At 44.0% G+C, this 115588-nt stretch overlaps 2 protein-coding genes across 2 annotated transcripts; one reads left to right on the top strand and one right to left on the bottom strand.

The window, feature by feature from the left end:
- Window positions 1–3094: 3094 nt before the first annotated feature.
- Window positions 3095–75238, bottom strand: CTC1 (CST telomere replication complex component 1). The gene is made up of 24 exons (XM_063128842.1): window positions 75009–75238; window positions 74445–74804; window positions 57337–57583; window positions 49801–50000; window positions 47167–47311; window positions 46543–46827; window positions 46263–46391; window positions 45696–45919; window positions 44850–45024; window positions 40111–40314; window positions 39701–39824; window positions 39207–39321; window positions 35638–36091; window positions 35244–35333; window positions 22282–22410; window positions 21789–21853; window positions 15984–16090; window positions 15533–15698; window positions 12092–12172; window positions 11834–11993; window positions 11549–11613; window positions 8629–8794; window positions 8394–8520; window positions 3095–3449 (listed from the first exon to the last, which is right to left on the bottom strand). The coding sequence occupies exons 2-24, from the start codon at window positions 74690–74692 to the stop codon at window positions 3346–3348; spliced, it is 3810 nt and encodes a 1269-aa protein (XP_062984912.1). The 5' UTR covers window positions 74693–74804; window positions 75009–75238; the 3' UTR covers window positions 3095–3345.
- Window positions 75239–79186: 3948 nt separating this feature from the next.
- LOC134400494 (tumor necrosis factor receptor superfamily member 1A-like) lies at window positions 79187–113143 on the top strand. The gene is made up of 10 exons (XM_063128835.1): window positions 79187–79323; window positions 89108–89303; window positions 92878–93006; window positions 95245–95391; window positions 96385–96469; window positions 99588–99658; window positions 99803–99925; window positions 107275–107312; window positions 109770–109899; window positions 111637–113143. Exons 1-10 carry the CDS (start codon window positions 79285–79287, stop codon window positions 111903–111905), a joined length of 1227 nt encoding a protein of 408 aa, XP_062984905.1. The 5' UTR covers window positions 79187–79284; the 3' UTR covers window positions 111906–113143.
- Window positions 113144–115588: the final 2445 nt, after the last annotated feature.

Below are 115588 nucleotides of genomic sequence, written 5' to 3'. Positions count from 1 at the left end.
ATCTCCATCATGACCAGGCCATGATGGCCCCTGGGGCTACCAGACTGTAATGAGCCCTGTGCTCTTCCTTCAACACTGATCTTGCACTCATCCGTGCATACACATGCAGGCAAATACGTTTTTGTACAACAGAAACACTTCTTTAAAATTACAGATCTTGCTGGAAATAATCTATTCTTTCCTGGAACAAAAATGCCTCCTTTAAGGCAAACCGAGGCATGTAATTTAAAAAAGCAAAAGCTGTGTTGTCTATAAGAAAAGAAAATCCAAAATCCATATTAGGGTAATACGTTTTGTAGGCTAACATGAAAGCATGCACCCTTTTTTATGAACTTTACATTAGCCTAATACAGACATTGCCCTAGTATGGATTTTTAAATGATTTATTTATATTTATTTAAGGATTTTTATGCCGCCATTGATGTCAAGTTAATGAGTGCAAAGCAGACAGTTGCAGGAAAGAAACCCACACAACAGCAGAAAATAAAGCACTCCTTGAACCCTGTGAAGCAGAAAGCCACTCAGATCCCATGTCAGCTCTGATGAGGTGAGCAAGAACTTGTTCCACAAAGACTTGATATTAGATGTTCTGCGGTTTTCCAACTTTTAGCTATTATCCTGTGAGCTGCCATCAGGAGGACCATGATGTAGCAATCACTTTTGCATTTTGTTCTTTCCATATGGTTAATAGAGACTATTTTATTTATTTATTTATTACATTTATATACCACCCCATAGCCGAAGCTCTCTGGGCGGTTTACAAAAGACCTGTTGTAACTTTGATATGTAATATTTGCCATTTCTGAGGCTATCATGTTCCCAAACTATGAAATGACAGGAAATGTCCACCAGACAGGAATATAAAAACCTTGCTTATTAGAATTTCTCGTGTTTTGTACTGTTTGTATTTGCTAGTTTTGCCGAACACACCGGTGTGATATTCCATCCTTGTAGCAATTTTAACGAATTCCTGCTAAGGATTGTTGATATTCTTTGAGTCATCCATAATTTATCTCATACATTTTTGTTCTTGCAAACCTTGTATTTCCCTTGATAAATAACATTTTAAAATATTTGTTGCCATTGTGCATCTTTTGAATCAATTATTACAGGAAGTGTTTGGAAAACGTAACTTAACGTTGGAACTGCCCCCATTTTTATAACTCTAGAATCATAGAATCATAGAATAGCAGAGTTGGAAGGGGCCTACAAGGCCATCGAGTCCAACCCCCTGCTCAATGCAGGAATCTACCCTAAAGCATCCCTGACAGATGCTTGTCCACCTGCCTCTTGAAGGCCTCTAGTGTGGGAGAGCCCACACCCTCCCTAGGTAACTGATTCCATTGTCGTACTGCTCTAACAGTCAGGAAGTTTTTCCTGATGTCCATCTGGAATCTGGTTTCGTTTAACTTGAGCCCGTTATTCCGTGTCCTGCACTCTGGGAGGATCAAGAAGGGATCCTGGCCCTCCTCTGTGTGACAACCTTTTAAGTATTTGAAGAGTGCTATCATGTCTCCCCTCAATCTTCTCTTCTCCAGGCTAAACATGCCCAGTTCTTTCAGTCTCTCTTCATAGGGCTGTTTCCAGACCCCTGATCATCCTGGTTGCCCTCCTCTGAACACGTTCCAGCTTGTCTGCGTCCTACTTGAATTGTGGAGCCCAGAACTGGACGCAATACTCTAGATGAGGCCTAACCAGGGCCGAATAGAGAGGAACCAGTACCTCACGTGATTTGAAAGTTATACTTCTATTAATGCAACCCAAAACAGCATTGGCCTTTCTTGCAGCCATATCGCACTGTTGGCTCATATTCAGCTTGCAATCTACAACAATTCCAAGATCCTTCTCATTTGTAGTATTGCTGAGCCAAGTATCCCCCATCTTGTAACTGTGCCTTTGGTTTCTATTTCCTAAATGTAGAACTTGGCATTTATCCCTATTAAATTTCATCCTGTTGTTTTCAGCCCAGCACTCCAGCCTATCAAGATCACTATCAAGATCTAATCATACCCAGACTTTTTAAATATACCCAAGATCATAGAATCATAGAAGAGCAGAGTTGGAAGAGGCCTACAAGGCCATCGAGTCCAACCCCCTGCTCAATGCAGGTATCCACCCTAAAGCTGCCTCTAGTGTGGGAGAGACCACAACCTCCCTAGGTAACTGGTTCCATTGTAGTACTGCTCTAACAGTCAGGAAGTTTTTCCAGATGTCCATCCAGAATCCAGTTTCCTGTAACTTGAGCCCATTATTCTGTGTTCTGCACTCTGGGAGAATCAAGAAGAGATCCTGGCCCTCCTCTGTGACAACCTTTTAAGTATTTGAAGAGTGCTATCATGTCTCCCCTCAATCTTCTCTTCTCCAGGCTAAACATGCCCAGTTATCATCTTTTGATAACCTTAATTCGCCTGATCATTGGATGTAGATTTAACTTCTGGATGTTATTTAAATGTTTTAAAATAAATTACTCTTAGATATTTAAATGGTGGAATGCCCAAGTGACTTTGAATTGTATGTTTCACTTTGGGTTTAATATTTATATATAATATGATTTTTGAATAATTAATATTGATCTCTCCCATTAACTCTGGCAAGGGCTTCTTTAGGATTTGTGGTAAGAGTTGTGACATCATAAGCAAACAAGTTGGTGTTAAATATTTGGCTTTTATTTTTAAGCCCTTAATATTGTTATTTTTTCTTCTAGCAATCGCCAGGGATTCTACAGAGGGAAGAAAGAGCAGGGGTGACAAATGGCAGCCCTATTTTGTTATTCTACTCAAATCAAATCCATTTACTCTCACCATACGTTTTGATTTTTCATAAACTGTATCCCTTCCATAAAATATTGCCCTATATTCTGTGGAAGCAATTCATGGGCCCTTTCAATATCTACTTTGCAAATGTGTTCTGGAACCATCTCCTTTCTTATACAGTGACACCTTTCCCACTAAAGATAGAGAACTAATATGACCGTGGCAGATAGAATAGCTTATGCTAGATTTTAGGAACAACAAAAATCCCATCCATTAAGGGTTGTCTTAGAATACAGGAAATTACAAAATGTTTGAGTTATATTTGCATGGAAGAAACGCACCAAATTCTAAATATTTATTAGAAGAATTTTTCATATATTAATAATCAATTGTATTTTGGTTTACAAATCTATTTTGTTATTTGTGTTATAAATCTATTACAAGTATAATGAATTGTATACATTTGAAAAACAACAACACATTATTAAAATCTCCAAATGTTTTGACCCATAGAAGTAGACATTTCCTCATTCCTCTTCTAGGCAGGATAGGAGAAAACACACAGATATTTTGCTTTCCCCCTTCACATTGTTCAGGTCACCTTCTGGATGTTCAGACATATCAAGTTCCGCCGATTTTCCATCTGACTTAGGAACTCTAATTCATTAGAGAAAAACCTCCTCAACTGTCTTGGCCCTAGAAAGAAAACATTTTTTGTTTTATTATGAGTTCAGGAGCACTGTTAAGGATGGGCACATGGGGTCTCTACCCTGAATCTCAGCCAGTCTACTTTGGGGTGCAAAGAGGATATTTAGGGGCCGGGAGGTCCAGAGGAGGAGCCTATTCCTCATCAGGACTCCTTGGTTCCCACAGTGCAAAGACCTCCTCACCATGAACAACTACTCAGCCCTTCTCACTAAACCAAATCTCCCCTGCACAAGTTATGTGCAGAAACATATTATAATGGGACCTTTAGTTCCAATGCATTTGTGGAGCCAACCACAAATTACATGCAAATAGAAACATTAAAAAAAAAACAGATTTGAGAAGTTGTGATTTTTGAACCCTGGGTGGGTTTTTTCTACTAATCATTCAAAGGTGTTATTAAAAACTGGCACATTTCAGGCTGAATGCACCACTGTAATCTCTAAGCCTACAACATTGGCACCCCTATCATAAAAATGATGCAAAAAATCCATGATCTTCGTAGCTGCTGGTACTGCACAATTACACCTGGCAAGTAATTGTCACTGCAGACATCGAGAAGAAGATTTGTTGTTTTCCCTGTTTTTTTTTTTTTTTTTTATAAAGGTCACTGATGCTCTCCAGCCATCTTTTGAAGGCAGTTTAACATCTGTGGAAATAGCTAAGTGGAAATCCAGAGAATACAATCGTCTTATGGATTTCTTTAAAAATGGGTGATTGATCAGTCAGGAAACAACTGAAAGAAAAATTAGGCCAGGAGGGGCTGCAGGGGTTAACCCTCGCACAAGTGCGCTCTTCTCTTTCTCAGCCAGCAGTACAGACTGCAGCTACCAGGAAACTTGACTGCATTCGAATGGGAGGTGGTGAGATATATAGGAGTAACAAAGGGCTTGACATCTAATTTATATAAATGGATAAACGCTCCAGAAGCAGGTGACTCACTTCAGACAGTGTGGGAAACTGATCATGGAATTCATATAGAGGGAAAAACTGCAGGCATTGTGGGCCAGGTTACTATTCAAAACAATATCAATGAAAAATAGGGAATTAATGTCAACATGGACCCACAGATGGGTCTCTCACACCAAGGAAACTATCAATGATGAGCCCAGGGGCATCCCAGAGTGTCAGAGGGGGTGCCTAAGCACAGGAACGCATGTGCATATGTGTTGGATGTGCCCCAAGGTAAATAATTTCTGGATATCAGTGTTTCAAGGGATTAGTTTTATAACAGGACAATGGGTTCACCCGTCTCCTCACTTAGCCTTGCTAAATCTATATACAGGATCAGACATCAACCTCCTAAGCAAGGAATTAGTGAGTCATTTACTGTTAGCGACAAGATGGCTGATAGCTAAATATTGGAAAGATTGTAAAGGGCTTTATATTGAAAAATGGTACCAGACAGTATTGCAAATCGCTCTCCCAGAGAAATTGACACAAAAGTTAAGAATAGCACGGGGTCGATCTAATGAAGACAAGTTTGGCGAATGCCCCCCTTAGTATATATAAAGGGTTATGGAGAACATACAAATAAAGAAATGAGGCTCCCTTTCCAACACGTATGAAAGAAAGCTTGGTTCGTAAATGGTAGATTTAGGGATTAAGAATTTTGAGCAATAAAATAAGGTGTACTAAGCAAGTCAATGATTAATCAATTCTAAAACCATGCAGAAATTGTTATTGCAACCGAATGTAAATGAATGACTTATTGTTTTAGTTGTGTAACCAGAACTAAAGAGAAATAAAATTAATTAAGAAAAATAAAGAAAAATTCACTGATGTAAACTATTGCAGAAAACCCAGACTTGTGCATGTGTAAGTAAGAGAAATTTTGTTAAGGATATTTAGAGAGCAATCTTATCTGTGTCTACTCAGAAGTAAGGGCCACTGAGTTTAATGGGTGTTACTGCTGGGTACGTAGGGTTGCAGTCTTAATACCCACCTCCCAAAAGAAAACATTTCTTTCAGTCTCTTACACATCTTTTTTATTCCCAAAAAGGGATATTTAACTTCTTAAATGGTCATGCAACGTATGTGATGCTTTCCCCTCAGCTTAAGCCTAGAGGTGATTTACAGCAAGGATGGATAGTGTGGTGCCCAGGGACACTGACATCCTGAACGATGAAATTGTGACACCACTTTAGGGGGAAAGAAACAGTCCAAGGGCAAAACTACCACATCCCTGTGGAAAGTCAATGATGGCTGGTCAGAGCACAGAGCTCACTAGCATGCCGAAATGACTTTCACAGTATGGAGCTGTAAATTGGCCGTAGCCTTTGATTCCAAGGATTTCTCAGTCAGTTGCGCCAGTACTACCAACAGCCTCCAGGACAGAACAAATGGTGTGATGAAAGGATCAATACAGGACGGCCCCTTAACTAAATGCTTGACATCTGGGTGTGTGTAGAGGGAGAAGCCCTCAACCTTGTCATGAGTGGCTGATACTGCTGCAAGGTAATCTCAGAGATGAGAGTGCCAGGCCCTTACTTTTAAGAGAGAGAAGGAATTGAAGCACTTGTGAGAGACAGCAACACTTGGGCTTTGTCCGATTGGTGCGAGAAAGGCTGAAAATGCCCTCCGTTTTGCAGCATATGAGGCTCAAATGGAGGGTTTACAAGAGGCAGTCATTACTGCAACTATCTCCTGAGGAAATTGGTGGGTTTTCCCACTCTCCAGGCCATGAGGCCGAGGGTTTCGAGATCCAGGTTGTCTCATGGCGAAAATGACTGGCCTTCAAGGAAGACAGAGAAAGTTGTGACTGGATAGGAAAAGCAATGTCGCGAACCATGGCTGTCGTGGCCACCATGGGGTTGAGGATACACTGTCTTCCTCTACATTGTTCACAATTCATGTGAGAAGAGGGAAGCGGGTAAGGCATATTTTAGAGTATGTCCCCAACGGAGAAGAAAGGCATGGGCCAGAGAATCTGGATCTTGGCCTGCTCTGTTGCAGAATGTTGAATTGATGAAGCTTGTAGCGAAAAGGTCCATGGTGGGTTTGCCCCACATTTTGAACAGGTTCAACGTGATGGCTGGGGAGAACTCTCATTCATGAGGGGTTGTCACTGATCTGCTGAGGGAATCCAACAGTCTGCTTGATGTGCCTGTGAGATGAATGGTGCTAGGAACAATGTGGAAGGGTACACACCAGTTCCAGAAGTTCAGGGTGGGCTCTAAGAGGGATTGAGATTTTGCTCCCCGTTGCTTGTTGATATAAAAACCAACTGTGGTGTTATTCATGGTGATTTGGATCGAACATCTGGTGATGCTCAAGCGCCCAGATAGACATCGCAGAGGTCTATGCTGGTGAACCAGTCCCCACAAAACAGAAGGGAAAGAATAGAAAACAGAGAGAGTAGTCATTCTGAACTTCCTTGGTCGACTGTCGTAATTGATGTCTCAAAGGTCGAGGATAGGCTGAAGACCTCTGCCATGTGCCCCCCCCCACCGCCCCCGGGCAAAAGACAAAAAAGGAGGAAAAACTCAGAGAAAATAGGGAAGAGAGAGAAAGAAAGAATGGTGAGGATAAAACTCTGTTCAGCATCCCAGGAAGGGACAATACATTATTATGCTGAAGAAAACACTGTGAGGCATGAGAATGTTCCAAATGTTCTCTGTCGCTGTGGTGGATGAAAAGGAACTGAGGCAGCCAGAAGCCCAGAGCATGTGCAGAGGGGGTGGGCAGGACTCCTGCCTAAACTCTGTTCAGCTGTAGAGGTTCCAAATGACCAGATGCCTAAACCCACATGGGTAGAATAGAAGAGCATCAGCCAGAAGAAAGAAAAAGGACACTTACGATGCAATCTTATGCATGTTTGGAATGCTAGCTGAAGAACGCTTGGAGTTGTAGGACTTTTTTCTGTCTAAACATGTGTAGGATGGCATTCCTTGATACCCTATACAACACTTCCTTCATAAGGACTAGAAATAAAAAAGCTGATTTTTTTAAGGAGGAGTTTTCATTGGTTTCTACATTTCTCTCTCACACACATTCCCCACCCTGCCACAATTTCCAAGCAAATTGCTGGACGTCGCCAGGGGCATAAATGGTGAAACTCTCCACCCCTAAAAATCCACAAAAAACAAGGCAATCCTATATTAATCAGATTGATAGACCTGTATTCTTTGCCTTCATCATCCCTAATACTAAACACAATCTGCCTTCCCCCCTCCCCACAATTCCAAATAAACCTGTTTTGATCAGGTCAAGATTTCAGCTTCAGAAATTCTGTGTGCAACTGATTCACTTTCATGGATAAGAAAATTCAGCAGCTTCCTCAGGTACCCTGCTCTGCAGCCCTCTGGGGGCTTGCAAGACTTGGTTCTCCTGTTCTTTGTAGACTGGTGTCCCCCAAGGTGCACTGAGGCTACATTAGAATCATAGGATCATAGAATAGCAGAGTTGGAAGGGGCCTACAAGGCCATCGAGTCCAGCCCCCTGCTCAATGCAGGAATCCACCCTAAAGCATCCCTGACAGATGGTTGTCTGTCAGATACGTAGCACATCTCTGTTGTTAGTGGCATGTTTCAGAGGGTGACCCTATGAAAAGGAGGACAGGGCTTCTGTATCTTTAACAGTTGTATTGAAAGGGGAATTTCCTGTCCTCTTTTGTATCTGGTTACACTAGACAGGGCTCCTGCAGCTTTAACAGTTGTGATGAAGAGGGAATTTCACCAGGTGCTGCAGGCATACAAATGACACCTGTTGAAATTCCCTTTTCAATGCAACTGTTAAAGATACAAAAGCCCTGTCCTCCTTTTCATAGGGTCACCCTAATGTTTCAGAGATGGATTTAGCAGGGAGAAGGTCACGCAGTCGCTTTTGGTCTTACCCAAACCCTCCAAATATAGTTATAAAAAATACACAAGCACTTCCCTCAGCCCAGGCTTGCATATCCAGCTCTGATCGAGCTGCGGGCACACACCTACATACCTGCCTCAGGAACCTCCGCAGGCTTCTTATCCAGTCTGAAAGTCAACAATATGGAACGACAGACAAGTGGGCTTCTGCATAAGCTTCTCAAGTACCATGTGAACAGGTCTTCAAGCTCTTCCCTTCTCTGTTAAAAGCAGAGGATTATCAACAGTGTACAAAGTGAATGAATCACACCAAGAACTGGTGAGGAGAATCCCAATGGAGACAATTCAGTCAAAAGAGAACCACTCACCCCAGGCCCTGTGCTGACTTCGTTATGCTGAATGAAGACACTGCCCTTGCTCTGAAGATGCTTTTGCATAACACCCCACTCCTTGGGGCTGAGACCCAGCAGTTCTTGCACCTGCTGGTTCTTGCACAACACTACAAACTCATTTGTTCCATCTTCCACTAGGATCCTGAGGGCAAAAGTTTAGAGGACTAATGAGATTTAAGAGTAATGTGATCACAATTATTCTGATCCAAAAGGGTGGTCTATCTAATCAACTGGCTTATTCCATACTGCAGAACAGTAGAGGCTAAACAATAATTTGGAGGAAACCATGTTCTCTCTCTCTCTCTCTCTCTCTCTCTCTCTCTCTCTGTGTGTAAATCAACATGAAATTCTGAATGGTTTGGAAATTTGGTCTGAGAGACATATGTTTGAACAAAAGCAATTTTCTTTAACTTGTTGGAAAGATGTTTGGTTAAATCATTACCTTGTTTAGGGTATTGTTTCCTGGACAACTTTGATTCCGAGTCCTCATCAATCCTGCCCCATTCTCCCCACTCCTCCAGGGAAGACTACAACCATGTGCCTATTTGAACTTGATGGGCTGAGAGCTCTGCACGCCACAAGGGCTGGTGCCCCTGCCCAGCTCCATGTGTGGTATAGTTTGTTTCATTGTTGTTAACCAGTTTGTTATCAACCATTATTGTTTCAACCCATTTATTGGTTAACATCACACACAAATCCTTTCATGCCATACAGGTTCTTCAATTTTTTAGCTTGAGAATCTAAGTAACTGGTGAATTCTGCTTGTATTTGGCACGTCTATCAGTTTAGGAATGAAGCAATGTGCATCACACATAGTGTCAATCATGCCGCATTTTACTTTTCCCCACATCTAGAGGAGATGGATGTGGAGACATAACTCCTGCATCAGTCTGTAATCCAACAAAATGGGGGTGGCTGGGTGGGTTGTACTGGAACTCCACTGGGGTAGCGACAGGGAAAACGTTTTTGTTTTTTCTTTCTTTGTTTTATGGTCATGGACGTGATAAACCTACAAGCTTTATGATATTGGCTGATATGTTTCCTACTGACTACAGAACATATTTATCACCCTGTTAGGGCAACAGGAAATATAACTCTCAGTGAAAAAAAAAATCAATTAGGTAACGATAGAGGACAGCTTGTTTGATATACTGGAATTAAGTCAGTGTTGATTTTAAACATATATAGTCATATAGCTACTCATATTGGACATCAATTAATCATTAATGACTAATATAATTTAATAGGTGGTCACTTACAGAGCATATGAATATTTTACAGTGAAATAGAAAATTGTTCAGTGCCAACATTAAAATGATTTTATACAAATATATGGCGTTTTCACACTAGGAATCCTGTTGCTACTTCACAAAAAGTTTATTGTAGAGCTGAAAAGGGTGCAGCCAAAATAACCAAAGAGTAGGGCTTTTTAGTTTAGGGGAAAGATCGCTAAAGATGGAGGGAATATGATTGTGCCTTATAAAGTTATGCATGGTCTAGTGTAGGGATGGGCAACTTGGGGAGACGGCTAGAATGCAGGTGGAGGAAAACTCGTGTTGAGTCTGATGGGATACGGGTTAGAGGTCTCTACTGAGCCTCTTCTGCGGCGGTGAGGGTGGCAAAGAGTCACTTCTTTTCCACCAGTGGCGTCCAGCGGAGTTTTTCTGGGTGTTTCGTGGCCTGTTACAGCCAGGTCCGGGCCCGATTCAAAGTGCTGGTATTAACATTTAAAGCCCTAAACGGCTTGGGGCCAGGCTATCTGAAGGAACACCTTCTCCCATATGTACCTGCCCGGACCCTAAGGTCATTCTCAGGGGTCCTTCTCCGCGAGCCCCTGCCAAAGGAAGTGAGGCAGGTGGCTACCAGGAGGAGGGCCTTCTCTGCTGTGGCACCCTGGCTGTGGAATGAGCTCCCTAAGGAGGTTCGCTTGGCACCTACATTATATGCTTTTAGACGCCAGGTTCTCTCAGCATTTTAACAGTCTATAAATTTAATTTTAACTCTGCTGTTTTAAATTTGTATTTTAAATTTGTATTTCTGCACTGCTGATGATTTTATCCTAGTTGTGCTTTTATATTGTATTTTATATCATGTTTTTAGACTGTCTGTCTTATACTTTGAATGGTTTTAGTTTTTGTGAACCGCCCAGGGAGCTTCGGCTATTGGGCGGTATAAAAATGCAATAAATAAATAAATAAATTGTGGCCCTCCAGATATTTTTGCCTACAACTCCCATCCTCCCCACAGCACACATAGCCAATGATGAGGGACCATGGAAGGTGTAGGGCAAAATATCTGGAGGGCCACAAGTTGCTTATCCCTGGTCTAGAGAGAGAAGTTTTCTATTGTTCTCTCATTAGCAGAACTTGATGTCACTCCATTTAGCTGATGTGCAGAAGCTTCGGGACAGACAAAATAAAGTACTTCTGCACATAAAACAGAATAGCTCACAGGAGTTAAGTGCCACAAGATGTAGTGGCTACTGACTTAAAAGGATAGAAAAATTAGAGGACGGATTTATCAACAGCTATTTGCTATGGTAGCTAAACAGAATCTCCATGTTCGGAGGCAGTTAATGGGGGCGGGGGGAGGGAGAAGAGTGGAAGAGGGCTGCTGCCTTCATGCCCTGCTGGTGGGCTTCCAAGGAGGGCTTCCAAGTGGTGGCAGCTACAAACAAGATGCTGGACTACATCGGCTTTTGATCTAATCCAGCAAGGCTAGAACATATTGGCTATGAAATGCAAAGGCTGGAACATACTGATGATCCAACGGGCAGAGGCTGAACAGCCTCTGCATTCAAAACCTGACTTTGACTGAAAAGATTAAGTAGATGCTGGGCCCTGAAAGCCACATGAAAGAAACTGATGGGAGTCAAATTCCTTTCCCCAGTACTTACTTGGCACTAGCTTTACTCACTCCTGTATGTGACAAACAAGATGGGTTATACTGGCCGCCTCTGCCCTGGAAGAAAAAAGTAGAAGGTGATGGCAAACTCCGGCCAGTCCTCACTGAAGTGGCAGACATGCCTAAGGGCGGAGCCATTTCAGATTATAGGCCTAGGAGCTCACATGATGGAATGGTTCTCCTTACAAAGCAATCTCTTCACGCAGAAAACTATCTCAGTGCAGAAGAGTTTGAGTAAGAGAAACTCCCGTCTTCAAATATGAGGGTGACTGGATACCTCTGTGGAAGTGCTGTTGCAGAGGGAGCAGATCCATTGCAGGGACAAAGACAGGACGCACGTCAGGTGGCAGGTGGCCTGGGCTTGGCACTGTCCAGGAGGCTGAAGCCGCATGTTGAACAAATACACCTCTGGAAGCAATGGGAGGGAACCCAGATGACTGGAAACAAAAAGACGGAATGGATAAAGGCGTTGGCCAAATCCAGGAAAGAGGGATGCGGATTTTTTCAAGAGACAACTGTACAGTTTGGCACTTACTGGGAAGGTGGGTTGTAAGACGGAGGAGTCAGAAGCCACATGCAGCTAGAGGCAATGTAGGTGCAATAGACATTTCTAAACCTGTAATGCAAAGAAGCGGCTGTTGGATTCTAGAAGAGCTCCACCACTGGGCCTCTCACGGCTGCCCGTATTCCCTGAGCCCTTAGTATTCATTCCATGCCGCACAAACTGCGTAGCGAACACAACAGTTGTATCCTGAATTGATTCAATCTTGTTTGCAACAGCGCTAGCCATGAACCAGATATTCCTTATTGGATCTTCGTTTTTATGCAACAAGGGCATTATTCAGTGCTTACAAATTACTTATCTTGGGTTTTCTAATAAATTATCTGATTTTATGTAATGCATCACATTTTTCATTATAATTTTATTTAAACATAGATCATTCTTGTTAAGACACCTGTTTAACAGTTGTTACAGAAAACAATTCAGTGGATACATATTAATGTAAGGAATTACTAAGATTCCAATGACCAACTTACTGCATAAAAATAAAAACCCAGAGGCCCTAGGGACAGGGATCTACAGATCATGGTTTAACTTCTTCTGCCAACTGTGAAAACCAGCTCCACCATGATGACATATCATGGATATTGTCTGATGAACTCGCTGCAGTTAACTTAGGCTTTATATAGGTTCATGAACACAATACTTAGCACTTTTACTTTTCATCTGTGATACATTCCAAAGCTTTTGACCATTTCCCCCCTTTTCAGTTTGTTAGCAGGCTGCTTGGCAAAGGGCAAAGCACTGCACGTTTCTGAGAGAGCTGGCATCTAGGAAGGTGGTCACTTTAAGAAATCCTTGCTGAAGCCAAGGAAGAAAAAGGGAGAAGTAAAATAGTCCTGCAGAAAGATGAGCTGCAGAGAACTTTAGAAGGACAAGGAGAATGTGCAGGATGAGAATGCGAACCAATGCATTTCATTTCCATTTATATCCCGCTCTTCCTCCGAAGTGCTCAGAGCAGTGTAGAAATTTGGAGAATGGTGCCACAGCCTGAATCATGGCAGAAGAGTTTTTGACAGAGGTTCATGCCTGATCAAAAGTAGATCATTTTTCTGTTTCAAAAATTCTTGTATTTAAGTAGGGTCCTGGATAATCAGGACATGGCATCTGGATGGACCAGGAGGTGCAGCCCATGGCAAAAAGGCACATGGGCAACCCAAATTGCAAAAACAAGGGTTGTTGGGCTGCTGTTTGTAAAGTGTCTGTGGCCTCCGGAGGCTGGTAGGCTGTGCTTGGCATTGTTCACAAATTATGCAGGCCTAACCTGAGATACTTAAATGCATATGCTTACAAGTCCTTTGTCACCAAACAGCAGCATCTAACAATATCAGGAATCCACAGACCTACCCAAGGAAACACAAGCTACATATTGCCCCAAGCAGAAAACAAGGCCTCATCAAGTGCATACAAGATTACTTTTCTGCTGCACCCGGCTCTCCCTCAGGATGGTGAAGAGACATGCAGGCCTGAGGGGAGGGGTGGAGAAGAAACCCTAACCCAGTCAACAGAGCTGCCATCACTCAACAGCAAGTGAGCAAGTAGCTGAGTGACTAGCATTCAAGGAAATGAGATGGAATGAATGGAAGGGGAACAGCTGTAAAGACCTAATGGCCTTTGGTGTTTTAGAGAGAAGGGATGCCACCTCAGAGCAATATATGTTGGAGGGGGTGGGAGTAGCTTTCAATGTAATAGGCCACATTATTCTTTTGGAATACGTTTGGGCCATGATATATCATAGAATCATAGAATAGTTGAATTGGAAGGGGCCTATAAGGCCATCGAGTCCAACCCCCTGCTCAATGCAGGAATCCACCTTAAAGGATATCTGACAGATGGTTGTCCAGCTGCCTCTTGAAGGCCTCTGGTGTGGGAGAGCCCACAACCTCCCTAGGTAATTGGTTCCATTGTCATACTGCTCTAACAGTCAGGAGTAACTTGAGCCCATTATTCTGTGTCCTGCACTCTGGGATGATCAAGAAGAGATCCTGGCCCTTTTGAACTGCCCAGAGAGCTTCGGCTATTGGGTGGTATAAAAATGTAATAAATAAAAAAAAAATGTAATAAATAAATAAATAAAGTATTTGAAGAGTGCCCTCATTCTTCTCTTCTCCAGGCTAAACATGCCCAGTCCTTTCAGTCTCTCCTCATAGGGCTTTGTTTCCAGACCCCTGACCATCCTCGTTGCCCTCCTCTCTACACGCTCCAGCTTGCCTCTGGGAGAGCACTCAAATGGGCTTGTTCAATAGAAATCAAGAGTGATCGAAGGACCAACTTGCAACTAGATGTGACCTCAGAGGAGAAGAAGGATCATATCACTAGCTCTACAGCTCCCACGGGTCAAGATGAGTCGGAGAATGCCAACAGTCCTTCTGAGACCATCACCCAAGGGCATACCCCTCTTGAGGATGCTGCAGTGTCAGAAAAACTGAGGCACTCCAACTGGTTCCACTCTCTGCTCCACACTCACCAGGATCACTCCAAACCCCAAGGGACAGGGGCAGCAGTGTGTCCTTGTGAGGACCCAGAGCCAGAGGTGCCTTGCCTATCTGGCAGCATATCAAATATCTCCAAGACATACTCATGAGGAAGAAGCATGCTCTTGATCAAGCCCTTTATGACAAGCCAGGAAGGGGTGGAGCAGCAACATCACCTCTAAAGTTACTCAGCTAGAGTCTAGTCATTGCTGAAACTACTGTTGTGCTCTGTGCCGGCCAGCTTCCCAAATAACCTGAGCTTCCTCGACCCTCAGGAGTATAACTGGTAAGGCAGGATCCAACCTAGATGGAACGGCTGGCAGGAAGAAGACAGATACACATCTCCGAACAGGGACTGAACATTGGGCAGGCATTCACCCTGTTCTGGACCTGTCACTCTGGTGGCCCAGTTGATTCTGGGCACCAGTCAAGGTGCTGTTTTTTAGCTTTTAACATCTTTCACAGCCTGGGACTTCTTGTACCCTAAGGACCACCTCTCCCAATATGGGCCCACTTGCCACTGTCGTCTAGTCAATATTGTTTTGTTGACTACTCCGTCCTTGCAATAGGTTAGGACAACAGCAGCTAGGAGCTGAACTTTTCAATGGTGGCTTTCAAACTCTAGAACATTCCCCCTAGAAAGATTAGAAGAGCTTCAACTATAGGAGTTTATAAATTCTACCACTTCTGTCAAGGCTTTGTGTGATTCTCCCCCTCTTGTGGCTGTTTAACTTATAATGGTTTTGTTGTTGTTGCTATTTTTATTTTTATTTTAAATTCATAGTATTTCTGATAAGTTTTCTGTGGCAAAGTGCTTTGAACTGTTTGGAAAAATGGTGGGGGGACAGAAAGGAGGATACTAGCTCAGGCAGCCACATTTCAACCAGCCCACAGTATGAGTTTATAAGCCTACCTCAATCCCTTTTGGAAAAAGACATACCTGGAAACTTTGCGCTGCAGGTTTTGGAAGAGAATCCTGGCTCCAGGCAGCAGACCCCAAAGGTCTGGCAGGTAAGTGGCTTCGATATACACATCCAGCAGGAGTGGGGAACCAACTGCAGGTGACATGCTCAGCTTCACAGTATAATCCCGGGGGAAGAGGTTACCTAAATGTTCAGAACACAGAAAACACTTTGTTTTCACCTAGTTGATCCCCCCACCTTGATACTTCTTGGAAAGTTTAGTTCTATACGCTCTGCATCAGAGCATCTGCTAAGAGTTCATCTCTAGAGGTCCTAGTATTCCTCTTGCAGAATCATTCTCCACCACCACCAATATATACCTATCAGGGCTGACTGCCCAGTTCCTCCCCACCCTGCTGAGCCTTGGCCCAGCTATGCTCATAAGACCAGCTAGACTCTTCTTTCTTCTAGTGTATTTAAAATTCTCACCCTTCTGCTGAGTGCAGAAATCTGTTACTGACTTCTTTCCAGCAAGAGATTCACACAAACACCTCTCCACTATTTCTCCCAAGAAAGAGACCAGGGATCCTGTGAAACTGATGAGAGGACATGAAGAATTTTATGAAGAATTTTATCAGATCCTCAAGTACTTAAGAGAACATCACCAGATCCTCAACACAACAATCTGTTTCTATCTGAGCATTCATTACCCCATCAGCATATTGGGTTGGTTCCAGACCTAGTTATATTTAGAGTAGATCCATGGAAATCAGTAAGGTGTCAATGGGTCTACTCCATCTGCAATTAAATCTGGATACAAACCATTATCTTCAAGCTTACCATACATAAAGGCAACAACCTATTTACTGACAACATTTGTACATTACCTTTCCAAAGCTCAAAATAGCTCATGCCAAAAACGATTAAAATCAATTTCACCCCCACACCTGAGGATGTAAATGTTTATACCCATGGGGTGTTTCAAAGGTGGCAAATGGAAAAAGGACCCCCCTACACCTGCTTAAAAGCTTGCTCAGGTTAATCTGTTTTTTAAAAAAATCACTAGGTGCATCTTTCAATAGGAGAAAAAGTAATGAATCTTGTAAATTTAAAGACTGCAACTTATGTACTTCCAGCAGTTCCGGGCTAGTCTACCTCTCACCCATTTCTCCCTTTTCCCCCCTCTTTCCGCTCTCTTCAGACTGACACATCTTTTTTATTTCTTTGCTTTCAGTTTCTCTTGTGATCTCTTGAGGAAATTTGTAGGATAGGGTAAATACGTGTTTTGTTGTTGCTTAGATGGTGTATGTTTGTAAAAAAATAAATAAGAGCAATTTAAATTTTCCAATTAAAAAACAAATTATTTGCTAAAATTTCATAATTTTTTTAAAAGAGCTGCAGAAAACCACCACAATAAGCAGAGGTATGTCCAGGTAGATGTAAATAAAACCATATTTTATTATAGTTTTAATTTTTGTGAACCGCCCAGAGAGCTTCGGCTATTGGGAGGTATAAAAATGTAATAAATAAATAAATAAAGCTAAGCTAAGCTAATTATAATGGAGCAAAAGGTTGGTTCCAATGCATTATGTACTTTTTTTAAAAGATAGCTAATGTCAGGTAGTGGTTAGATTTATTAGGAAGTAGTTTGACAATGCCAGATGTTCTCTTGCAAGCTTATCTCTGTAAGAAGTTCCTATAGAAGTAGCTTGTTCACTCCTTTATCTTGGCCTTGAAGCAGCTGGTTCTCTACGAACTTCAGAGTGTTTTGGAAAAGGTGGGGGCTGCTCTTCGAAGTGGGTTGTAACATCCTGCCCTCTTGGCATGTGGGCATGGTTCACAGGACAGAGGACCTGTCTGTCAAGTGTCTTTGAATAGGCCTTAAGTGCTGGTGCAAAGCTGGGGAAAAAAGCTTTGCTAGGTTTCCTCTCTAGATGCAACGCCTGACCTCCCTCCTGCTTTGGATTCCATCTCCTCCTGGGACTTCGAAAGCACTCTGCACATGGACACTTTGCTATTTGGACTTTGGATATCTAAAAACTGTGCCATGAAAAGAAGTGAGGATTTTCACAGATTTGGACTTGCATGTGCTGTGGATTCTGTGTTCGTGCCCAGATTCATGTGGCAGGGAGTTCCCAGTCCTTAGCAGAAGGATGGGACTCCTGGGCCTGAGGCTTAACCTTTCCTAAAGTCGTGGTAATGGGGTCAGCTCAGTAGTGGTAGGCTGAGACTGACAAGTCCGTGACGGATCTCTCTGCCCAGCTCAGAGCAACCTTTCCTGGGACTTTGTTTTAGGAGATTGGCCATGTCCCTTTGAGGAGCCAACGTCTGTGGCGTCTGCAGAAGCTCAAAGCTGTTATTGGCATACTCTATTCACACCCCCCCCTCTCTGAGTATTTGCCTTAAGGATCATTTCAGAAAAAAAGAGCCTAAAGCTTCCTAACCATCGTTCAGCTTTAAGTATGTTTTGGCGACTCTGTAACCCTTAAGCTGGTCTACTGTGTGATTTCCTCAATAAAAGAGGTCTCACTGATGTGTTTTGTGTCAGCTTGCCAGCATGTCTGAATGCCAGAGGGAACAGGCAAGAACACGACAACTAGGAAATAAAAAAAAAATGTTTTCATGGATACTAAAATGTAAAAACCTACAGAACTAGATTATTGCAACGTGTGGTACATGGGGCTCCCTTAAAAAGTTATTAGTGCAAAAAAACAAGTACGAGGTTGCTAATTGGGGCCAGAAGGCTGGTGTATATTACACCACTGCTAAAAGAACTGCATCGGCTTGCCGCGGTTCTTGTCTTTAAAACTCTACATGGCCTGGGATCATGGGACCAGCAGTAACAACTTCCTCCATATCGGCTTGTCTATCCCCACACTGTTTAACCTATAATTGAAACCCCTGGGATACGTTGTCCAACCATCTTTCTATAATGAATCCTTGTTGGAAATCACTGCAGACCTTGATGTAGGTTACCAAACTGAAATTAAAGCCAAACAGATATACTGTTGTAGGAAGGACATCCAATCTGGGAACTGAACATTCAGCCTGTCCTGGACTACAGGCAGTAGGTGCACCAGATGAAGAGGGATAATATCACACACACCCACACCCTGGGAATGTGATTCTCTTGATTTTGAGTGTTAGACTGACACTTCTCGCATATTCAGCACTTCTCAGAGTGTTCTGGAAAGGGGAGATGTTCATCTCCTTCCCCCTCTCTGGCAGCTCCATTTCAGGGCACTTTGCTGCTCGGGTTACAGCCACCCCCCATCCCAATTGCACATTTCTGAGGCACCTATTTCTTTTTTTAAAAATACCAGGGAACCAGCACCAGCCCTTCCAACGTGCCAAAAAAGCTTCGGCTATTGGGCGGTATAGAAATGCAATAAATAAATAAATAAATAAATATTGGAAGGGCAGTCACTGGCAAGGTCACAAACAGCAAGTAGCACAGGCTGTTTTGCTGCTCTTGCCTAGTGGCTCTGTAGCCAATCACCACAACCCATGATAAAACCACTCTTCTTGGTTCAGACGACATGATAACCCATCACGGTCAAGAAAAACCCTACAACAAGCCATGGGCTCTTGGTTGGCTTGTTTCCTAAAAATAAAGCCACCCCACAGAAAGCACTCTGGGTTCAGAAGACACGGTAACCCACCATGGATGGCTACCCACGATGGGTTGCCATGCAAACCTGGTCACTATGTCAGGCTGCTCCCAGAAAGTGGCCAGGAACTTCAGTTGGTACAAATTTAGTAACCAGGCTGGTGACAGTAACTAGCCTATGCAATAATATTACACCAATATTATAAAAGCTTCATTGACTCTCTGTTTTGGGACCCAATTAAGATGCTGGTTCTTGACTTTAAAGCTTTATACTGTTTTTTGTTGTTAATTCGTTCAGTCGCTTCTGACTCTTCCTGACTTCATGGACCAGCCCACGCCAGAGCTTTCTGTCGGCCGTTGCCACCCCTAGCTCCCCCAAGGTCAAGTCTGTCACCTCCAGAATATCATCCATCCATCTTGCCCTTGGTCAGCCCCTCTTCCTTTTGTCTTCCACTTTCCCTAGCATCAGCCTCTTCTCCAGGGGATCCTGTCTTCTCATTATGTGGCCAAAGTACTTCAGTTTGGCCTTTAATACCATTCCCTCGAGTGAGCAGTCTGGCTTTATTTCCTGGAGTATGGACTGGTTTGATCTTCTTGCAGTCCAAGGCACTCTCAGAGTTTTCCTCCAACACCACAGTTCAAAAGCATCTATCTTCCTTCGCTCAGCCTTCCTTATGGTCCAGCTCTCGCAGCCATAGGTTACTACGGGGAATACCATTGCTTTAACTATGTGGACCTTTGTTGTCAGTGTGGTGTCTCTGCTCTTAACTATTTTATCAAGATTTGTCATTGCTCTCCTCCCAAGAAGTAAACGTCTTCTGATTTCCTGGCTGCAGTCAGCGTCTGCAGTAATCTTTGCGCCCAGAAATACAAAGTCTGTCACTGCCTCCACGTTTTCTCCCTCTATTTGCCAGTTATCAATCAAGCTGGTTGCCATAATCTTGGTTTTTTTGAGGTTTAACTGCAACCCGGCTTTTGCACTTTCTTCTTTCACCTTTGTCATAAGGCTCCTCAGCTCCTCCTCGCTTTCAGCCATCAAAGTGGTGTCATCTGCATATCTGAGATTGTTAATGTTTCTTCCTGCGATTTTAACTCCAGCCTTGGATTCGTCAAGCCCAGCACGTCGCATGATGTGTTCTGCATACAAGTTGAATAGGTAAGGTGAGAGTATACAACCCTGCCGTACTCCTTTCCCAATCTTAAACCAGTCTGTTGTTCCGTGGTCTGTTCTTACCGTTGCTACTTGTTCGTTATACAGATTCCTCAGGAGGCAGACAAGATGACTTGGTATCCCCATACCACCAAGAACTTGCCACAGTTTGTTATGATCCACACAGTCAAAGGCTTTAGAATAGTCAATAAAACAGAAATAGATGTTTTTCTGGAACTCCCTGGCTTTCTCCATTATCCAGCGGATATTGGCAATTTGGTCTCTAGTTCCTCTGCCTTTTCTAAACCCAGCTTGTACATCTGGCAATTCTCGCTCCATGAATTGCTGGAGTCTACCTTGCAGGATATTGAGCATTACCTTACTGGCATGTGAAATAAGTTCCTGTTTGGGGACATGATATTTTAAGTACCGTCGCTGCCTGCCTGCCTGCCTGCCTGCCCTCATGGTGGTAATGGGGGAAGGTCCTGTTTAATGTGCCTCTGCCAGGTAGAATGCAGAGGATGGAACACATGACAGGGCCTTCTCATAGGTAGCGCCTAGACTGGAACTTTCTGGCCTGTAATATCCTGATTATCTTAAAAATGCATTTAGGCAACCTTAAACAATTTTTAGATGCACAAACCGCCCAGAAAGCTCTAGCTATGGGGGCGGTATATAAGTGTAATAAATAAATAAATAAATAAATAAATAAATAAATAAATGCTTCCTGAGCTGGCTTAGTTGTGGCTACCAATGGCTACTGCCTAGCATTGTGTTACTGCTGTGTGGTGTTTTTTATTATATTGATAGCCTCCTGGAGTGCCCCACATGGGATATAAGGTGCAGGATATAACTTAATTTATTAAATACTTTTTAAAACACAAACATGCATGCATAAGCTGAGCTCATCAGCTGAAGATTCTAATTATTGCCTTTGAGAAATATTTTGTCACAAGTTTCAATGTCTGTGTTCACAGGTATAAGCCAGGAAAGTATGCTTTGAATCAACTGTGTGTCGGTTTTGTATGATGTGAACCCAGGATTATGGTTAAGTGCAACCAAAGAGCTAGAATAGTAAGCCAGCTTTAAACCAGCTTATTTTGTTGGGCACACCTAACCATGATCCTGGGTTTGGATTTCTACCTGGTTGCACAAAGGGAGAAGCAACACCCATGCACAGAGGATGCCAATAGGATTCACCAGAGCACTGCTTTCCCTTCTCCCCATGCCTACGTACACAAGAGGTCTCTGAGCCTCATGTTCCCTCTCTCATCTTGATATAAGTCACTCATGTTCCAGAACCAGCTTTTCTCATATGCATAGCCAGAAATAAGTTAGCATTAAAGACCAGAATATCACAACTTCTTCTCCTTGGTAAAGATTAAATTGGAGAGTCAAAAGCCAATACGAGTTTCCTGCTATAGGAGCTGGTCTACTGGGGTGCAGCCTTCCTTATGAATCATATTTGAATGGTTTTCCACAAATGCTATCATCACTTTCCCAGAACATAAGAATGGAGGAAATGCCAGCATACCTAGGGCTGAGTATCTCTGCAATAGAGAACTGTTTTCGTTCTGCCTCCGACACGGCTGAAACTAGCTGAAAAACAAACAAACAAACAAACAAAAACCTTCAGCCTCTCCCTCCCGTGCCTTATTATTTATTTATTTATTTATTTATAATATTTATATCCCGCCCTATATCACTAGGATCTCAGGGCGGCGTACAGATAAAAACATACAATATAAAACAATAAATATACACAGTTAGAAACAAATTAAACCATGATCCAAGTTAAAACAATATATAATTTAAAAGCAATAGATGCAGTTAATTTAAAATTTAATTTAAAAGCAATAGATGCAGCCTTGACCCAACTGGCAGTAAACTGCTCACCCCATCCATGACTAGAAAAACCTGCATGAGTCACACTTCGTTCACAGTTCATTCTAAATGAAATAAAAACTAAACAGCCAGAAGCACTGAAAGGGGCTTCTGCAGAAGCTCAGAACTACAGAACAGCCCACCTGAGAAATCGGGCTCACGTGGTGCAGCTGGGCAGTGTCTGGGACACGCAGAAACACGGAACCGTTCAACATATTCAAGAGGCTTCCCGGTGCTGGTGAGAAGCACATTTTGTCAAACACAGCCAAGTCCTGCAAAAGCAATAGCATCAGAGATACACCACAAAATAGAATAATGAAGTATCGTGTTTGACTTAGGAAGAATTTGGGGGGAAACTACCTATGTCAGGGAATAACAAAACTGGAACAAAAATGATCTTTAAAAAGGAGAGAGAAGTATCCAGAGGAATAATAGAGGGAAAGTGGTAAAATACAGCAAGAAAGAAAGGAACTGAGTGAGAAATATCACAAGAAATGAAGAGAGGACAGTCGTGGGAGGGGTGAGTGAAGTCAGAAAAGGAAGAGGCCTTTGGATCGTAACGCAGGAATGAACAGCTCTCAGCAAATGCACGGGTTCTCTTCACTCAAGTGATGCACACGAGCTACCTTGAATGCCCCTGCTGCCTGCTGGAGCAAGTGAGGGGGACACGTTTAGATGGGCTGCCTTTATAAGGACTTTTCACAGTTTATGCTGTGGCAGGCCTCCTCACGGGTCCACCTGCTTGGACTATAACCCCTATTCACCAGCTATGTCTCTATCTGGGGAAGGCAAACCTGGCTTCAGTTGCACTGGTTTTATCTAGACTGGAATGCTAACATGCTCTCTATGAGGAAACTTCACTTAGTTTGAATTGCGGCTGCCAGAATGCTGGTAGGAGCATAGTGACTGGATCATACAACATCTTACACGAATAACACTGGTTACCAAACTAAGGGTGCATTCCTGTCAGTTGTGCCCGTGGTGAGCGGAAGCCCCCGAATTCAGAGGCAGCCAATCATCCAATGCAGGGCGGGAGGAGTGACGGAGACAATATTTTGTCTAGCAAGGGTGCTTTGGATGGGTAAAGAAGGAGGCTGGAGGAGGCTCAAGGTAGCTCAGACCCTGGCCTCTCCAGTCTCCCCCACCCCGCCCACTGAAACGCCCTCTTTCCTCCTCCCCACCCTCCAAAATGCCCCCTTTTCTGACCTCAGAGACCAATTGGCACGGTTCTTTCCGTGCCAGCTGTGTGAGGGTGGGGGGCGGGGGAGGAGAGTCAGATCTCCGGTTGCTTACCTGTAACTGTGGTGCTTCAAGTGGTCACCTGTGCAGTCACACACATGGGCTCTGTGGGATTTTCCACAGCTAAGAGCGTTTTGGCGGGAACCCTCCCTCTAAGAGGGTTCTCTCCTAATCCCCCAGTTCTATTGAGACCCACTGCAGCCTTGGCTAAGGGATAGTTGTGTGTGTGTGTGTGTATGTATATATAGCATATGTACCATAACAATGTGTGGACACCAAGAGGGAAAAGAAAAGGTGGGTGGGTTGTGTGACTGCACAGATGACCACTCGAAGAACCACAAGAACCGCAACCTGTTCTTCTTCATTGTGGTCTCTGCATCACACACATGGGCGATTAGCAAGCTTCCTTACCGGAGGTGGGTTGGTGTCCTTAATTGAAGACAGAAGAGAGCACTGCTCTACCGAAAGAGCAATCAGCTCAAGACCTGACATCCAATCTGTCATGACAGACAAAAGTCATAGGTCTTGCCCCTGTTGCTGCCCTGCATATCTCTGGATTGGAGACACCATGGTGGAAAGCAGACGATGCAGCTACAGCCCTTGTAGAGTGACCCTTTACTGAGGTTGGCGGATCCAGTTTAGCCACCTGATAGGCCAAAGTTACTAGCCATGCAGATAGTCTTTGTGGAGACACTGGTAGGCCCTTGCTTTGTTGGCCATAACAAACAAACAAACATTGTGACCGTCAAAACTGACTAGTATGGTCCTTATAAAAAGCTAATGCTCTACGAGCATCTAAGCAATGTAACATTGTCTCCAAGGGGGGAGTTGGAGATGGAAAAAATGTTGGTAGGATAATATCCTGATTAACATGGAAATTTGAAACAACTTTTGGTAAAAATTGGATGTCTGGACAAAGGACAACCTTGTCACGGTGAAAAACCAGGTAAGGCTCGTCAATCCTTAATGCACATAGTTCACTTGTCTGTCTAGCAGATGTAATTGCCACCAGGAAAGCAGGGTGGGAAAAAACTGTGATGCCTTCTATTTGGTCATGGAAAGCTGAAACAGCTGCTAAATAAACCTTTAACGAAGAAACTTTCATACCTTTATCAACCAAATCTATCAAAAATGACAGGATCAGATGAACAGAACAGTTTGTTGGTTGGAGACCCTTTTGGGAGGTAAACTCCTTAAAAGAGTTCCATTTCCTATTGTAGGAAGCACATGTTGATGGTTTTAATACCTCCTCCAATGTTTCCTGTATCATGGAGTTAGTTTCGTCGACTCCTGTAGGGGTATCAGTCTTATGTGTAAGGTGTCGAGATCCGGGTTTGGATCTGGCCCTGAACTTGATACAGTAGGTCTCGTCGTACTGGAAGACAATAAAACTGGCCCCTGGACCTGTTCAGAAGGGTCACAAACCAGCCTTGCCATGGCCACCAAGGGGCTAGCATTATGCAGTTGGCATTGTCCTCGATGATCTTTGCTAGTACCCTTGTGAGAAGTGGAAATGGGGGAAATAGGAAGAGAAAATGGTCCCATTTCTGGATATACGCATCTCTTAGAGAGTTCTTTCCTAGTCCTGCCCTGCTGCAATAAGATGGACATATAGAGTTGTCCTCTGTTGCGAAAAGATCTATGGCCGGTTTGCCCCAGAGATTGAATATCTCGTTGGTGTATCTGCCATTTGTGTGTCACTGTTGACCTCCTGCTGAGCATGTCTGCTAGGCTGTTGGATTTTCCTGTGATGTGCACAGCTGTTAGAAAAATCTGGCAGTGAACACACCACTCCCATATGTGAATCGTTAGTCTGGCTAGTGGTCTTGACCTTGTGCCGCCTTGTTTGTTGATGTAAAAAACAACCATAGTGTTGTCCAAAGCTATTTGGACGTGGTATCCCTGAATCTTGGTATCGAACTATTGCAGTGCTTTCTGAACCGCGAACAACTCCAGGTAATTGATGTGTACTCTTTTTTCCCATTCATCCAAATGCCTTGCACCTTCATAGAGTAGTGATGCACTCCCCAGCCCGTAAGGGAAGCATCTGTCAAGATCAGTCTTTTTGGGGTAGAAGGCTTGAAAGGTACCCCTACAAGAAGGTTGGATCGATGAGTCCACCACATCAGAGATCTGGTGACCCCCATCGGTAATGAGAGGGGTATTCGTCTGGCATTTCAAAGTGGATTAAACACAACATTGAACAAGAGCTGAAGACATCTCATCTTCAGTTGTGCGAAAGGGACGACCATGGTTGTGGAGGCCATGAGTCCTAGTAGTCTTGGTATAGTACGTGCAGTGACTGTCTGCTACTTGGCGACTTTGCTCGCTAACATTATGATGCTGAAGGCTCTCGTCTTTGGCAAGTATACCCTGCCCATGTCTGCATCCAGTACAGCTCTGATGAATTTGATCTTTGAACATGGTTGTAGGCATGACTTTTCTAAGTTTATCATTAGTCCAAGTCTCAAAAATAGATTTATGACATAGTTTAGATCTTTGTCTAGACTGTTTCGTGAATCTGCTATGAGGAGCCAGTCATCTATGTAAGGATGTATTTGAATGCCTTGTCCTCTGAGATGTGCGCATATTACAACCATGCATTTCGTAAACACGCGAGGTGCTGTAGAAAGGCCAAACAGGAGAACCCAAAATTGGAATGCTTGGTGACCTATTGCAAACCGCAAGAAATGCAGGTGGCTTACCTGTAACCGTAGTTCTTCTAGTGGTCATCTGGGCATTCACACACTATGGGCTTGTGCGCCTGCGCAAGACCAGTGTCGGGAACTTCAATAGCTGAGTAAATTTTTTGGCGGGATCCCCGCCCACCATCCTACTGCGCATGTCCAGGGGGTCCCGCCATGTTCCTCCGTTCCTTGAGACCGCAGTCAATAGAACCAAGGATAAGCTATATACACATATAACCTATAGACTCAATATATATATATATATTATATATATACATACACATACATACATATATATGTATGCACAGACAGAGACGTATGTCTCTTCAATATAGAATGAAGTAAAGAATGTACATATGTGAGAACCATATGCCATATTGTAGAGTGCAGTATATCTCCAAGTCTCAACGAGACAAAGAGGGGATGGTGGGTGGGTTGTGTGAATGCACAGATGACCACTAGAAGAACTACGGTTACAGGTAAGCAACCTGCATTTCTTCTTCGTGGTCTCTGTGCATCACACACTATGGGCGAATAGCAAGCTGACTTACCGGAGGAGGGTAGTCTCGTTGGAAGCGTTGGTTCTACAGGAGTGAAGACAAAACAGCTCTACCGAAACTGGAATCAGCTCTGGCTCTGACATCTAGTCGGTAGTGTCTGATGAAAGTAGAGGGCCTGGACCAGGTGGCTGCTCTACAAATTTCTTGAATAGGAATTCCTCTGGAAAAGGCCATAGAGGTGGCAATGCCCCTGGTAGAGTGTGCTGTCACTGAATTAGGTATAGGTAGGTTTTGAAGTTGATAGGCAAGACGGATTGTCTGGGTGATCCATACTGCCAGCCTTTGTGAAGATACAAGCGGGTCTTGGTTTGGCTTGCCATATGAAACAAATAGGCGAGGAGTAGTTCTGAAAGGCTCGGTTCGAGCCTTGTAGAATGCCAGGGCTTGTCGAACATCGAGACAATGTAAAGTTGTTTCTAGTGTAGAAGAAGGTTGTTTGAAGAAAGTAGGAAGAATGATGTCCTGGTTGAGGTGGAAAGATGTAACGACTTTAGGTAGGAATTGTAGATCTGGTCGAAGTGTGACCTTGTCAGGGTGAAAAGACAGATATGGTGGGTTGACACGAAGGGCTGTGAGTTCAGAAGCACGATGGGCCGACGTGATAGCTACGAGGAAGGCTACTTTCATTGAAAGGAGGCATAGGCTGACAGATGCCAAGGGCTCGAAAGGTTTGGTCGTTAAAGCTTTTAGGACGACAGGTAGGTTCCACTGTGGAGTGATGTGCCTTGTTGAAGGAAATTTTTTTTTAGCACCCTTTAGGAATTGTTTGATGAGAGGATGAGTGAAGACAGAATGTCCTTGGATTGGAGGGTGAACAGCGGACAAAGCCGCTAGGTGTACCCGAAGTGAAGAGTTTTTGAGACCAGAGTCCAGAAGGTACTTGAGAAAGAGGAGAATATCTTTGATGGAGCAGTTTTGAGGATCGAATTTATGCTGTCGTGCAAAAGATCTGAATCGGCGGCGTTTGGCTCGATAGGCTTTTCTAGTCGATGGTTTTCTCGCTGAACGTAATATGTGTTGTATTTGCGGAGGAATGTCTAGTGATGGTTGTTGATCTTCCATGCAGTTAGTCGTAGTGTTTGGAGATCTGGGTGGTGAATGTGGCTGCTGTTCATTGTGATGAAGTTCGGTATCAAGGGTAGACGGATGTAGGTCTGGTTCAACATGGAGAGGAGAGGTGCGAACCAAGACTGGCGGGGCCACCAAGGGGCTATGAGAATTGCAGTCATTGGTTCTGTCTGTAGTCTGGCAATGACTGTGTTGAGGAGAGGGAAAGGGGGGAACATGTAAGCAAAGGTGTGTGCCCACTGGATCTGAAAGGCATCTCCGAGAGAGGATGCTCCGTGCTCAGCTCTGGAGCAGAAGAGTTGGCAAGCAGTGTTGGTCTGAGAGGCGAAGAGGTCTATGGATGGAGTTCCCCATCGACGAAAAAGTTTGAGAAGGATGGTCCGGGAGAGTTCCCACTCGTGCGTCGGAGAGAAGGTGCGACTGAGGGTGTCTGCAACTTGATTGGACTTCCCCGCAATGTGGATGGCGATTATGGAGATGTTCCTGGGAATTGCCCAATTGAAGATGTCGAGGGTTATGTTGAGGAGTGTGGGAGAATGTGTCCCTCCTTGTTTGTTGAGGTACCACACGACTGAGGTATTGTCGGACAGGATTAGAATGTGCTTGTGTTGAATGTTGGGCTCGAAAGCGACGATCGCTTTGTATACCGCTAGGAGCTCGAGGGCATTGATGTGTAGAGTGCGCTCGCTGGTGGACCATCGACCTTGGTTGTTGAAATGATCGGTGTGGGCGCCGAGGTTGGACGCGTCAATCGTAATCGTGATGGATGGCTGAGGTTGCCGAAATGGCATGCCTTGGAGAAGGTTGTGGGCTCGAGTCCACCACAGCAGGGAGGAGTGGACCTCTGGTGGGATGATGAGGCGAGTTCGACGTGGGTCGGTCGTGCCGTTGTAGGAGCTTATGAGATAAGCTTGGAGAGGGCGCATTCGCAGGCGTGCCCACTGTACTACATATATGGTGGATGCCATGAGGCCGAGCAAGCGTTGAATGGCCCAGACAGTCGAAGAGGGGTGATGACAGATGATACGCGTGTGAGCGATGAGGGTGAGCAGTTGTTTTTGAGGTAGATACGCTGTGGAGGTTCTTGAGTCTATGTCGACTCCGATGAACGAGATGCGTTGTGAGGGAAGACGGTTTGACTTTTCCTTGTTGACACAGAGGCCTAGAGAGGCAAGGAGGTCGAGGGTGTATGTGGTGTCTCGAAGGACTGCAGAGGAAGATGGAGCTGTAAGAAGCCAATCGTCTAGGTAAGGAAAAATTGTGACCCCTTGGGTGCGAAGATGTGCACACACTGGTGCCATGCACTTTGTAAATACCCTTGGGGCAGAGGAGAGTCCGAAGGGGAGAACTGTGAACTGAAAAACCTCGGTCCTGATGGCGAAGCGGAGGAGTTTGTGATGGGACGGGTGGATTGCGATATGAAAATACGTGTCTTTTAAGTCGACGGAGGTGAACCAATGGTCTTTCCGGAGTAGGCGAAGGATGTAAGCCAAGGTGGTCATTCTGAATTTTCTTGGTTGAATGTATGTGTTGAGGTTTCTGAAGTCTAATATAGGACGTAGTCCGCTGTCGGCTTTCGGTACCGTAAAATATCGGGAGAAAAATCCCTGAGTGATATTGGTGGAGACTCTTCGAATGGCTCCTTTGTTGAGAAGGAGACGAGATTCGTCCATGAGAGGCTGCGACTGAGAAGTGATTTTTACGGTACCGAGAGGTGGAATGTCTTGAAGCTCAAGGCGGTAACCTATTCGAATGATGGAGAGAACCCAGGTGTCGTTTGTGATGTTGGACCAGGCGTGGTAGAAGGGTTTTAGTATGGAGCCGAAGGTTGGTGCTGTTAGTGGAAGAGAGTGGTTGTCAAAGGCGACGTTTGGGAAACGCATCCGGTTTGGAACGAGGTTGACGAAAACGTGGTGAAGGTATTTGCCGCTTGGGCTGGTTGAATTGTTGTTGGTAACGATTAAATCTGTCGTTGATGTTGTTGCTGGTACTTTGATGGAAAGGACCCTTGTGGGCGATGCCATTTTCTTTTATAGGATGGATGGAAGGATTGAGATATTCCCATTTTCCGTGCCGTGAGGCGTGCTTTTTGGATGGTATCCATCGCCTCGGTGGTGGAATCCATCGAAGGGGAGGTCTTCGATCCTTGAGCGTGCTTCGGGGGTCAGGCCAGCAGCGCGAAGCCAAGCATGGCGACGGAGGGCGACCGAGCCAATCATAGACTTAGATGCGCAGTTGGTTAAGTGACGAGAAGCATTAAGTTGAAGTCGAGAAATCTTAGCTGCCTCGGTGTGGAAAAGTTGGGCGAGCTCTCTTTGGTCATCATGGAGGTGTGATGTAAGGGATGCCATCTTATCCCAAAGAAAAATTTGGTAACGTGCCAAAAGGGCGGTATAGTTGGCTACCTTGATGGTGAGAGCAGCAGAGGAATATAGTCGTCTGCCTATTGTGTCGAGACGACGAGATTCCTTGTCCGAAGGTGTAGTGTGGGTCTTGGTAGAGCGACCTTGCGAGGATTCTACAATAATGGAGTTAGGTTTAGGGTGGCTGAAGAGGAAGGAGGCGTCCTTCTCTTGTACCCTATAGAGACTCTCAAGCCGTCTAGATGTGGGTCCGAGAGCAGTTGGTGCCTTCCAGGACTGCCGAGCGATATGGAGGAGTCTCGGGAAGAGTGGTATCGACACCGGAGGTGTACTATCTGCATAGGCAGAATCAAAAATAGGGTCAGAGATTTCCTCGGAGGGCTGTTGAGCATCGATGCCGAGGGATTGGGCCATGCAAAGGATCTGTTCAGTAAAGTGATTAGTGTCATCGGAAGGAAATGCATGCTCAGTTGTGTCGACAGCGTCAGTCGGTGATGGAACCGATCTCGGTACCGATACGACAGAAGATGAATCCGATCGGTAGTCGTTGTCGGAAGGGGAGGGTGATCTCCGCTGACCTTGGCGTCATTGCTCTATTTGTAGCGAGCGCTGTAGTGAAGCGAACCTAAGGGGTACTGGTGGAGGCGGTAGAGAGCGAGGGGAGCATGGAGCTGGACGCTCTCGGTATGGAGAACGGTGGTATGCCGTGGTGAATTCTTGGTCCCGATGGCGGTCTGGTTCTCGGTCCTGATGGCAATGTCTCGGCATGGACCAGTTAGAATCGGAATCCCAGTCACGGAGTGGGGATCGTGATCTACGGGAAGAGGGGCGAATAGCCAATTGAGTAGAAATGTGTTGTTCGTAAGGTTGTTGAGGAGGAATTGGTTGTGCCGATGGAATGGCTCTAGACGACAATGGAGAATCTCGGAGTTCACCCTCTGAGATAGATGCCGTGGGCAGCGGTACCGAGGGAAACGGCAGCGAAGTCGGTGGCAGTGGAGAAGACGGTACCGATGGTATTGGTTGAGGTTGTGGAGTCGGAGGTCGAGATGGAGGTTCCTTGTCTCGGCGAGTTTTTTTCTTTTGCTTTCCATTGTCCGCCTTACGATCCCTTGCCCTTTTGGAGAGCTTTTTTGCTGCTACAAGGGTGTGGGATTTTTTGCCCAAAGGTGCCCGTTGCTCCATGATAGGAGATTGAGGGTGGGCAGTCGATGTCGAGGCCTGCGGAATAGGTTCGTGAACCGATTCAAGGGCCTTTTTCCAAAGGAGAGCTTTTAGACAGTCAGCTCTATTATGGCGAGACTGCTTGGATAATTTCATGCAGCATGGACAGGTTTCAACGACGTGCGACTCGCCCAAGCATAAGAGGCACAGGGAGTGTCCATCAGAGAGAGGAACCTTTCCATTGCAGGAAAGGCATCTTTTAAAGGGGCCTTTGTTAGAGTCAGACATAGAGATGGAAAACGAAAGTAAAAGAAGTAAGAAGAACTAACTAAGTTTTTTGTTTTTTTTCAGGAGAAGAATGAAAGGAGGAGAATAAGAATAAGAATAAGAATAGAAGAATCGATAGAAGCTCAGCTAATATTCTCTTTAAGGAAGAGCGAAGCTCCCGATGTGCTGGTAGCAGCGCAGTCGAAAGAGAACTGAGGAACATGGCGGGACCCCCTGGACATGCGCAGTAGGATGGTGGGCGGGGATCCCGCCAAAAATTATACTCAGCTATTGAAGTTCCCGACACTGGTCTTGCGCAGGCGCACAAGCCCATAGTGTGTGATGCACAGAGACCACGAAGAAGAATTTCTAGCTGTCCTGGTGTATGTCTATGTAGAAATAAGCATCCTTGAGATCTATGGATGTGAACCATGACCCCTTTGTCAGGAGCGGTAGTATTGTGGCTAACGAGACCATCCAGAATCTTCTTGGTGTTATGAAGAAATTGACATCCTGTGGGTCAGAAGGGTTCTGAAGGTGTCGTGACTCTCAAGATACCTGGGGGGGGGGGGGGCATGGAATCGATTTCAATACTGTATCCCTTCTCTATAATGGTCAGTACCCAAGTGTCTGATGTGATTTGATTCCATGTCTCCCTCGATGCCGAGAAGCGTTTGCCGAATGGAGTGTTGGTGTGGTACATAGATGTCAAAGACGGTGTTTCTGGCCGAAATCAGGCTTTCGACGTTGGTAGCGAAGTCTCGACGTGGTGTATTGTCTCTTTCCCTGTTGGGGCTGTTGATTTTGCTTTGAAGTCAATCTCTCCGTTTGTTATCGAGTGTAATTGTAGTTAGGCGTTTGGTACCATCGCCTCTGTCTAAACTGTTGTGGGGTGGTACTCAAGCCCATCTTCTTTGCAGTGTTTTTGGCCTTCTGGACAGAGTTCATGGCCTCATCAGTCTTAGAGATAAAAAGTCCAGTTCTGTCAAATGGAAGATCCTCTATTCTTGATCTCGCCTCTTGAGATAAGCCCGCCGACCTCAACCAAGCATGCCGTCTTAAAGCTTCGGCACCAACTATAACCTTAGTCCCGCAGTCAGCCTGATGCTTCACTGTGTTTATCTGTTGTCTCACAATTCGTGACGCCTCTGATTGGAATACGTGTGCTAGCTCTCTCTGGTCTCCTGTAAGGTTATTGCATAGTGAGCCCATCTTTTCCCATAGAATCTAGCCATGGTGGCTTGGTAATTGGATACCTTGAGGCTGAGTGCTGTGGATGAGTAAAATCTACATCCTATAAGGTCCAATCGATGGCCCTCCTTATCCACCGGTGCTGTGTGGATGAGCTGTGAACAGCCTTGTGCTGACTCCACGATGATCAAATTAGGTTGTGGATGTGTGAACAGGAATTCAGCATCCTTTTCCTGGATCCTATACATATTTTCTAATCTTTTCGATGTTGGGCCCATCATTGCTGGGTTTTTCCAAGACTGCTGCACTGCCTGTGCAAGTGTTGGAAGAAATGGGATCGCTACTGGCATGGTTGGCTCTGTGTGTACGACATCGAAGACAGGGTCAGGTACTCTCTGTATAGGGTGATAAGTCTTTATTCCTAGTGACTGTGCCATGCATTGGACTTGTTCTGAAAAGTGCCCAAGATCCTCTGATGGGGATGCAGAACCTTGACTCCCGACTACAGCCTCTGGCGAAGAAATTGAGGGTGCAACAGATGAGTACGACGCCGTATCGGAATAATCATCATCAGTGGCCGAGTTGAGAGAAGCTGCAGGTTGCGATGCTTGCTCTCTTCCATCATCATGTCATGGTGATGTTAACGGTCTCGGTATCGAAGGGCCAGGTAGTACCGCTTGCTGGACTTCGATATGCGTCTGATTTTCCTGGACTGTCAGTACTGGTGGTGGAGTCGGTGGTAGATGGAACACGGGCTGTTGATGGAGCGAGTTGCAGATGCTGAAGGAGAGCTCCGAGTTCTCGGTGATGGAGGGTGTCCGTATCCACAGCGGTAATCTTGGAAATCATGCTAATCTCTGTAATAATAAGCCATTCTTGGTGGCAATGAGTATTCGGACTGTCTGTCCCATTCACGGGTCGGTGATCGAGATCGATGTGGTGGGTCAGGATAAAAGTAGCGTTCATGTCCTCTGTATCGGGTATCTATTGATCTTATAGATTCTGGAGATACTCTGTGGTCTGTTTGCATGGAGGGAGATAGATTCCTCGGTAGTGGTGAGGTTCTATTAGATCTCGTTCCTGGTGGACTCTGTTCACCCTGTGGTGTCGGGGAAGAGTCTCTGATCTCACTCTCTGAGGTGGTCTGTCTATAGTTGTCAATGTCGAGGCCGGTGGATCAGATTTGTCCTTCGGCATTGATCTTTTTGGATTTCCCCCATCGTGAGTCCTTTTCTTTTTCTTTTTCTCCGTATTGGTGGACTTTGGAGCTCTGGCTTTTTTAGCCAATTTTTTAGCCAAAGCAGTTAAGAGAGATTCCTCTGTTAATGGGGTGTCCTTGCTGGGTCTGTCTGCCTGAGATGTTGATGGCAAGACAGGAGTTGCGAGAGACGATCCCTCGGACGAAGTTATAGCAGTTTGGGGTTTGTCTACTGTTGCTAGTGCCCTGCTCCACAACTCAACCCGCAGTTTATCCGTCCTATGTCTCCTGGTTTGTCTGGAGAAAGCTTGGCATTTCGAGCAACTTCCCACTCTGTGTCCCTCTCCAAGGAAGAGCACACATAAATTATGTCCATCTGATGGCGGTAATTTAGTCCTGCAATGGGCGCATTTTTTAAAGGGGGCTCTTAGAGCCATAAGAGAAAATAGAAGAGATGAGATTTAAAAAATCGTGAAGAAGAAAATGAAGAATTTGAAGAAAAAATAGAGAAACGTGAGATAATTATATATACAAACTCTAGCTATATATCGTTTTGTGAAGAGAACGTTACCGATGAGGCAGTGGCAATGGTGGTTGAAGAAGAACTGCGGGATTGGGCGGGAACCCTCTTAGACATGCGCAGTACAGGGGGAGGGTTCCCGCCAAAATGCTCTTAGCTATGGAAAATTCCCGAAGCCGGGCTTTGTACAGGCGCAGAGCCCATGTGTGTGAGGCAGGGAGACCACGATGAAGAACCACAGGATTGCTCCCTAAAGTGAGCCAACAGGATTGTTATTTACACATAAAAGTTTCCTCTCAGTGTATCTGGGAGAAGGTAATAACTCAGGTTACAGTTTTAACTGTAGGGCTAACCTGTTTATAATCGGATTTAATATTAACCAAACTATTTTTCAAGAGAAACATAGGCTTATATCAAACTGTGTTCCTCTGCTCGTGGAAGGCTCATTGATCCAGTGGGGGCTTCCATGAATGGAAGGAGCAGGAAAGGCAATTTTAGCTGATTTTGTTCTGCTCCACAGGATTGGGGGTGTGTGAAACAGTGAGGACGTGGCACAGGGAGCTGCAGGAGAAAGGGGGGATTTGTGAAAATAGTCTCCCTTCCGTTCATGAAAGTCTCGCTGGAGCCAAGAACCTTCTGTGAGTGGAGAGACACAACTGGATACAACCCATCATATTTATATATATATTGAAAAATCCAAACAATCTGATTGAAATTTTAAAAAAAACTATTTAAAAAATAATTGATTTTTATCCGGTTAGGAAATCAAGGAAACCTGGAAACGACTGGCAGATCTCTTGCAGTTTCTCTAGGAGTGGAGTGGAACCAGAGAAGTAGTTTGCTCTTACCAAACACTGGGGTAGGACAAGCTGGTACAGATGATCAGGGTGCAGGAATGGGAACCACTGGAGCGATTGCCTCATGAACAGTAGCAATACCTGAAGTGAGAGCAACCATGTAAACCATTTTTACAGTAAGCGTGAAAAGCAAAGCATGCTCAGGATAAACAGAAGGGTTTCTGTGACGATGTTAACCTCTTGTGAAGTCAAGTGAGAGGAAATAAAGCTGCAGTACTCTGGAAGAGCACAAAAGCAACGGAGGAGCAATGCAGAAAGCAGCAGATACCTGGACAGTCAACCCAACCACCCCCTCCGTGTCTTCTAGGATGCTATTAAACCCACCCTCAGATAGAATCCTACCCATAGTTTGCCATTGCCCCTCTCCTTCGCTGCCCTCGCTTACTTTCTGCGGGGCTTCACTGGTCTCTTCAAGAGCAGAGGCATGAAGGTCTTGCTGGGCCCCACTTCCTCCAAGGCTCTTGCAGAGCTCAGGTTGGCCCATCCATTGCGCTGTGGCCTGAAAGCAGAGGTGCGCTGCCCGATCATCTTCAGCGTTGCCTCCTGAATTCTGCAGATAGTTGCGGCGCACGAGTCCTTCTTTTTGGGTCACCAAAAACAGACGGCTCACGCAGCTGACTTCCCTAGCAGTGCTCTGGGGAGGTTCAAGTGTGCTGGAACCTGGTTTTGCCCTTCCCACACTTGACCCCCTCCTTTCTGGGGTTCTCAGCTCAGCCACTGAGGTGTCACTGCCCTTTACCCCAGAAAAGGCCCTTTCACCGACTGCAGGACCCTCTGGGGCTCTCTTTTCAGGAGTATGAAGAATCTTCACATCCTCAAAACAGAACTGCACGTAAAGCCTAGGAGGAGAAAAGGGACAGAGAAATGGCAAGAATGTAGCTATGGGCCAATCAGAGATTTATTTATTTTATACTATGCCTTTCATTAAATTACAATAAAAACAGGACAACTACAGAAACAAAAAAACAGCACACCCAATACACCAGACTACAGGCCTTCTTAAATAAAGTGGTCTTTGCTTGTGGGAAGAAGGACAGCAGACAGGGAGCCAACCTAGCCTCCTTAGCAGGGTGTTCCATAGTCTGGGAGCGGCCACCAGAATGGCCCTCTCTGGGGTTGCCAAGAGGTGGCTGTCTCAAAAGAAGGGCCGCTCCAGAAAATCTTGGGAACCAGGCAGGCTCATATGGGAGAAGGCAGTCTTTCAGGGAGCCTGGTTCCAAGCTGTATAAAGCTTTTATAACCAGCACTCTGAATTCTGCCCGGAAACAGACCGGTAGTCAGTAAAGCTGTTTTAACAAGAGATGTCACAAAAAGAAAGAAGTATCGCCACAGAATCAGTCTGAAGAGGTTGTATAGTTTTTAATGAAAGCAGCCATGGCAAAAACAGCCAGAAGATGCCAAGCCAACAGAAGACAGATATGGCACAACCCAACAAGCAGTCTTGTGCATTCATAGTCCTTCGCCACCCTTGCCAGCAATGGGAATCCAGAGGACTAGATCCTACAGACTGGAGTCCATCATTACAGAGAAGAACAATCTTTTTGTTGGTGGCAGAAACGGGCAAGTGCCTGTGAGATAGCTCAATGATACATGAACTTCCTAAAACAAATGAAAAACTGAGGTAAATTTCAAGTGCTGTTCTGGCTTCCAAAGTCCTCTGTATATGTGGCAGGGCCTTGTTACTTTACAGAACGTCTCCTCCTATATAGACTGCCCAGGCCTTAAGGTCAGCTTCAGAGGCCTTGCTCTCTGTGCCACCATCTCAACCTGCTGAATGAGTCAGCACAAGAAACAGGACTCTTTGGTGGCGATGCCATAGCTCTGTGAAAATCCATTAAAAACAGGTACAGGTCAAGTTGGTATTCTAACGCCAAAACGGAGAATTACATCAGGTTTCACTGAGATCTCAGGTACAGTCTCTAAGGTTTTCTCTATGATTAATGCTCCACCTGACAAGGCAGACTTAAGATCTCCAAGATTAAACACAGATAAAGATCTATTGCAATAGATAAAGATCTATTGCAATTACTGAGAGCCAAGGAAATACAATACATGCTATTTCCTTAGTTCTGAGTAATGTCAATGAATACTAGATCTTCATGAATCCTAAGTCAACCTGGAAGGCACAAATAGTATTAGGTAGCACTCTGCCTACTAGTCTTTCCAGTAGACCCAGTCCTGCTCAAAAAGGGGCATTTCAGTAAAGTGCACACCTTGCAGTGATCAAGTAGGCCATCCAGGAACCATAGAAGTCCTAAGTCAATCCCCCTCCCCTGGGGAGGAGAGAAGGCAAAGGAAGGGCTAGCAGACAGTGACAGAGGGGCCTTAATGGAGGGAGAGCATACTTCCTTCACACGTACACCTTCCCTCCTGCTCCTCACAGTGTGATTCCCTAACAAAAACAAGCTCCTACAAAGGTCCAAGGGGAAAGACCAGCTTTAAGCCTTATTGCTATAAGCCGCCTTGGAAGGGCCAAGAAATGTTTTAAATAAACAAATAAATAAGGCAGGGGCAAGGGACCTTTTCCAGCCCAGCCCAAAGTCTCATTCCTTTGTGACTAACCTTCCCCAGGCCACAGACCATCCACACACTTCCACCCAGTCACAACTGACACCAATAGGAGGTTCCCCTGCCCCAAGTCTAATTGCCTGCAGGGAGGGTTAGACATTAAACACACACACACATGAATAGAAGTTTGGTTTTTTAATGAGCCTAACTGCTACGTGGGGGGGGGGGGGAGCCAAGGAGCAGAAGCCACAGGATGGGGGTGGGGGGGTTCCCCACCCTTGCTTTAAGAAAAAGATGCAGCACATTTATTTCATTCAGGTGTTAATCCTGGAGTAGTGTAGCAGCTAAACACCAGGAAGCCCCCAACTGGAATCTCAACTCTTCCATGACCTCATTAGATGGCCTGAAGCAAACCGCACACTCTTAGCCTCAGCTGCCCATTTGCAATATAGGAATAAAAATACTGACCTACCTGGCAGGGCTATTGTAAGGATTACAATGAGATAATAATTGTGAAGCATTTTGATTGCTAAGAGGCAATATACAAATGCTAAGTATTATAATTCTAACGCTCCCAAAACAAGTGCCTTGGAGGGGAGTTAAAACTACAAACCCACAAGTAATCCCACTGAGCAGATGTGGAAATCAAACAGCAACTATCAATTATTTGAGTTTTGCAGATCAAAACTGAGTGGTGTGGATTGGAGTTATTAATTTCGATGGAGAACTAATGAGATCAAGAAATAAATCTAAAACACGTTTTTGTTTTTTAAAAAAGAGGTGGGTCTTTTCAAGAAATGGTCACATTTATTTATTTATTTATTTATTTATTACATTTTTATACCGCCCAATAGCTGAAGCTCTCTGATCATTTGTGATCAGCACCACATTATCCCAGCCATTCAATGTAATACATAATTTTGTTTGTAGCTGGGGACCTAGGAAGAAAATATAGAATAGTCTAGTAACAAAAGAAAATTCAGGGGGGAATAATTTACTTAGGGTTCAATGGGTAGATCAGGGACCCACTGGAGGGAAGGGCAACCCTGGCACTCTCCAGATGTGCCATTCCTATAACAGCCATGCTGGCTGGGGCTGATGGAAGTTCTAATCCAAAATCTCTGGAGGACACCTAGGTTGCAGGCGGACTGAAGGTGGCCTCACCACTGATACAGATGGTCGAAGAAGGCAGGTCCCCGAATGCCAGTTTGGGGTCAAGGTGGATACCCAGCCTGGCATGGCTGAAGACTACGGACCCAGAGGGCTGGTTTCTGTTTCGTTGTTGCCCCACCCCCCACCCCACCGTGGGCAGCTTCCATCCTTTTTGCAGAGTAACAGGAGGACCTTGTTAAGTAGGTGCTTGTCTCTTGTCACCTGCATGCTTTGATACATTCCGAGACGCTGCCGTTGTTCTCCACCTTTGTGGGCTCACAGACCAAGACTTGCCTTATTCTCTTTTCTTTAATATACTCATGTGTCTCCAGCTGCTGCCAGGACGGAAAGTTACTTTGAAGGAATCGTTCTATTGTAAGTTGAAATGTTTCTATTTGCAGAAGGCACCCTGGAATCAAAGAAGGAGACACGTCATCAGGAATTAAGTAACAACAACAAAAGTTATAACTGCATGAAAGCTGTCACCACAGGGCCAGAAGAACCACTTAAGCCAAGTCTTCCCTGACCAGCCCTAGTTTCAAAAGTATTCTGCTCTCAGCAAACAAGCACAGTGGGCTCTTCAAGCAGGTTATCAGAAGCATACTATATTCAGAGGCTGTCTCTGGACCAGAGTTTGGACGAAAAACTGCCATTTAGTCATCAGTATATGTCCCGAACAGCTCCTAATATATGTTTTTTGCTATTATTACAGCCCTTATCCTTCTTCTCTCCTACGCCATAGAACTGGATCTCAAAACAAAATTCAACAGTATGCATATGGGACACACCTATCAGAGATGTATCTGCAAATGGTCTGCCATCCTTGTGGAAAATTACGCAAGGAAGTGATTTACTTCTGTCTTGTAATTGGAGAAAGCCATTCCTGGAGCTCTTCAACACACCAAGCAACACCTGCTCCCACCAAAAACCAAAATAAGCAAACCACAAACACGTAAAAGAAGAAACAGACATGAAAAGACTTAAAACACTCCATGGTTTAACTGATGCCAGTCTATACCTCCATATGGGAACAGATCCCAGCCCCGCCATTTCCCGGGGACATCTCTGTAAGGCAATAATAAGCTTATGCCCAGCACTGGTGGAATGTGCAAAGCACTTCACATGCATTCTCTCAGTAAACAGAGGTGAGAAGGCAAGTCTTCCTTGCAGCCTTTCGAAAGGCGTGTTTAGCACTTACCATCTGAGGTTGAAAGCTCTCAGCGGATAAACTGTAGTGGGACCAGGCCAACCTGCGATTCAGCTCCTGGGCACTTAGGTGGTGGATCTCTGAGGCTGCGCTCAGTTGCTGCAATGGGCTGAAGCTCTCCCAGCATCTCTTCTCAACCATAGCACACAGCAGGGAGAAATCTGGAATCTGGCACGGCGGCTCCTGAAACTGATACTAGGAAAGAATTTAAAAAGGGGTCATCTCTCTACCTATAAGCGGAAAGTATGTGTGTGTGTCACGGATGTCCCGAAACGTTTACCCACTTCCACATATGGTGCTGCCTTAATGCTGTTCACCCAGACAGGTCTTCGTGTACATGGATCAGAAATAATCTAAAAACACGAATTTGGGGCTTTAAAGTATTTTTAAAGAATTCAATAAAAAACCTAGGTTTATGCCTACAATTCCCAGCATGCCTTGGATGGAACTCCCAGCATGCCTTGGGTGGGAGGCCAGACTTAGTGGCCTTTGGCGGCCATTGTGATTCCTAAGCTCAATCTCAAGCAGCCAACCCAATTCCACATCAAAGGACACCACCCACATAAATGGGCTGCATCCATTTGCGGTGCCTCCTCCCACCTGCCATGTGTGGTTTTAAAATCATAACTAGATACATCAGCATATCTTTGAGAGCCGAACTCTGGACATGCTCAAAGGCACCCTGTCCTGATATTGGTTTTTTTCAGAAACTGAGGGAAGCACACATGCAGCCTTCACCCTTAAGGAGAGAGGAAAGGGAAGGGAAGCACTCTGTGCATGCCCAGAAACAGGCTTGATGAAGGGGGGCAAGTGCCTGCCCTAGTCCCGGCCCTTCAGTACAGGCTCCTGATGGAGCACTTTGTGGGTGAGAAGTGTGGGCTGAAGTAGTCCCAGCAGGACTTGGCCGGAGTTGTGCGTGGCCACTGACAGCTGCTTGTGTCCCCTCCTTGGCGATGCTACTCCTCAATGCTCTGTCAAGGAGCAGCAGCAGCCACGAGAGGAGAAAAGTGCCTCTCAGAGGACATGGGCACCTGAGGGCCTCCAAAGGCATGCTGGGAGGTGTAGTACTGGCATCACTATCTCTCAGTCCTAACTCGGCCCCCACTAACTGACTTTCCCCAACTGCCACTAACTCCGCCCACCATTCCATTCTAGCCTTAGCTGTCAGTCATTCCTCCATTCACTCTTCTGTTTCATCAGCCTTGGGTGGGAGGGAAGACTTATCAGGCTGTGGCATGGCAGCCATCACCTGGAAGTGGCTGACCATCCTGGGCATGAAGGGAGAGTGGCTGGGTTGGCTGCCTCAGTTACCAGGCCCCATTGGGAGCAGAAGGGAAGGAAGTCACAGCTCTGGGCAAAAGACATGCAGGGAGTGGTAGTTTTTATTTTCTGTGGTGTCAAGGAAAATCATGACAACAGCTTCAAGATGGCCCTGGCCAGGCGTGAGGGAGAGAGGGAGAGAGAAAAGAAAAGAAACTAATTTAATTTGTTTTAAAGTTCCCTCATAGGCCTAGGACAGGCCTACCTTGCAGGGTTGTTGTGAGGGTAAGAGAGGGGGGAGGAATGAATTTAATTTGTTTAACAGTTAACTCACAGGCCTAGCACCGGCCTGTTACTTTTAGATGGTGGATCTGCTTCCCTACTATACGTTATTCAGATATCTGGGCAATGCTGGGTATATATTACAAATCAATTTTTTATTGTTTCATAAACATACATGACATAAAAGCATTACATAGAGACATTACATCTAAGGAAAATGAAAAAAGGAGAAAGATAAAAGAAAGATAAGGCAAAGGAAAGAAAACAAACATATACAGACCAAGGATTATATTCTTTCCTTGTTTAATACATTTAACACAATAATCAAATTCTTTTCTTTCTTCTAAGTTAACTATATCTCATATACTGAATCCACAGACAAATACATCAATTTTCTCTGTTTCTTGCAAAAATTCTATCAGAAAAATATTGTTTTCTTTTCTCTTTCTTTTCTCAATTTATAGGCCAGCCATTTTCCTGGCTTGTTTGCTGATTCAAAACTTCTTTGCTTCATATAATTTAGTTCCCCCACCCCCACCCCATATCCTGTATTGTTAACATTGATAATTGTTGTTGGAGCATTTTAATTTGTTGGAGAATACTTGCCTTTCCAGGCATTTTCCTTAGGTCTTCTTCTTTTTTTAAATCTCATTTAAAACGTTTTGTGTTTTCTCTTCCCTTTTCCTCTTCAGTTGACTGTTTTGTTGATCAGTGTCCTCTCATATAGGCCTTACTTGCGTCCCAGACCATTCGAAGATCTGTTCTTTTATTCAGATTCAATTCAAAATATTCTTCCAGTTTTCTTTTACTGCTGTCTACCATGCTTTTATCTTGCAGCAAGGTTTCATTTAATCTCCATCTAAATGTTTTAACTTTTCTCCTATACACCATAGATATAGGGTTGTGGTTTGAAAAGGATTTGGGTAAAATTTCTATTTTGCTTACTTTTGTAAAGAAATTCTTTAGTTGTCAAGATCATGTCTATTCTTGAGAAGGATTTGTGCCTTTCTGAGAAATATGTATACTCCTTTGAGTAGCCATTTTTGTGTCGCCATACATCTGCTAAGCCCAGATTGTCCATCAGCAAAAAACTTTTAGGGAGTTTGCTTTGATGACTTTGGATCTTTTTCTCCGATGTCCTATCTATTTGTGGCGAGATAACTCCATTCCAAGTCTCTCATCAAACACCAGTTATCATAAGATAAGTCAGAGAGACTGGTAGTCAATTTCTTATAGAATTCCACTTTATGATCATTGGGAGCATAAACTCCCAAGACCAATGTTGACACTCCATTTAGAGTAATTTTAACTCCTACATATCTTCCTTGTTCATCTCTCAGTATCAATTCTGGGTTTAGATAAGATTTAATATATAAGACAACTCTGTTTTTCTTTCTTCCACTTGCTGCAATGAATTCCTCACCTAGTTTTTTGTCAATTACATATTTTACATCCTTTTTTCAAATTATCTTGTAAGCAGATAATATCTTGCTTTAACTTTTTTAAGTAATGAAATGTTTTCTTTCTCTTTTGGGGAGCTTTTGCTCCATTGATATTCCAAGTTAAGAATTTGTAATCCATCCTTTCCTCTGTATTAAAAAAATCAAAAGGGAAAGGGAGACAGTCTCATTCTCTACTTGTAGCACCCCTGGTGCTTAAATCGTCTTCCAATTTTGATTGTGTCTCCTCCCATTCTTTTTTGTGGGCCTCCACGAAGTGTCTTACCTTCTGTACAGAATTCAGCTTGTATCTGCAATCCTTAAAGGTAAAGACAACACTTTCTGGGAGCTCCCAATGGAAGTTGATCTTTTTCTGTTTCAATATAGTTGTCAGGAATTCATAACCTTTCCTACTGCGTAAAATTCTTGCCGGAATCTCTTTCAATACAATTATTTCTTTGCCTTCCATCTTCATTTTACTCTGGTAGTACTTCTGGAGAATCTGGTCCCTTATTGTTTTTCTTACAAAGTCAACAATAATGGCCCTCGGAAGCCCTCTTGTTTGTGCGTATGAGGAGTTTATTCTATAAACACGGTCTACTTCCACTTCCATACTATCCTCCTCAATGTCCATAAATTTTTTGTGAACCGCCCAGAGAGCTTCGGCTATTGGGCGGTATAAAAATGTAATAAATAAATAAATACAAGTTTTTAATCACTTTGTTTCTAAGATCACATTCAGTTTTCAGGATAGATTCAGGAACAGATCTTAAACGTAAACAATGTTCTTTGTCCTTTACTTCCCTAAGTGCCAGAAGGTCCTGTTCTTTCTCCAATTCTGTGCTCAAAACTTCTGCTTCACTTTCCAGTAAGTCCACTCTATTTGCAACTGCCTGGATCTCCCCCATCATTTGTTTCAAAGCATTATCCATCTTTTTAATTTCTTGCATCAATTCCTCTTTCATTCCTCTGATCTCTCGCTTAGTTTCTTTAAGCTTTTGTTCCATATGCTGTTCCATCTTGGCTCCGATCTCATCCATCTTCTTACTCAGTTGTTCAATGATTTTCTGTGATTGGTCAAGCGGGGCCATCTTCCCTGAATCTTTCTTTTGTTCCACTGGGTTTTTTTGTTCTAAATCAGTAGAGAGTCTTCTTGTCCAAGTGCCTTTCTTAGAATATCCAGCAGGTGTCCCTAGAGATCCAGTTCTACTCCTAGTCACCCTTGCGCCCCCGCCCGTCAGCCATCAGAGGTTGGCCTGGAGACTATCTGTTTCCATAGCATATATCTGTGTTTACATTCCAAACATTCCAACTTCCTCAGAGCCCAGCAGCCGTCTAAACTTCAAAAACAATCAGGACACAGAACACCCTTTCTACCAGCTAAAAAAGATGCAAACCTAAAAATATGTTTTCAAAATATACCCATCCTTCAAAATATACCCAAAATGCCAGGTATATTTTGAAATTACCTGTAGGCTTTTCAGGTAAAACAAAAAAAAATGTGGTTTATCACAAAGCTCTAATTTAAAATACAGTTCTTATTAACACAATTTCCCATTTATTCTAACAAAACAATTTACTAACTCAACCAAACTAAAAAACCAAACCAACCTAAATATGAATAAGTTGCAGAGAAATTTATTATATATCATATATATCAATTAATTGTTATAAACATTATTCACGGACCCGAGCAATGCCGGGCATATCAGCTAGAAGGGAGCTTGGGGTTATGTGAAAGAGAATTACCTGTTCTAGGGGGCAGTCATGCTTTTCTGCCAGGATCTCCTGATGGATGTTCCTTTCTTGTTTTCTGGATAGCACCAAAGAATTCAGAATAGGAACAATAAACTTCTCTGCTACTCCTGGGACTTGGTGATTGCAGCAAAGCAACAACTGCTTGCATTGAGTGGAATAACAGAACCTAAGAAGGATTACAGAAGCATCAGTTCCTTCAGCGTTAAAGCAACCATTTAAACAAAAGATTCAGAAGAAGAAATTTGGGATAGGAGAAAAAAAATGTGAAGGCAGACAAATGGAGATAGATAGTGTAGATAAAGTACAGAGCAATTTGAGGCAGCATAAGAGAGAAGGAAATGGGGTGTACAAACTCAAAAAAAATCTAATATGAAATAATCTTATTCAATTGGGTATATATAGCTTCAGTGATGAAAGTCTTTGATTCCTCGTATACTTTGTTCTTAAGTGTTGAAATTTCAGTACATCCTCTATGTACTGAACCACCCAGAAGAGAGCTTCGGCTATGGGGCGTTATACAAATTTAATAAATAAATATGTGAAATTCTTCAGATGCTATCCAGGGGTTGGGACAGTGTTGTAAGTTAATTTCTTCTTTATGGACACCTGGCAAAGGACCAGATATCATGGCTGCAATATTTAATCAATTACATTATTTTTTGGCGGGGGAAGGTTAACTATAGAGGCAGCTTTTTTTAAAAAAAAATATCGAATACAAATTTTAATTCTATTTTCATAAAATTACAACAGCAGTTGGAAAATAGACCAAAAGCATAGATGTACAGCTTTGCCTTCAGGGAGACTTCATATTTTCAGATGCCATTTAACAATACTCACCTCTGTTCAAATGTCTCTAACAAGCTGACCAGCCACAGATAGAGGGACAGGTGTAAATTATAATGCAAAAGCAATTGCATGTAAAGATTCCCAAAGGAGACGACAGGCTGGTGCAATGTACTGCATGTTGAAAAACTCTTTAGCACAACGGTGCTGCGCAGACAAGCTCCAAGAACAGAGGGGGAAGTAGCCAGAGGCTTCTGAACAAGGTGGACATCTTGGAGCTGATATACAAGCACATGCATTAGCATAAAGGAATGTGAGAATTTTTGAAATGTCACTACTGTTTCCATACCCTAGTTTCACATATATCCCACCAGTCAGCTTTGATCCCTTGAGGTTTTAGAGTTTGGACAACAAAAGCCACATAATGATCTTCCATACACACCCTCTCTAGCACACATCTCTTTGTATCTGTCAAATGCAGCCTTTTTGCTAAATGTGCTGCATTTAGAGACAACAATAATTATGGCAGACCCCCATCTGCATATCAAACACAAGCTCTACTTTTGCATAGCATGTGTCCTGGGTGACAGAGAATTCCGTGAGTGCTGCACATGATCTCACCTCTATGCATGCTCCTGGGCGGAGCCCACGGCCAGAATTCAACAACTGCTGATAAGCAAGACACAGAGTGAACTTATTATCCAGTTCATAGAGGCCAGCTTGGGCATTTAGCACCTGGGTGATAGTGCCCTGAAAAAGGGACAGAGAAAGGTAACATTATAAGTAGTTTGCACTGCTTTGGAGTAATCCAAGGACGCTTCTCCAAGCTTTTGTACTCCCAAGGTGCAGGAACTAAGTTCAGAGCAAGGGTCTCTCTTTATTTAAGACACTGTTTACTTACTATGTAGGAGATCATCTTGGATTTCTGAACTGTAACCAGCATCATCTCTTCCTCCTCCTTCTCCAATAATTTGTTAAACTGCATAGAGGCCATGGTGGAAAGAGTTGGAGTTCTCTCCAGAAATTGCTCCTTCACTTGTTCCATACAATAAGGCCGAAGTTGTGATGAAGAGCTAGTAATGAATATCTTCAGTCCAGAAGCTTTGAGGCAAGACATCTTAAGAGCAGTCAGGACATACTTATGTCCCAGTTGTAGTGCATGATGCCAAACCAACTGGGGCGTCTTCTAGGTTAGAAAAATCAGAAAGTCAGACCTCAGCATACTCAAGACAAATATTCCCCCTCCAACACCCTAATCCACTCAACATACTATTATCCTCAAAGCTAGCTACAAAGCATCTCAGTTCATGCATCTGAAATTTATGGGCCTCAGTGGCTTCCCATTCCCCTCCAAGATCACTATAATTAGTACCTTTGTATGGTGGATTTCACCTTATACATAATGCTTATCTTGTAGAAAAACTCCTTAAAATATGGATAGGAGGTATACCTCAGATTTAGAAAATAAGCTTTGTTGAGCAATTGCACAGATATAAAAGGTGAACTTCTGTCCCAGATAACTTACCTGCACTAGTACTGGGAGATAAACAGCTGAACTAAAGCACTTCAAGAAGAGGAAGAAGAAGGTCTTCTGGTGGATATACAGCCTAGTGCTCAGCCTGGACAGTTCACCTGCCACATTCAGCTTTGCCATCTTCTTATGCTGAGGCCTAAAGGAAAGAAGAGTCCCGATGGCTCAGGCCAAGAGTCCATCCAGCCTAGCATTCCATTTCCTACAGTGGCCAGCCAGGTGCTTCCAGAAAGCCCACAAAGATGGCATGAAGGCCACAGCCTTCCCCCACTGATGCCCCCAGCAACTGGTATTCCGAGATATGCTGTCTCAGAATAATGCGCTTCAGTTTAGTTATTATGGCTATTCACCATGATCTACCATTCATCCAGTCCCTTCTATTTTTTCCTCAATTTTTAAAAGTTTTCAGTCATACACAGAAATCATTAGTATAAGTAGTACGTGATACATACATTAGATGGTATAAATAGAATGCATAAAACAGGGTATCATAAATAACATTAATAATAGTATGTAAAAATAGCATTAAAATAGTCATGTAAATTACATTAATTAGATAGATAATCCCCCTTTTAAGTGTGGAACCTTCATGACCTCCCCACAGGGACGCTGTAAGAGTATGGGACTTGTGCTTGCGGCCTTCCTTGCAGGGTTTTCATCAACCCAGAGCTGACTCACTTGTCTAGAAACTATATGGAATTTGCTGTTTGAGGGCTCCCTTGCAAAGCCGCCATTAGCCTGGAGCTGGCCTGCACATTCGCAGACACCACATGGCCTGTTATCATCAGCCAAGACTCAAGGCCGCGTAACAGCCTCGGCTAATTGAGAAGATGGATTGCAGCTGTTTTAGTGGGAACCGTGCCCTAGTTAGGAGAGGGGAAACCAACTTGCCTTAGTTTTGAAGAAGGTATAACAGGTTTTTGCCAATCTAGAAATGCCCAAGAAAATAGTCTGTTTATGTGCCTTCCAGGACAACCCGAAGCCGTTTATGTCTTTGGGGTCTTTTGGCAAACTTAATAATTTTAGGTTTATCAAAATTAATTTTAAGAAATTCAGTTGTATAATAAGTTCCCAGCTTTTTCAATAATCTACACATTCCTGTGTAGTGGAAAACAAGATCATATCGTCTGCATATAAGAGGATAGAGATCTTACGTAGTCCTATGGCTCTTTCACAATATTATGGATGTAGAAAGTAAATAAAAAGGGTTCTAACAAACACCCGTCTTAGGTCTCTGACAGTTGCCTTAGGCAAATTACTTTTCTTGTAGCCTTACCATTTTGCCTTCTGGGAAATGGGTGCTTTGTGACTGGCCACAGCCTCCATAGCAGCTATATTATGAATGGGCAATCCCCTATGGAAGCCATTTTATGAGAGCACCCATAACACTCCAAAATTCCAAATGCATCCACTGGCCTAAAAGGACGGGGAACCCCCTGCTCCAGGGACAGCTTGGTTTCTCATCTTTTCAATTTACAGGTGGCAGCAGCAGGAGAGAAACCACCTCTCCTTTCTTCCCTTGTTCATTCATGGAGTGGAGGAGGGGCAGTTTCTCTTGTTGGACTTTCGCCAGAGATAGAAGCAGCAGTGAGGTACAGTTTTCCCCAGCAGCAAAAATCTAACATGCTACAGGACTAAGGAAAGGGAGGAGTTGGTAGCAACTATACATTATGGTTTGGCTAGAAAACCAAGCCAAAATTTGTGGACTACTGCTCTCAAAGATATTTATAAAAACTTCATTAGTATTGCATCTGATGCACTTAATGCATCTGATGAAGTAGATTGGGTCCATAAAAGCCTATGCCATAATAAACTTGTTAGTCTATAAAGCACCACAAGACTATTTGTTCTTTTTGCTGCAACAGACCAACATGACAGCCCCTCTAGAAGCTGTCAATATTGCTCCCCCTTGTCACAGATGGGTGGTGTCTGTGAATGAGGGTGAGAGACACTGGGCCTGTTCACACAGCACACTAAGCCATGGTTAGGCCGCTAATCTTTTTGCAGCAAATGTTCAGCAAGAATGTTTAAACCATGGTTATGTTGTCATCATGGTTAGAAATGGTTCACATGGACATGCTAAGTCATGCTTCACAAGATACACTAAGCCAATGTGTTTAGCTCAAAGTGCTTAACCACCATGGCTTAGTGTATTGTCTGAACAGGGTCACTGGCTTGCCTACTGCTGCCTAATGAGTTCATGGCAGAGATAAAATTTGAACTATGGACTTCCCAGCTCACACTATTCACTGCTATGCTATGCTACCTGTATAAACCTCAAATAGTAACAGTAACAGCAACAAAAACCTGGCTAGACAACCATTCCCAAATTTGACATTTTTGTTGTGAAGTTCTAATGTGGTCTGTTATAATTCTTCAGGCGAAAGCAATTGTTGCTTGAACATTACTTTTAAAACATTATATTACACCCCTTTCTCACTTGTATTTGGAGAAAGAAGGTTTGCAAATCCACAAAAATAATTCTAATCCTAAATCAACAGTTCAACGAGGTTTAGGATACAGTATTTATATATTAGTTTTTTCAGATAACTTGCTGCTTCAATGGAAAATATCTAAACAACAATCATGACAAATTCAAAAATTTGGTAGACAACATTGAATCTTTACCTGGAATTGAGCAGCTGTGTAGCTGGTCCTGGGTAAAAGACAGGAATGATATCAATAACCTTCTCTGGTCCTGGATTCACTTGGACTGGGTCTTCTAAGATCTCCACATACCCAGCTTTGATCTGGTCTGTTTGGGGGATATATACCCAACTAGGGAATAGCATTAAGCATTCTAGCCATTCAAGTTTAAAATGCAGGAGCTAAACCAAGAGAGAAATTGTCTTCATTAGGTGTATCCAAACTAAACTACAGCCCTTTCTTTGAAAACAATACTTATAAATATGTCTGAGGATAGCACTGTATCTGCCATTGAAGTTCTGCCAAAACCCCTTTCAAAAGAGCTACTTTGCTGTATCCAACAATCTCTAACATGAAATACAATTCACTCAAAACCTGGAAGGTAGCACAATTTTAAATTCAAACTAAAATTTTTCCACTGTGATGTAAATATTGGGAGGAAATGGCAAGTTATGAAATTAGTATCAATGTCACAGCAGCTGTTAATGAACAATATACTGTGCTAGCCATACCACTCTAGGACATTGTTAACAAAAACTGTAACAGAGCTCCTGGTTTTAAACAACAATTTAATGGAAGTGAGAAGACTATGCCCAAAGCCTGATTACTATTACAACTTGAGGACAGGGCATAGAAAAGAATGAAAGTCAACATTCCTTTCAGATGTCCCCCTGCATATTTTCAAAATATTATGAAGCTTTTCTTTTGTGTGTACTAAAAGTTCATAGAATCATAGAATAGCAGAGTTGGAAGGGGCCTACATGGCCATCGAGTCCAACCCCCTGCTCAACGCAGGAATCTACCTAAAGCATCCCTGACAGATGGTTGTCCAGCTGCATCTTGAAGGCCTCTAGTGTGGGAGAGCCCACCACCTCACCAGGCAACTGATTCCATTGTCGTACTGCTCTAACAGTCAGGAAGTTTTTCCTGATGTCAAGCTGGAATCTGGCTTCCTTTAACTTGAGCCCGTTATTCCGGGTCCTGCACTCTGGGAGGATCGAGAAGAGATCCTGGCCCTCCTCTGTGTGACAACCTTTCAAGTATTTGAAGAGTGCTATCATGTCTCCTCTCAAACTTCTCTTCTCCAGGCTAAACAGGCCCAGTTCTTTCAGTCTCTCTTCATAGGGCTTTGTTTCCAGACCCCTGATCATCCTGGTTGCCCTCCTCTGAACACGCTCCAGCTTGTCTGCATCCTTCTTGAATTGTGGAGCCCAGAACTGGACGCAATACTCTAGATGAGGCCTAACCAGGGCCGAATAGAGAGGAACCAGTACCTCACGTGATTTGGAAGCTATATTTCTATTAATGCAGCCCAAAATAGCACTTGCCTTTCTTGCAGCAATATTGCACTGTTGGCTCATATTCAGCTTGCGATCTACAACATTTCCAAGATCCTTCTCATTTGTAGTATTGCTGAGCCAAGTATCTCCCATCTAGTAACTGTGCCTTTGGTTTCTATTTCCTAAATGTAGAACTTGGCATTTATCCCTATGAAATTTGTTTTCAGCCCAGCACTCCAGCCTATCAAGATCACTTTGAAGTTTGTTTCTGTCTTCCAGGGTATTAGCTATGCCACCCAATTTTGTGTCATCTGCAAATTTGATCAGCGTTCCCTGCACCTCCTCGTCCAAATCATTAATAAAAATGTTGAAGAGCACTGGGCCCAGGACTGAGCCCTGCGGTACCCTACTCGTTGCCTCTCCCCAGTTTGAGAAGGTTCCATTGATAAGTACTCTTTGAGTCCGATTCTGTAGCCAACTGTGAATCCACCTAATAGTTGTTCCATCTAGCCCACTTTTAGCTAGCCTGTTAATCAGAATGTCATGTGGTACTTTGTAAAAAGCTTTGCTGAAGTCAAGATATATGACGTCCACAGCATTCCCACAGTCCACAAGGGAGTGGGAATAAGCTTTGGTCTGATGCACCCACACATTCCCTTGGACACTGTCTGGATCTTGTTCTCACTCGGAATTGCTCTGTGTTGGACTTTTCTACTGCTCACTTTCCGTTGTCAGATCATCACCTAGTTTCTTTCAATATTACTCATAATCCTCCAACTTCACGTCCCGCTTCTCGCTCTTGTCGTGACTTGCAATCTATCAATTATGAGGCTTTTTCCCAGTCTCTAGCCTCCTCCCTTCCTTCTGTCTGTTCGGCTGTCTCCTTGGACTCAGCTGTCTCCTTCTTTAATTCCTCCTTATCTTCAACTCTTGATAATCTTGCTCCATCTACAACTCGGATAGTTCGCCCTTCTCAACCCCAACCGTGGCTCACCTCTTCCCTCCGCTACCTTCGCTCTTGTTCCCGGGCAGCTGAACGCCTTTGGCGTAAGATCAGGGACCGGGCAGACTTTGTCCATTACAAATTTGTACTCTCTTCTTTCTCTTCTGCCATCTCACTGGCCAAACAGCAGTACTACTCAACGCTGATCCAGTCATCCTCAGCGGCTCTTTGCGTCCTTCAATTCTCTTCTGAAGCCTAATCCGCCATCTCTCCCCGCCTCTCTGTCTGCTAATAACTTTGCCTCTTTTTTCAATGCTAAAATCCAAACTATCCGCTCTGATCTGGCCAGCTCTGCTCCTCTTCCAGTTCCTGTTCCTCATCTGTCAGCTCCTCCTGCAAATTTCTCTGCGTTTCCTTCGGTCTCTGCGGATGAACTGTCTACAATACTGCGCTCTTCGAAGCCTTCCACTTGTTCTCGTGATCCGATTCCTTCTCGCGTCTTTATTAATCTTATTCCTGCTATCCTCCCTTCCTTGCTACATATTATTAATCTTTCTCTGTCCTCTGGTTCATTTCCTTCTGCTTTTAAACATGCTACAGTCTCTCCCATTCTCAAGAAACCTACTCTTGATAGGCTATCTCTGTCTAACTACCGACCTGTCTCTTTGTTGCCGTTTGTTTCAAAGATCCTGGAGCGTGCGATCTACTCTCGCTGTCTTGACTTTCTTTCTAGTAACTCTGCTTTGGATCCATTTCAATCTGGATTCCGTCCTCTGCATTCCACCGAAACAGCCCTTACTAAGATCACCAATGATCTCCTTACTGCCAAGTCTAAAGGCCATTATTCCGTTCTTATTCTCCTTGATCTAACTGCAGCCTTTGACACGGTTGATCATGATCTTCTCTTAGATTCCCTTCATGACCTTGGATTTTGTGGCTCTGTCTATAACTGGTTTGCCTCCTATCTAGCGGGTCGCTCTTTCAGCGTGTTGACTAATGGCAGCTCGTCTTCCTCCTTTCCCCTTTCAGTAGGGGTTCCGCAAGGCTCAGTGCTTGGCCCGTTGTTGTTTTCCTTATACATGTTGCCCTTGGGCAAGCTTATTCAATCTCATGGCCTCCAATATCATCTGTACGCCGATGATACACAACTATATCTGTCATCTCCGGAACTTTCTCCTGATGTTCACGATCGTATCTCGGCATGTCTTTCAGATATCTCAGCTTGGCTGCTTCATCGTCGCTTGAAACTTAACATGGCAAAGACTGAATTGCTTGTTTTTCCTCCTAAACCTTCTCCTCATCTCTCATTCTCTCTTACTGTCAATGATGTTACGCTTACTCCGGTCAAGGAAGCTCGTAGCCTTGGCTTTATATTCGACTCCTCGCTCTCCTTTATTCCTCATATTGAGGCAGTAGCTAAATCTTGTCGATTTTTCCTGTATAATATTGCCAGGATTCGATCATTTTTGTCTGTCTCTTCTGCCAAAACGCTTGTTCATGCACTGGTTATTTCACGGTTGGACTACTGCAACCTTCTTCTCTCTGGCCTTCCTTCTTCTCACATCACTCCGTTGGTTTCTGTTCACCACTCTGCCGCAAAGATCATCTTCTTGGCTCGCCGCTCCGACCATGTTACTCCGCTTCTGAAATCTCTTCATTGGCTTCCAATTCACTTCAGAATCCAATATAAACTTCTCCTGTTAACCTTCAAAGCTTTTCACGGTCTAGCTCCTTCCTATCTCTCCTCTCTCATCTCACACTATTGCCCCGCTCGTGCTCTTCGCTCCTCTGATGCCATGTTTCTCGCCTGCCCAAGGGCCTCTACTTCCCTTGCTCGGCTTCGTCCATTCTCTTCTGCTGCCCCTTACGCCTGGAACGCTCTTCCAGAACATTTGAGAACTACAAGTTCAACCGCAGCTTTTAAAGCTCAACTAAAAACTTTTCTTTTTCCTAAAGCTTTTAAAACTTGATGTTGTGCAGACTTCTACTGTTACTTTCTACTGTTAGTTTTACCCTACCCTGTGCCTGCTTACCCTACCCTGTACCTGTTTGCATTCTCTTCCCCTCCTTATTGTTTTACTATGATTTTATTAGATTGTAAGCCTATGCGGCAGGGTCTTGCTATTTACTGTTTTACTCTGTACAGCACCATGTACACTGATGGTGCTATATAAATAAATAAATAAATAATAATAATAATAATAATAATAATAATAATAATAAGGTTACCCGATCAAAAAATGAGATCAAATTAGTCTGACAGGACTTGTTCCTGACAAATCCATGTTGGCTTCTAGTGATCACCGCATTGATTTCAAGGTGTTTACAGATTGACTTCTTTATAATCTGCTTCAGAATTTTCCTAGGGATGGATGTCAGACTGACCGGTCTGTAGTTCCCAGGTTCCTCCTTTTTGCCCTTTTTGAAGATAGGGACAATGTTAGCCCTCCTCCAGTCGTCCGGCACCTCACCCATCTTCCATGATTTCGCAAAGATAATAGACAAAGGTTCTGAGAGTTCTTCTGCTAGCTCCTTCATTACTCTAAGATGCAGTTCATTGGGCCCTGGAAATTTGAACTCATTCAAGGAAATTAGGTGTTCTTTGACCATTTGTTTATCAATCTCAAATTGCACTCCTGCCCCCTCAACTTCTGCTTCACTTTCTCCAGGGAGGTCATAGACCCGCTTTTGGGAGAAGACTGCGGCAAAGTAGGAATTGAGCACTTCAGCCTTTTCTTTGTCATCTGTTATCAATTTGCCATTCTCATTAAGCAGTTGAACCACCATTTCTTTCCTCTGTCTTTTACTAGTCACGCATCTGAAGAAAGCCTTATTTCTTTTACTTCAGCTCATTCTCAGCTTTAGCCTTCCTGACGCCATTTCAGCACTTCTGAGCCACCTGTCTGTACTCTTCTTTTGTAGCCTGGCCTTCCTTCCACTTCCTATATGTATCCTTTTTTGTTTTCAGGTCATCTCTAAGCTTTTTGTGGAGCCACATTGGTTTCCTTTGTTGTCTTTTCTCATTGTTGGAATTGTTTGTAACTGTGCCTTTAAAATTTCCTTTTTTAAATACTCCCACCCATCTTGCACTCCTTTTCTCATTAGGCTCACTTGCCATGGGACCTTACTTATTATAGTTCTGAGTTTATTAAAATCAGCTTTCCAAAATCCAGAGTACGTGTATGGCTACACTCAACTTTTGTCTCCTTCATAATCAAGAATTCAAGTATGACGTGGTCACTTTCCCTCAGAGTTCCCGTAACTGCCACTTTATCCACTAAGTCATCCCTGTTGGTCAATATCAAGTCAAGGATTGCCGATCTTCTAGTTCCTTCCTCCACTTTCTGTAGGAGAAAGTTATCACCCACACATGTCAGGAATTTCTTGGAAGGGCCGCTTTTGGCAGTATTGGTCTCCCAACAGATATCAGGGTAATTGAAGTCCCCCATCACTACTACATCACACTTCCTTGAAACACTGGCAATTTGTTTCTCAAAAGTTTCGTTGGAAAGTTTCGTTGTTGGAAGGCTATCAAACAAACGAATATCTTTAGTCTCTAATGAAATATCACGAAATATTCCAAAATTTAAAGCATAAACAGAATAATTAGTCATAATCAATCCTAATTTGCTGCCTCCATTGCATCGTTGAGTAGAGCTCTTTCAGGTGGTTCAGGGGTTGTTAATATCCTCTCCTATGAACAGAGCCCTAGACTCTTCAGGGACCCACTGTGACCTTTTTGATCACATTTTGAGGACGAAATTGCTTATCTCTGCAGTAAGCCTATCTTAGTGATTCATCTATTAGATTAATCAATTATATTTCAATTTTATTTTAATCTGCATATTATGCCACAACATGAACATGCTTTTAAGGACATTGGAATATGAGTAAATTTGCAATTCAATAAATAAAAGGCTATCAATTGTTCAAAGGAAAGAACATTTTTAACTCTGTGTACTTTCTGCTAGGGCAGATGTAAGAAACCTTTTGGGGCCAGTTACCTTAGGCAACATTAGGCAACTTGAAAAACTGTCTTGAGCATCACCACAAAATGACTGCCATGGGAGGAGTGGCGAGTTGCAAAGGACAAGTGACCTGCTGAAACAACTGTGTACAAGGCAAAGGTGGGGTCTGAACCACAATACCTTAAACTCCTTTGAACCCAGTTTTCAGCACGCAGTTTTCTTTTTAATCTTTCTTTTCCTTGATGGCTAGGCATGCTGCAGAGGGAAGCATCAGTCTACAGCCACCCACCATCTTCATTTCCTAAGAATGTCTCTGTGCCCCATCATGAAGCCCATAGGCATTCATGGGAAATGAATATGGCAGCAGCTGAATGCCCTCCACTTTGCTCTGAAGTGATCTCAACTGCCAGTAAGAAAATGTGTTAATTTTTTTTAAGAGGGAGGGGTAGAGCACCTAGGCAGGCACCAAGAAAAATCATAGAATCATAGAACAGCAGAGTTGGAAGGGGCCTATAAAGCCATTGAGTCCAACCCTCTGCTCAATGCAGGAATCCACCTTAATGCATTCTTGACAGATGGCTGTCCAGCTGCCTCTTGAATGTCTCTAGGGTGGGAGAGCCCACAACCTCCCAAGGTAACTGGTTCCATTGTCGTACTGCTCTAACAGTCAGGAAGCTTTTCCTGATGTCCTGTCGGAATCTGGCCTCCTGTAACTTGAAACCATTATTCCATGTCCTGCACTCTGGGATGATCGAGAAGAGATCCTGGCCCTCCTCTGTGTGACAACCTTTCAAGTACTTGAAGAGTGCTGTCATGTCTCCCCTCAGTCTTCCCTTCTCAAGTCTAAACCTGCCTAGTCCTTTCAGTCTCTCCTCATAGGGCTTTGTTTCCAGACCCCTGATCATCCTCGTTGCCCTCCTCTGAACACGCTCCAGATGTCTTCAGGCACCAGGTTGCCCATCACTAGGGAGGGGGTGATCCGATCTTTCCTGTCTCAAGAAATGCATGCCTTGTGTACCTGCAGCAACAAACCATGGGAAGTTGAGATTCAGCTTTCTACACCCAAGCCTCCCTTTTTGCAGCAGATATATGAACAAACAACACGACTCCCCCATCTCGTCTAGCTTGGATGTTCAATTTCCAATCCAGAGTCATTGGAAATGTGTTGCTGACTGCAAAAAATTCTGCTTTACATTCTCCACAGAAGTGGAACCCCATGGACTATCACTGTGCATAATACGAGCAGGGGTTTAAAGGCCTACAACCCAACAATGCCCCTCCCAAACAGTGCTGGAAGGGAAAAGGAAAAAATATTCTCAGGCCATACCACACAGGGCAGCACACCAGTGTTGTCTTGTACATACAAACTGCCATCCACCAGCTGGTCTTTCTCTCCCAGACTCTCACTTGTCAAGTAGCCAATGAGTATCAAGCGTGTTCGTTGTAAAGTCCTTTGGTTAGATAAAATGCTTTCACTTTGGTGAACCCATTTCCTGAATTCATTCGAACTCCAAGTTAGATGACTACAGCAAGGTATGCGTTGTTTGGACTGAAGGTCAGAAATGGGTATAAGGCTGGAAGAAAATGATTGATTCAGTGAAATTATAGTGAAGAATGAACAACCAAAAGAGAAGAGAAGTGATTTTCGAAAGACAAAGATGTCCAAATACATCAATCAATATTCAACTAGGATACTAAAACAGTTGGGCGAGTCTGGTTTTCAGATAAACCTGAATCTATCCATTAAACTTTGACTTCAGCCAAAAGGACACATCTCAAAACTTTTAAGATTGTCCACTAGTTACTTGAACACTTCAAAATATTGAGTTTAACACTTCAGGAGAAGAAATTTTATTTATTTATTTATTTATTTATTTAATTACATTTATATACCGCCCCACAACCAAAGCTCTCTGGGCGGTTTACAACAATTAAAAATAGTAAACATTAAAAGTATACAAAAATTAAAAAAAACATAAACATTTTAATTTTTGTGAACCGCCCAGAGAGCTCCGGCTATTGGGCGGTATAGAAATGTAATAAATAAATAAATAAATAAATAAAACCAGTATAAAAACAACAGTATCCATTTAAAAACAACAATTCTGGAGTCCATTAAAAACAAACTTAACGTTGTTAAATGCTGTTAAAATGCCTGGGAGAAGAGAAAAGTCTTGACCTGGCGCCGAAAAGATAACAACGTTGGCGCCAGGCGAGCCTCATCGGGAAGATAGACAGGTTGCTTACCTGTAACTGTAGTTCTTCGAGTGGTCATCTGTGCAGTCACACATATGGGCTCTGTGCCTGCGCAGGGCCAGCTTTGGAAACTTCTCTAGCTGAAAGTCTTTTAGGCGGGAACCCCTCCCCCACCATCCACTGAGCATGCTCAGGGGTTCCCGCCTAATCCCCTCAGTTCTTGAAACCGCCTAAACAGTCTCACTGAGGTGAACCACCAGGTAATCAAAAATGACACCATAGTGGGGACGGTGGGAGGGTTGTGTGACTGCACAGATGACCACTCGAAGAACTACAGTTACAGGTAAGCAACCTGTCTTTCTTCTTCGTGGTCTCTGTGCATCACACATATGGGAGAATAACAAGCTGACTACCCGGAGGTGGGTGGTGTCAGGTGATGGATGAAAATTCAACGGATTGCCGATAAGACGGCACGCCCAAAAGCACAGTCTGTACGCGCTCTGATGTCCAGACGGTAGTGACTGGCAAAAGTCAGAGGTGTCGACCAGGTATCTGCTTTGCAGAGGTCCGGTATGGCAATACCTCTTTCAAAAGCTGTAGCAGTGGCCCCTCCTCTGGTGGAGTGGGAGCGCACTTTCCCCTTCAGTGGGGGGCCAGCAAGTTCATAGGCTAATTTAATAGTCTGAAAAACCCAAGCGGATATTCTCTGCGGAGATGCTTGGAGTCCCTTTTGTTTGACCTATAACAAACAAAAAATCTTAGGGATCTCCGGAGAGTCACTGTTCTGTCCAGCGTATGTAGTGTTGACTCAAGAAGAGTTGTCGGCGCAAGGAAAAAGCTTGGCAGAGTAAAATCCTGCCCAAGGTGAAAGGAGAAACAACCTTTGGAAAAAAGCTGGGTCCGGTCTAAGGACCACTTTGTCGGCATGAAAACCCGTATAAGGTGAGTCCATACGGAGTGCCGCTAACTCTGATGCATGTCTAGCAGACGTTATGGCAACAAGGAATAACACCTTAAAAGTCGGTAAATGCAAATCTGTCTTTGCCAACGGTTCGAAAGGCTTGGCAGGCAGTGCTTTGAGCACCACGGAAAAGCTCCATTGCGGAACAAAGGGACGAAGGGGTGGAACTGTATTTTTCATCCCTTTCATAAAGCGCTTAACCAGTGGATGAGTGAAGACCGAACAGCCCTAAATCCATAAATGTGAGGCAGAATCGCTGCCAGATAAACTCTAAGTGAGGAAACTTAAGGCCTCTTTTAACAAGGAAAAAGGGAAAGTGAGGATGGTGGAAATAGGCTCTGAAAGGGGTTTCTCATTCCTGCTTAGTGCAAAGGAGGAGTGAGCTTCCCATTTGGTAGCATATGACTTTCTAGTCGCTTGTTTCTTAGCTGCTAGAATTATGTCCCATATATCAGGGGGTAAGGATTGACAGTCTAACATTGTGGTTTCTACTATGAGGTCCAGAGAGCTCAATAAATTGAGGATTACTCCCACTGTCTTCGATAGCATCCTCTTCTAAGATGCCACTAGAAGCCAGTTGTCTAAATATAGGTAGACTTTCACCCTGTGTAGGCAATGAACTGCCATATATTTTGCAAACATTCGGTGGGCTGTGCTTAGGTCCAATAGACGCACCCAAACTGGGACATATCGGTACCTATGATAAACCCAAGGTACCTCTGGCGAGTGTTCTGAATGGCTATATGGAAGTATGCATACTTATGTGTATGGGGCAAAACCTGCTCCCTTGTTGAGGAGCAGCATTAAGAAAGACAGTGTGTCATCTGTAATTTGCTGGTTCCCATGCAGGAAACGAGATGAGCAATGAGACTGAACAATCCTTCACCATCGGATGGGAGGTCCTCAATCTAGTTCACAGAGTGAGATCTGCTAATCATAGGTATGCATGCGAAGCGCCAGAGCGCGCACCATCGCTCTCAACTCCCAGTGAAGTGACGGGTCATGTAAAGTTGCTGACAAGAGGAAAAGTTGGATCTGGACATCATAACTAGATAGTGTATGACTCTGGGGCCCAAAGCAGATGAATATGTTCTGAAAACTCCCCTTGGGGCTAACTGAACTAATGTAGAATTGGAACACGGGTGCATAAAGAAAAAAAACCCATGTCCATTACTGCACTTTAAAGATTCTGCACTTTCCAATGTCAGAGCCATCAAAGAAGGGCCCTTCCAGAAATTTTTAACTGTCAGAAGCAGTGCTGGGAGGAAAAATATCGACACTGGAGTTGGCTTCTCAGTACATACAGCATGAGATACAAAATCCTGCACTTTATTTTCCTAGTTATGTGTCTCAATACCAAGCCTGGTCATCCTCAATGACCGGGAAGTGGTATAAGTCCTCCAAAGGAGGTTCTGCCCTGTGTAGGTGATGCAGAAGAGAGCAATGTTGAGACCGACTGATAGTCCTCAAAGGATTAAAGGGAATCAGGCCTTTTCTTATGCTCTAACTCATCTTCCCCAAGTTGATCTCCTAATGTCCCATGGAATGGGGGGTGGAACAAAGAAGAGCTAAGTAATTGTGCTGACGCATTGTGGCTGTAACAGCTGAGCCCTGTGTATCGGTCGCAATGATAGTGATCACGGTTGTACGTATCCCCATCACGGTACTAAAGCCAGTATCCATGCTTGTATGGTATTCTCAGGAGACGTGGCCCATTTAACATTGTATGCCCTCCTCTTCCAAGGGGGGGGGGCAAGAATGATGACATCAGACATCATGGTAATAAAACGCTCTCCATTGAAAGCAAAGCACTCAGAGCGTAGAGACTCTGGAATGGGGACCTTGAAATAGGTGGTTAGCTTGCAAAGTATACACTGCCTGATGTGGTGGACAGATGTCCATTGGCTTTGGAGGGGAGAGATATTACATCTCACCCTCTGACATTGAAGCTGCATGCGAGATGCCCTCTTGGTATCAAGAGTCTCAGCGTTTGTACCAAAGAGCTATTAACGTTATTGTTATGTTATTGTCATTTTCAGTACCAAAAATTTCAACCTTGGTACCAAAAAAGCCAGTTATGTTCATTGCCAGTGTCAGCATAGAGAACTCCAGCGTCTGCATTGTAGATGCTAGTTATATAATTGCCACTGTTGGTATCGAGGGCTCCAGTCTGTACCGAAGAAGCTACATTGTTGCCAGTCTCAGCATTGAGGGATTCATTCTCGGTACCGAAGAAGCTAGTTATATTGTTGCAAGTCACGGTACTGAGAGGCTTCAATCTAGGTACCGAGAGGTCACAGGCTAGGCACTGAAGAAGCTAGTTATATTGTTGCAAGTCTCGGTATTGAGAGGCTTCAGTGTACTGAAGAACCTAGTTATTATTGCTACCGGGGAGGCCAGCCATGGGGACTCTAACAGTAGTGGTTAGATCTGGCTTCCATCGAACGGCAGATCCTCTATGCGGGTGCGTGCCTGCTGGGACAGCCCTGCGGACCTCAGCTACGCATGCCTTCGTAGCGCAATGGAAACTACCATGGCTTTGAGGCGCAGTCCGTAGCGTGGCGTGCTGTATTAAGCTATTGTCAAGAAAGTCTCATAGCCTCAATACAAAAACATCTGCCAGTTCCCTTTGGTCATCTGGCAAGAATCCGGAGAGATGTAATATTCTCCCATAAAAAGAGCTTACGTTTTTCCATTGTGGCTTGGTAATTATGCACACGAAGGGATAAAGCTGTAGAAGAGTATATCTTCTCCCCAGGCCATGCAACCTACGGCCTTCTTTGTCCACTGGTGCATTATTTTTATGTAAATAGGAACGGGACAATTTAGTCCTGCATCTTATAAATATATGTTGTCTAGCCTCCTCGACATTGTGGCATAGAGGAGGGCAGCTTCCATGATTGTTGTGCTATGAGCAGCAGCACAGGCAAATATGGAATAGCCACTGGGGTTGATGACCCACAGTATACATCATCGTAAACTGGGTCATTAAATTTCTCTATAGGTTGGGATATTTGAGCCCCTAGGGACCTTGCCATTCTTTGTACCTTATCAGTAAAGTGTGCTAAGTCCTCTGAAGGGGACACCACGTCTGCAGTGACCACGAGGTCATCTGGTGGTGATGTATCTTGTGAGGAGTCCGATTGGTAATCCTCCTCCGATGGAACATCCAGTCCCATGTCTGATGTAGGCGACGTTTGCAATGCTTCCGATGGTACCGAAGCGGTTGGTACTGCGGTTTGCGTTGGCTGCAGAGCGCGCCTCGGTACCGATGGTAGAGGCAGCGCTGGCATGGCCAAGACATCCTCTGGGAGGGATGGAGGGAAGATCGCTTTGGAGGGTGGTTGGTGAAAACGCGGGTACGGCTCGTGTTGCCGTTCCTACGGATACTGATAATAGTAATCTTGGTGCCTTCTGTGTCTCCAATCCTCGTAATAATACGGAGGATACTAGGGAGGTTGCCAATCAGCGTAATAGTCCCACATTCTTGGAGGGGACAGATGTCGCTCGTCATAGGTCATATATTGAGGACCTGAATGAGCTAAAGCCGGTGAATGACCCCGGTCGTATCTGTAAGGAGGCGTATGTCAGTATCGATAGCCTTCGGTATCGACCGGCGGTTGCTGGTGAGGCGTGTGTCGGTATCGATAGCCTTCGGTATCGACCGGTGTTTGCTGGGGCACTTGTCGGTACCGACGTCCGTCGGTATCGATGGGCTGTGGTTTCTCTCAGTACCGAGGGGAACTGGGACCCCGATCAGGTACGGTATTATCCAGGGAGGAACCTCTAATTTCACCTTCCAAAATCGATGCTCTTACGCTGGGATCATCTGTCGGTACCGTGATGATCTGCAGCGGAGAAAGTATCGGTGAGCCGATACTGTGACCTGCCTGGGGCGGAGAATTCGATACCGGTGGTGTGGATGGTGTCGCCCATCTTGGTATCGAAAATGGTCTCGGTAGCGGTAGCCTCGGTATCGGGCTTATTGGTTCCGAAGGAGACCTTTGCAATGAAAGGCTCGACATCGGGCTCCTGTGCCCTGTCGGATGCCTCGGTACCAAAGTGCTTGGTACCGGGCTCCTCGGTACCGACGAAGTCAGTTTCAACGGGTTTTTTCTTCCCATTTTCCGTCTTAAGTTTGCTCTTTTCTTTCTGGGGTTGTCAGGCCCAGAATGCTCTCTCACTCTCTTAGAAATCTTCTTTGCCGCCTTTGTTGATGCGGCTGAGAGGAGGAAGGGGGAACCGATAAGGCTTCACTCTGCGCGGGAGGAGGTTGGGGCACAGACTCCATTATAATAGGAGATTTGGAGCGTCGAGATCCTCTCGGTACCTCCACTGCCTCCAACGCCTTTTTTCAGAACAACGCCCAAAGGCGGTCTGATCGGTTTTTTCTCACTTGCCTCGAGAATTTTAGACAAAACACACAAGATTCCACAATGTGTGTCCCCCAAGCAAAGCAAACAAAGGGAATGTCCGTCGGTTAGCGTGATCTTTAGCCCGCAAACGGGGCACTTCTTGAAGAGGCCTTGATGTGCCATAAGCCACAAGGCTAACTAACAACAAACGAATTTTTTTTAAATATATATATATATATATATATATATATATATATAATAACTAAATAGAAAAGATTAGAAAACTGGAGAGAAAAGACAAGAAGGAAAATAGAATATTTTCAGCTGAGGTAAAGTATACCACACATGAGAAGTCTCCACAAGCTGTTGACCCTACAGGCGGTTGAAGAGAACTGAGGGGATTAGGCGGGAACCCCTGAGCATGCTCAGTGGATGTGGGGGAGGGGTTCCTGCCTAAAAGACTTTCAGCTAGAGAAGTTTCCGAAGCTGGCCCCGCGCAGGCACAGAGCCCATATGTGTGATGCACAGAGACCACGAAGAAGAACATTCCACAGTCGGAGGGCAACCACTGAGAAGGCCCTCTCTCTTGTTGCCATCCTCCGAGCTTCCCTTGGAGTAGGCACTCGGAGGAGGACCTTAGATGTTTGTTTGTTTATTTATTTATTTATTTATTTATTTTATTTAAGGATTTTTATGCCGCCAGCCAAAAAAGGCTCTCACAGCAGCTTACAAAAGTATTTCTTGACAGTCCCTGCCCACAGGCTTACAATCTAAAAGACATGACACAAAAGGAAAGGGGATTGGGAGGGAGGAGGAGGAGGGGGAAAAGGAAAGCAAACTCAGGCACTACAATCTTAGTTGCAAAGTTCAGCAGTTACAGTTGACAGCAGGAGGGAGGGGGCTCTCAGCTGGAGCTGGACCCAGGCACGGTGGAGAGGTGCCTGGCTGCTGCTTCCTCCCTCACTGGTGGCCTCTGCATGTTGAGCGCAGCGTACAGGTAGGTTCATGTCGGGAGAGGCATTCCATCAGGTATTGTGGTCCCAAGCCATGTAAGGCTTTATAGGTTAAGACCAGCACCTTGAATTGGGCTCGGAAACGTATAGGCAGCCAATGCAAGCGGGCCAGAATCGGTGTTATATGCTCAAACCTCCCTGTTCCAGCTATCAATCTGGCCGTCGCATTTTGCACAAGCTGCAGCTTCCGGACCGTCTTCAAAGGCTGCCCCATGTAGAGGGCATTGTAGTAATCTAATTCGGAAGTTACCAAAGTATGGACAACTGAAGCTAGGTTATTCCTGTCCAGATAGGGGCGTAGCTGGGCCACCAACCGAAGTTGGTAGAAAGCACTCCATGCCACCGAGGCCACTTGAGCCTCAAGTGACAAAGATGGTTCTAGGAGAACCCCCAAGCTACGAACCTGCTCCTTCAGGGGGAGTGCAACCCCATCCAGAACCGGTTGAACGCCCCCCATCCGATCAGAGGAACCACCCACCAGCAGTATCTCAGTCTTGTCTGGATTGAGCTTGTTTATTAGCCCTCATTCAGTCCATTGTCGCAGCCAAGCACTAGTTCAGCACATCCACAGCCACACCTGATGAGGATGAAAAGGAGCAGTAGAGCTGCGTGTCAGCGTACTGATGACAGCGCACTCCAAAACTCCGGATGACCACACCCAACGGTTTCATGTACATGTTAAACAGCATGGGGGACAAGACCGACCCCTGCGGAACCCCATACTGGAGAGTCCATGGGGCCGAGCAATGTCCCCCAAGCACCACCTTCTGGAGCCGTCCTGCTAAGTAGGAGCGGAACCAATGCAATGCAGTGCCTCCCACTTCCAACTCAGCCAGACGTTCCAGAAGGATACCATGGTCGATGGTATCGAAAGCCGCTGAGAGATCGAGGAGAATCAACAGAGTCACACTCCCCCTGTCTTTCTCCCGACATAGGTCATCATACCAAGGCTGTTTCCGTGCCAAAGCCAGGCCTGAAACCCGACTGAAATGGATCCAGATAATCAGTCTCATCCAAGAGTGTCTGGAGCTGGCCAACATTAACAAAACTAGTTAATGTTCTATTAGAACGTCAGAAGATAATAAGAGTCATGCTAGATCAGACCAAGAGTCCATCTAGTCCATCATTCTTGTCATACATCGGCCAACCAGCTGTTGACAGAAAACCCACAAGCAGGACATGAATGCAACAGTTGTCCAGGAATGGATTTCCATTGCCCATAGTTTTAGACTCACCCACCTGATGTAAGGGTTGCAGGACATTTCATCAGCCAACTTGAAATGTCAAGGCTATCAATCAGAGCCTTGGCAGGAGTGGCTTGATTGGCAATTAGGGCTAAATTGTCTCTGTAGATAAAACTTTGTATAGAAGTACTGTACAGAAATGTCCCTGTACCCTCTCTCCTGTGTAAACTGATATCCGTGATGTTGCTGTGAGTATCAAATGTAATGCTGTACATATCTGTGACTAAGATTTATGCCTCAGTAAACCGTTACTGAAGAAACTGCTGTCTGCTGTAATCTGTCTAACTCCTATTTGTGGTTTCCGCTGTGCACGGTAAAACTTCCAGCTGCGCTATCTCTCTCACCAAGGAGAGAAAACTTTGCTACCGACAACAGTACCCTCCCGCCCATGCTCCCCAGCAACTGGTGTACATGGGCATACTACCGTATTCCTTCGATTGTAAGACGCCATCGATTGTAAGACGCACACTAATTTCAGTACCACCAACAGGAAAAAAAAACCTAAGACACACCCGTGATTCTAAGACGCACCCCATTTTTAGAGATGTTTGTATGGCAAAAAAGGGCATCTTAGAATTGAAGAAATAGGGTACTACCTCTGAGACTGGAGGTAGCATATAGGACAAGTAGCCATCAATAGCCTTATCCTCCATGAATTTTACAGGCTCCAGTTTCCACCTGATGAAACTGAGAAACCCCTCAGGGTGTCTGCCACTACTCTGGTCAGTTGTCCTCACTGATGCACAAACTTTCAGGCCTTTTTACTGAGGGTCAAAGGAAACACCCAATGTGATTGTTTCCTCTATCCAACGCTCTATCCAACACTGGAGAAGAAGGAAATAAACTTTTTATCTGGCAGCAAAATAAGAGAAAGCAACATTTGCATTTATAAATAAACAAATAACATTTATTAAATATAAGACGAGTTGTATATTATTTAAACTATTGTTGGTCTTATCCTATCTACCTACTCTACCCCTTCTAAATCCTATTCCCCAAAATCCACTCAATAGATGTATCTTCTTCAATTCCTAATCTCTATTTCACTTCTAATTTCCAGTACTCTCCTTTTCAAAAACTCAGAATCCATACACACACACACACACACACACACACACACATACAAGCCCTCCCACCTTTCACTCACTCTTTAATATTCTATTAACCCTAACTTACCTGGGTCATATTTTACTACGTTACAGCAGCCATCATTACATCTTGCTGAAGTGAATTCCATAGTTTAACTATGAGCTGTGTGAAGATGTACTTTCTTTTATTTATTCTGAATCTCCCATTAATCAGCTTCATGGGACGATCCAGGGTTCTAGTATTATGATGGGGAGAAAAACGTCTCCCTGTTCCACATTCTCCACAATATGCATAACTTTGTATACCTTTATCATATCTCTGATTGCTCTCCTTTTTTTTTAAACTAAATAATCCCAGCTGCTGTAACCTTCCCTCACAGGGGAGTTGCTCCAGCTTCTTGATCATTTTAGTGTATTTATTTAATTATTTATTGCATTTTTATACCGCCCAATAGCCGAAGCACTCTGGGCGGTTTACCCTTTCCTGCACTTTTCCCCACTCTACAATAGCCTCCTTTAGGTGTGGTGACCAGAAGTGTACACAGTAGTCTAACTGTGGTCGCATCCTAGATTTGTATAAGAGAACTATGTTCTTCGCAGTTTTATTTTCAATTCCTTTTCTAATTATACCTAACATGAAATTTAGCCTTCCCTTGCTGCTGCACAGTGGATTGATATTTTCACTGAGCTGTCCACCAGAACCCCAAGATCTTTCTTGCAGCCTCTCTACATTAAGGGAAATCTGTTTAGGTGAGGCTTTGGGGCTTCCTGGTTCTTTGGCGCAATTGTTATGGGCTACATAGAATCACAGAATAGTAGAGTTGGAAGGGGCCTATAAGGCCATCGAGTCCAACCCCTGCTCAATGCAGGAAGGAGAGGGGCAACCATGTGATCTGAGTTGAATACTTCCCTTCCGGTCAGTTCCACAGAGACTGGGCCATCAAGTGGTAGAAGATCCTGCTTCATCCCAGCTATTACTGTTACACAGAAAGATTTCCCCTTCTCTGTTCTGTTTCTCTAGCAGCCTGAGAGCCAGACCATATATGGAGTGGCTCTCCTAGTTCTCAATTAGAAGGGCTACCTGATTTATAGCATTCTTCCTCTCCAGCTAGACAAAGGAATTGTTAGTGCGCAGATGTAAAAACTCTACCCAGGAGTATAAATAGCCCCCAGCCCCATTTTGAGTGGGCAACATGAGTTTATGGAACATCAGTTCACTCGTTGCCTCTTTCTGAAGAAATAAAGCTGTTTTATACCTCACCTCTTAAATTCCTCTCGTTCTTGGTGGAAAATTGGGCACTCACCAGGAGTTGAACCTGCATTTTTGCAACATTACCACTTTAATAGTGGTTCTTTTATACCACAGATACCCAAAGAATTCTTCAGAAGACATCCTGGGCATTGGCAACATCATGTAATCAACCCAAAAACTTCTGTGAGTGACCAATCACAAGTGTGCAATAAATTGTTCATTTAGAGGAGTGCTTGGTCAGTACCTGCTGGCTCAGATCCCATCAGCATACACTTGAAGTTGGGATTTTTTGCACCAACATGTATCATCTTACTCTTGCTTATAATGAACTGCATTTGCCATTTTGATGCCCATTTTCCCACTTTGGAGAGATCCTTTTGGAGCTCCTCCCAATCCCATTTTGTTTTCACCATCTTAAATAACTTGGTGTTGTCAGTAAACATGGCCATTTCACTATTCTCTCCTAATGTCTGAACAAGATGAAAAGCATTAGGACCCCACTATTTACTTCCCTCTATTAGGAGAATTTACCATTTATTCCTACACTCTGCTTTCTGTTCTGTAACCAGTTATTCATCCATAAGAGGACTTCTCCTCTTATTCCATGACTGCTAAGTTTGCTCAGGAGCCTTTGGTGAGGGACTTTGGCAAAATCCTTTTAGAGGACCAAGTAAACAATGTCCACTGGATCACCCCCATCCACATTTTTATTGACACTCTCAAAGAACTTTAATAGTTTAGTAAGATAGGACTTTCTTTTGCTATGTTGATTATTTTTAATCATGCTTTCAGCCAATTTACCCAGCACACACATTAAGCTAACTGGCCTGTATTTTCCCAGAACTGTCCTGGGTCCCTTTTTAAAAATAGGTGTTACATTGCCATTCTCCAGTCCTCTGGTACAGAGGCTGATCTTAGGGGCATCACACATATTTTTGTTAGAAGATCAGCAATTTCATATAACCTCCAAGCATTTTGAAGGGATTTAACCTTTCACCTTCCTTTTTACCAATTCACTCACTTTGGAGAAGTGTAGTCACTGTTTCTAACTCTCTCTACAACATCCATCCTTTTTCCAATGCTATTTAATATTTACATGAAACCGCTGGGAGAGATCATATGAATGCATGGGGTGGGGTGCTATCAGTAGGCTGATGACACCCAAATATATTTCTCTATGCCTTCGACAACAGTGTCAGCTAAGGATAGTGTGTCTCCTCTGAATGAATGCTTAGCGGTGGTAATGGGCTGGATGAGGAAAAACAAACTGAAGCTGAATCCAGACAAGACGGAGGTAGTTGCTGTCAAAGGCCACAACCTGGGTTTGGAGGTGTGTCAACCAGTTCTGGATGGGGCTACACTCCCCCTGAAAGACCGTGTTCGCAGCTTGGGGGTGCTTCTGGATCCGTTGCTCCAAATGACAGCCCAGATAGATGCGACGGCCAGGAGTGCCTACTATCAGCTTCAGCTGATACACCAGATGTGCCCCTTCCTAGAGTCGGAAGACCTAAAGATGGTAGTGCACATGCTGGTAACTTCGAGGTTCGACTACTGCAATGCACTACCTTTGTGCCTACTCCGGAAACTTCAACTAGTTCAAAATATGGCGGCCAGGCTGGTCACCGGTACACCTAGGGGTGACCACATTACACCAGTTTTAAAATCTCTTCACTGGATGCTAATTAGTTTCTGGGTGAAGTATAAAGTGTTGGTTATCACCTTTAAAGCCCTACATAGTTTGGGTCCAGGCTACCTGCAGGATCGCCTTCTCCCGTACAATCCTCCCCGCACACTCAGGTCCTCTGGGAAGAATCTACTTCAGTCAGTCAAAGTTAGGCTGACAACTGTTACCTAGAGAGCCTTCTCTTCTGCTACTCCCAGACTGTGGAATGGCCTACCGGAGGAGACTCATCATCTTAACAGTTTATTAGTACTCAAGAAAGCTATAAAAACTTATCTCTTCCGACAGGCCTATCCAGTGGAATTTTAGGATGTTTTTAGAATGTTTTAACAATGTATATTATGATTTAATTCAGTTTTATGTATTTTATATTTACTATTGTTCCCCGCCTTGATCAAAATGGAGAGGCGGGTAACAAACAAATAAACAAACAAATAAATAATTCACATCTTGTACCATACCATTTAGGATTAAATTCAGGGTTGCCTCCCCTCTGGTTGGTTCTGTGTTCTAGGGCACAGTTGTTTGGGGCATTAAGAAATTTAACCTCTTTGTCGTGACTAGAATATGAACACGTCAAGGTGGGGGTAATTGAACTCACCCACTATTACAACACTTCCTCATTTGGAGGTTTAATTTTCCATCTCAAGATCACCCTGAGCAGTCTGGTCTGAGGGATGATAGCATGTTCCTAGTACTAAATTAGTTTTGGAGCCCAGTTTTGGACCCGCAGTGCTTCTGTGGAAGCGTCTGCCCCTTTAGGTGTTCTAGTGTGCTCAACAATATGCCCTCTTTGACATACAGAGCAACATTATTTATTATTTATTTAATTACATTTATATACCGCCCCCCAGCCGAAGCTCTCTGGGCGGTTTACAATTACAACATCTCCTCCTTACACCCTTCTCTGTCCTTCCTATAGAGTTTATATCAAGAGATTACCGTATCCCACTCGTTCTCTCCATTTCACCACATTTCTGTATTGCCCACTATATCTAGGTTCTTCTTTAAACCTTGGCACTCAAACTCTCCCTTTTTGGCTTAGAGGCTTCTAGCATCTGCACAGAAGCACCCTTCCCGGATATCTCTGATGTGTGCATCTCCTACTGTGGCACTTAGGCCTCTTTGACAGGCTATCATTTGTCACCATATGCTCATGGCCTATTTGCTTCCCTTCTACATGTGGGCAATTGGAAACATTTTATCTTCATCCCTTAGGGATTATTCAACCCGAACTGGATGCTTCCCAACTCCAGTCACATTTCCTCCAGGGTTCAATTTAAAAGCTGCTCTGTCACCTTTTTATGTTTAACACCAACATTCTGGACATATGGAATTATGTTAGATTAATGCAGGCTGGCAATACTATGAGACTCAAGACTTCTGTAACACTGTCATAGAAATTAGCCAGGAAGACTACACAATTAAAAATAATGGCAACAAATGGGGTAGTTTGCCTCAGTGCCAGCTGTCTGCAGCCTCATACTAGATAATGATGATCAGTCATTCGCTGTTTTGCTTAACAATTGACCTGGCTCACAGCTGTAATGTACCCAAGTTTAGTTAAAATTATCTGTGCTTACAGGGACTGAGCCCCAGAATCTGTTCTTAGGCAGGGCCTGGAAATATATTAAACAACAGATGGTTCTGGGCAAGTGCTAAGCCTCCCTCCGTTCACTACAGTAACCTCAGGCTTCCTTCCTGCTTTTGACTGAAGAGTCATAGTTGGAAGAACCTCAACTGTCATTATTCCTAGTCCACCCAACCCCAAACTGATGCCCTCCAGATGTTTTGGACTCCAACTCCCAGTGTTCCTGACCATTGGCCATGCTGGGTGGTTCTGATGGGAGGTGAAGTAAATAGGGCACCAGGTTGGGGAAAGCTGCTCTAGTCCACCCCCCCCCCCCCCCCTACTAATGCAGGAAATTCACCACTACAGCATCCCTGGTAGCTGTCCAGCTTCTGCTTAAATAACTCTTAACAAAAGACAGCTTTCAGAAGCACACTGTTTCACTATCAATCAGCTGGTGCCACTATCACCAGAATTGCCACTATCAAGATGAATGTGTTACCAAGAATGTTGTTCTTGTTTCAGACAATACCTATAGTGAATTCGGAGTTACCATTCAAACAATGGGAGAAGGATATATCCAAATTTATACGGAAAGCAAAAAACCCAAGAATTAAATATAAATTATTACAGGATGCAAAAGAAAGGGGAGTCTAGGTTTGCCAAATCTAAAATTATACTTTGCTGCATGTGGCTTGGTATGGATGAAAGACTGGATACTGTTGAAAAATAAAAGACTATTGGATTTAGAGGGACATGACTTGAGATTTGGGTGGCATGGTTATATATGGTATGAGAAAGTGAAAGTTAATATAGGGTTCAACAACAATTATGTACGGCGTGCTATTCTGAAAATATGGAATAAATATAAATCTAGACTATGTCAAAAAACGCCATTATGGATATCAGTGCAGGAAGCATATCAAAGAAGGGAGAGGACAGGCAGTTACAATTGGTGGACATACCGTGATATTTTAGAACCATGGCAAGGGGATTATCAATTAAAGTCAAGAGAAGGGTTGACAAAAGAAGGGTACCCATGTCAATGGTTTGAATATATGCAAATGTCAGAAAGGTTTAAAATTGATTTTAAAAAGCCTGTGGCTTTGAAACAACAAAGTCAGAAAGGGCATTATGTACAAACGACGAATGTGTTATTGCTAAAATTTATAAACTCTTATTGAGGTTTGAGATGGAGGAAGAACAAGTGAAAGAATGTATGATAAAATGGGGCCAGAATATGGGATATAGTATACCAATGGAACAATGGGAAAATATGTGGACAAGAGGGCTAAAATTTACGTTACGTACCAACCTTAAAGAATTTTTTTACAAAATGATGTATAGGTGGCATATGTCACCAGCAAAATTGGCTAAAATGCATAAAGGGGCATCAGGACTGTGCTGGAAATGCGAAGAGCAGGAAGGGACATTCTACCATGCATGGTGGACCTGCAAAAAGGGAAACTTTCTGGTTACAAATCCATTCTGTAATCCAAAAAAATAATATCCAACTGAAACCGGAATACTTTCTTTTGGGATTTATGGATGAGCAGATGAAAAAGAACTATGGGACTATATTCTTATATATGACGACAGCTGCAAGACTGCTATATGCACAAAGATGGAAGGGCAAAATAGTGCCCACAATAGAGGAATGGCTACTGAAGATGTCTGAGCTAGCGGAGATGGCAAAACTCACGGCAATGATGAGAGAAAAATCGACTGTAAGATTTATAAGTGAATGGGAACCCTTTGTAAACTTTAGGAGGGGAGGGGATGAGAGAAAGATGACCTGTATATCTGTGGATTCAACCAATAGTGTAGAAAATGTTGAGAGAGAAATTAGAGATTTGGATTTGACAGTGATAGAGTAAGAATAATAATAATAATAACAACATTGTTATATATTTTTGCTGGGGAGAATATTGGAAGAACATTTTCTTAGAGCTTCGGCTATTTATTTATTTATTTATCATACTTATACCCCGCTCCTCAGCCAAAAAAGGCTCTCGGAGCGGCTTACACTTAGCAAAAAAGACAGTCCCTGCCCTCAGGCTTACAATCTAATAAAGACATGACACACAAGGAAAAGGAGTCAAGGAGGGAGGGAGGGAGGAGAGAGAAAGAGAGAGAGAGAGAGAGAGAGAGAGAGAGAGAGAGTCCAGCAGGAGCAGGCCCCGATGTTATTTCTGCCTGCTCCTGTCCCCTCGGTCCTTCTTCTTCCCCACAGGGCCAAGATGGCAGTTTGCCCTGTGGGGGGGGGGGAAGAGTCCAGCAGGAGCAGGCCCCGATGTTACTTCTGCCTGCTCCTGTCCCCTCGGTCCTTCTTCTTCCCCACAGGGCCAAGATGGCTATTGGGCGGTATAAAAATGTAATAAATAAATAAATAAATAAATATTTTGTGTGGAGTTTTTTTTGTTTTATTTTGTTTTGTCTGATTTCTGTGGGCGAGTCTGTTTATATGTATTATATTTTGTTTTGTAGTATTTTTTATTTATTGGTGTTTGGAAATAATAAAAAGATTAAAACCTGGAAGTTCTTCCTAATGTTTAGTCATTTGAACAGATTGGCTTGGATCCTACCCTTTGGACTTGCAGAAAACAAATTTGTTCGATCATCTATGTGACATCACTTCAAACTTTTAGTTAACTTAGAGGACAGACACCTTTCCTTTTAGGTATTAAGCAGTTACATCACAAAAGCCAGCGAGACCCAGTATGGTGTAGTGGTTAGAGAGTCGGACTGGGACTTGGAGATCCAGGTTCTAGTCCCCACTTGGCTATGGAGCTCACTGGGTGACTTTGGGCCAGTGACAGACTCTCAGCCCAACCTACCTCACAGGGTTGTTGTTGCGAGGCTAAATCCTTGGAGGAAAAACGGTGGGATATAAATGCAATAAATAAAAATTTATTATTATTATTATAATTATTATTTAAAATGCTTCTGCTGTTTTGGCCATGAGCCATTCTGGAACGCACAGTCTAAATTTCAATCCTTTTCTGAGGATGTTCGAACAGAAGGCCAAAGGAGGTGATTGATGCCAGGCCAGGAGACCCGTCGTGTTTCCCTCACCTATAGCCACGCAGCCGCTCGTCGTCGTCGCCGCCGCCGCCGCTGCTGTGGCTGCTGTGGCAGGGGGTCAAGGCGCGCCTCAAGCACTGCCGGGCGTCGTCCACTATCTGCTGGTCGCTCCCGGAGAGGCCGAAGCCCCGCATCGCCCGTAGCCACTGATGCTCCAGGGACGAAAAGGAAGAGCCGGAGGGCGCGCGATCAGCTGCAGCAGCAGCGCCGCCGCCGCGGAGCTCCTGCGCCCCCGCCATGTCCCATGGGACGGAGGGCGGGAGGGAGGCGGGCCGGGCCTCGGGCCCCCTCGCCCTGTCACTCCGCCCCGTTACCCCGAGGGCTGCCTCGTGGCCGTTTCCTGGCTCCCGCCTAGAGAATCGGAAAGGAAGCAGGTGTTAAAAAGGGATTGTGGGGGGGGGGGAGCTTCAGGGCTGGGAGGGGGGGCTGCAGGGATCATCCCAGATTTCTACGGGCTGGGACAACGTTCTTCTCTCTGAGGGAAAGAGGAAAAAACCCGATTCAAATGGGGGGGGGAGGGATGTAAGTGAGGGGTGTTCTCTTCACTCTTCATACCTCTGTCGGCGGGCCCTCCGTCGTCTCTCAGCCTAGAGCGGCAGAGGGAGAAGGATCGGAAGCAGGCAGACGCGCTTCCGCCACGGACGAGCAGAAATCTCCCTGCGGGGTGGCGGCGGGGGAGCTCCTGAGAAACGCAGGCGTCCAGCCCCGAGCTCACACGCTGGAGGAGAGTGGAGCTTCTGGGGGAAAGTACTCAGCGCTGCGCTCCGTTTTGCCTGCCTCCGCGGGGCGGAAGCGCCGCCGCCTCCAGGACACCGAAGAGATCCGGTGCTGATTGGGTCCCCCGAGGGGAGGGCATTAAAGATGACGTGGGGTCTAGTTAACGCGGGACTTATTTTAAGTGGGAAACGTTTTTCTTTTTAAACACTGGGGGAAAAAACGCCTTGGCAATTAATAAGGGAAATTAAAAAGGAAATAGGAAGGCAGTGCGGTGTAGTGGTTAGTGTTGAACCGGGACTTCGGAGATCCGGGTTCTGTTCTGGTCCCCACTCGGCTGTGTACCTCGCTGGGTGGCGCAGTTGCCATGCTGGATCAAATGAGGAGAAAATGGAGACGTGGTGGACTATGTAAGCTGCCTTGGGTTCTTTGCAAGATGAAAAAAGGTGGAATGTAAATGCAACAATAAATAAATTAATAAATATTTCCATTATTATTTTTCCCACATGAACACATAACTAAAAACATGGATTTCCAATTTGCATGTGAGGGTTGTAGTGAGAGAATGGCTTATAACAGCCCCGCAAACGTAGTCCAATGTTGTTGTTATTATTATAATTATTTGTATCCTGCCTTTTTCCCAATCCTGGGCCTCAAGGCGGCCTTACAAAATTTAAAACATATACATTTTAAACCTAGGAAAAGAAATGTACAAAACATTTTTTTTAAAAAAAATACAATATTAAAACATTAAACATTTAAAATACACAACAATTTTACAAGTCCTTAACATAGATGGAGGACCAGATTATTCTCCAAAGGCCTGCCAGAACAAACAAGTTTTTGCCTGCTTCCGAAAGCACATCAAGGAGGGAGCCAGCCTAGCTTCCCCGGGAAGAGAGTTCCAGAGCACTGGAGCAGCCACCAAGAAGGCCCTCTCCCATGTTCCCACCAAGTGGCCTGTGAAGATGGTGGGACTGAAAGAAGGGCTTCTCCAGAAGATCTCAAAGCACAGGCAGGCTCATAAGAGAGAATATGATCTTTTAGATAACTTGGACCCAAGCCATATAGGACTTTATAGGTCATAACTAGCACTTTGAATTGTGCCCGGAAACAGACTGGAAGCCAATGGAGCTGTTTTAACAGGGGAGTTGTCTGCTCCCTGTAACCAGCCCCGGTCAACAATCTGGCTGCAGCTCTTTGAACCAGCTGGAGTTTCCGAACACTCTTTAAAGGCAGCCCCACGTAGAGCGTGTTACAGTAATCCAATCGGGATGTAACCATGGCCATGTCCGACATCTCTAGGAACAGGCGCAGCTGGCGCACTAGCTTTAACTATGCAAATGCACTCCTGGCCACCGCCAAAACCTGGGCATCCAGGCTCAGGGCTGAATCCAGAAGCACACACAAGTTGCAGACCTGTGTCTTCACAGGGAGTGTAACCCCATCCAGCACAAGCTGAATCCCTATTCCCTGATCTGCCTTTCGACTGACCAGGAGCACCTCTGTCTTACCTGGATTAAGCTTCAATTAGTTCGCCCTCATCCAGTCCATTACTGCCAACAAACCGGTTTAGCACAGAACTCTGCGACGCCACCACCTCACACACAAGGCTTTGATGCGCACACCTCCCTCAGGGTATGCACCACCACTTAAATACCTGAAGAAGGGGTAAAAAGAAAAGTATAACCTTTCCCTTATAGCAGGGGGAAAAGGCAAGGAGATTTGGAAAAGGCTCTTCTGTGAATGTAGCGGGCTGAAGGTTTAATGTAAAGTATTTATGAACCAGTAGAGCAGGAGACACAGCCAAGCTGTTTTTTATGGTAGCAAAATAAAGAAATTGTTTATTGTTTAAAGTTCTTAGTTCCTTCAAATTCTATTTAACTCCTGCCTATTCTTAAGAATACTGGTAGTAACTAATCTAATAATAACAATTCCTAATCCCTATGATCTTATTTTCACTCACTCCTCACACAACTCCTGACAAGAAATCACTCAGCTAAACACATCTACCCTCCAAACCCCATCACAAATCAACCCCTCAGACCACTCAGCTCCCCCTATATATACTCCTCCCCCATTTCCACAGCATCACCAGCCACACCCACTCAGTCCAACATTCCGTACTCTAGACGTACTCACTTCAGACATATCTAAGGGAATAGAAATGTGGGTAATGCCACATATGTTAATATTGCAACTGTGAGATAAGTCAAAAGTTGAGAAAATGATGTAAAACAATCCTGTAGCATAGACTGGTTGTTTTGTTTTGTTTTTTCAAGGGAAATACAGGCTGGAAGAGGAGGATGCTTAAAAAAAACACCCAAGACAATAACAATGCTCATTTGCATTCAGAAGCACTGATTTGCTTTAATAAGTGCTGCATTGGTGCCTCTCCAAAAAGTATCTTGTTGTCCCAGTTTGCATGCCACATCTATCACATAGAAGCTGTGTGCTTGTGCATGCTGCCTGCTCTTTAGTGTGACATGCAAACCCAGACCTCTGACAAGCCAGAGCAATAAAAACCCCTGCTTTGCTGTAGAGCTTTTGTAGGGCTTGTTGGGGGAGATTATTTCTTCATAAGGCTGAGCCCTTTCATTCAAAACTGATTCTGCGTCTTATCTCAGGCACTGATTAAACTCTAATAATGCTCCTTGGCAATAATTAAAAGCACCCCACAATCAGTGTTTCCTTAAAAAAAAAAGTTTTTCAAAATTATTATTATTATTATTATTATTATTATTATTATCATCATCATCATCTGTATTTTCCAGAGCTGTGTGGGAGTAGAGCTAGAGGAAATACTACAAGAAGGATGTTAGCCTAGTGATAAGAGCCACATATTGCTATTTTGCCTGCAAACTAGGACTTCCAGGAGAGGTGTTCCTTTGTGCTATCAGTGAGAAGGCATTGTGCAGCTATTCTTTGTGCCTTAAGAAAGAATGCATTGTATGTATGTTTAGACAGAAAAAAGTTCTACAACTCCCAGCATGCCCCAGCCAGCCACGCTGGGAAGTCGTAAGACTTTTTGTGTGTAAGCATACATAAGTTTGTGCCCTTTAACACCTTTCTGTGGTAGTGGGAACGCAGTGGGAAAACAATATAGGCATGTTATGTCGAAGACACGATGTTTGGATTCCCTGTTACATTCCATGAATGAGGCAGGGTGATCATACCATAAAAGCCTTGTCTAGAAGCACCCTATGTAAGCATTAACCTGCTGCTGTTTTAAGACCCTGTATACTGTATCACTTTAAAATACTGACAAATTTATTTTGGCATTAGCTTTTGTAGGCATCATCTACCTTTTCAGATGCACACATTCATGCTTCTTGCTCAGACCCACAAAAGCTAGTGTCACAATACATTTGTACGTTTTTAAGATGCTGCTACAAAACACTTATGGTTTTCTCTGCAGCATTCTTAACATGGCTTCTCTTTTGGAATACATACTGACCCTGTTCAAGTGACACACTAAGCCATGGTGGTTAAGCATTTTGAGCAAACATTATGGTGTAGTGTGTCATGTGAACCATTCCTAACCATGGTGACTACATAACCACAATTTAAACACGCTCACTCATCCATTTGCTGCAAAAGAATTAGTGGCCTTACCATGGCTTAGTGTTTCGTCTGAACTCTGTGGCTACTGTAGAGTTAATTTGAGAAAGGGGTGGCTTCCAAAATAATAATAAAAAAATGGAAGAAGCAATGTTAAAATGCTGGTTTTCTCTAAGGTAGATTCCTTGATAAAGCTACCTTTTGGGAAGAAACACTGGACAAAGCATGAAAAAGCAAAAAGAATCCTATCCCCTGATTTTTCCCTATGACTTTTCGCAGGGTTAGATTTGATGAGAGGGAATGGGTTAATTGCCCTGTTCACGTGACAAGGCTGAATCCCTTCTAGGCACTATGGAGAGATGGGAAAGGCAAATAGCACATGTGGGCGGGAATTCATGTCTCCACCCTTTCCCTCACATTTTTTGGCTTCCTGCTCTATGAGGAACTGTGATTGCTAGACACGCAAGTTTCATTCTCTTCCCTTTTTGGAGAATCTGTGAGAAGTGACGCAGCAAAGGGCCCTGCCTGCAGATGTAAGGGACGAGCTGGCCACAGTATGGCCCCACTGGGGCTGTTCCCAGTTTTAGTGCCTATGGTAAGTGAGAACCTGAGGGAAAGTTTCAGAGGCTGGGAGGAGAGAACTAGCTGAAGTCTGGATTGAGGAGAATGATTCTGGGGTTGCTCTCCTGAGTTGTGTTTTATCCCCAGAACAGACATAAATGATGGAATCTAACAGATAAAAGCAGAAGATACTGGAAGTCAAAACACTAGGCAAATGCAACAATTGCCTTATCTGTGTATGTTGTTGCCTCTCTCTATTCCCTGAAAGAGGATTAAATTGTTTGACTTTTGATTTACTGCTCTTCCCTTTGAAGATTCCGCAGGAAAAGGCACAGTCTTGCTTTGCTTCCTGAAAAAGTGTTTCTCCACTTAGGCCTCTCGTGGACTTGCTGGGTGGAGCCTCTCTGGGGTGGGTGGGTGGTGGGTGCGTCGGTTGGTTGGTTTGCTTGTTTTTGCTTTCTGTCGCACTGAATTAACAATGCTGGAGTTGATTACTAAATCCTGGTTCAGCATCGTACTGAAATAATGTTGCAGTTGGTTAGTACCCAGTTCTGTATTTGCGTGAAATGTCAAAAGAGAGCTCAGTCAGTAAACTGAATAAGGAGTGAAGCTTTGCATGTTCTTACAGCTACCTCATGTTATATATCTCGATGACTGGGAGACTGTCCCTTGAAGAAAAACATTTATTTACTATCAAAACAGATTTTTTACACACAATATCTGGGTTCACATGTAATGCTAAGCCACTGTGGTTCGCATTTGAGAGCGATCCGTGGTGAGTTAGTGTGTCGTGGGGTGTGGGTTTCCACCCCTTTGATGGGTACTTTATCCACCCCTATTACCTACCCTCTGCAGTGGGGGTAATGTGCCCAGGGGTGGATTCCCATGTTGTGTGGCAGGCACTCTGTAGCTAAATCCGCATGCTCTGTGAAAAAATTGTGATGACCAGTGAGACGGCCACAACTTCTGGAAACACTCTGGTATGCACAGCTGTTCTCTGTGGTTGCCATTGCATAGCGACAGATGGAGCAGCCGGTGCAATGCGATTCCCACTGCAGTGGCTTCTGGGATAAGCGACGGCAGTGGGAGGATGGCAATCGAACTATGGAGTGGGGAGGGGTAAGAAGAGGCAGCTGGACAACCGTCTGTCAGGGATGCTTTAGGGTGGATTCCTGCATTGAGCAGGGGGTTGGACTCGATGGCCTTGTAGGCCCCTTCCAACTCTGCTATTCTATGGTTCTAAGTACATCACTTCGCACCACGTGGTTATCAGTCATGTGAGGACCACGTGCGTCATGGTTTTCCTACCCTTCCCCACTCTGCAATTCCGTCCCCCACCGTGATTGTGTGAATAGTGTGAATATTTGACAGATAGGAAACTGGCCTTCTGCACCCAAATTGTGTTTTGGGCCACCCCAAATCATACACTCACACATCCAGGGGACCCCAAATCCTACACCCACACATCCCAGGGACTTGCCCTCTACAAGTTGTCATTGACCTCTGCCTGACTCAAAGCTTTGTGTGTGTACATGGCACTGTCAAATATGGTGCACCACACCACTAATAGAATAGGTAGAAAGGAATAAGAAACTGTTGCTGTACACCCCAAATTAAGTTTGGGGCTCTCCATTTATCCAAAAGAGATCCAAGAGAAATTACTGCAAGACCCCAGAAAAGGCAGTACTTTTTGTCACCAATCTGGGGAGACGATGAACAATGTTCTTCCATTTCCACCCCTACATTTTATAAGTTTGAGGTTAGATAATAATAATAATAATAATAATAATAATAATAATAATAATAATAATTTTTATTTGTTACCCACTTCTCCCTCTGGATTGAGGTGGGGTAAACACAAATGCAAACACCATAAAATACATATAATTAATTAAAACATTTAAAACTAATACATTACTAAAAGCAGCACATTATTAAAAAGGCATCTTAAAATTCAACTGGGTAGGCCTGCCAGAAGAGATCAGTCTTTATGGCTTTCTTAAATTCCGGAAGACTGTTAAGTTGACGAATCTCTCCTGGCAAGCCATTCCACAAACTGGGAGCGGCAGAAGAAAAGGTCCTCTGGGTAATAGTTGTCAGCCTTGTTTTTGTTGGCTGGAGTAAATTCTTCTCAGAGCACCTGAGTGTGCGGGGAGGATTGTACGGGAGAAGGCGATCCCGCAGGTAGCCTGGACCCAAACCATGTGGAGCTTTAAAAGTGATAACCAACACTTTATACTTCACCCGGAAACTAATTGGCAGCCAGTGAAGAGATTTTAAAATTGGTGTAATGTGGTCACCCCTAGGTGTACCGGTGACCAGCCTGGCCGCCATATTTTGAACTAGCTGAAGTTTCCGGAGTAGGCACAAAGGTAGAGCACATTGCAGAAGCCGAGCCTTGAAGTTACCAGCGTGTGCACTACCGTCTTTAGGTCTTCCAACTCTAGGAAGGGGCACAGCTGGCGTATCAGTGGAAGCTGATAGTAGGCACTCCTGGCCGTTCCATCTATCTGGGCTGTCATTTGGAGCGATAGATCCAGAAGCACCCCCAAGCTGCGAACACAGTCTTTCAGAGGGAGTATAACCCCATCCAGAACTGGTTGACACACCTCCAAACCCAGGTTGTGGCCTTTGACAGCAAGCACCTCCATCTTGTCTGGATTCAGTTTGTTTTTCCTCATCCAGCCCATTACCGCCTCTAAACATTCATTCAGAAGAGACACACTATCCTTAGCTGACGCTGTTGTCGAAGGCATAGAGAAATATATTTGGGTGTCATTGGCATACTGATAGCACCCCGCCCCATGCCTCCAGATGATATCTCCCAGCGGTTTCATGTAAATATTAAATAGCATTGAGGATAGGATGGCAGCTGGTGGTACACCACACAACAGCTTCTTCTTTGAGGAGCAGCTATCCCCAAGCATCACCATCTGGAACCTGCCCAAGAGGTAGGACCGGAACCACTGAAGCACTGTGCTCCCGATTCCCAATCCCCTCAGGTGATCCAGATACCATGGTTGATGGTATCGAAAGCCGCTGAGGGGTCCAAAAGTACCAGCAAGGACACACTCCCTCTGTCAATACTCATGCGGAGATCATCCACTAAGGCGACCATAGCTGTCTCAACTCCGTATCCTGCTCTGAAGCCAGTTTGAAATGGGTCTAGAAAATCTTCATCATCCAAGACTGCTTGGAGTTGGAAGGTAACTGCCCTCTCGATCACTTTGCCCAAAAATGGAAGATTTGATACTGGTCTGTAATTATTAAGGTCCAGGGGGTCCAGGGAGGGCTTTTTTAAAAAAGTGGCCATACTACCGCCTCTTTTAAGCATGATGGAAAACTCCCCTCTCTGAGAAATGCATTAATAATATTCTGTAGTTGTTGTCTAACTGCATCTCCGCCCTGGACGACCAGCCATGAAGGACAGGGAGCCATGAAGGACAGGGATTGAGTGGGCAAGTCATCGTCCTCACTCATCCAAGCGGCTTGTCCACATCCTTGGTACTCACCAACTGAAACTGATGTAGATATTACTTTAAAAACATGGGAATGAGCTACAAATCATGGGTATTTAGAATTCTCCCATGGGATTGCAGATAGTCAGGGTGGAGCCTTGGGTTGTAACAGTAGTGGCACGGGGGGGGGGGTAAACCCCCCCCAATGCCAGGCTATTCAGGCTGTGCCTGCGCTTGCTGTGGGCCAACGCCGTGGCCCTGAAGCACTGAAGAAGTGCATTAATGTCTAAACTGGTGTCTAGCAAGAATTTCTCTCTAATCTTTGTATAAAAACAATATCAGAGTAAAACATGGACAACTGATTCATTTTCATTGCTTCCACATGCTTGATGAGGAGGTGCAAGGAATGTTTATCAAATTTGCAAATGACACAAAATTGGGTGGGATAGCTAATACCCTGGAAGACAGAAAAAAACTTTGAAGTGATTTTGATGGACAACAAAATGAAATTTCTTAGGGATAAATGCCAGGATCTACACCTAGGAAAAAGAAACCAACTGCACAGTTACAAGATGGAGAACACATGGCTCAGCAATACTACAAGCGAGAAGGATCTTGGCGTAGTTGTAGATAACAAGCTGAATATGAGCCAACAGTGTGATGTGGCTGCAAAAGAAGCACGTGTTATTTTGGGCTGCATTAATAGAAGTATAGCTTCCAAATCACGTGAGGTACTGGTTCCTCTCTATTCAGCACTGGTTAGGCCTCATTTTGAGTATTGTGTCCAGTTCTGGGCACCACACTTCAAGAAGGATGCAGACAAGCTCGAGGGGGTTCAGAGGAGGGCAATGAGGATGGTCAGTGGTCTGGAAACAAAGCCCTGTGAGGAGAGATTGAAAGAACTGGGCATGTTTAGCCTTGAGAAAAGAAGGCTGGCACTCTTCAAATACTTGAAAGGTTGTCACACAGAGGAGGGCCACGATATCTTCTTGATCATACAGAACATGGACTAATGGGCTGAAGTTACAGGAAGCCAGATTCCGGCTGGACATCAGGAAAAACTTCCTGACTGTAAGAGCAGTATGACAATGGAACCAATTACCTAGAGAGGTAGTGAGAGGCAGTTGAACAACCACCTGTCAGGGATGCTTTAAGGTGGATTCCTGCACTGAGCAGGGGGTTGGACTCGATGGCCTAATAGGCTCCTTCGAACTCTATGATACCTTATTTTCAGCCTCATAGAGCCCTTTCCCCTCACTCAGCATCAGGGAGCCAGGCAAGCCCAGATGCCGGTTGATTTCTGCTGATAATCGCATACACTTTCCAGATACTGGTAATAGTATTTTATATATTCCATCTTGACTTGTTGGGGCTATTAGCACTTTCCACTTGCAAGCTGTATACAGATTTTTTTTTTTTTGAAAAAAACAATGTTACTAGATCCCTGTAAGACTTCAGGCGGAAATTAGGAGTGGGGGAAGAATTTGTGGGAAGGAGATATTTAAAGTTTTGCAGCCATTGCTGCTCTCAACCCCCTTGCTCCAAATCCTGCTTTTTGCCCCCACTGGGGAAAATACACAGTGGACTAGTTTCTCTCTTGCCTCCCTGTGCATTTGGTGGGTTGGTTGGGGGTAGCTGCTAGGAGAATAACTTTAAATGCAACCTTGCCCAACCTGGCACTGTCTAGATGTTTGGACCACAATAAGAGACATCTTGAGGGCAGATGGAGACAAACTCTTAGTGGATGGAACCAAACACTAGTAAGGAATATTCAGGGGCAGTGAGGGTAGCAAAAATCCAATACTTCAAATCCTCAATCTACTATCAAAACCTCAATCTGCCGCCCAGCAGAGCTTTCCAGAGATGTCTGGGGCCTATTACATGCTGGTCCCAAAGACATGGTAGAACCATCTGAGGCCCGCTGTAATGAATTTGCTAGGTACTTCCAGAATAAAATCTTTTGCATCCGCCAGGACTTCGACTCCAGTGTTACAGCAGGAGAATCCAGGGAAGTATCCAGAGCACAACCTTGTCCAGTTTCTTTGGATGAGTTTCAGTTGGTACAGCTCAAGGATGTTGACAAGGTGCTCGGACAGGTTCGTGCAACCACTTCCGTATTGGATTCTTGCCCCTCTTGGCTAACAAAAGCTAGCAGGGATGGAACAGCAGGCTGGGCCAAGGAAGTGATTAATGCCTCCCTGCGGGAGGGAGTGGTCCTGGGCCGTCTGAAAGAGGCGGCAGTGAGACCACTCCTGAAGAAACCTTCCTTGGACCCAGAAAATCTTAGCAATTATAGGCCAGCGGCAAATGTTCCATTCCTGGGCAAGGTCCTTGAGCAGGTGGTTGCAGGCCAGCTCCAGACACTCTTGGATGAGACTGATTATCTGGATCCATTTCAGTCAGGTTTCAGGCCTGGTTTTGGCATGGAAACAGCCTTGGTCGCCCTGTATGATGACCTATGTCGGGAGAAAGACAGGGGGAGTGTGACTCTGTTGATTCTCCTTGATCTCTCAGCAGCTTTCGATACCATCGACCATGATATCCTTCTGGAACATCTGGCTGAGTTGGGAGTGGGAGGTACTGCTTTGCAGTGGTTCCACTCTTACTTGGTGGGCTGTCTCCAGAAGGTGGTGCTTGGGGAACATTGCTCAGCCCTGTGGATTCTCCAGTATGGGGTTCTACAGGGGTCAGTCTTGTCCCCCATGCTGTTTAACATGTACATGAAGCTGTTGGGTGCAGTCATCTGGAGTTTTGGAGTGCATTGTCATCAGTATGCTGATGACACACAGCTCTACTTCTGCTTTTCAACCATCAGGTGAGGCTGTGGATGTGCTGAACTGGTGCCTAGCTGCAAGAATGGACTGGATGAGGGCTAATAAACTGAAACTCAATCCAGACAAGACTGAGATGCTGCTGGTGGGTGGTTCTTCTGTCCAGATGGTGGGTGTTCAACCTATTCTGGATGGGGTTGCACTCCCCCTGAAGGAGCAGGTTTGTAGCTTGGGAGTTCTCCTAGAACCATCTCTGTCACTTGAGGCCCAGGCATTTAACAGCGTTTAACAACATATGCTAAGTTTGTTTGTTTTTAATGGACCCCAGAACTGTTGTTGATTAAATGGATACTGTTGTTTTATACTTTTGTTTTTATATTTTTGATGGTTTTAAATTTTGTATGCTTTTTAATGTTCACTGTTTTTAACTTTTGTAAACTGCCCAGAGAGCTTCGGCTATGGGGCGGTATATAAATGTAATAAATAAATACATAAACAAACAAACTCCCAGCATTCCTGACTATTGGCCAGGCTGGCTTGGACTGATGGGAGTTTTAAGTTCAAAACATCTGGAGAAGCACCAGATTGGGGAAGGCCGGTTTAGAGTAAGAATAGCTGGCAGTGATAGGGTTAAACACCCCTTACCAGGATTCCTTCCTCTCTTCCTAATTGCAGCCTTCCGCTTAGGAAAGGAAAGGAACCTCTCGTGCAAGCACTGAGTCATTACTGACTCTTGGAGGGACGCCAGCTTTTGCTGACGTTTTCTTGGCAGGCCTTATAGCGGGGTGGTTTGCCCTTGCCTTCCCCGGCCGTTATTACCTTTCCCCCAGCTAACTGTGTACTTATTTTACCGACCTCGGGAGGATGGAAGGCTGAGTCGACCCAAGCTGGCTGCCTGAAACCAGCTTCCGCTGGGATCGAACTCAGGCCATGGGGAGAGTTTCAGCTGCAGAAACTGCTGCTTTACCGCTCTGCGCCACATGAGGCTCTATAGCCTTCCGCTTACTTTCATCCAAAACTTTTTAAAAAGGAAGAACTTTGGGGGAAAGTTTTACGCTTTTACATTTCATATTGCACTTGTGAACTCACCAAAGAGCTTTGTTTTAAGATTTGGTTTGTGTCATTTTTTTTAGAATTTATCACACAATCCTATGCATATTTACTTAGAAGTAAGTCCCAACTTACTGCCAATGGGTATTAGGAACCCTTCGGGACAGTGTAAAAGCCGGAACGGAACAGAACAGGCCAGAACGACCCTTTTATATTAAAAAACCTATACCAAAAACAGTGGCATGTGTTAGCAATACTTGGGAGCAATATTTTAGGACTACAACCATTGCAATATTATATCACTATTAACCCCAGACCCCAAAACAACATCCGGAACAGAATGGGATGGCTGGAACGGCCACTTCTGAATGACTGATATCAACCAAACTCACCAGTCACACATAACTCCATGGCAGGGATGCAATAAGCCACAAATCGTCCAAAGAAACTGTGTTCCGATACCAGTTCCACGCATAGTCCATATTGCACAAAATCTGCCGGAACAGCAGCTTCCAAGTGAGGTGCCACCACTATAGGCCTCCATCACACGTAATTTCTCCCCGTTTTGTCTCTCTGTGTTTTGTTTTGTTTTTTACCTCTGATGTTCTTTCTCTTTTTTGCTCTTCCACTCCACCCCGCCCCTTCTCTTTCTCCCACCAGTTCATTGGTTGCTCCTTCCCCCTGCTCAAGACAGGTCCTGTCAGATGAATACTTCTGCCTGGCAAAACTAAAATGACCCTTTAGTCTGGCTCTTTGGTTGGCATCGAGGGAGTACAATCCTGTCTCTGCAGAGAATTGGACATTGTACAACTTTAAAAAACACTTTTGAGCCTGGGGTGCAAGGTTTGGGTTTTGTATTAAGGCTTGGAGCTGGCTGCTGGGAGACATCACTTTTCCCTGCCAGGACCTGATGCAATCCATTTAAGCCAACAGCAAGGCTCCCTCACAGCACCCCCCAACAAAGGAAAACACACTTAGGGAAAATAATCCAGACTTTAGGCGTTCTAGGAAAAGATGGAAAAGGCTGGGGAAGAGGTGGGGTGTCAGCAGGACAGGCACGGCATCATGTGAGTACCATGCTGCAAATCCGTGCACCAGGCATGGCGAGAGTGCACTAAATCACTGGTGAGATGGAGCTCTGAGACTTTAAAAAAAAAGCTTCTGAGTGACCACACTATTAAAAGTCTGTTCTATATGAGTTTACTCAGAAGTAAGTCTCTCTCTCTATTCAGTGGGGTTTACTATTTATCTTTAAAACTTACGCAGATGTAAGCATTTTGGTTACCTTGGAGCAAAGGAGGGGACCTGACCACCTTTACAAAAGAAATTAAAATGATTGTTCATCTGCCCACCCTTTGAAACGAGCAAAACAAACCTTTGCTTCTCCTCCGCTGTAAGCCTTTCACTAGCATAGAAGTGCTCCAGGTGAAAAGATACATGAGCTGAAAGAGTGCAACAATGCACAGACATGAAAGTGCCCCAGCGGTCAACTCGTTAAGGAAATGGAGGGGGAAACAGCGGATAAAAAAAGTAGGTGTGATCACAAACACACAAGCAAAATATTTATTATGTATTACATTTTTATACCGCCCAATAGCCGAAGCTCTCTGGGCGGTTCACAAAAATTAAAACCATGAAGAGCATAAAAACAACCAACAAATTTAAAACATACATACAAAATACAATATAAAAAGCACAACCAGAATAGGTTTAAATATGAGATTAAAACAGTGAAGTTTAAATTTAAGTTAAATTAGGTGTTAAAATACTGAGAAAATAAAAAGGTCTTCAACTGGGGACGGAAAGAAAACAGTGTAGGTGTCACGCGGACCTCTCTGGGGAGCTCGTTCCACAACCGGGGTGCCACAGCAGAGAAAGCCCTCCCCCTAGTAGCCCCCTGCCTCACTTCCTTCCACCTAATACCCAAATCGTGCACATGCTCATGGCACAAGTAAACCCATCCCTCTTCTTAACCCCCAGGACACCCCCTACTACCCCCAATTTTTTTCATTTTTTTCTGGGTGCCTGAGCTGTAGTCACCCACCATTTTTATTTTCTAAGAATGGCTCTGGGGCCCACATGTGGCTTAGAGCCATTGCTGGAAATACACACCCCTGGAGGCCAGCACTTTATTTTGAAGCACACCAGTTATTAAAGAAATAAAAATAATAAAAATCAGGAGGGGCAGTATGTCTGGTAGACACCAATAGGGGTGCCTGTGGGCACCACATTGATGATCCCAGGTTTAGAAGATGCTGAATCTTGTACAATTCAAGAAGCAAATAAACAAAATTTGCTATGTAACTACTTGCTTTTTTGCTTTGCTCTGATGTCCTTTTCTACATGAGAATAGCACAGCTATTCTTCAATCAGAATAAAGGTTTTGTAATCATTTAGGAAAGAGATTTTACTCTATTATCCACTGCACTAAACAATGTATCTTTCTGGAAGCTCCTTCTCTTTCATGAAGCCTTGAAAATCCCAGCTGTGAGCCCTTCACTGAAGAAAAGTAATTTACTTGTACTGTTTTTCTTTGCAGATCAAACTAATCCTGATTCAGATGAAGACTGGAGAATCCTTGGGGTTAACTCTGATCCGCAATACGATACAAGGGGGAGTTGCAGACAAAGAGGACTTTATTCACTCCAGTGGAAGAGAACGGAGGGAGCAGCCATGCCAGAAAGGATACTTTCCTCACCCTAATGGAACCCACTGCTGCTATAGATGCCACAGAGGTACGATAGAATATAAAATGGAGTAATATCTATTTAATACCATGATGCTTACCACTGTAAACAAGCAAACACGTACCTGACTACTGCTTATATTTCAGTGGGATATTGCCATGGAAATCCAACACAGTCATATTGGACTTCAGAAGAGGAAACTTCTCTAAAACGAGGGAGTCAAGAAGGTGGGGAGAGCAGTATGATGACCCCTAGACAAAATTTGAGGGGTCATAGGATAGTTTGGATTCCTGTATCTGAGGTCAGAGAAAGTTCTCTGACCTTGGACCCAGAAGTCCGAGCACCCTCACAAAAGCAAGTTTGGAAAAGATGAAAAGGGGTCTTTCTGTGGTTGGCGAGGGGAGAAGTCTGAGGAAGTGGGGTGATGAATTATCCCCAGCCTCCTTCCCCCACCATCCCCAACGCCTCAGTTAGACAGGAGAAAACATCCATCTAGCAAAAATGCAGAGTGGGGGAAGCGGGGAGACAAAGATTGCCTCTGTGCTCCTTCCACTTTGTATTGGATGCCCATCAAACTGGGAGTTTGGAGGCTGATGGGCATCTGGATAGGATTGTGCCCTAAATCTCCAAAATCCATGGAGGTTATTCAAAACCACAATAATAGAAGTTCAGCAAGAATGTATACTACAAGTAAGGAAATATACCACAAAGTCTAAGAGGACCCCAGCATAGTTAATGAGCAATGTCGAAGAAGCTATTAGAAAAAAGGCTTCCTTCTGAAAACGAAATTCTTGCCCGAGTGAGGAAAACAAAAGGGAGCACAAGCTTGCACAAAGGAAATGCAAGAAGTCAAAAAGAGATGCAAAGAAAGCATTTTGAGGAGCATGATTTGTTTATTTGACTTGTACCCTGCCTTCCTATAAAAAATAGCACTCAAGGTGGCTTACAGTCATTAATAAAATGACAAGAACAATAGAATTGCCCTCTTAGTGAAAGTTAATCTAATCAGGAAACTAGATACATATAAGACTGTATATACAGTTAGGCCTGGTTCATGCTTTCCCTTGAATACAGTGATGGGGAAGGAGGCAGAGAACTTCAGTTATTTGAAATTCTGAGCGGGGAACCATTGTCACACCCCTGATGTTAGAGAGGGATGTCAACTCTGCCATGTAGTCCAGTGTTGTTGGTGTTTTAAGGAAATTCAGATGGGGCTGTATAATTGATTGTAGCAGCAGTGCAATTTAGTGATACATATACATAGCTTTAAGAGGAAGGAAGTACTTTTTCACACAGCACATAATTAAACTATGGAATATGCTGCCACAAAGCATAGTGATGGCCACTAATTTGGACAACTTTAAAAGGGGTTAGACAAATTCCTGGAAGATAGTCCTGATGGCTACATGGTATCTCTAGTACATACAGCACTTGCTGGGAAATATGGGGCAGAGGGTGCTGTTACACCCATGTCTCTCTGGTTGGCCACTGTGTGAACAAAATGCTGGACTAAATGGCCCCTTGGCCTGATCTAGTATTGCTCTTCTTATGTTCTTAAGAGAGCCCGCCATTTTTATCTCTTGCAGGAGGCCCCATCTCTCTCTTAGTGTTGGCCTTGGGGATGGGACAGTGGGCATCACAGCTCCACAGTATTTTCTCATGGACTATAGAAATAAAGAAACCTCTTGTGAAAGTGCCAGACTCTATTGTGTGTTGCCTGCAGAGCCTAGCAGTGGGCTGCAACCTGACCAGGTTACCCTAACCCCACTCCCACCCCAATATTAACCATGCCATTCAACTCTATAATGGCCTTTGGCCCAAAGGGAATCATGGAAAGAACCGAGGGTGTCAGGGGTGGATGGAAAGACATTGGCTGAATACCAGGTTTACCCATTGAGAAACTATGGGAGTAGACCTGCTGTACACATTTCTCAGACATGAAATCCATCTATCTTGGTAAAACTGATGACCAGGAAGGGATCTACACTTATCAAAAATGTTAATGGTTACCATAACTGCTCGGGTAACATGACGCTCATCTTGTAATGTTCTATCTCTGTTGTTTTCTCCTTCTTTCTTTCGATATAAATTCTAAAACCACCAGGAAATATAACATTTACAGTGGTTAAAAAAAACGTTATAAGCACTAGTGTAGATCCCTTCCAGGTGTTATCACTGCTCAGTCATCATACCTACCAGATTGTATCAGGGCTTTTTAAAAAATATGCAACCCTACACAAAATTTACAGTTCAAGGAAGAATATGGAATTCCAAAAGAACATTGTTAAAATTCTAGCCATGCAAAAGTTGTATTGATAGCTGATGTAAAAAGTGGCTAAAAACCATGTGAAAAGTAAAAATTAGTCATTCAGACTCCTCTAAAACCTGATCAATGGGAGGGAATCTACACGTTGTACTGAAGGCGCACGCAAGCGCTTTCAGTGCGACCCGAAACCGCGTGTGTAGATCCTGCTGGAAGAGGCGCAGGAAGAGGTGGAGAAGGAGGCGGCTGGGGTATCTGGCCACGTCCTTGCTGCCGCCGCCGCCCACCACCACCACATCCCCACTGGCCTCCTGCTGCCGGCACCCATCCCGGTTTCTTCCCTCCTCACCATGAGTAGCCGGGGTCAGCAGAGGCTCTTTCGCCGGCAGCAGGAGGCCGGCGGGGAGGTGGTGGTGGGTGGCGGCGGCAAGGACGCGGCTGGATTCCCCAGCCGCCTCCTTCTCCGCCTCTTCCTGCGCCTCTTCCAGGGCAGGATCTACACACGCGGTTTCGGGTCGCACTGAAGGAGCTTGCGTGCGCCTTCAGTACGACGTGCAGATCCCCTCAAGCTTACTCATTTTGTCTTCCACAGACTCCACTGCTACTCTCTAGAGCGTCCTTCCCCAACCTGGTGCCCTTCAGACGTTTTGGATTTCAACTCCAATCAGCCCCGGCCCACAAGACTCATGGTCTGGAACGCTGACCTTGCAGCCCAAAGCACCTGGAGGGCACGAGGTTTGAGAAGGCTGCTATAGCAAGCATTCACCAATGTTTCCAAGATGAAGGAAATCATTTTGGGATGAGTCATGTGAAGTTGTCAATGTTACGAAAAGGACAGAGAAGCCATAAAATATACAATCTGATATTCTTAAGACAGCTGTGCTGTGTTTGCATATTTGGGTTTGTTTTTCTCTTGTTCCTAGGTGTTTTCTTTTATCCCTCATTCTAAATAAAGTTTTGTTGACGGATGCTCCTTGAATATAACACTCTTCTGCATTAGTACTGTTCAATTTCAATGACGTTCTTCTACTATGTGCAGGCTTCGAAATGTTCCAGAAAGTGATCCTCAGTAACAAAGAGCACACATACACACACACAAGGAAATTGCACAGGTGTGTTGTAGTGGCACACGCTATGTACACAAATTACAACTACAAAGTGGTGTGCAGTTTTGCTCCCGCCCCCAGAAAAATTCCAGTTGAAGCCCATGGAAGCATTTCTAAATTTTATTTTACCTCCACTCCCTGATAATGCTAAACAGACAATTTCATTCTATGTTCAGCTCTGCATGTCTTGTCTCACTGGGTGACTCACCTGCACCCCTGACTTTCACTTAACAGTTCTGCAATTATTTTGCAGGAACGTATGTTGCACAACACTGTTTAGAAAAAGACAAGACAACCACTTGCTTAGAATGCCCCCCGGGCACCTACATGTCTCGTGAGAATTACGCAAACAAGTGTTTGGGATGCCAAGACTGTCGTTCAAGTAAGTCTGTTCTTGATATGTATGGTTAGAGTGGTTCTGAAAGATATATATTTGGAACTTTGTGTATGGGCTGAATGGGGAGGATGAGCCAGGACAAAGCCAGGACCAGGAATCATATGAAAAATGGGTTAAATGGCAGGTTAAATAACAACATAAACCTATTAAGAATGTTATGGGCTTGTTCACACGTCATGTTAGCCCATGGTGGGTGACTAGCCACATAGGGTGGGTTGTTTTGCAATAGCCTCCCTGGGTGGTTAGCAGATCTATGATACAATCATTTCTTCCCCCACCCCCAGTTCTTCATGACGCATTCCCAGGGGACCTGGCAGCAGAGCCGTCTTGTCTTCTTCAAAAGAAACAAGGTGCAACGTATTTTTTATTTCCTTGTTCCAACCTTGCACAAGATGGGAATGAAGAAATAAAAGAAACATAGAAAGGAAGATGGTGGGGGGAGTGGATACCCAAATCTGGTATTGTCCTAGAATGCTTGCCCACCCCAACATGAAAGGGAACATGCAGGTTAAATGGGTATTTGAGATCCTTCTCATATCCCCCAGTTCACAGGTTCTCCATTCATACCTTTTAAAAGTCAAGCCATGAGAAGCATCTTTTGGAGGGTGGGGGTAGGAGTGGATGCTTAAGTGGTGACTGTAGCCCTTCTGGATGGATGGATGGAGGAAATGAGAAGGTTCTCAAACACCACCTTACCTGCAGATTCCCCATTTGTGGTGGGGTGGACCAGCACCCTAGGAGGGTCCCAGACTTAGGCATATACTCTCCCCACCCTCTTTCCCATGCATTTTTAAAAAATCTTCATTCCCATCTTACACAAGATCAGAACAAGGAATTTGATTCCCCTCCCCTTATGCCCCATTTCTCCTGAAGAAGCGGGGGCGCCAGGCACAAAGGTGGGGGGAGTGGGAGAGTGCAGTTGGCACCTCCTCCCACCCCATCCCAGGCACCCTGCCTCTTCACTAGGAACGGAGTGCTTTCTCAGCTCCCTGTAGGGACCTGTGGGGGTCACTTCCTCTGCCTTGCGCCTGACAGCTGTCAAGACTGTCTCCCTGCCTGTACTCTTGCATGTTTTGGCGACGTGCAGGAATGTAGGTGGGGCCAAAGCGACATCCTTCAGTTTCCCACTGTTGCACAGATGCACAGTAGCAGTAAAATAAAGGGTTTTTAAAAGGCCCACTTGTGCACTTTCCCCAGTTATGAGAAAGTGCAGGAAGTGCAGGGGCTGATAAAAGCTCCTTGTGGGCAAAATAATCCACCCTGCAGGCTGTGGGTTCCCAAGGTGGGAACACAACCCACCCTGAGAAGCACAGTCTGGGTTCGCACAGCATGCTAATTAACAATTAGTTTGTTTGTTCGGGAAAACAAACCATTGTTGGTTGTAGTGTTGTGTGAAGCCGGTCCTAGTGAGACTTATCGATGCAAGATTTATTTTGAGAGCATCAAATAAATTTTGGTATACTGCTTTTTCTTAAGCTCAAAGCAGTTTATAGAAATACTATGTAAAATGTAAACACACAATAATGAATAACTATCCAGAGCAACAAATTCCATTTTTTAAAAAGCTTTATCAAAAAGGAATTAATTTGTTTCCTTTTGTGAAGGCCCAGAAAAAATCCAGAAAAAAACTGTGTTTTCCCTGTTTTTTTCTGAAGTCTTTTTTTTGTTGTTGTTTGTTTTTTTAACCCAAAATTGGAAAAAATGGATTATGGAATGTTTAATTATAGCATGATGAAAAAAATGTTTAAGACAAATAATTTTCTTTGTTACTAATGTTGATGGTTCCGGGGGTTTTAAAATTGTGTTTGTTTGTTTGTTTTTGCCAGCTCCTCATAAACTGGCAAAACCAAAGAGGTTCCTTAAAGTTTGTTACAAAAATAAAAATAAAAATTTAAGAAAGTTAATTCAATTTGTAATAATTGTTTGAATACACTGTACTTTTAATATACCAAATGTGATAATTTTATGCCAAACCAATTTGTACATAATTACAATTTATGTTCCCAAAGTAGCAAAGTGACTTTCAATCTGTAAAAAGTGCTAATATTGCTTTTTTTCAATCTTTCCAAAAATCTCAATTTATTTATTTTTTTTAAAAAGGTTAAAAAACACATTTTTTCCCCATGGCTTCAAAATTTCCAGAGATTTTACATCTCTAGTTCAGAATGATCTATGTGAAATTGATCAACACTCTCTCCTCCACACCCACAACTCTCGTCCTAGATTTTGGGCAGATAGTAATTTCCAGTTGTACCTCTGAGGAAGATACAGTGTGTGGCTGTGCTGCAAATCAGTTTCGGACCAGCGACACTTCTGAGTTCTTTTGCAAGAATTGCAGTGCTTGTCACAATGGAACAATCAGGCAAACTTGTGAGTATGACCGGGACAAAATCAATGGGAATCCACTCACCCCATCATTCATCCTGGAAACAGACCCCCTGCTCTATAGCAATGCTCCTTGTCTTCAGTGCAATCCCTTTGGGCTCTGACAAAATTTCTTTGTTCCCTAGCACTAAAACCTTAAACTACAATCCATCAACTTTATCCTCCAACTGCCTAAAATGTTGCGCACTTCTGCACCTTGACCCATTGTGAAATTTTGGGGCTGTCTTCATGGCACCAGGTTGGCACCACTCCGCCATCAAACCCCGCGCTGTTGCTGGTGCACTGCGGTGGCAAGTCTTCCTTATGAGGGGAGGTAGTGTGGGCTCTCCGGCGGCCATTAGACTCACTGCACCCACCCCTCCCGGGTGCTTCTGGTGACAAATAGGATGTCACCTTCCACCCAAGCACGCCCCTGGAGCAGCTCCGAGTAAGGACATGCTGGCTGAAGAGCTGGGCTGACCTCCCTCTGGCTGGAAAAGTCAGGGCAAGTCCCCAGTTTTTCAGCCACACATCTTTGCCCCGGGTTGGCTTCGAATCTGTGACTGCATCATATAATGGATGCATCGCAGATTCGGAGCCACCCTGGAGCAAAGACGATGTCAAGACAGATGCTTTGTTCTCATGGGGGTTGGACTCGATGGCCTTGTAGGCCCCTTCCAACTCAGCTATTCTATGATTCTATGAACCAGTGCAATGGACTGATTAATTCTCCTTCAGCCATTGTACTTGTTCATCCATTCTCTGCCATTTTAAGCAGGAAACTGTATGGTGTGTTGTTGTTGTTGTTGTTTTTAAACTCCTTCGCCTCGCACTGCAATTTGGTTGGAGCACCCCACAACTCCTGTTAAATTTTCTTTAATACCACCAGAAATTCTAAACTCAAATATCCCGCATCACATCTAATTTGGCCCTGGACCATCAGTATTGGCATATTGTTTCTAGCTAATCATTATAAGCTTCTCTCACTTTTCTTCCCAGGTACAACATTCAGTGACACAGTATGCGAGTGTCACTATGGGTTCTTTCTCCAGACAGGTGAAAACAACTGCTCCCCATGCAGCAGGTGGGTAATCTTATTGTCTCTCCTTGTCAAACATATTATGGGCAACCTGTGGGCCACATGCTGCCCGTGGCTGATTTCTGTGTGTGGCCCACAGGACCATTCCCTCCCGCTTATTCACCTCCTCGTTCCCTAGCTGATTTGTCCTGGAAATGGCTGAGGAGCAAGTTCCACGGCTGTTTCCAGCACTAAGATCTACAGGCAATGAAACAGGCTGGACGACGGCTAGAGTGCAGGTGGCGTAGGTCTCGGAGCGAGTATGGTCGAAGATCAGCAAAGACACTTAGTTGTGCCTGTTACGCGGCAGTGAGGATGGCAAAAGAATCTTATTATGCCTCCTCAATTTTATCTTCAAAATGCCGCCCAGCAGAATTATTCTGAGTGGTGAAGAGCCTGTTGGGAGGAGGCTCGGGCTCTGGGAAACCAGAATTGGAACCCTCGGTAACCTGCTGTAATAAATTTGCTAGGCACTTCGAGGAGAAAGTTGCTCGTACTCGCTCAGAACTTGATGCCACAGTTATCGAAGAGCCTGGGGAGGTGTTCAGCGCCCCATCTGGTCATGTTTCTTGGGATCAGTTCCAGGTGTTGCAGCCTGATGATGTGGACAAGATGCTTGAATCAGTCCATCCCATCACATGTAAGTTTGACCCTCGCCCATCCTGGCTAATTCGATCTAGCAGAGGTGGATTGGTTGGGTGGGTCCAGGGGGTGGTAAATGCCTCCCTCTGTCAGGGAGTGGTGCCTGCTGCCTTGAAAGGTTGTAGTGCACCCTCTCCTGAAGAGGCTCTCGCTGGACCCAGAAGTGTGTGAGAATTACTGCCCCATCACTAATATCCCCTTTTGGGGCAAGGTGCTTGAGCTTGTGGTGGCTGGGCAACTTCAGAAGTTCTTGGAAGAAACGGATTATCTGGGCCCATTTCAGTCTGGTTTCAGGCCAGGGCACGGCACTGAAACAGCCTTGGTGGCTCTGACTGACAACCTACTCTGGGTGAAAGACAGCGGGAGTGCTACCCTGTTGATCTTCCTGGATCTCTCAGCGGGTTTTGATACCATTGATCATGGTATCATACTGGACCAGCTCTGTGAGAGGGGAGTAGGAGGCAGTGTTACAGTGGTTCGGCTCCTACTTGCGGAACCGACTCCAGAGAGTGGTTTTGGAGGATTCATGTTCCACCCCATGGCAATTAAACTGTGGGGTGCCACAGGGTTCTATTCTATCCCCCATGCTGTCCAACATCTATGTGAAGCTGTTGGGTGAGGTCATTAGGGGTTTTGGGGTTGGGTGCCATCAGTCTGCTGATGATAGCTGTACTTCTCCTTGTCGTCGGAGTCAGCTGGGGTGGTGAAGGTGCTGGACCAGTGTCTGGAGACTGTAATGGGCTGGATGAGGGCCAATAAACTGAAGCTGAATCCTGATAAGACAAAAGCTGATAAGACAAAAGATTGGTGGTTCCCGAGTCTGGGAATTGGGTAAACGACCTGTTCTGGATGAGGTGGCGCTCCCTCTGAAGGAGCAGGTGCGTAGCTTGGGAGTACTCCTAGATCCATCATTGTCACTGGAGGCCCAGGTGGACTCCGTGGCATGGAGTACTTGTGGTCAGCTTCGGCTGATCTGCCAGCTACGGCCTTTCCTAGACAGGGACAACCTAGCCACAGTAGTGCATGCACTGGTAACTTCCTGATTAGACTACTGCAATGCACTTTACTTGGGGCTGCCCTTGAAGACGACTTGGAAGTTGCAGCTAGTGCAAAACGCAGCAGCTAGACTGCTGGCGGGTACATCTTACAGAGACCACATAACACCAGTCTTAAAGGAACTGCACTGGCTGCCTATAGGCTTGTGGTTGGAATTCAAGGTCTTGGTAATGACGTTTAAAGCCCTAAACTTCTTGGGACCTTGCTACTTGAGGGAGTGCCTCTCCTTATATATGCCTGCCCGAGACTCGAGATCTGTTGGAAGAGCCCTTCTCTGCATACACTATGATGGGACAAGGGAGAGGGCTTTCTCTGTTGTGGCACCCCAACTGTGGAATGCCCTCCCCTTGGAAGCTTGACTGGGGCCAACACTGATTTCATTTTGACGCCAAGTAAAAACATGGCTTTTTAACAAAGCCTTTAACGGTTAAATTCACTAAGATGCACATTGTTTTAACTGTTTTAATTGTTTTTACTGCTTTTAAATTATATATTGTTTTAACTTGGTTCATGGTTTAATTTGGTTTTAGCTGTGTATATTTATTGTTTTATACTGTATGCTTTTATCTATATGCCGCCCTGAGATCCTAATGATATAGGGCGGGATACAAATGTTTTAAATAAATAAATAATAATGCCCAGGCTTATGGTTAGTCCCACTGACTATCACAGCATGTTAAATAAGCTTACTTTTACAAACAAATGAAATGGGACTTTTTATTTTTTTAAATGGGTAGTTTCCCACTAACTCCAATACAAGAAGAATAGAATAGAAAGCTAGCATTGTGGATGCAGGAGATGGATGGCCATGTTTGCATGGGGAAGAGTGAGTAAGCGAGAGACAGGGTGTAGAAGCCAGGGCCATCTCTGCTGTAAAAGGTGAGACTGCGTTCTTGCAGAGAAACAACTCACTGAAGGGGCCTTCATCATGGAGCCTTCACATTATGATGAAAACTCAGCATTTGCAAAGGCATGTTTTCTGCATAAGGCAAAGGCAGAGTTGGGGAGGATAGCAGCTAAAAGCAGGATACTTACCTTCACTTCCTCCTACAAATGGGCCCTCCCCCTCATTTTAAATCACATTTCTCCTTAGTTTGCTCTTGGTCCAGACAGCATTTGCAAGGGAAAATCAGCAGACACAAAAGATTAAGCATGCCTGACAAACATGCCCTGCAGTGCACCAAGGGTTCACCACTTGCAGGTTATTTTGGCCAAATACTTTTGGGAACACATTTAACGAGATAATGCATATTTCCACCCTCTGATGATGCATTTTAAGGGCCAGTTAGATAGCTTAATCTGAGTAACTTAATTCTTCATATTTCCTGTCTCTGAGCAGAGATTCAAGGGTCAGTGAAATAGGAGCAATCTAGGTGCTAGTAGTATTTTCCTCCTTTGCAACCCAAGTCTCCTTTTCATCTTTCAGCTGCCAGGACCTAGATTGCAAGGCACGCTGTGAGGAAACCAACCCAGTGACAAAGCCACCCAATTCCCCTGGTGAGTTCTGGAACCATCCCTCTTATACCAGGTTGCCTTCCATGTCACTTTTCCTCTTTGCTCTGCCTCCTGTCCTATCTTCAGTTCTCATCATGCCTGTTCTCAGATCCTTTCCAACACCTTTTTTTCCCCCCCACCGTACAGAGCTCACATCTCTCCTCAGCTCGCTGGTTGTCATCTTTGGAGTTGGCTGTTTGTTTTTGTTGGCAAGGAGAATTATCACTCCACTTTGTCAGAGGAAACGGAGCTCCACGTGCTGCTCATATCGTGAGTATAAGCTTTTGTCTGCTGGTAGAACACGGGAAGTATTGGCCATAAAGAGATGGAATAGAGCTCACTCAGATGAATCACTGGACTGAAACAGAGCAAGGAACAGGGTCAGACACTTCAGAGGCACCTGGCTAAGGGAGGAACCTGGCTGCGGTTATTATTTATAGTCTTGCTTGCTTCCATTAGATTAGGATTACAGGGTCACAGGCTTTGACCTTAAATGTCAGAGTTTTAACTTCGGAATCCGAAAGGATGTGTGGTCTGATGAGCCTTGACTACTGATTACAGCTCCACGCAGGTGTGTTACACAGCATTACATACAGCTTCCTGACAAAGCTTTGAAAATCCAAGCCTGCAGCTGGTTTCTCCAAGGGCCAACTATAATAGCCAAATGTTCCCATATCTAAGTTCCAATTAGGATATGGCAATTACAGTAGCTTTTCAACTGAAGTCAGCATCTGCAGCTCTGACAATATATTACTTCTCAAGAGAATCAGTACAGTGTAGTAGATAGTGTTGTGGCATAACAAATCACCGAGACACCCCTTGTAATAATTAGCTAGTTACAAAAACTCCCATGACGTATTCTAGGCAAAAGCTCATAACTGTGCAGTCAAACATAGCACACACCTCTCCTTGCTTCTATGCTATCTGATTCCTCTCGAATGAACATTATTAATGCACTAAATTTTTGTAGCGAATCTACAAAACACCACTGCTATACCTGTACGTTCAGTGTTTTCTGCATTGTCCTCTTATCTTTTTTCAGATCTGACTTGTGGCAATTTCTTTAAAACTTAAAATCTAATTGTAGCACTAGTTTGTCCAGTATAGTTTGGCAAAATGTTACTAAAATTTCTTCCTGCTATTGGTCCTTCACCTAGTAATTGCCTGGTACCTCCTGCCAAAATAGACTTTTTAATTAGCTTTTTCCTATTTCCAGTCCATTCAATTCCACTGATCGTTGGTCACCAGTACATCTAGGGGTGAGCATATTACCCCAACTTTAAAATCACTCCACTGGCTGCCAATTAGTTTCTGGGCAAAGTACAAAGTGTTGGTCATTACCTTTAAAGCCCTAAATGGTTTGGGTCCAGGTTACCTGCGGGATCGCCTTCTCCCATATAGTCCGCCCCGCACACTCAGGTCCTCTGGGGTGAACTTACTTCAGTCAGCTAAAACTAGGCTGACATCAGTTTCCCAGAGGACCTTTTCTTCTGTCGCCCCCAGATTGTGGAATGGCCTGCCGGAGGAGATTCATAAAATTAACTCTCTGTGTGATTTTAAGGCAGCTTTAAAGACTAGCCTTTTCCGGCAGGCCTATCCAGATCAACGTTAAATCATGAATTTTTAAGATGTATTGATTCCTGTTCTAGTGTTGTTCCCTGCCTCGATCCAAAGGGAGAGGCAGGTAAGAAATAAATAAATATATTATTATTATTATTATTATTGCAGTTATTTTTAATTTTAGTTTTAAATTAACAAGCAGAGTAGACATGCATAGGACTGCAATGTAAAATCCTGGATTTCTCCATTGTTTTTAATGGGCAGCTCTTACTTCCACTCTGGGAGGTAGTGGGAAGGGGTCTAAAGGAACCAGGACTTGGGCAAATTGTGTGAGTCTATTAATTTTGGTGCATCCAGATGGATGACTCCTAGTGTTATCCATCTGGTTCAGAAACATTGTGCAGTTATTCCATCTTTTCCTCCTTAATGGATTCTCTGCTTTAAGAAAAAATCAGGACTCAGTGGGAAAACATGGGAAGAACAAAGGATGACATCATCTGGGCTCCATGTTAAATTCTGTGAATAAGGCAGGGTGACAGTTATGGGAACTCGGGTTTTTTTTTAAAAAAAAATCCCTAAAAAAATCAAGGGATGATTGATGATTAAGAGCTATCACCATGCCAAGTTTGATATCTTTATTTTTAAAACTTAGGCAGATGTAAGCATTTTGGTCACCTTGGAGCAAAGGACCACCTTTTCCAAAAGAAATTAGTTTAAATGATTGTTTATTTGCCCACCCCTTGAAATGAGCAAAACAAACCTTCACTCCTCCTCCCCTGTAAACCTTTCCCAGGGGGTGGGGCAGGAGATTTCGCTGGCATAGTAGTGCTCCAGGTGAAAAGATACATGAGCTGAAAGAGTGCAACAATGCACAGATGTGAAAGTGCCCCAGTGCTTGACTTGCTAAGGAAATGGAAGGGGAAACCACGGATGAAAACTGGATAAAAAAAAATGTAGGTGTGATGGAGTTCAAAAAAAGCTTTAAGAACATAAGAACAGCCATGCTGGATCAGAACATAAGAACAGCCATGCTGGATCAGATCAAGGGTGCATCTAGTCCAGCATTCTGTCCAACCAGTTGTTGACCAGGAACCCACAAGCAGGATGCAGTGCAACAGCACCCTCCTGCCCATGTTCCCCAGCAACTGGTGTATATAGGCTTACTGCCTCTGATACTGGAGGTCGCACAAAGCCATCCGGAATAGTAGCCATTGATAGCCTCCTCCAGGAATTTGTCTAATCCCCTTTTAAAGTAATCCAAATTGGTGGCCATCACTATGTCTTGTGGTAGCAAATTCTATAGTTTGATTATGCGCAGTGTGAGGAATTGCTTTTTTTTACCTGTCCTGAATCTCCCACCAATCCGCTTCATGAGCTCTCGTATCATATATCCCCTGAACCTCTTTTTCCCTCAAGCTAAATAATTCCAGCTGTTGTAAACAATCTGTATGTTCTTGCCAGATTTCTCACCCCCAACCCCCAATATTTAGCTCTCTACCATACATTTTATGGGTTGATCTCTCTGGGATTAGCTATGCCCTTGTTTTGACTTCAGCAGCTATGTATGAATTACAAATCATTACCTGAGATAATTGAATAAATAAATAAATAATTTCACTTACCTTCCCCTTGCACACTTGCTTGTTTGCTGATGCTTTGTCACTGGGGCGCCTTGCGCTTGGAGCAACCTTGTCACTGCTACCCTGGCATGTATCCCAGCACTAGGCAGCCATGGATATTTAAGACAAAAACAAGGGTACAGTATGTTATTTCAGAATTGTATAGAGATAAAATCATTCAAAACCAAGTAAATAGCGAAGTTTAATCCTCTAATTAAATCCTTAACTTCAGTATGAGGGTTGGACACAAGCTGTTTCTACCTGGACCTTGTTTAGGAAGTAATTAATGAGCTCCAACACAGCTCTGGAGCAAGGGTGACAGACAGCAGGTGCTGTCTCCTCTCTCCAAGATAAAAAGGTCGAGGTAAGTGCCCGACTTTTTAAAAGTGCACTTTGGGGTTCGAGATGGTGGCTGCATCATATAGATGACCTGCCGCCACTCTGGGTCCACCCCAGGGCAAATCCCTCGTCAAGACCCAGATGGAGGCACCAGATGCATCATACCAAATACACTTTATACAGATTATTTGAGCAAAGGAATGACAATGTTTAAAGGAGGCAAATAGGAAAGCCCTTCAGGGGAAAGGGCTAGCTGTGCAGGACATGAAATGTTCTACTACTAGAAGTTGCAAGGCATGTAACAGAGAAAGGGGGGCATCGCCAACATGTCATCCATCTTCACAGAGACAGTGAACGTCATCAGACGAGTGTTTTAAAGCACACTCGTTACTGGGCACTCACGGATTTTTGCAGGTCCTTTTCATGACACTGCCCCACCTCCTGCTCCTTCTGCTTGTTTTTCCATCACAAAAAAAGACCCGGAAAATCCGACTTTTTTGGCTGTAGCAAAAAGTGCCACCATTTCTTGCTGTATGCAGGAGAAGCAGTGGGATAAAAACTGCAACTGAATGGGCCACGTGGTCATTGTTTGCTTCCTCTTTCTCCTCCATGTGAAGAAAAAGGAAGCTGCTTGTCCCTATCCTGGGACAGAAAAGCGACAGTAGGGAAATACGATTTCCCCCCATCTGATGCTGCTCAGTATCTCCCATTGTGCCTCAATTGCACATTTCCCTGTCCAGGAAAGAGATTGTGCTGCTATTCCACTCTTTCCTCCTTAACAGATTTTCTGTGGTAAGAAAAAAGATGGAAGAAGTGGCGGGAAAACATGGGAGGATTATAAATGGATATTATTCCACCATAAAATTGTGTGAAGGAGTGTGATTGTACATCAAAAACCTTGTCTAGAAGGACTCAGAAAGTCTGACTTTTTAACTCAAACATGGAGTCCTCAAATACACATCCACCAGTCACCTCTTCTTTTTGGAAGGATGTTGTCAGCTGTAAAGAGAAAAACCAGGAAAAGGAAAAAACACACAGCAAAATTAGTTACTTATGATAACTTATGTTCACTAAGAGTTGTCTAGACAGATATAGTGATGTATTTTATCTGTTATTTTGTTCTTTTTGTAAAAAAATTAAACTAGAAGAACAGTGCAACTCTTTAGATCACCTTATCACTACTGTCCCATCCTTTCATCATTACATTTACACTCCCAATTTGCTCACCCCCTCTTTCTTGTGACTGTAATAAATGTGTTTTGATTCTGAGTTGAACAGTGTCTGTGTTTCATTTTGTATTGAGCTGGAGGGGGTTACAAAACAGCAAGACAGCATCAAGATTTTGCCATGTTCTCTGAAGCTGAGGTCTTCCTTCGGGTACCTACTCTGAGGGAAGCAACGAGGGAGAGGGCCTTTTCTTTGGTGGCCCCCCAATTCCCGATGAGGCCTGCCTATTAGGAAAAACCCTCTCTCTATATATATATTAACTCTGTTAGGAGTTATATGTAACATATAGAAAAATAGCAGCACAGGAATATACTTGACCAGAGGATATATATTAAACTGTTTCTTTATGTTAAGCTTGAAGAAAGTAGTAACAACATATAACGAGAGTGTACAAAACACAGTCTGTCCTTTCCTTAATGCAGACAACACACAACAACCACAAAAGAGCAGTTAACTGCCAATTTACAACTGCTATAAAACTGAGCAGAAAACCCCCTCCCATTTTATGCAGCTAGAACGTTGGTCTAATTTGAATCAGATTATGTATAATGTAATATTTCTAACACCGCCTGGCACCAACATTGTTATCTTTTCAGTGCCAGGTCAAGACTTTTCTTTTCTCTCAGGCATTTACAGCATACGTTGAGTTTAACTGACTCCAGAACTAACTTTCACCTGGCTGAGTGTTTAAAAATTGTTTTAAATGTTAGCTGTTTCTATGTTTTTATGGTTTTAAATTTTGTATATTGATTTTTAATGTTCAGTTTCTTTAATCTTTGTAAACCACCCAGAGAGCTTCGGCTATGGGATGGTATATAAATGTAATAATTTGCAACCAGTGAGAGGTCATGCTGTTTGCCAATACTGAGAGGATAATCAGACGGGGGTGGGGGGAATCATGTTTCCTTACCGCAGGCTCGTTTTCTGGTTCTCTTCCGTGTTTAAAACGAGCACTTTTCATGGAGAAGAGACCAGCGACCACATGGCCAGTAGATTTAAATGGGGACAGCACCTCTAGTGGGCATTTTATAGCACAACCTTAAAAGAGGTTTATTTTGTGACTCTAAAATTGAGAAAATGACCAGGAGACACGCAGGAGGTCAAACAGACCCGTCAATATCCATGAGTGGCCAATAACGAGCATGCTGTAAAACACTCACCTAATGAGGCTCTGAGAAGGGGGATTCTCCCTCCCACACAGGACCTCTCAATGGCTTCAAAGTTCTGTGGTTCTCCTGAGCAAGAGAAGGGAGTAAGTATTGCACTGACCTTCAGGGAGCTTGGGAGCTTTATAAAATAGAAATAGGGTTTTCACCATTTTACATGCTTTCAGGACAACTTAACCCCCTTCTCCTAATGTCCCATCAAGTAACATACAGATTGGGATACAAATTTGATAAAATCGCTGCATTTCAGAAAGGCAAATTCATCGTGTTGTAACTTCCCAGTTCCCTAAGTGGTAAAGAGTTCCTGGGGACACCATTTTAGGCAGGATAAATAGTGCCCTGCACAAGGAGTAACCCCCTCCTAGTCAGTTTTGCAGGGCCACCCAGGAGATTTATGGGGCCTGGTGCAGATCTGATGTCCATTGAAAATGACATTGCTCCAAACTTTGATCTCTCAGCCATTGTGCTACAGTTTGTACAAGCCAAACTTTGAAAAGCCACATTCGGAATAGCAGCAGTGTACTATGCAAAACAACAGAACTATCACAGGTTTTACTTTTAACATTTTTTGTAACAGTTTTTTGTAATTTTGTAAATCGCCCAGAGAGCTTCGGCTATTGGTGGTATAGAAATGCAATAAATAAATAAATAAAATAGTTCCTATCTTTTGGTAAGTATTCTTTATTTTAGATTATCTGTTATTTTTATCTTTAAAAATAATAAAAGTTATAAATAAAAAAGCATCCAGCTGACCTCTTATTGCTTATGGATTTATTTTGGTACCATATTTCTTCGATTGTAAGATGCCATCGATTGTAAGACGCACACTAATTTCAGTACCACCAACAGAAAAAAAGCTTTGATTATAAGAATAATAATCGCACCCGTGATTCTAAGACACACCCCGTTTTTAGAGATGTTTATATGGGGGAAAAAGTGTGTTTTAGAATCAAAGAAATACAGTATTATATAGTGCTTATAGTGTTTACAGTATTTGAAATGCTAAGTGCTCAGTAATGTTGCCTCAAAGTAGAGCTGTGTTGCACTGAGTTTTACTTAGTACAAATGACATCAAACTGGAAATTGAAAAAGAAACATACTTTAAAGTGAATTGAAGGACAATCCTTTTTGTAGTTAGTCCCCAAACGACCTCTAGAACCTTGAAAGAAAGATGACCGACCCTCGCTTTTGGCCACCTTAGCTCACTTGAAACAGTACCTTAAAAATGCAGATATTGAGCTCGGTTTGGTGCCCCCCTGAGCCTGGTGCCGCAGGCAACGGCCCAGCTCGCCTGGGTCTGAGTTTAGAGAGTTGGCGTCCTTGAAAGAGAGAGAGTACTGGAGATTTCTATGGTGTTTCTGTAGTATTTGTTTACAAATATACAAGCTGGGTATGGAAAAGAGGACAACATTCAGTCATAGTGCTTGCATGTATAGCAGTTCCCTCACAAGAAAACTGTATAAGCTTGAAGCCCCCAACCAGATGCAAAAACTCAGATCTGTGCAACCCCGCCATGGCCCTAAATGTTAGGTATGTTCAAGACCTAGTACCCACCACCATCAGTGTTTATTAAAGAAAGAGCTTGCCTTCAGTGCTCCTTGAGGAAGCACCATCTATTAGCTCAACAACTGTAAGCAGAGAAAACTCCATCATCAACAACAAACCATTTGATGGCTATAAGATGAATTTTTCTGTGTTTTTTTCGCAGCTTCTGATCAGCAATCAACAAAAGAAATGGCTTCAAAGGTAAGCCATCGCAATGGTTTCTTAAATTCCCCACCCATGTGCATGGAGCACAGATCAAGACTGTTTGCAGCTTATGCCTAACTATAGTAAGAGAGGCAGTGGTGGTGAAAATGTGAACAAAAGGAACCCAAAAGGCAGCCACTGTAGAAACAAAATAAACCCAATGAATTAAATTGCCATTCAAAAAATTATACACATTTGTTTTTACTAAAATAACTATTTACAGTCCAATTATTATTTTATTATTATTAATTATTATTATTATTATTATTATTATTATTATTATTATTATTATTTACACTTATATACCGCTCCCATAGCCAGGGCTCTCTGGGCGGTTTACAGAAATTCTAAAATTGAGGTAAAAACAAGTATACAAAATTTAAAACTCTAAAACACAGTCCAATTCTAATACAAGTTTACAACAATTAACTACCACATCAGTGTAGCATCTCATTACATATCAATAGCATTCAATTGTACTTAACAATCATTTCAAACCAAATTTTAAACAATCATTGCAGAAAATCCGACCCATAGACAACAAACACTTTAATCTAATCACAACAGTATATTAAGACCAATTTTAGTCAACAAGGTTCATGTTATTCCTTGTTTCGAAGTATCTTCTTCAAAAACGTTGGTCTTTGTACTCGCCAACAGGCAGTGGAAAGCTCACGCAATCTCTCTTTATTAAGTTTTTCAAGGTGAGACCATCTTCCGGAATTATATCAAAATCAGTAAACCGTATTTCGCTTCGTCATATTGTTTTCCGTTTCTCAGCTGGCCAAACTTGCATCCGTCTAAACTTGCATCGGATTGCACCTCAAATTGAAAAAATTAGGGGTGCCTCCATACATTTAGACATTTCATATGGAATTAACACACCACTTTTTCTCACTTTTTGTGGGGCATCTTTGAACCATTGTCTTCCTGGGTGTGCCCCTTCCATTGTTTTCTCTGATCACAGAAAATGAAACTTTTTTGAGAAGGATAGCACAGGTGTAGATGCATTTAGAACTCGCTCTTCCACCTTTTAAAAGAGATGTGGTTTGATTTGTGCAATAACATTTTAGGGAATCAAACCAAGGTTTTTTAAAAGCAATTTTTCCAACTGCACAAATGCCCTGTCAGACACCTCCCACCCCAGCCAAACACATTATTTTTCTTTCACGGCTGGACAGATTTTCACCAACATCTTAAACTTAAAGACAGACTGACAGGGCCACACAGATACCCAGGAAGGATGACGGACCAAAAGAAGTACACCACTGGTTGTCACAGGTAGAACCTCAACATTACTCCTGAATAGGAATGTATAGGATTGCAGTGTGAGGGGAGCTCATTTGTTGTTTCGACTCCCTCCTCCTGTGTCTGCAAAATCTGGGGATGAGCAGGTGTAGCTTTCTAAGCACTTATTTAGTAAACCAAGTCCTGAACCAAGACATTATAGGAGCAACCCCGGGGGGTGGGGGAGGGGGACAGTCTGCTTTTTATGCCAAAAAGAGCAGGTTCAAAAAAAAATATAATTTGCAATTTGTGCTTTTGATCAAATCAAATCATCACCATCCAAAATACGCTACATGCAGACTTTTTCAGCATAAGTTGCACCAACTACTGTTTCCTCTCTCTTTAAGCGCCATCCAACGAGTGTTTTATTGCATGCTCATTACTGGGCCCTCACGGAGTTTGCTCAGGTCCCTCACATGACATTGTCTGCCTCCCGCGTGCCTTCCAACCCTTCTGGCCTTCCTTGTGCGACCAAACCGCCCCCCCCGGTTATGTCCAATGTATTTTTAAACACGGAATTGCTGCTCTCTCCTGCTGTGTGCAAGAGAAGCAGCGCCATTAGAACAGCGGACTCAATGGGCCTCATGCTCCTTGGGTACTTCCATTTTGAAAAGAGGAAGTAACTGAGGAACGAAAACACAGGTGGAGAAGTGAAGGTAGGGAGCGTGTTAACTCCCGGTGGAGCTCCATCCGGCGTTTTATTGCACGCTCATTACTGGGCACTCATGGATTCCTTGGAGGTAGCTCACATGATGGTGTCTGCCTCTTGTGCGCCTTCTACCCCTTCTGGGCTAATTTCCTTGTGCGGCAAGAAAAACCAGAAAAAGTCTGGTTGCTGCTCTCTCCTACTGTGTGTGGGAGAAGCAGCGTGTTCACAACGAGGGACTGAATGGCCTTCGTGCGCCTTGTTTACTTTCTGTTTGAGAACAGGAAGTAACTGAGTGTCCAAGGAGAAGCCACGGTAGCCAGTGTTAGCCAGCGTTTCTTGTGTGATGGAGCTCAAAGACATCTTCCAGAACAGAATAGTGTTGTCTACTTTAACTCTAGGAATCCTACTCAACTCAGGCTTTTAGTGCTCCCAAAGTGATTCAACCAGCATTAATTAGGCTCTGTGCTAGGGCTAGCAATGAATCCAACTGTAAGTGGTATGTCTGTCTTTCTCCTTAGACTATAGCAAATGACTTCCTTCTGGAGCCAAACCAGGAAGTAAGAATGTTGCCACAGGAAGCCACACCAACTCCACTTCAAGGACTACCAGATTGTGTAAGATCTGCAGGAGAGACACAGATTCCAGATTGTGAGTGCAGCTTCTTTTTAGAAATAAAATGGAGGGTGGGGAAGTAGTGAGAGTTATTTCTGCATCTCTTTCATGAGGATATGGGAAAACTATTGCCATAACAAAAGTCTCAGATGTGAGAACCTCATTTGGGTGTTACAAAGAAATCCCGAAGCAGCAGAAATACAAATTACTTGCACTTCCTATTCTCAGACACTGATCTAACCCCAATTTCACAATTCAAAATTGATGTTAGACTCTGTTACTTGGTTGGTACACATGGTAACCAGTGGATTAGATTCTATGTATAATGTGATCCAGAGAATCCAGAAGAAGGCTTCTTTCCAGGAGAGAGACCAAGTACAGCAGTAAGCTGAGAGTTCTACAACAGAAAATTAAAACTTTAGTATTCTGCTTCTTATTAGTGTGCTTCTGCCTCAGAACTCCATCACACCTACATTTTTGTCCTGGTTTGCCCCCGTGTTATTAGGATACTTACCTCATTGACATAGCAATACCCAATGACAAAAATATTGTAGGAAAGGAAGAGGAAAGAGAGAAAAATATATACCACTAGCAATGGAAGTTAAAGAACTCTAGCAACAGGAAAAGGTCACAATTATTCTATTAGTCACATCAATCACTGGCATCACATCACAAAACTATACAGAAAACTTTCAGAAACTGAGCTATACATCCACACCAACATCCAGAAAGCAGTCATACACAGAACACTTTCAGTAGTAAAGAACTTTCTGAGTCAGGAAAGGACAGAATGACCTGGCAAATCCCATCATTGTCATGTAGGAAAAATGCCACCAGTGAGAAAAGAGATGATGATGATGATGATGATGATGATGATGATGATAGAAAACATTCTCAAGTGCCAGAAAAAGCTTTAGTGAGCCCCACATGTTTCAGAAAGATATTTCCCTCTTTCGTATCTGGTCACGCTAGACAGGGCTCCTGCAGCGTTACCAGGTGCCACATGCATACAAATGACACCTGCTGAAATTCCCTTTTCAATGCAACTGTTAAAGATACAGGAGCCCTGTCCTCCTTTTCATAGGGTCACCCTAGTTAAATCTAGTACAACCAACTCCCTTGCCTATTAAAATAAACTGTTCTGTTAATGTAAAGCCTTTGTAGCCTCATTATTACATAACTCTACAAAAACATTTTCATCAATTATTTATAGACTCTTACCCACTTATCTTTCTCAGCATTTATCTTGAAATGTCTTGCTAATGCTTCCTCTGTTTTAAACCATGGAAAACAAAGGGAAGGCTCACTTTGGTCTTAAAATTCTAGATTGGTTGCGGGTGGATGGGAGCAATACCATTTCATTGCAGGTGAAATTTCTTTTCATTGTTTTTGCCTCCTCTATTCATGAGTAGACTTAGTGAATTCCCTCCTACAACTTATAGCAATGGTAAGTATTCTAGAATTTTATTCAGACCCTTTGGAACAAGGTTTTATAATTGCAGGATCCAGAATACTTCTAAGAAGAAGTTTGGCATCTGGTTTCTGTAATTTTTCTATCACCCAGAAATTTAATTCTTCAGTGATTACTCAGTACATTCCATTTACTTCAATGGGACTTTCTCCCTAGTAAGTGTACATAGAATTACAGCCTGAATGGGTTGATGGAAGTGTTTGTGTTACAGACATTTTATACTGCATAGACCAAATTGTGGGGAGGGAGAAAGAATGTCATTTGTATCCTCACTTGGTTTTCCTCTGCTCCTTTCCTCCTAGGCCCTACAGTTTTGTATACTGTGGTGGATCATGTACCTCTGTCCCGGTGGAAGGAATTTGTGCGTCGCCTTGGACTGAGTGAAAATGCAATAGAGAGAATCAATATGGAACAGCGGCATATGCGGGAAGCCCAATATGAGATGCTGAGACAATGGAGGCTGCAGGCAGGCCATGGTGCCACTGTGGAGCGCATCAGTAATGTGCTCAACCAAATGGAGCTGAGTGGCTGTAGTGAGGCTATTCAGGAGGTCCTGACCAAACAGCCCTAGATGTTCTGACTTCCTTGCCTCTTCTCCAACAAATATCAGAACTCATTCATACATGCATGCACCTCTCTTAATGATGGCAGCATCATTGTGATTTGCACATAGAAATGAGCCATTACAGCATAAATAGAACTTTGTGATATTGTACATCACCTCCAACACAATGCGGTGGAGTCCATTCACCCATCCAGCTGCTTATCATCAGTGTTAGGCTGAGTAATCAAGCTATATAAATGTATATGTGAAACAGTTCTTAGCTCTTGTCTTCATCCCTGTCAAGCCCAGATCCTCCTTCCAGAGATGGATTTTGGTCCTCTCTCTTGCTTGCCATCTACTCTTTTTTTAACACATCTTTGTATAGGTTGAACGCAGATCTTTTATCAAATGCCCTGCTTATAGGAATTAAGAGAGATGAGTATTTTCAACCTAGGTCTCACCTTTAATCCCAAATTTGAAATTTGGGATCCAGTTTTTTAATGCTTCATTTCCTTCTCTTTCAATTCTCGCTCTGTCTTTCTTGGGGCATAACTATTGATTTAACAGTCATTCCTTTGCTCTATGGAGCCTTGGGGATTGTAGTTGTGTGGGAGAGAGATCACTAACAGAGAAAATTTAGCACCTGTAATTTGGTACAATTCCTAGGTTTTTCTAGGTGAGGGGAAGACATTGCAGTCTAACTTGTATAGAACTAGCATAAATGTGTGTAGTAGACATACTGTCTCTCCAACCATCTCTCCTTCTCCCCTCTCCATAAGTTTCTGTTTCTGTTTTAAAGCAAATATTGTGGGGCCACTAATGCTGCTCACTTGTGGATCCTGAGCTACTAGTTGAAAACAACACCAATCAGCAAAGATTCCAACTTCCTAGATAGGGAAACAGTTACTGAGAATTAGAAAGATCTCTGCCTGAGATTCTGAAGTTATTGGGAATTAGAAAGAAAGATCTCTGCCTGAGATTCTGAAGAGGTGGTTCTATTACTAATAAAACTGTATAAGGCAATTTTATATGAGTATATATATTCAGTGCTCTTAGTTCAAGTCAGTATTGCTGTCAAGTAGTTTGTATATTAAAATGCCATTCTACCTGTGCATATGCAGTTTCATAACAGTCAACAAATCTTTCTATGATCAAAGACAGTAGGATCAATGTTCTTTCTTTTATTTCTAATTATTAATAGAAATGTCTGATTTTATAATACAAATTAAAACATGACAGAAAGAGAAATTGGCTATTCTTCCCCCCCTTCAATAAATGCCTACAAACAGAGGTAAAGCCTGTCTTAGCAGGCTTCCTTGGGTGAAACCCTAACACTATTCCCCCCCCCCCAAGAGCTTCCCCTGAAAAACCATGGGGTTGTGGTTTCCCTGGGTACCAGCGGTGAAACCAACGGACCAAGTCTGGAGCATGAACTTGAGTAGCACTTTCCCAGGACCGCTCCTCTGGCCCATACCCTTGTAGTCCACCAGGTGCTGCAGGCGCCCCCAGCAAAGTCAAGAATCCAGGATCTCCCCCACCTCATATTTATCTTCCCCGTCCACCATTACTGGAGGTGGTGGCCTATTCTGGGGCCAAAGTAGGTGTCCCGGCAAACAACAATGCGCGATGGAACACAGGGTGGATGCGCATTGATGGGGGGAGTTGCAGGTGAAACGCCACCGGATTGATGTGGGCAATGATCCAGAATGGACTGATAAATCGGGGTGCCAACTTCTGGCTGGGTTGCAATACTGGGAGGTGCCGGGTAGAGAGTCGTGCTTGAGCCCCCACTTTCAGTACAGGCCCTTCCTGCTGCCTAGTGTTTGCTCCTTGTTTATAGGCTTCCTTCGCCCGCTCCAATTGTTCCCTCAGCAAGGCATGGACTTCCTGTAGCTCCTGGACGACACTATCTGCTGCTGGTACTGTGGAGGTGACCACCGACGAGGGAAAGAATGATGGGTGATACCCATAATTTGAGAATAACGATGTCTGCTGCGTTAATGCATAGGGAGAATTGTTGTAAGCAAACTCCGCCGGGGGTAGAAGCCCCCCCCAATTGTCCTGCTGAAAATTCATGTAACACTGTAGATATTGCTCTAAGGTGGCGTTAGTGCGCTCCGTTTGCGCATCCGACTGTGGGTGGTAAGCCGAGAAGAGGTGCAACTTCACCTCCAGCAGTCGATACAGGTTCTGCCAGAAACGTGATGTGAATTGTAAGCCTCTGTCAGAGACTATACTCTCTGGCAACCCATGCAATCGAAATATGTGCTGAATGAACAGCTCTGCTATTTCCTTGGCCGTGGGGGTGTCTGTGCATGGTATAAAATGGGCCATTTTCGAGAACAGGTCCACCACCACCCCACTGGTGGTATGTGTGGCGTTACACCCCACAAGTCAATTCCCAAAGGTATGCCTGCAGTTTGTAAGTCTGTGGTTTTCAGAATGTTGGCCTGAGTGGGCGGAGTTAGAATGTCTTGGGAGGGGGGAGGAGTGATATATAAGGGAATGACTGAGGGGATTGTGTGTTCTGTCTAGTTCTGTTCTGTCCAGTTCTGTTCTGTCCTGTTCTGTTCTAGTTCTGTTCTGTTCTTTCCAGAGAGACTTGTTAGGGACTCTTAGAGTCTGTAGTGCTCTCTGTATTTATGGTACTTAACTTCTGGGAAATTTAAGAGTCAGTATAGTGAGTGGTGTCTTTAGAGTGTGGTGTGCACGTAGTAGAAGTATATAATTCAATACTGATAATAAAGAAAGTTCAAGAGTGATTGTGTGAGTGAAAGGAAAGCGCGAATGTGAGGGTGACAGGATTGTATGGATGGTTTCAAAAAGGTTTTTAAATGTTGTTATTAGAAACAAAGCTTATGAACTTTTAAAAATAAATTTTGATTGTTTATTTTAAAAACTACCACGAAAATCCCACGTGTCTGTTTGGCATTTATCATCTTAAGTTTACACATTCAGCACCCACTCTGACAATAATTCACCTCAACAGATATAACTCACAGCGCATTATTATAAATATTAAAATCCATTCTCCATTTTAAACCCCTTTCTCCACATAGTTTGGAGGAAGGTGGGCTTTATCCCTTGCCTCAGGCGTATCAAGCGGTGGTGCTTGGCTTGAGCAGGGAGTAGCCTCGGCCGGGTCTGTTGTTCAGAGCCTGTGTTGCCCCATAAGAAGTGGTGGCAGACGTGAGGTCTGGTGTTCAGAGCCTGTGTCGTGGCATAAAAAGTGGTGGTAGCGGTGGGATCCGAAGTAGACTCTGTTCATTTATAGTGACAGAAGTCAAAAAGGATTTTATTTGTGAACAGGACAAAGGGTGGTTACTATAAAGTACCTCTGAGGTCCTTAGCTGTGAAAGTTACATATTACCTAAGTCAAAGGTTGCGCTGATACAATTCTCTGACAGGATATTTTTGTCTGTGGTGAGATACATATTATATAATATCAACTTTACCACTCCTGACCTCAATTGAAAACTCCCAGTACCATTTTATTTATTAAGGTTAAGTCTCTGTCTGATAGCCATGGAGGTTTTGGGGTTAAAGAAGGAGGCCCTATCAGACAGATGTAAAAGTTTAAATTTGCCAACTGAAGGAAAGTCAGTTGATGAAATGAAATGGGCTCTTATAGAATATTACAGAGTTCATGCTGCAGGTGAAACTGAGGTAAATCCTCTGAGGCCGGTAGAAATGTCTCCTCAATACATTCA

This window comes from Elgaria multicarinata, chromosome 6 (genome assembly GCF_023053635.1).
Source record: "Elgaria multicarinata webbii isolate HBS135686 ecotype San Diego chromosome 6, rElgMul1.1.pri, whole genome shotgun sequence".
Taxonomy (NCBI): Eukaryota; Metazoa; Chordata; class Lepidosauria; order Squamata; family Anguidae; genus Elgaria; species Elgaria multicarinata.
Note: the sequence above shows the minus strand (reverse complement) of the source record. Positions and strands in the feature narration are given on the sequence as shown.

What these genes read in the sequence shown, in the direction of transcription:
- CTC1 (XM_063128842.1), bottom strand. Translation starts at nt 74,692, where the DNA reads ATGGCGGGGGCGCAGGAGCTCCGCGGCGGCGGCGCTGCTGCTGCAGCT. An exon ending in GCAGAGATACTCAGCCCTAG is followed by an intron (nt 16,091 to 21,788) that starts GTATGCTGGCAT and finishes TCCTCTCATCAG; the next exon opens with TTTCACAGGATCCCTGGTCT. An exon ending in AAGTCAGCACAGGGCCTGGG is followed by an intron (nt 8,521 to 8,628) that starts GTGAGTGGTTCT and finishes TGCTTTTAACAG; the next exon opens with AGAAGGGAAGAGCTTGAAGA.
- LOC134400494 (XM_063128835.1), top strand. Translation starts at nt 79,285, where the DNA reads ATGGCCCCACTGGGGCTGTTCCCAGTTTTAGTGCCTATG. An exon ending in TGGAACAATCAGGCAAACTT is followed by an intron (nt 95,392 to 96,384) that starts GTGAGTATGACC and finishes TTTTCTTCCCAG; the next exon opens with GTACAACATTCAGTGACACA. An exon ending in AACTGCTCCCCATGCAGCAG is followed by an intron (nt 96,470 to 99,587) that starts GTGGGTAATCTT and finishes TTCATCTTTCAG; the next exon opens with CTGCCAGGACCTAGATTGCA.